Below are 121,896 nucleotides of genomic sequence, written 5' to 3'. Positions count from 1 at the left end.
GTGCCCATAATCCTTTAGACCAAATCAATAACTTTAAGGAAATGTCTGGAGACTTCACACAACTAAAATCAGATGCTTCATTGTTACCAAGTGTTTGTCAGAAATATGCAGTGGTGAATTACTATACATTATACAGATATTAAAGAGTATGTACCATAGGGTCAACAGCCACCTTTAAGGCTGGAGCAGCATAAAGGTGTGCTCTGCATTAACTATGAGGTAGTCTTTTGCTGTAAACAGAATATAACATTTTCACCTATGCAAATACACTGTGACTTAAATCACTGATATTCACATAAGCAACCAGTACAGGAATACCACTTTATCGTTTTCACATGAAACAAAAATACAAAAATTGATATCTGATTATCAAAAACTTAGGTCTATGTCAAACTCAGAGGTAGTTACTAACATCAGTCCATAATACTTACATAAAGGTCTAAGTTTTTTGGTTTGTTTTGAATAAGCAGGCCCATAGACTATTCTGTAAAGAAAAAATCCAACATTATATGGTATATTCCCTGAGCAAAGTTCTTTGTCCTGAGTATGTTATGTAATCGTGATAATATTCTTATATAAAAAAATAAACCCTAAACTTTTAACCATAAGATAGGTTTGGTATGTGCTCTTAGTAGTTCAGTCTGGGTTGGCGCTTAAAATGATTTTCAACTGCGCCAGTAAGATCTAAGATTCTGACCCTAACTCTGAATATCTTACTCTAAAATGATCTCAGCTCTGAACTTTTTTTTTTATATGTAAACAGGGAATGTCCAGTTCTCAAATGCACAATTCCTATTTCTACAAGGTCAAGAAACTTTGGTTTGAATTTTCAAAGTGACCTATGTTTTGCATCTTTATACCGTTTAACCTGGTTATAATACCTGCTATAAGGTTAAGCAATGCCACTTTGATTTGTCTACATAATTTAAATAAGCTTACAATCCTCACATAAGGCAAGGAAGTACTTCTCTATAGATATATCACATTCAATATCGTCAAAGGTAAGCTTTGCATTATAGCACACTGAGAATATCAGTACAAACCACGGAGATTCTCACAAACACTGTCATGGAATTCCAGCTAAGTTGTAAAGGATTTGTGCCACAGCCTCAGGCATTATATTCTTATCAGCTGCTCACTGAGGCAGCAGCAACTGTAAAAGTCTCCCATAGCAGGACAAGTGGGGGAGGGACAACAAACCATACAACGGAAACTGTCTAATTGGATTCAAGCTATTTTCTTTTTCTTTTGATTATCTGAGCTTACACCCACCAGACACTTACAAACCAACATCTATTGCCAATGTTAGGTGTTATAATTAAGTTATACTTTCTTGGATCTGTTTCATAAATTTATGAATAGCAACTTGAACAGGAATGTCCTGTATTTCTTCCTGTATGAATCTCAATCTGTACCAATACCATGACAGTTACTATGCAGCCCACATTTCCTTACCTCTCCCCAACCAGTTTATCAATTTAACAAAGGAGCTACTTACTGAGACTATTGATGCAAAGCTTGCAACGCTGCATCCTGGATCTGAGATGCCAGTAGCACTTCAGAGCTCAGAGCTCAAGTCTCTATGGGCTAACTTCATCATCAATGATAAGGTAATTGCAATATGGTCAATTTCATCACGCCAAGTACATACATATAACTAGATCTTGGGCAAGTGAGGTGTAAGGACCTCTGCCCCAGGTTTCATGACTCTAGTTGTGTGCCATTAAATACTGTACTTTTTTCCCCAAAAAATATAATTCTCTTGTAACACAGGTTGGATAACTGTTGGTACCCACTTTATTTTCATTCTCAACCTTTACCATAATGATTTGTTCATTTTTTTGTGCTGTTTTGTTTTTTCATTTGATCTTTTTTTAAAAAAAAACAACAGATTTATTCCTGTATTCTCCAGGAAAAAACAACCACCAAAAATATACATCAAACTATTAAGAGTTTTTCTCCAAGATTTTCAGTAGCTTTTTTTGTTGTTGTTGTTATATTTAAAGAGAAGGGCCCCTTGATCGAAACAATGATTAGAGGGATTAACCTGACCAGAAAAGCTGCTACTCCCAATGGACCCCCCAAAACCTGACAATACATAAAGGGTCACAGTGGGATGGCATCACAATACCATACAAAACGATCAAGTCATAACAATTTTTACATTATCTTCCCTTCGTTGCTCCTAGTAGGCATCTAATTCATAATTAAGCCATATTCATGTAAAGTAACACTGAGATACCAGCACATAAAATACACATTCATTGTCTTTTCTGGAGTTCTATATTCCAGAACAAATAAAAACTGTGGCAGTTAGAGGCATAGAGCATTAAGGTACTGCCTTCAAGACATGATAATAGGAAATGCTGATCTATGAGCATCAGAAAAAAAAGCAAAATCAAAATGTTATCCCAAACTTGGGGATAACAGATGTCTTAATATCCCTAATATCATGTGACTGACTGGCAGCTATGAGATGCAAAGTATTATTTGGTTCAAATAAAGAGTAACAGTCATATTTTTCTTGTTTATAAGTGACCATAAATAAAAAAAAATGATATTTCAAGAAAGTTTCCAGGGGATAATTTTCAAAAACATCCTAAAATGTGAATATTGCTTCACATGGGACATTCAATTCTTGGACATTTCCAGTTGTGTGAGAGTGTGTGCTTATATCTACATACACACATATATAAAGATATGCCCTTCTTTATATATATGTCTACATACCTGTATATGAAGGCTACACTCATCACAGATACATGTTCTCTCCTTTCACACATGCAAACGCAGATACACATATGTTCTCATATTCGCTCTCATTCTTCCAACAACATAAAACATGACACCCTGCTTAAATATAATTTGCTTAGAGTGATTTGTCTGTTTAAAAAAAAATTTCACAGTTCCTCAACAGTAGTTAAAATTCCAGGTCAGCTGCTGATGGTGAAGTTACTTCCCCTGTACTTGCATGAGGTAGACATCCCAACTGGGTAAAAAAAATGGTATGTGATGAACAAGCTTTAAGTTTTTTTCCTTTTTTGAACAGAAGGCCCCTTTCTGCTTTGTTCTTCAGGTGAGGTGGATAACTTACTTGAGGAAGTTTCTTGAGGTGACCTGCCTGACCGTTCTGAGATTTCGGATCGGCCCTCCTGAGAATACGATGGAGATGAGTAGCCATAGGCTCCTCCCACTTCTCGGGGGAAAGTCGAAGTGGATGGCTGTGGTTCTGCTTCATGTCTTCCCTGAGAGATAGTGGGCTGCTGTGGAACAGTTTTATGGGGGCAATTAGCCACCATGTGCATGATGCTCTGACAGTAATGGCACTTCTTTGGCTGAGGAGGTAGACTACATTCCTTAGCATGATGATCCAGGCCACCACAGTTGTAGCATCTGCAAAGAAAGAGAGGGAAAAAAACGACTATTTTAACTGCAGGTAGCAAGAGAAAATAAAATAAGAGCCTCATTTAAATTAGTCTTACTAAGACATCATAATCTTCCGTGAAACAAACATTTTAAAATTTGCCTTCTTATTTGCCCTGACTAATCCAAGGGCTGATGATTAAAATGAATGAGCTTCCATAAAACAAGTCATTTCAAATACAATAATTCAAAACCAATAAATGCATATGTTTGTGGAAAAGACAAATTATTGTGGTTATCATAGAATCACAATTTAAAAGCTTAGAAGGGGATTTAGGGACCATGAGTACAACCTCATTTTAAAGATGTGGAAAAAGAGGTCTTGAGAGATTCAGTAACTTGCCCTGTGGTACAAAGGAGGAAGCCATAAGTTGGAATGCAAACCCAGGTCCACCAGAGTGAGCACTTGTTTCAAAAAAGCAATGAAAACTTTTCTTTGAAAAATGTATGGGTTTGTTTCTGACACCTTAGTCCACTAGAGGGCACCCGACATTAAACAACATATTCAGTATACAGCATTACAAAGAAGAGTGTTTAAAAACATATTCACATACATACTCAATTCAGCTGTGAGAGAAATTTATTCAATTTGTGATTGAGAAAATTACAACTGGAATTAGGTAGCAACATGATTAGGTTGGTTGTGATAACTACTTGAACGGGGAGAAAATACCTTTTCCTTTCTAAAAACTGAACAGTGAAATCTGATATCTACAAAATTCAGACATCTTTAATGAGTGATACCTGGCAAATTACCAAATACTTCAAGAGGAATACAGAAAGTATCTGAATCAGAATGTTAACTACAAATGGAATGTTTCCAGACACTTAGAGGTCAGATTCACAAGCACAAAGTAAACGTTGATGATAATTTAACGAAGGAAGTGGGAGGTTCTACGCAATACCTATGCTTTCAAAGGAATGCCAACAATTTTTGTGGAAAAAAAATATTAACATGCTTGTCATTCAGTTTTGAACAGATTTCTTTTTCTTTCTGAAAACATTTCATTGTTCCTCCAGGCTAAATTCTTCCCAATTCAAAGGAACATCAATCTATCATCAAATACTGTGAGTGTTCACTGAGTGCATGTTGTCCTGGGTGTTTATATTTTAAAAACATACTCATTTTCTAAAAGCTGCATTAAGAAATGAAGGCACATCATTTACTCCTAATCAGTTTTTTCATCTCTTCATCAAACAAATTTAAAACAACAAAAGTTTCCCTTAGGTCAATAAAATATAAATAATTTTGAGATTAAAGGAAACTGAGATCAGTGATCAAAACAAAGAGTCTAGAATGTATCAATTAATTCTGGGCTGCTGCTTTGTTCTAAAAGCAAATGTTTTCTATAATCTACATGGTACATCTACTATTCAACTTACATTTATTGTGTAGGAAGTAAGCATTGCAACTGATCCACTAAAATGGAAACACTACTCTTTTCATAATGCACCACAGAGAAAAATAATTCACCATTTTGCAAATGATTACTTTCATGGGTATCATTTATTTTTATGTAAAAGAAGCTGACAATTCTATAACTGACATTATATATCTTAAAGTGTAATAGTGTGTTAGCTGACTGCAAATATAACTAATTATATTTAAAATGACTAAGTCCTGGGAATTAGACTGCTTTATATCTCAAACAGAAGTGATAAAAAGCAGTTCAAACCTGTCCATTTCATTTAAGAAATGACTGTTTTGAAGGGGGACAGTAAAGATAATAATTAATTTGTATACTTTCAACCTCCCTGCTCCATGTAATAGGTAAGCTAGAAAAAACTAGATACACAGCTGACTGCTTTCTCAGGCACAAAAAATTAACCTAAAGAAATGGCCACATTTTATTGGCGATAGATTAATGTTAAATCAATCAATAAGTATTTATCTCAAACAACACTGCTGTGCATTTTCCAAAATTAGAAAGGAAAAAAATAGATCATATGTGTATATAAACATACTTACTATTAAATTATGTGTTTATATCTAACATTGTGTAAATTAAACTCATTTTCAAAGCAGCAACATTGTTGGTTGTCATGTTTTATGTTTTCTAAGAAGGGATCTAAAATTAAACAGCTATAATTAAAACAACAAATTCACGTATGAGCTAAGAAAGTTGAAGGCCTGAAAGTCAAATGTTCAATTATGACTACTTTAAAAAAATAAAAGAAAAAGGAAAACCACTTTTCTTTTAATGTGATTTTTGCCACAGTTCCTTTGTTCAGTGTGCAAAAAAATGAATACTTTATCAAGTTTAAATTTGCATTTATAAAATTACTTCTTTTGAATTAAGTTAATTTCTTTTAAGATCACATTCATTCAGGATCTCAGTTTTTGAAGAGTTGCAAAATAGGTTAAAGGGCTTCAGTAATAGAGTAGGCTGTAGCCACAGACAAATCAATTTAATCAGTCACTATGGTATGCACTGTGTTATCCAATTCAGTGAACCATTCTGTCTCACCCATTGACCAAGAACCGCTGTCAAGGTTCCACTTTCACATATAGGGGCTCCATCATATATTTCATCTGCATATTTACCACTACATCTGTATTAAAAAATGTTTCTATTTTTCCAAGGGAGCTTTGTTTGCTTATTTCTTGGCATTTTTTAAAAACCAGAACTACTGGCAAATTACTGCCTGGCTTTTAAGGAATTTGCCGTCATTAAGGAAGCTAGCCTTCTGCACTGAAAGCGTTGCATTAAATACATATGTGCTTGGGCTTAAAAGGGGAGGAGTGGTATTTATTCTCCCCTTCTCTTTATTCATTCCACGTCAATCACTCTTACTAAGAGAGCAGATCACACCCCATTCTGAAATGCTTTCCTTCTCAAGGGATTTACACCAAAATGGAAATGTTCAGCTACCTCTCAGCACACAAATGATACCACACCACATCCTCCATGCAAGCAGTATGTGGTAGTACTAGTCCCCTTTGTTCACTCACCATTCAGGAACGCTTCCCCAAACTAGATTTTGCTTTTGTTATGCATGGGCTAATTTTACATTATGGTATCTGCACCAAAATTACATATGGTTATGGGCAGTTATGTGAATAAATATATAAATGCATGTGCCCACAGGCACATACATATAAACAAAATTATAACCATACACCATTATATCTCTTAAAGCCTTTAGTAAGAATAAAAATGTACACATGCAAACAAATTCTTGCCAAATTCTTGACACTGTTAAATCCTATAAGCAAAATTAAAGGGGATCTAAGACCATGTGCTCTTTCAATCAAAATTATTTCACAAAAATATAGCTGCTTTGATTTTTTTAATGGGGATGAGGAGATCTCATAATTTAAAATGATTACTTCTTGTTTAAAAACTATTTCAAGATGGTTGTAGTGACAGCTACTCAAGATTCTGTTGTTTAATCAGTTTTTCAAAAAGCTACTAAAAGAAGATGGGAAAATGTTAAGCTAAAGAAGAATGCCAGCATACAGTAGCCTCAAAATCCCTTTGACATCAAAGACCAAATAAAATTTTAAAAGCATTTAGGATTTTAGGACTGTAATAATTCATTCTGAATAAGAAATTATATCATATAAAATATTATTCAAACACAAATAATAATCTTGTGACATTAATGGACATTATGTTATGAGGATCCACGAAAATAAAATATTGTTTCAAATATGGAAATTGTATGTGAAATAATTAGTTTATTTTAATTTATTGGAAAAACTACTAATTGAATAGGTGAAATATTTCCTCAGATTAAACATAATTATAAAACATTTTTCCCATGCAATAAAGAAAATAAGCCAAATTGTTTGATGATTCTTAATTCTAATATGTAGCATTTGTAGGACAATACTGATATACCTCTATCTGTATACTTATATGACTAATAGAGAGATAATTTTTCCTTCCAATGTATATTGATAATAAGAGGGGGATCCATAGTCTTTTAAATAACATTTTTGGAGGTGACAACCTGATCTTTTGTGTCTAATTAGGAAAATGGGTAGAGAAAAAGTTAATTCAATTCAGTATTAAAATGATTTTGTAGTCAGGATTTTTCTTCTCTTAAATATGAACAAATAAATAAACAGTACACACACAAGAACCATAAACGGTCTGAACAAGGTTCAGTGCTTAGAATATCTGGGAAAATATATTTTCATAGCAACTTCAAATAATATGAATATAAGGGAAGGAAGCACTGAATGACAAAACTACACTCAAAAGAACCTGGAAAGTCATTCTCAAAGCTCACTTAGTTCTAAGTACTGACATACACGTTATTTTTCTAAACAGTTCTACGAGTAACTTTAAATATTCCTTTAAACTTTGGGGACATCATTTTCCTGAACATCAGCAGTGCCCAGTCTTCTTCTAATCCCACTCAATTTGACAGTTTCCTCAAAAGTGTATTTATAAAGAAAAGAGTTAATACCATGCAGAAAATGTGTTTACACATTGTTCAGAAACAATGATTTCCTTACAAAACCCTAGGTAATTTGACTGAAATGCTACCTATTTTAGTAGCCAAGAGTTTATTACTTTAGTCCAGAGATCTAACTTTAATAATTTGAATATAATGGGTTACGATTCTGTTGATTCAACTATAATCTAAGTCTGCTAGAATGAACAATTATAAATATGTGGTTCTTTTCAGTGAATCTGAGTAATTTATTACATTAGAAGAAATAGTGAAATGCTATGTGAAATAATTAAGATGATCCAGCAATCTGATTAATGTCAGCTACTTATCATTACCACTATCAAATACACATTTATGGGACCTATTTATACTGTGCTTATTAGAAGGTTAAAAGCCTCTCTTATACTCAAAACTATCCAGGCTATTCTGTGGATTAAAAATTAAAGATCTGAACAATTATTATTACACAAAAAAGTTTTTGACATCTGAAAAATAAACCCATAAAAATTATCTACATTGCTAAAAACATCTTGAGAGTTCCAAGACTGTGGCTATAGCATTAATTCTATCTTATGTTAAAAGATCACTGTTTAATGTTTAATTATCCTACCAGTCTTCACAGGAGAACACTTTGTTTCATATAACACACTCCTTTGGACGTACAGTGGGACAGAGGCAAGAGTATTGACCTGACATTCAGGAGAACTAGATTCTAGTCCCAGGTCTGTGACCGAGGAAAAGAATGACCTTAGGAAAGTCACTTACCCTTTTTGGTACTCGATTTCCTCATTTGCAAAATAATGGGGTTGGATTAAATGTTCTTTAAGGCTTGTTAAAGCTCAAAAATGCTATGATTCTACAAATTCTGGGAGGGCTGAAGTGATGAAGATAGCATGAGGGATACATGTGGCAGTCAGCTGTCATCACTACTGCTCTGCTCACCCAAGACCATAGTTTATTCTTCCTGCCTTCTTCCTTATTCCTTATCCAGTTGCCATGAGCTGCCAACTCTACCTCTAAAGCACCGCTCACATTTCTTTCCATCTCTCTACTATTACTATTATTAATGGTTAGAATTTACATATCCCTTTAAGGTCTATGAAGTGCTTTACATATGTTCTGGTATGCTAACACTCTTTAGGCCTTTGTTAACTTTTGTCAAGACTTCTATAATAGCCTACTAGCTGATCTCCCAGACTGTGCTCTATCTCATCTACTCTTCATAGAACTAACCATCTTATTTCTTTTTTCAAAAACCATCACTGGTTCCCCAGGTGTATTGAATATAAAGAGAGTGCAATGATTTTGTTGCTGGCAGGAATGCAAAACAAGAGGTTGCTAGCACCACCCTATCCCCTCATCCAGTTTTGTCAAGTCAAGCTTCAGAGTACTCTGTGTGGACCCATGTAGGAGCTAAGGACCTAATGAACAATGAAAGGCATTTTCACATGCTACCAAAGAAGAGATGGAGTTCGAAGACTAACAGCTGAGGCAGAAGAAAAGCAATGTAAGAAGCAGGCAATGTCTATAACACTTCTTTAGCTGCCTAGCACAGAGGAGAACCATCAGACAGCAGCTCAGGAGACACTGGTATATGGTGAAACCCTGCAGTGTGCACCAAGAGAAAGCAGTTGTTCTGCAGTAGTAGTACCAAGCCTGCCAATGACAGCAGTAGCTACATCAGGAAGGAGTAGCTGTCCTGGAAGCAGGGAAGTGCTCTAGCAGGAATGACATGAAACTTAGTGGAGTGTGATAAGCTGTAACTTTCAGTGCCTTGGCCGTCAGGGTTTCTATGTAAGTTCTTTCTTTCTCCAGTGGTAGGGTAATTTATGGTAGAAAGTAGGATTGGGCATTTATCCTGAAGGAACTCAGGGAATCCAAGAAGTGGAAGTGAGAAGGGAAGGCATTCTAGGCAAGAGGGGGTGGGATGGGGAATAATCAGTGAAAAAGACTTGAGTCAGGAGATGAGTATTATGTGCAAGGGAAAGTAAGAAGGCTAAGGGAGTGGTATGCTTATTTAAATAGCTAAGAATTGCCTCTGTCATTTATATTACTATATAGTTTAATCAAATGTCTTTTGCTTTTAACCAGTGTGTCTTTTAATGGGTATGGCAAAAGAAATACCAAGAAAAGTGTGCAGACTGTGGTTTTCAGTAGATGTGGATCTCAAACATACTTTAATCTGGGAACAATTTCAGAGTCCATAACTGGGGAGAAGCAGGCTACAGATATAATTGGTTGGTATTTCAGAACCTTCCCAGTCCTACTTCAAGTTACTTTTTCTGCCTTATTTCACACAAGTATCCCTATGTTCACTTTGTCAGTTTCAGCCAAACTGGATTACTGGCTGTACCTTGACCTCAATATACCTGCTCCAATTCATTACATTCACACAGACAATCTTCTATGACTGTAATGTACTTTCTTCTCTCCTTAAACAATGGAGATACTCAATAAAGTCTGCGCTTAGCATAGTGGCCAGGAAGCCCTATAAATGTGCGTTGATTGATTGACAATTAAAATGGAGGTCTCTTCTAAAATATTAACCAATCCTTTTTTGCTTTCTGGCTTACTTCATGCTTCCACATATAGGGAGAAAGGGGTTTTTATTTTATTACTTTCTACCTTGTCCTTAAGTATTCCGAAAGCATTAGGCGAACTATTAAATGTAAGTTTAAAGTAACTGATTCCAATTTAGAAACTGCAAAGAACTACTACATGCAAAAACATTAAGTTTCATCAGCAGAAGGTAGAAAGAAGAGAGGTAGTCTACATGTGGTACAAAGGAATTATCAATTATATGGGGGATCAGCAGAGAGAGAGAAAAAGGTTTAAGGAATGAGGCAAGAATCAAATTAACACAAAAATCAGAGACTTGGTTAATTAATTAAAATGGAAGAGAATTGTAATGATGGTACAAAAAAAACATCGTATGATGGGTTGTTCATTCTATGTTATAGTACCTTTAATTATTCACAAAGAGACCATCAGAAAAATTGTTGCAGCTTATCTGCCAATATCTGTTGAAGATGAAGATGATGCAGAGAAAACATTAATAAATGTATAACAAGATCCTCCAAATTTGATCTACATATACTTTTAAACCGTGATATCAATGAACCATGGACTTTGGGGGTATGCGACAAAAAAAGTGCTAAAAATACAGTTGTGAATGAAGAAACAATTGGAATTAAGAGCTTACAAACTATACAAAAGCCGTGATTGAGGAATTGGGAGGCCCTGATTTACTAAGTACCAAAAAGCATCAGAAAAGAATGAAATGATTATATTTTAACAGACCTGTTAATAATATGAGAGTCATTAGACAAGAGTAAAGAAAAAAAAGAAAACTAAAGAAAGACTAAAAGTTAGATAAAAATTATGGCACACAGTTAAAATTATTCAAATTATTTAAACAGGTTGTTGATATTCCAACAAGGGAAATGGAAGAAGAAACGTATGTTGACACCAATTAAACCAATTTCATATAAAAGTTCAGTCGTTGTAATCAGTTACCATAATAAAAGAAACCAACAGAGCCTAAGCACTCCTTGGTCAGGAAAAAAAACTTAACCTGTTTATTCAATGGAGGGATAACAGCAATCAAAGACAATACTGGTTTAAAATACAAACTCGCTGTAAAATCTTATGGAGAAAGAAGGTGGAAGATTATGAGCAACAGCACTTCATAAAACAGCAAGAAGCAATGGAAGTAAAAACAAGTTAAAAGAAAACTTGGCAAGACACTCAAGGGAAGAAATCCAAGACACTGTGCTAAACACTGAAACAACCAAGAAAGTAAAAGAAACAGGCCCTGCCTTCCAGCTCATATTTGAATGTGGAAGAATAATTAACGCAATAACAATAACACTGCAAAGCTGCAGAAGCCTTAAGTATTCTGTAATGATCAATCATGATTCCAGAAACTCAATGATGAAGCAATATTATACATTTCTGGATAGAGAGGTGGTGGACTCAGGGTGCAGAGTAGGTTTTCCTTTTTTCTTTTTCTCAATGAAGTGGTAGGTGGGAGAGAGAGGAAACAGATTTCTATTAATTACCAAAAAAAATTATTAAAAAATCCGTGCAAACAAACATGTACATAGAAGAGCTATACATGCTGGCGATAATCTCAGAGGAAATGCATTAGTGGGAAAGGGGGGGAGTCAGGAAAAGTTCTTTTGAAGAAGGTAGGATTTGAGCTGAGTCTTGAATGAATCCAGGGAAGCCAGGAAGTTGAAATGATAATGAAAGGCTTTCTAGGTACGGGGGAATAAACAGTGAAAAGGACTGAGTCAGGGGATGGAGCGTCATGCGCAAGGAAAAGCAAGAAGTCCAGCATTGCTGGATCAAAGAATACAAAGAAGGGTGTAAGAAGGTAAGAAAGGTGTGAAGGGGTTAAGTTCTGAAGGTCCTGAAAAGTCAAACTGAGGGTTTTGGATTTGATGCTCTACACAAGAGGGAGCCACTAGACTTTACTGAGCAGGGAAATGATAAGGAAAGACATATACTTTAGGAAAATCAATATGACATCTGAGAGGAGGAGAGACTACAGTGAGGAGAGACCTGAAGAATGCCAGCTAGAAGACTTCTGAAAAGAAGTGGGCATTAGGTAATGAAAGTCTACATCAGAGCGATGTCTATGATAGAGATAAGGAGAAACATGTAAGACACCGCAAAAATAGAAATAACCAAAACTGGCAACAGATTGTAGTTTAAGTGAAAGTGTGGAGTCAGATTCTTGAGCTGTGAACCTGAGTGACTAGGAAGATGGGGGTACCTTTGATAGTAAGAGGGACATCTGGAAAAGGGAAGCTGTCTATTGGGGGAACATAGGGAGGTAAATGTGTTGAGTTTAGTTTAAGATGTCTATGGGACATCCAGTTTGAAATGTCTAATAGCATGTTGGAAGTGTGAGACTGGAGGTCAGGGAGAAATCAGAGCTAGATAAAGAGATCTGAGAGTTAGTTACATAGAGATGATAACTGAATCCATAGGAGATAATGAGATCATCAAACAAAATACTTTAGAGGAAGAAGAAAAGAGGGCCTAGGACATACCCTTGGGCAGCCCATAATTAGCAGGCATGACCTGGATGGTAATCCAACAAAGAAAAGAGAAGAAACAGCACACAGACAGGAGAACCAGGTAAAAGCAGTCACAAAAACCTAGAGAGGAAAAAGTAATCAGGAAAAGAATGACTGACAGTAGCAAAGACTTCAGAGAAGTCAAGGATAAGGACTGAGAAAAGGCCAGTGGATTTGGCAGTCATGAGGCAACCAATAACTTTAGAGAGAGCAGTTCCAATTAAGTAATTAGAAGTCAGATGAAGAGAGTGAGAGGAGAGAAAGTGGAGGCACTGATTACAGATGACTTTCTCAAAGAATTTAGCTAGGAAATGGAGAAAAGGCACAGGAAGATAGCTAGTAGGGGCAAACAGAGCAGGTGGGAGGGTCTTTAAGGAGGAGGGAGCCATGAGCATGCTTGCAGACAACAAAGGAAACAGCCAATAAAATAGGGAGAGTTTAAAGATTGCCTCCTCTAAAATTATAGAGAAGGCAATCTGCCAGAGAAAGCAGGACAGAATGAGAACAAGGATGCGTGTTAAGGGATTTGACTTGGCAAGAAGGCCATTTCTCCATGCAAGACTGCGGTAAAGAAGGTGGGGAAGACGACATAACTGGCACCTTGGAAAATATTTAATGAGTGTTCTTAGACTAAAGGTAAATCAATCAAAACATGAAATCATAAAAATATTATTTGGCAACTATATTTTTGTACCTGTAATTCCTGCCCATTGTAGTCAAGTCTAATTGTGCATCAGAACTGTGTCTTGGCCTGCAGGGGACAAGATAGCAGATGAGTTACTTCTACAGAAAACTGAGAGAAGGAAATGACAGGATCCAAGAAACTACTTACTCCACCTTTCCCTTTAGCATTTTTCCCCGAGTGGTAGCAACAAAAAGGAAACTGGAGATTCAGTTATATGGGTAACAAGAAGAGAAATCCCCAAGCTGGGTGCTGAAACCCCATCTCCCAAAGTAGCTTACATTTTAAAGGTGGAAATGACAAGTACACAAATAGAAACATAAACGATACAGAGAGATGGAAGGTAACCTTGGAGGGGAAGGCACTAGCAGCTCGAGGAATGAGGAGAGACCTTCTGCAGAAGGTGGCATTTAAGCTTAGTCTTAAAGGAAGCCAGGGATTCTAAGAGGCAGAGGTGAGAAGAGAGAGCACTCCAGATAGGAGGGACAGACAGTACAAAGGCACAGAGATGCTAGAGGAATAGCAGGAAGTCAGGACAACAAAATGCATGCAGAGGAATTAAGTATAAGACTGGAAAGGCAGGAAGAAGCCAGGTTGGGAAGCTGTTGAATTTAAAAACAAAAAACAAACAAAAACCTGTTTACATTTCATACTGTTAATAATAGGGAGCCACTGGAATTTATACAGTGATGGGAGGGGAATATATGATAAGACCTATGCTTTCAGAAAATCATTTCAGAAACCATCGGAGGATGAATTGTAGTAGAGAGAAAATTAAGACAAGGAGAGCAATCAGAAAAGCTATTGCAACATTTCAGGTGACAGTTGATGAGGGCTTAAACTAGAATTGTGCCTGTGTGAGTAGAGAGAAAGCATAACATACAAGGGAGGTTTGCAGGAGTACAAATGACAGGATTTGGCAACTAGTTGGATATGTGTGTGTATATATATATATAGATATGTATATACACACATATACATATCTATATATATGTGGTGAATGATAGTTGAAGATTACACTGAGGCTGACCATATGAAAGATTGGAAAGAAGGTGTCAAAAGCAATAGAGAAGTTCAGAAGAGGATAAGGTGGGCAGTGCAGTGAGGAAAGACAATGACTTATCAAATTTGAAATGTCCAGTAGTGAATTGGTAAAGCGAAACCAGAGTTCAGGAGAGAGATTAGGGATAGATACATGAACACAGAAATCGTAGCATATAGATGTGGGAATCAGATTGATAAGCACCAATTAGACAGGTATGAATGGACAGGGTAACAAAAACCCAAATAGGAGAGAATATGTGGGAGAGAAAAGTCAGAAAGTACCAAATGCTGCAGAAAGGGTAAGACAGCTAAGGACTGAGAAAAGGCCATTAAATTTGTTGATTAGGAGACCACCAGCAATTTTGAAGAGCTGTTTCAGCTGAATGATGAGGTCAGAAGCCATACTGCAAAGGATTTGGAAAAGAGTGAGAGGAAATATAGTAGACATGACTTTTTCAAAAAGTTCAGCTAAGAAGGGAGTAGAGAAATATGACAAGAGCTAGTAGGGATGTTTGGATCAAGTGAGTTAGTTTTTTTAAAGGATGGTTTGGATAAGGATATATTGGGAGGCATGAGAAAAGGAACTAGGAGGTAAGGAGAGATTGAAGATTAGTGAGAGTAGGGATAATAGAGGCAGCAATCTGTAGGAGGATATAGGAAGAACAAGGGTACATGTAGGGGTTTTTTCTTGTTGAAGAAAAAGATCAATACTTCATCAAACATACATGATGGAGGAGTTAATGGGTGAAGATGTCAGAGGGATGGTATGAAGATAAGGGAAAAAGAGGGAGCTCTCCATGAATGGCCTCACGTTTTTAGGTGATATATTTAGTGAGGTCATCAGCTGAAAGTACTGGAGGAGGTATGTTATAGAGGCTTTTTGAAAGAAGGGAACATTTGGAACAGGCACCAAAGTGAGTGAGATAGAGAACTGATTAAGGGAAAACAGAGGCATTGCCTTGCTTCAGTAATGGCTCAGGCAAGATCGCTAACAGATTTATAGTAGATCCAGTCAGCATCATTTTCTGACTTCCTCCAGCTCCACTTAGCAGCATTTGAATAGGAATGAAGGAGGTGGACGGTGGTAGTAATCCAAAATCGAGGCCAACACAAGAACGACTATTGATGAGATAAAGGATTTGAGTTGAAAATGGTGTAAGGTTGAACTTGTCCATCAAGGGATCAAGACTGAGAAGGCAGGAGACTGTAAGAAATGCAGGGGTGATGGCTTGGAAAAACAGAAGGGGTAAAGGGACTATGAGGGTGAAAAACTGAGTCAGAGGGAAAAAGGCATAGGGGAAGAAAGAATGACAAAGGTTTTTATGACCAGATAAAGGAATTTTGAATTTCGTGTACATGAAAGGGGTGTACTCATAGGTGCAAGATCAATGGTGTGAACATCCCTCTGTGTAGCTAAGGTAGAAAAGAGCAGGTTATGGGAGGTAGCTAAATAAGTAAATAAATAAAGTATTTGTTAAAATGCCTACTATGTTCCAAATCAAACACTAAGCACTAGGGATATTAATACAAAATAAATCAGTCTCTACCCTCATGGAGCTTATATTCTAATGGGGGAAGGTTAGCTGTAAAGGGGGGTGGGTAGGAGCAGCTGACAAAGAAGAATATGGAGACCGAGTGGAAGTAGAGTGAAGTGATCATAGCTAAGCCCTTCATGAGATAGTGATCCACACTGAATAGCTTGTAGAACTAGTTAGTTTAAGTTGCTGAGGAAACTTCGAACATTTATGTCTAATTCCCCTAGTATGAGGGGAGAAATTGGAGCCAGACACTATATCCTCAGGGTCAGTAGAAAATAGCCACCAGGACTGGATTAGGTGATAATATTGTATATCCAGAAGTTCAAAGGAGGAGAGATTGCTGAATGATGGCCATAGAGGTAGAGTCTGAAAGTGGCATTGTGGAATAGGAAATAGGGCAAAGAAGTTAGAAAACATTTAGCCTCCTTAGTGATTTGGTTATAGAGTTCTATGGCCTATCCTTCTCTCTTGTTACTGCTCTCAGTACTGAAGGGTCACCATAGATGAGAAGAGCAGCGATGGAATGGTCTTGCTGCAAACTGAAAATATACAAAAGTAGCCAACTGTCCCTAGCCAGAGGAAGCCATACTGAGATATTCTCCTGGCTAAAGGACATGACTCCCCTTGAAAATACAAATAATGAGAAATCAGAACCTGTTACAAAGCTTTAACAGTTCTAGGAATCCAGATTTTGTGAGACCTTGAAAAATTTGGCTAGGGAAGGGGCCATCAGATTTGGCACTCAGACCATCCGAAGAGATAAGAGAAAGCCCTGCTAACAATTATGAAATCCTGGGCAAGAAACCAAGGACCCTAAGAAGCACAAGCTATTTATTTAAATAAATTATTATTTCTGATTGAAAGCACAGGCTCTGAAAAAGGCAGATCTAGGAAAAACCTAGATTCAAAGCCTACCTCTGAAATTTATTAGTTGTATGACTATGGGCAAGTCACTTAAACACTAAGTTTCATTTTCCTATCTGTAAAATAGGGAATAATTGCTGTGGTACTTGTCTCATATTGTTAATAGAAGGATAAAAACCTTAAAATTCTATATAAATGTCAGATATTATTATCATGAAGGACGGCACTCTCATTTTATTAAGGTCTTGAGAGATAAAATAACATAGGTAGCAGCAGCAACTATCAGGGCAGAGACTGGAATCCACAGCTTCTGATCTAAATTCAGTTTCTCTTTTCACTCCACCATGTTGTTGGATAAGTATAGAAATAATGGGCTCTTTTGCAGGAATGGAGTGTACCTAAGGAAGACTTGTTAAAATATATTTGCTTGGAGTCTTTCAAATTACAGAAAAATTTCATTAAACTGAGAAGAGAAGGGTAGGGAGAAAATTCCTATGCTCTTCTGCCCATCCACCAATCTAAATAACCATATTTACAAAATATAAAGGATAGAAATAGACATATCCAGTAATTCAGGAGAGAAAAAAAACATCAAGGAAAGAGCCAGCAATGAAACCCATGGTCTTGGATGGCTATATACAAATGAAGTATAAATAAGTACACAAAAGCAAGGCAAATCACTGATCTTGACAAAAGGAAGGAAACTAGACCAAATATAAACTATGAGACTTGCTATAATGAGACCTAGGACCAAACTATAAGAGTGGAAGAACGTACTATATTCAATCAAGTAACACTTATTTATAAGGCAATTATTATAAGCTGGACACTGTTAAATGATGGGGATAATAAATAGAATAATTCCTACTCAGAACTTTATATGCTAACAGATGAGACAAAGACATACATATATAGAATAAATGTTAAGTGACTAAATACATAAAAGTAGTTTGAAGAAGAACTCTAGTAGTTGAATGAATTCTGAAGGGTTTCACCTACAAGATGGTGTTGGAACTGCATCTTAAAGAAATTCTGTGAAGAACAGGTGAGGAGGGAATGTATTCTAAACAGTCAGTGTAAAGGCATGAAGATGAGGGAGATGGAGTATTGTGTATGAGAAACTAAGAGGAGACCAATTTGTCTGGATCAAACAGCACAGGACGGGAAGTAATGTACAATGAGGCTGGAAAGATAGGTTGGGGCAAGGGCTTTGAAAAGCTAACCAGAAGAGTTTATATTTGATTTTGATGTAATAGGAAACCAGTGGAATTTGGGTAGGGCAGCGCTATGGGCAGACTCATGCTTGTTGTTCCTTGTACAAAACAATCCATCTTCCACCTTCGAGTGTTCTCCCTTGCTGTCCCCCATGTCTAAAATTCTTTCCCCCCTCATCTCTGCCCCATGGCTTCCCAAGCTTTCTTTAAGTCTCAGCTAAAATCCTACCTTCTACAAGGAGCCTTTCTAGTCTTCTTTAATCTTAGTGTCTTTTCTCTGGGATTACCCCAATTATTTCTGCATATATCTTGTATAGTTGTTTGCATCTCGTCTCTCTTTAGAATGTGAACTCTTTGGAGGTGGAGAAGAGATAGATTGGGAAATGTAAGTAATACAAAACCAAAAGATATTAATTAAAAATTTTTAAAGTAAGGTATTTGAAAAATCTCATGCATCTTTCTGGACAAATGTGGGCTAATTGATGATAGTACAATTAACTGTATTTTGAGCTTTAATGGTGATTGTACATATAGACTAAATTATCACTAATTGATCACCTTGGAAAGAACTCTACAGGGAGATACCCAGGGGAACCATCCTTGGCACATTTTATCTATGACTTAGATTGTGGCAGAGATGGGGTATCCATACCAAATTTTCAGGTGATACAAAGCTGAAAAGGACAGTACATCAGATGGTAGAGTCAGAATTTCAAAAAAATTTTTCTGGGGGCTGTGTGGGGCATGGAGGCAGGGAGAGAGCCAAGATGGTAAAGATGGTAGAGTAGAAACAGAGACTTGATAGAGCTCTCCTTGCAAGCCCAGCCAAATACCTGTTAAAAATGACTCTAAACAAATTCTGGAACTGCAAAACCCACAGAATGATAGTGTGAAGCAAATCACAAGCTGAAGACAGCCTGGAAGGTTGAAAGAAGACATCTGTCTTGCCATGCTGTGAGCAGGGCACAGACAGGATCTGAGCAGGACCCGAATCTCTGGCAACTGTGGCAGTGTCCTGACTTCACAACCTCAAAACACCAGGGACAAATTGGAGGGTCAATGGAAAAAAAAATGTCGGACCTGTGTGAGAGAGAAGAGTGATAGGGCACCAAGCTCCATGGTGGTGGAGGGGGTGGAGGAGCCTGGAGCAGTCACAGCAGTAACAGGGGCAGTGACAGTGGCTGTTCCTGGAGTTCTACACCCATAGATTGTGAGTGGGTCGAGTAGCTGACAGTATACCCTCCCCAACCCCACTAGAAGCAGAGAACTATCTTGGCAAAGAGCTCAAAAGTCAAGTAAATGGCTAGGGAAATGACCAAAAAATGGAAAAAGAATCAGACTACATAATCTTACTTTGGTGACAAGAAATGTACATAACAGACAACATATACAAACAGAAAAAGACAACAAAATCAAAGCTCCTACGCCCCAAGCCTCCAAGAAAAATATGAGTAGGTCTCAGGCCATGGAAGAGCTCAAAAAGGATTTTGAAAATCAAATAAGAGAAATAGAGGAAAAGTTGGGAAGAGAAATAAGAGTGATGCAAGAAAATCATGAAAAATGAGCCAATGGCTTGCTAAAGGAGACACAAAAAATGCTGAAGAAAATAACACCTTAAAAAATAGACTAACCCAAATGGTAAAAGATATCCAAAAAGCCAATAAGGAGAAGAAGGCCTTAAAAAGCAGAACTGGCCAGATGGAAAAGGAGGTCCAAAAGGTCATTGAAGAAGATAATTCCTTAAAGATTAGAATGGAGCAGATCGAAGCTAATTACTGTTATGCAAAATCAAGATATTATAAAACAAAGCCAAAGAAATGAAAAAATAGCAGACAATGTGAAAATATCTCATTGTAAAAACAACTGACCTGGAAAATAGATCCAGGAGAGACAATTTAAAAATTATTGAACTACCTGAAAGTCATGATAAAAAAAAAAAGCCTAGATTTCATCTTTCAAGAAATTATCAAGGAAAACTGTCCTGATATTCTAGAACCAGAGGGTAAAATAGATTTTGAAATCGCCTCCTAAAAGAGATCCCAAAAGGAAACTCATAGAAATATTGTAAGCAAATTCCAGAGCTCCCAGGTCAAGGAGAAAATATTGCAAGCAGCCAGAAACAAACAATTAGATTACTGTGGAAACACAATCAGGGTAATACAAGATACAGCAACTTCTACGTTAAGGGATCAAAGAGCTTGGAACATAATATTCCAGAGGTCAAAGAAGCTAGGATTAAAACCAAGAATCACCTATCCAGCAAAACTCAGTATAAATACTTCAGGGAAAAATGGTCATTCAATGAAATAGAGGACTTTTAAGCATTCCTGAGGAAAAGACCTGAGCTGAATAGAAAATCTGACTTTCAAACACAAGAATCAAGAGAACTGTGAAAAGGCAAACAGTAAAGAAAAGTCATAAGGGACTTAATAAAGTTGAAACATTTACATTCCTACATGGAAAGATAATATTTGCAACTCTTGAGACTTTTCTCAGTATTAGGGTAGTTGAAGAGATTATATACATATAGACAGAGGGCACAGGGTGAGTTGAATATGAAGGGATGATGTACAAAAAAATAAAATTAAGGGGTGAGAGAGGAATATATTGGGAGGAGAAAGAGAGAAATAGAATGGGGTAAATTATCTCACACATAAAAGAGCCAAGAAAATGCTTTTTCAATGGAGGGGAAGAGGGGGGAGGTGAGAGGGAAAGAGTGAACCTTACTATCATCAGATTTGACTTAAGGAGGGAATAACATGCCCACTCAATTTGGTATGAAAATCTGTCTTATACTACAGGAAAGTAGTGGGGAAAGGGTTAAGTGGGGGGATGATAGAAGGAGGAGCAAATGGGAGGAGGAGGAAATTAGAAGTAAACACTTTTGAGGAGAGACAGGGTCCAAAGGGAAAACTGAATAAATGTGGGCAGGTTAGGGTGGAGGGAAATAAAGCTAGTCTTTCGCAACATGACTGTTATGGAAATGTTTTACATGACTACACATATATAACCTATATTGAACTGCATGCCTTCTCAGAGGGGAAGGGTGAGGAGGGAGGGAGAGAAGTTGGAACTCAAAATTTTAAAAATGAATGTTAAAAATTGTTTTTACATGCAACTGGGAAATAAGACATACAGGCAAAGGGGTCTAGAAATCTATCTTGCACTGAAAGAAAATAGAGTAGAAGAGGATGAGAAAAGGGAGCGGCATGATAGAAGGGAGGACAGACTGGGGAAAGAATGCACAATCAAATGCATAATCAGAATGCACAATGTCTTGAGGTGAGTGGAGGGGAGAGATGGGGAGAAAATTTGGAACTCAAAATCTTGTGGAAGTGAATGTTGAAAACTAAAAATAAATTAGTAAAAAAAGCCTATTGATGCAAAAACAGAGAGAAAGAAAGAAAAAATATTTTTACAGACTAGGACATGCACTAGATCTGATACAATGAAATTTAGAATAGATAAAAGTAAAAGTGTTACAACTGGGCCTTAAAAATTAGCATCATTGGAAGAAGAATATAAAAGAATAAAAAAGGTCAGATATTAGTTCCTAAAGATTTTGACATTTTAATAGTCTGTAAGTTGAATGAGTCAAAAGTGTGATACGGTAACCAAAAAAAGCTAATGAGAACTTAGGCTACATTAAGAATAGGTACCCTGCCCTGGTCAAACCATGTCTTACATGTTTTAATTTCTAGGCATCGCATTTTATATTAATAAGTTGTATCACATTGATAAGTTGAACAATATCAGGAAGTGACTAGGAAGGTGATGGGCCTTGAGATCATGTTATATGAATACTGATTAAAGGAGTTAACATGTTTAGTCTGGAGAAGACTTAGGAAGTATGTAATGGGTGTCTTTGAATATTTTATTGTATGGAAGAGGGATTCAATTTATTCTGTTTGGCCCTAGAGGGTAGAAATGGGAGCAATGGATAGAAGTTGGAAAGAGGCACACTGAGGCCTGATTTAAGAAGAATTTTCCTAACAATTAGGATTATTCAAAGTTAAAGTGGGCTCCTTTGGGAGGTAATGGGTTCTCCCTAATTGAAGGTCTCCAAGTGAAGACTGGATGACCATTAGTTTGGAATATTGTGGAGAAGTTTTTGTTCAAGTATGGGTTGGACTACCAGCTCTGTGATTATGTGAAGCAAATGTTGTAACTCGCTCCTTCTCTAATCCCTTGCCTGACTTTATTTCTATGCTAAAATAACCAATTTTGACTTTGGATCTCTGATAAGCAAGGCCTTAGGACAGTGACAACTTCTTTATCATATTTATTTGACCATAACTACTCAAGATTAGTCTTAGTCAAATCAAACTTAATATGACCTATAATCCTATCCTGATTACTGGGGTAATGACCTGTGCTGGCCAATCATACCTGATAATAGGACAACTTGCTACATGTGACATACTTCTTGAGGTTTGTGCCTACTAAGGTGGATACCCACCTGACATAAACCTTTGGGGTCTTTACAAGAAACTTAACTGTTTGTTCTCAGGAATTGTGCCTTACCAGAATATTGCATATGACTGTATGCAAAATGTGAGTACAACAACATATTCTAAGGTCAAATAAATAATTTGGAAGTTATTTACAATTTTGATTATGCAGGCTGCTACCCTCCATTAAGAAAAATAATTGTTAACAGAGATGATTACAACTCTGCATAATTGTGTACAGTGTAAATACGTAAAAGGAAACACAGAATTATCTTGAATCAGCACATCCAAACTAAGGTTACACACAAGGTTAAAAACAAAAAGGGGAATTAAGAGTTCTAAAGAGTGACAATTAACAATTAGAGCCAAAAGGCTTAATCTTGCAATCTAACAATGCACAGCAATTAGATTTTTACTAATAAAGAGGTTCTAGAGCTCCTCTGTACAAACAGAACACTGAGGATTTTATCCTAGGAACAGTTTATAATCCCATCATGAAGTTAATATGCTTCTCCAAAAACAGAACATGTATGAAAATAACATTTCAACTTGTAAAGTAAACAGAGCCTGCCAAAGTTTCAACAATTCAGTGTGTCATCGCAGCTTCATAAAACAAACAGAAGGAGTGTTGTTTCATACTGTTCCTTGTTCCTTCCTAGGAACAGAAAATTATTTTCCAGACTCCTTGATGTAATGGTGGAGAATCCCTCTTGCCACCTGTTGCTAATGCTACTCTTTGACCATCTTAGGCAGGAAAACCTTCAAAGGACTAGGGAATTAAGCTTCTGGAGTGTTTACTCTGCTTCAGAAACTGCTCCGGAGTTTTCAGAAAAGTGATGACCACATCAAATGCCAATATTTGGGCAATAAGGCCATTTAAGTAGGTTTTTAGGTTTTATATAAGAATTCTCCATTGATGGAGTAGGAAAGAGTATGGCTCTTCTTGCAGACAGTATACTTTTACCCCCAGATGTTGGCACCTTTGGACAAAGTTACATTTATTCCATGCTAGTCATAGCCCTGATTATCGGGGAGTACTCCCATCAGTAATGTGACAATTTATAATTTCTAATGTAAATTACTATTTTCTGATTCACCAATGATCATTAAATAATAGTCCTAAATAACATAATTCTCCACCTTTTTTTAGTTGTAACTAAAACAATTTTTAATAATACACATGCTTCAATGAGTACATATGTAGAATCATAAAAAAAACTCATTCCTGCTAGTTTTAAAATAAAAACTGGTTCCCTTTAAGAAGCTGACATCACCAAAATTTCTACAATTTTACTGTATCTCATACTGAAAGTTTGCAATTCTGTATGTACCTCATTTTGTATATACCTTGTATGTATCTTATTTATATTTACTTGCAGGAAAAAAGTGCCTTAAAAGGTTAAATAAATTTTAATGGGCTCTATTTCTACACAGAGTAGAAATGTCTATCATATTTCAATAATTCAAAGGATCTATCATTTACTGATGGGGGTGCTCCCTGATAATCAGGGCTATGACTAGAATGGGATAAATGTAACTTTGTCCAAGGGTGCCAACATCTGGAGGTGAAAGTATACTCTCTGGAAGAAGAACCACTCTCTCTCCCACTCCATCAATGGAGAATTCTTATATAAAACCTAAACATCTACTTAAAAAACTGCTAAAGGTTAACAGAATTGACAGATGATAAGTACAGGTTAGTGAGGAGAACTGCCATTGGACAAGCATTTCTACGGTCAAGTCAATTCTTGCTAGATCCTAAATGAGTCATATTTTTTTTTTTTATCTCCAGCATTTAATTCATCTATTCATGTTTGGACCAGACTCCCATAAGGCCACTTCCAAGGAACAGATCACTTCCAGAAGACTCCCTACAGAGTCTATAGTAGGAAAAGGGTATGTTTTGACACACAAGCCCCTAGGGCTCAGGCCCACTAGCTTCCACCTAGGCACTGGACTTCATTTCTCTCTGTTTCCTCAAGTCAAATCTACTACATAAATCTCCAGGGCATTCTTTCACTTTTCTTTGAGTTACCCTTGCTCACACAGGCTCAAATTCCCATAGCTAACTGCAAGAGACTCAAAGGCCCTGATGTTTCTTCTCTTCCTCGAAGTCATACTATTGATCTTTGTTTTTAATTAATCATTCTATTTAAATTCGAACACTGTCCACAATCCTTCCTTTCCCACATCCAGTGGCTACTCTCCACAAACTATGCCAATTATTGCCAGTCTTGCCAGGACACTCAATTCTGCTATTTTCTCTAAAACCATTTCCCTGATGTCCCATGAGGGGGCAAGAGAATTAACCTGATACTGGGTGCTAAACCCCTGGGCAACTTACACAGAGAATTAACATACTCTTTTGTCCTCCAACAGCGTAGATCTCAAAACACAGCTTTCAACTAGGAGAAGCTGTGTGGTGCAGTGCAAACAACCCTTGATTTGGAATTAGGAGAACTTGAATTGCATTTGGCCCTGTCACTTATTCACTACTTAACCAAAAATAAGTCACTTAACTTCTCGGAGCCATGTACGTGCGTGTGTATGCATATATGTGTATAGGTGTATATATGTATATATGTGCATATGTGATTGTATGTATATATATATGATAATACTTGCACAACATGTTATTGTAAAGTAATACATTTTATAGACTTTCAAGTGCTATATATAATTATTATTGAGCTTGCTCTATTATTTTTCTTCTTGAGTGTTATTTGATTGTTAAGATTAAAAAGCTTCAAGATACCTTTTCTGTGAATGGCTCATCTTCATTAGTTTTCAAGATTTTGGTTTAGAATGTCACTTGAAAAAGTCAAAAATGCTCCAGATTATCTAATTTATACATTCATTCTATATGAACAAGAATGGATCAGATTCTTAAAAAAAAAACAAAAAATCTGGCCTAGGCAGAATCTGCCATTCTGATGAGACATATTTATTTTAAAACACAAATGCTTCAGGTATAGAATTTACGGAATGCTTTCTTCAGAAGACATTTCATATTTACATTGTTTCATTTACCTTCTCTGATCAGCCTTTCATTAGGAATCATATACTGAGTGGCTACATATCATTTGTTAGCTATCATTATTATCCATGGTTAGTATATCACTAGCAGGTTAAGGGAAAGTTAATAGTGGGCTGAATGGATCATTGGTCAGATGTGGTTTGGCTTAGGATCAAGGTATTTGGAACTGAAAATGATCAAAGGATTTAGAAATGAAGGGGGTGGCGTTAAAGGACATAAAACTACTCTGGCACTTGGTTTTCTTATCTGCAAAATAGCAATTAATAATACTTGCCATAACTACCTCACAGGATTGTTGTGAGGAAAGTTTTCATAAAGCACAAAATATTACATAAACTCAAGCTATCATTAGTATTAAAACCACCACTCCCACTCCCACTATGATCACCAGGTTCAATTACAATTTGTAAGTCAGATTTTTGAAAGTATTTCCTCATAGAGCTTTGTTCTTTATATTGTGGTTGGAGTCTCAGGCCAGGGTATAGTACAATACTGATGCACCTAACCATCATTTCTAAAAAGATTTCGGTGGGAAAATGCTGGATTAAGAATCTAACTTTGAATTCTGGGAATATGCTTACTGTGTTGAAGCACCGCAATGCATTCATCTCACGCATCCTGTTGCACTAGAAAACTTTTCTATTACTAAACCACTCAGGATGGCTGTTTATAGACATTGGACAGAAAGGTTCAGCAATGTGGGAGAAATGGGAAAGGGTCAATGGAAAGAAAATTCTATGTGATTTCTGGGAGAAATTTTGATGTAAAAAATCCCCAACAAAATAAAAGAGATCAATAAAATTCATTTAAAAAATAAATAATCTAGCCCAACCTTCTCACTTTATACATGGAGAAGCTAAGACCATAAGTCTATTTGTTCAAGGTAAGTTAGTGGTATAGCTGGAACCAGATCCCCCAAATATCCAAACACCAACCCACTGTTCTTTCTATTATATGAATTCATTTTACCATGTTTCAAAATATTTAGCAGTTGTTTGAACCAATTCCATGGAATAACAATAATTACCCTTTCAGATACAGAATGAACTGGAAGGCCATTTAGGTCTTTTACGACTCTAAAATTCTGTGATTCTTTTGTTGTTGAGTTTTTTCAGCTGCGTTCAACTATTCACAATGCCATTTGGGGTTTTCTTGGCAAAAATACTGGAGTGGTTTGCCGTTTCCTTCTCCATCTCATTTTACTGATGAGGAACTGAGGCAAACAGGTTTAATTTACATTTATTTGTTATTTTTTTTAACTTGCTTTGTGGCTATGAAGCTTAGTTGGCTTGACTTTGGCGATAATGAGGCCAAGATTATTAATTAAATCCTTCTATGAGCCATTTATTTTTCTGTTCCAGGGCCACAAATGACATTACAATAACTATCTTGCAAATATATACCAGTGGTTATAGAGATATTAAGAAAAAGAATATGTACAAATTAGTATAGATTCTTCACTACACCTAGGGGAAAAAATTTGAAAATCCTCTCCTATCGATGAATCAAGTACTATAATCTTTCCATATAAACAATTCTATGAAAACCTTTCTGGAGTTGTGACCTTTCTACTTATTTGATTTTAAGATAATTTCTCTCAAGCATTTTCCTAAAAGTTAGATGGCAAGTGTTCATATACAATTCATATAAATCAAAATTGATTTGAGAATTTTATAACATAACTAGACATCTTTGGAGACACTTCATGAAACAGCTCACAAAATAAGCACTATAAGTCACTGCATACAGGGATAATCTGCATGTCATCATAATGTCTTTTACAATAATGTCATAGGATTTGGTACTGAAGTGGCCTTCAAGATCACAGAATAAAAGAACAGTAGAATTTTAGTGGACTTCCGCTTCCAAGTAGAGAAATTAGCTAATCCCATCTCCTCATTTTATAGATTAGGAAATTGAGCCTAAAAAAGTTGGTGACTTGACTAAGAGAATAAAGGTGGTAGCAGAACTGTGTTTCAAACAAAAGTCTTTTTATCTCAAATCCAGTGTTATTTCCACTATACTTTAAGGCTTTTCATTCATATTACAATGAAATTCTATAGTTAACATCAAAAACTAGATTATAACATTATTTGGTCAATTGCCTTCTGAGAACATTGTTCCTATGAAACTATATGCTATTGACACTCTTTCCCCTGACACAATGTTTCTTTGCCTAATGTGTTTTCATGGAACCAGTTAAAGACATGAAATGGGATATGCCTGTATAATGGGAGAGTACACAAAAGACTTTTCAGGGTACCTTATCATTTAGGCTTCTGATTCTATTAAGGATGAAGAGGCAACAGTGACTAGTCCTCTGGGAAATGGTATAGACTTCACAGATGAGCAAGTTAGCATTAAGTATCAAATTAGCAAGAATAATCTTAAATCTTAGCTAATTCTGATAAAAGTTGGCTGAACAATTTGCTCCTTTGGATCAAATCTGAAGCTAATATTTAATGCTCCTGGGAGTTGGTGGCAGAATGTGACTATTGTTGAGACTAGATGATTCTTCTCATATTCCTAAGAGCAAAGCTACATTTGGTATACTCTTAGACCTCCCCAGCTTTCAGGTAAAGGGGGAAAACTAGAGCTAAGCAACATGGTTTGCTATCAGTTTTGGCTAATGGAAAGATCAGATTAATATGGAAAACTGTAGACTCAAGAACTGAGAGTTCTATGCCTTCTAATTCCTCTAGTGTAAAAGAGGTTTGTTATGAAATAGGACTCGATGCTGATGCCACGTGCAGCGGGCACGCTGCCAATAGCACTCTCCATTCTTAAGACATCTGAGGGGGAGTGTCCAAGTCAGGTCTGTTACACAAACAACATAATACAAGCCACATGTGCATTTACAGCAACAGTAACAATGTAACTGTGTTTATTATAGAGAATTAAAATCTTGCTTTTAGGAATCAAGGACAACATATCCATGACATTCCATTATGTTGAAAAAAAAAACACAAGTTCAGATTTTTAAAAGGTTATTCCTATTAAAACTTTAAACAAAAGAAAATTTTCCTACACTAAATTACATATTTTGCCTTATCTCAAAATAATTTGAAGTGATTATTATAGACATAAGAAATCTGGTGTGTGAAAACGATTTCTGCCCATTTATCAATTAAGGAAGACTTCCTTGCCAATGTTTTTAAAAATGTCATGTCTTATCACTTTACCAGCCTCTCCTCTTCTCCAGTTTATCTTCTATACAGCTATCAACCTTACATTTCTGCAGCATAAGTCTGATCACATCCTTTCCCTGCTTTAAAGTTTTTGATTAACTGTAGGACAAAAGACAAACTCTTCTGTTTGACCTTTAAAACCCTTTTAAATCTGGCTCCAGCCTACCCTCCCAGACTTATTTACACAGAATTCCCTCCCCACACCATGCTGTCCAACCAACCTGACTGGCTTGCTCTTCTGACATCCACTTCTCTCTCTGTGCCTCAGCCCAGGCTGTTTCCAGTGCATTTGGAAACTGAATGCATTTCCTTCTCACCTCTGGCTCCTTGAATCCCAGGTCTTCAAAGCAATGCTCAGGTGCCACCTCCTTCATGAGGCCTTTACTGATACCACTAGGAGCTACTGCCCCTCCAAAATTACTTCATATTTTCATTATATTTACTTAACTGTGTATATGCAGTCTCCTGATAAAATATTAGCTCTTAGAGGACTTTGTTTCATTTTTGCCATTTTATCCTCAGAATTTAGCATAATGTCTGATGTGTACCTAATGCATACTTTTTAAGAAACAGATTTCATTGAATTAACTCAAAATTCACTAGTGGCAGAATGCTGGTTCTAGAGTCAATGGACTTGGGTTCTCACTGTGTCATTTACTCCCTGTGTGACCTTGAGGAAATTACTTAACTTCTCTTGGGTTTCAGTTTCTTCATCTGCAAGATGAGGAAGTTGAGCTCAATGACCTCTAACATTTCTTTTAGTTATAAATATACAATTCTAACTCTATAAATGTACATTAGTAGCCTTAAGAACTAGTCTTGAAGTTATATTTGAACTTTCTACAAATATTTTTTCCTGCTCCTTACATGATTTCTTATTTGGCCCTTAACTGGTGAGTCAAAATTATTTTTATATAGTTAACATAATTACTTTGAGTTATTCTATGCTGTTTGCTTTACTCTGAGTTGAAAGTAATCTTATTCTACTTAATAAAAACTAATCACAGATATAGGAAACATTAAAAAAAATAATTCCTACCTGATTCTTCTATTGTTTTTTAAAAGTAAACATGTAAAACTATAAAAACTAAGAAATAAACACAATTTTCTTCATAAAAATTAAACACTCCCAAATAAGCTGGGAAAGTGAAATACATACATATATATACATTGATGTACTCATGTGCATTAAATGGCAAAAATGAAGATAAAAAATTAACTTATGTTTTTCCACACAAGCTTCCAACTTATACCAAAAAACATAAGGATAGGAGGGGAAAGAAAGCATAAGAGATTTTAAAAGAGAAAAAGGGCAAAGGATGTTTGGAGGTCAAGGATCAATTTTACTGCTGTGACTGATAAACTATACACAAGGTGATTTCTCTAACAGTTTTAGATTTATATTGGATCTTTGAAAGGAAGAGGCTAAAAGGTCAAGATAAGAAGATGCTTTTCTTAGTTGTAGACAAACGACGACATGGACTAGATATCACCACTTTTTCGATAGTTTAAGAACTGAACTATTAAGTTAATTTATAAATATTATGAGAAAATATTTTATTAACAACATTTCATGAAGATTTAGAATACCATATTTTGTTTGTGCCTATATTTTTGCCAAGAAATTGTATTGTGATGAATAAGTAAATACATAGTAATCCTCAAAGAGGAAAAATTTTAGACTGAACTTCAATGAGTAAAAAGAAATGCACCTTGGCTTTCCATTTCTAAATGACTTATCTGTGCACCCATGCCTTTAGCTATGCAAATACAAGTACAGCTACTTACTGGCAGGATTTACATTCAGATCACTAAATTATTACCCAAACTATGCTTTCTGGATTAATGTATTTTTAAAGTACAAAGAAAAGATTGCTGAAAAAAATAAACAGCAACAATACCAACAAAATCCCAATCTTTTGGCCTTCGTAGATCTTAAGAATCATAAAGAGTAAAAACTGCTTTGCTGAGATATTCAAGGAAAGGCCTTTATTGATCAATAAGTTTGATCTCTTGTTCCAGAACTAGATACCACTGAGGAAGAGGAATGACAGTACAGATGAGAACAAAATGACCCTCTGCTCATTTCCCCTATCATTCAATTATTTTGGTGGTTGTTGTTCATGACTAGGTTTCTCCTTTGCCAGGAAGCATCAATTTTCTAATAAAGAGGAAAAAATGTATGAAGTAAAATGTTATGGTGGGTGAAAGTCACTGTCTCATATTCTGGCATAAACTTCTCTTTGTAATCATGAAAAATGAAGGATGGAAAAGCTAGAGACAATATCCATGTAGACAGCCCTGGCTATTTAACTGCTCTTCCGGCCTGACCTTTGGGTAGATAGTGCTTGCTGGTTGTCTAAGTTGAGAAGCAGGTATACCCTCCATGGTTTGCCACAGCTACTTTGGCATTCCTATAGGGCAGTCACTGATCTCTTAAGTCTTGTCTCCTGGACTGAACACTTAAAATCTGTGTAAATGAGAAGATGTGAGTTATTGAAATAGTGTGTGTGTGTGTGTGTGTGTGTGTGTGTGTGTGTGTGTTCGTCCATTGCCAAAGAAGACCATGCCATCAGAGAAATGATGACATGACTTGCACTTGACTTTGTTTTGAGTGAGAGAGGGCTGTGCAGGTCACCAGCCTTACTTCTCCTTCCGGGCCATTTGAATCCAGTGATCAGATATTCATCAGGATGACTGGAGATGACTCAGGATGAGGCAATTGGAGTTAAGTGACTTGCCCAAGGTCACACAGCTAGTGAGTATCAGGTGTCTGAGGTGAGATTTGAACTCAGGTTCTCCTGACTCCTATACTGGTGCTCTATCCACTGCACCACCTAGCTACCTCCAAAGAGAGCTAGATGTCAAAACAGCAAAGAAGTATTAACTATAAACTAAAGGAAAAGAGATAATAGTACCTGGATGGAGTTGAGATGGTCTCTGCACATTTAGGTTATTTTTACTAGAAACCATTCTGGCTAAAGGCTGCAGTATTCAAAGACTACCAGTCTTTTACATTTTGGAAACAACGTAGTGTTATGGAAAGAGCTCTTGAACTGGAATCAGATAATCCGTGGTTGAGATCAAACTGTGTCCCTTTTTATTTGTTTTTTCCCAAAATTTATTAATTTTACTTGTTTCCAGTTTTCAACAATCACTTTCAAAAATTCCGAATTTTCTCCCCCTCCCTTTCCTGTACCTCCCCAAGATAGCATGTAATCTTATATGGGTTCTACATATACATTGCTATTAAACACATTTTTCACATTAGTCATGTGGCATAGAAGAATTAAAACGAATGCTATGTGTCTTTTTTAGCAGTAAGCAAGGCACTTATCTTTTTTGAGCCTCATCTGTAAAATGGGAACAGTAATTCTTGAACTACCTACCTGAAAGGGTTGAAGGGATCAAATGAAATAGGATCATGGATCATATATTTAAGTCTAGAAGGGACCTCAGAGTAACTGAAGTCAACTCTCTCATTTTATAGAAAAGGAGCAGAATGGTTGTGCCTTATCTTAAGTCACACAGCTAATAAGATTCCAAGGTACGATTTAAATCCAAGACTTCCTGACTCAAAGTCTAGTGCCCTATCCACTATATTTGTAACTATAAAGTGTCATGTAATGTGAACTATCATAATCATATTATGGCCATTACTACTCTTTGAAGATGGAATATTCTTCTAGGTGTTTTAATTCTCAGGATCTCATCAGTAGATATTTAGATGAAGAATATAGTTAATTCTCTCAGTGGGAGATAAAACCAAAGGTATTGAACATGTTCTTATGTTTGTATAACTGAGGAACATTTTCAAAAATATATCTGGAGGATGGTGAGTAAAACTTATTTAGATTCCAAAATAATCCAAAAAATCCCTAATGCTCAATAATATCCTCCACTTTTCTGAGTCCCTTGCCCAAGATCTTGCCCTGTCAAACCTCATCCTTGGATTATCCCACACATCAACTTTCTTCTCTCCTTCTCAGATGCTGCACAATATCATGAAAATCATGCTAATGGAGTCCACTACAAATTTATGTTTCATAACCTCAACTGAGGACTCACTGTCACAAAATAATCCTTCTATACCGATCAAAGTAATTCAATAGCCTACTCAACATAGTGGCTTTTCCAAACCTTTTTAATCCCTCCTCAAACTTCCCACAGCTTCACCAAGAGCTCCGTTATCTCTATCTCTCCATTTCATATCATTCAGATGCCTTCTGCAATAATCTTCTATTTCACCACTGTCTCACATGATGAAGTGGCTCTTCTTGCCAAGGCAAACCCCTCCATATGCACAATTGATGCTATTCCACCCTGTCTTCTCCAAGAGACTGCCCCTTCTATCATCTCTACTCTCTCACTTACCTTCAGTCTTTATCTACTGTATGCTTCCCCACATTTCTACAACCCGCAAAAAAACCTTCAATTGATCCATCCATCCCCACTAACTATTGTTTCAGATCTTTCCTACTGTTTGTAACTAAACTCCTTGAGAAGGCCATCTATGAGGGATGTCTCCACTTGCTTTCCTCTCACTCTCTTCTTAACTCTCTGGAGCCTGGTTTTTGACCTTATTTATGATTCAACCAAAACTGTTCTCTCTAAAATTACCTATGGTCTCTTAAATACCAAATCTAATGGCCTTTTCTCAGTCCTTATCCTAGATCTCCCTGCAGCCTCTGACACTGTATCATCCTCTTCTCCTTGATACTCTTCTCTCTAGGTGTCCATGCCACTACTCCCTCCAGGTTTTCCTCCTCCTTACCTCCTCAGCTTCCTTTTGCCAGATCTTGCCCAGGTCACAACCACTAATGATGGGTGTTCCCCAAGGCCCTTTCAAGGGTCTTTCTTTCTTCTTCCTCTATACCATTTTGCTTGGTGATTTCATCCATCTCCAATTATCATCTCTGCATTGAAGATTCTCAGATCTATCCTTAACTTCCTTCCTAACCTTCAGACTCTCATCTCCAATGGATGAGATGTACTGGATGTCAAGGAGACATCTTAAATTCAAAATGTCCAAATATGAACTCATTTTCTTTCTATACAAACCCTCCCTTCCTCCAAATTTTCTGATTTTTATAGAAAATTACATTATCCTCCCAGTCACCTAGGCTTGAAACCTAGATGTCAATCCTCACCTTCTCCCTCTCTCCACCCCCACATATCCAATCAGTTGCCAAGTTCTGTCAATTTTACCTTCACAACATCTCTCATATATGGCCCCCTTCTCTCCTCTGACATTGAAACCACTCTTGTGCATACTTCATCACTACATACCTGTACTATGGCAATAGCCTGCTAGCTGTTCTCCCTGCCTCAAGTCTCTACCCATAAATCATCCTCCATTCAGTTGTCAAATTCTTATATCACCTCCATTTCAATAAACTCCAGGGACTCCTAATCAACTCGAAGATCGAATATAAAATCCTGCTAGCATTCAAATGCCTTTCTTAACCTTTCTAGTCTTCTTGCACCTTACTCACTCCCACATATGTTGAGATTCTGTGGCACTGGACTGGACATTCCTTACACAAAACAATGTATACCCCAACTCTAGGCATTGTTGTCTCCCATATCTGGAATTTTTATTTCCCTGGCTTCCCTGACTCCGCTAAAACTCTTATGTTTTACAAGCACTTAAAGGCAGTTTTGTGGCACAGTGGATAGAGTGCTAGGTCTGGAGTCAGGAAGATCTGAGTTCAAGTCTGCCCTCAAACATTTACAATTTATAAGACCCAGGGCAAGTAATCTAACCTCTCTCTGCCTCAGTTTCCTCAACTATAAAGCAAAGATAATAACACCTATGATGTACCTCGGATAATTGTTATGAGAATCAAATAAGATAATATTTGTAATACACTTGGCACAGTGCCTGGTCTATAGTAGATACTTAATAACTGCTAATTCACTTCCCTATGCCTTTAAATGCTAATGCCTTCCTCTTTTTTATCTTGTAAATTTATCTTGTACATATCTAGTTTACAAGTTGTCTCCCCCATTATAACATGGGCTCCTTGAGAGCAGGGACAGTCTTTTCCCTTTATTTGTGTCTTTGGTGCTTAGCACCAAATTTTTGTTGATTGATTGACTGGTGGAATAAAATAGGAAAGAGTTATTTAACTGTTGTAGCGGCTATAACATTATCTTTGCATTTGCTTTAGTTTTGTAAAACACAATCATGATTAAATATTTTAAAATTCTTATATAAGAAATCTGAAAATAGCATAATGCTAAATTTGGTGAAGTCACGATATTTTTATAGGTAGTCTCCACTCAAATCTTGAATTTACAAATATATTTTATTATCCCAAAATTTAATTTTAAATTACTTTCATTCTCGCATATAAACAATATAATAAATGGAAGTTTCCCAAGAAAGTCTAATATTTAACAGGTTAGCAGAATTAGTTAAAAGATACTTTAAAGAAATCATTTCACTTCACCCCCTCATTTTAAGCTAAGGAAGCAGAGGGAAAGAAAGGATAATGACTTGCCTGAAGTGACCCATATTGAGTGTCACGGTCTACATTCACATTCAGGACTGCTGATTCCCAATCCAGTACTTTTTCCATTGCACCTAACCCACTGTGTACTTAAGAAATAAAGTTCTAAAGGGGAAGAACTAAACACCAATTGAGACAATATTTCCAAATGAATCAACAGTTTAGAATTTCAACTTGGGATGCCAGGACTATATTTCTTCTCATTGAAAGCCTCAACTTGAAAGCCTTAGTGACAAATGGTCTGGATATACCCAGCTTGGGAGGTTTGGGAGAGAAGTTTCCATTTGTACAGACAAAGGAAGTGAAAAATTAGGACAAATGTTCAATGAGGTAGGACAGAGAGGAGCAGGGATTGGGACCTTTAGAGAGGGAATTTAAAGAGCACTGATAGGGGGTGTGGCATAAAGAGGATGTCATGAGATGGGTGTTCTAAGTAGGAGAGCTTTAGAGGTCATTTGTATACATGACATCTTAGTTTTTAGTTAGTATGCTAATGTTGTGGCAAGACCTGTACTTTACTTGCCCTTTCCTCCTCCCAGAGGGTAGGGGAAGGGAGAAGTGATATGATAAGGGATAGCAAACAGAAGGGATGGCACATAGCACAAAATCTGAAAAATGAGCCAAGAAAAACCATGGAAGTAGAGAAAGAAATGACAAAAGATGTTTTTGGAAGCTCAACTATCTTTCGTGGCTTCCTTTAGAAGCAGCTATGTGGCACAGTGGATGAAGCGCTAGATGTGAGGGTCAGGAAAAAGAGTTCAAATTCTATTTCAGACACTAGCTTTTAACCTTGTTTGCCTTAGTTTTCTCATTTTTAAAGTGAGGGGTTGGATCTGATGACCTCACAAGGCTCTATAGTTCTAAATCTATCTCTTTATAAACCTCTGGTTTTCCTCACCTAGGTAGGATTTTGAGGATTTTCTCCTTTTTGTTCTTGTACTCTGGAAGCTGCTACAAGATCAGTACAGTTTGAGATGAAAAGTTGCTTTGCCCCACCTATGTCATGCCAGAGCGGTTCATGAGGGAATCAGGAATCCTACTGCCACATCCTATTTCAAATCTTTACTACCTGGATTTGAATTACTAGGTCACTAGAGCAGTGGTGTCAATATCCCTAGTGCTTGCATACTGACTTAGAAAATCACAAATTAACATTATCTATGTTGTACTGTATTTTTAAATTTATTTTTGTTAAACATTTCCCAATTACCTTTTAATCTGGCTTTGTCTACTGAATCAGGAATAAGTCTGATGCCTCTGTCCCAGAGTATCTCACCTTGACTCCTACTGTTCCACTCTCCATATTTTCTCCATATGCTTATATATTGCTAATCAAATTATCTTTCTTGAAAGAGGCAGTTATGTAGCAAAAAGTATATTAAATTAGGGGAAAGAATAACTCAGTCCTAGTCCCACCTTTGCCACTTATTAACTATGTGAATTTGGGTTAGTTACATGCTTTTTTAGATCTATCAGTTTCTTCCACTATAAATTCAACCATTCAATTCAACAAACATTTACTAAGAGCCTGTAATATGCAAGGGATGATGCTATACACTGGAGATTCAAAACCACAGACTAATAAAGTATCAGGCCTTTAATGTTTTCTGATCTTTGGGGCTGAAGATTCAAGCAAGTTAAGAGTTAGGAGGAAGAAAAGAGGAGTAAATGAAATAACACTGCTGTAATGTGTGGTTTAGATTAATGTCTACAATGTCACATTGTCTCCTCCAAGAACTCATATTTCTGATACTGAGACTTTTTGAAAGAACCTGAGAAACTTTTTTCAAAAAGGTAGGGAAGGAAGGAAATGTGCAAGATCTTCAACTATACCAACAGATCAACAAGATGGTAGAAAGACCAAGTCCTGTCCTTTAGAAGGAACACAGAAAGGATTAAGAAAGATACATAAATCTAAGCCCAAGAATGAGAAATAAATAAGGAGTGACCGGATGTAAATTAGCATTTCTCAGGAAAGGAAAGAGAGAATTCTGAACCACAATTGTATATGGATGGGAAAAGATAAGATAAAACAATGTCTAAAAAGAAAGTAGATAATAATTAAAGAAAACTCAAGGAATTTGCTTGGGGCAGGAAAAAAGAAGCAATGAGATAAGAGTATTTGGGAGGAGACTAGGATTAAATTAGTGTAAACAAAACAAATCTTAAGGGCAAAAGTTTTAACTTAAGAGGGAAGAAGAGAAAATCAAACAAATTCATTACGTGAAGGAAAACCTCAACCTAAAATTATAACCTTAAATATAAATTGGTTAAATTGTTCAATAAAATGAAAGAGAATGATAGAATGGATAAGAAAAAATTATTAATTTCTTATGTACAAGAAACATATTTTAAAAATAAGACATAAACAGAGTTAAAATGAGAGGCTAGAACAAAATTTACTATGCCTTAGATGACTGCAGGAGTTGTAATTGTCATTTTAAAAGAGATGAATAGGCAAACCATATAACGTTTATATACCTAGGCGGTATATATAGAATTGAAACAATATCATTATTAAATACATATATTTTAAATGGCATAGTGTCTAAATTCATAAAGGAAGGACTAACTAAATGGTAAAAAGACATAGTAACAAAATAACTGTATGAGACTTTAGTGATTCTCTAAGTTGTGTAAGTCTAAACGAAAGATATGCAAAATGGAAAACAGACTACTGGATATGAAAGAAGATTTAAGTCATCTTGGGAATGAGAATAATCAAGCATGCACACACATACACATACATCCCTTAACATTAATAATACTTTTATAAAAATCATTCATGTGCTAACATAGAAAGAAATCATTTTTTAAAAGTATAAATATTATACATCTTTTATAGACTATAACACACTAAAGAAAGTAACAGAGATAAAGTAGAAGGGGCATACCTAAATGATGTAAATTTATATAGTATCAACATTAATAAGTGGATAAAAGAACAAATCATAGAAATAATAACTCTGTTAAATAGAATGATAACAATGAGAAAACATACCAAAATTTTGGGGGTACAGCTAAAGCAGTCCTCAGAGGAAAAATTATATCTCTGAAAACATATAGAAAGAAAATAGAAAAAAGAGGAGTTGAGCATGCGATTAAAAAAAAAATCTACAAAATCAACAAATCAATAACTCCAAAAGAAAAGGTTATTCAAATTCAAGGAGAAAGTAAATTAACTGATAAATAAAAGCAAGAAGATGTTCTTAAAAGACTGACAAAACTGAAAAACCATTTGAGAATGATTAATAAAGAAAAATAGTAAAACTACCAAAATCAAATTATCAATGTGATAAGTACAAAACAAAAAGAGAGAAATAGAAAGAATTATCAGAAACTATTATACACAATTATATGGCATCAATACCATTAATTTAATAGGAAAGTATGATTATTTCAAAAATATAAAATATCGAGACAATAACCCAATCTCACAAAGAGAAATTGAGCAAGCCATAAATGAGCTACCAAAAAGGGGGAGGGTAGAACCTAATCTGGACCCATTTTTAATTGAATTCTATCAAACATATATAAGAACAATTAAGATATATGCTACAAAATTATTCTCAATAATTAAGAAAGGTAGCACTCTACTAGACATCTTTTATAACTCACAGATGACCCTGATAACCAAATCAGGAAATGATAAAGGAGAGAAAGAAACTCTAGACTAAATGAATTCCCTCAATAAGTACAGATATGAACATTTTAAGTAAAATTTAAGTAGTAATAATTTTAAAACTATTCACCATAATCAAGTTAGATTTATACCTGGGAAGCAAGAATGGTTCAACATTAAGAAAGCAACCAGCATAACAATTTAGGAACAGCAAAAATATTTTTGTCTATGTTAATTTGTTAGCATAATTCATGTGAATAGTAAAAGGATAATTATGTATATCAAAATACATTGAAAAAACTTATGAAAAAATGTAGAATTCACGTTTAAAAGAAAAATCTAAAAAAACCCATAAGCATTAAAGGACCTTTTTAAAATACACCCAAAAACAGATATCTAAAACTAAGGGAGTATAACATTTCCAAATCTCAAACTACTGTATAAACAGTGATCATAAAAACTACTTGGTAAAGGTTAAAATATGAAAAAGTAAACTTAGAGAAACAGACTAGATAAGCAAAACCAAGATGCAACTGAACACAAATATCTAAGTGAAATACCCTCATTTGACAGGATTTTCTAGGACAAATTGTAAGCAATTTGGGAGAAAAAAGGCTTCCACCACACCTTATACTATATACTACAAGCTCTAAATTTCTATGAGACCTAAATTAGAAGAAAACAGCAGGTATTTTTCACAACTATGGCTAGGAAGAGAACTATGGTCAGGGTGAAAATTCTCAACCAAACAAGGGATAGAGGTGAAAATATAAAATAGTAATAAAATAATAAAATTAGATGAAACAGGGAAATAATGATAAATTATAAAAAATAGACAATAAAAGATAATTCTGATTACATGAAATAAAAAAGCTACTATAAGCCCTTGGAGTCATAGGCCCTAGGCTGAAATTCGAGCCTCTGGTATCTACTACCTCTGTGAATTTGGACAATTAGCTTAATTTACCTTACTTCGGTTTCGTCATCTGTAAAATTACAGGGTAGGATCAAAAAGCCTCTAATGACTATTCCAGCTCTGTATCTGTAATTCTGCTATCTTATGAGCCTAAACTTTTTCATGAAGAAAATACATTCAGCTAGAACAAGAAGAGATTCTGTCTGGGGGGAGAAGAGGGAACTTTCCATCAAATATATCTGATCATAGTTGGATACTAAAATGTATAGGAAATTGGCACAAATATATGAGATCAAGAGCTAAGAAGCTAAAATGATACAAACAGTTTTGAAAACATAAACTATCTTAAGCATTTAAAATGCTTCAAATCACTAATGAGAAAAACACAAATTAAAACAAATCTCTCACTTGCCAAAATGGTTGAAGATTAAGGATAGAAACAGTCAATACTGGAGGGGCCTTAGTGTACATTGATACACTATTGGTATAGCTGTCAATGGCATCAACCCTTGGATAACAATTTGGAATTAGTAAGGAATGTCAATTAAATAAACAGAAAACTATTTCTATTATTTGATTCAGGAATTCCACCTCTCCATATCTAAACTAAGGAGACTGAAGATAGGGGGAAAGGTCCTATATACATATAAAATATTTTTAGCAGCATGTTTTATGACAGTACAAAAACTAGAAATGAAGTGGATACACATTGATTGGGGAATGGCTGAAGGAATTGCAGGATATGAATATAATGGAATACTACAGCACTGACAAATTTGAAAAATTCAGAGAAGCATTAAAAGACTGTACAAACTGATGCTGAAGACATAAAGCAGAACTAAAAGAATAATAGGTGTAAGAACTACCAGGACGTAAATGAAAACAGTTCTAAAAAAAGAAGCCAAACTCAGACTAAAGACAATCAAAATTTAGGTGTTAGAGAACAGATGATTAAAGATGATTTTCTCCTCTCCATAGTACTATGGGTGACTGGTAGAGGCCTCTGCCCTTATTTCTGACCAATTACATGGGATATTTTATGTTACTGACAGAGACAAAGCTTTCTCCAGATCAGTGGTGTCAAACTCAAACAGAAACTAAGTCACTAAATCATAAATAAGGATCCCTGTGCAGGAATACTGACTTAGAAAACTACATAATAACATTATCTATGCTTTATTGTATTTTTATTTACTTTCAGAAACATTTCCCAATTACATTTTAATCTGCAGCACTAGGGAGTGTTCAGGCCTGTTTGTGTCCCTAAATAATACTACCTCTGGCTACTCTCCCAAGCACTGGTTGCTCCTTCTCTCCTACCATGTCCCCTACTTCCTATTTCTTCCCCAAAAACATGGTCTTAGATAGGGACTTGGAAAAAAGTCCTTGGTCCCTATTGTCACTTCTAGACTCTCCTTCAATATCACTGCTCTGACATTTCTATATTCCTTGATCACTCAATCCAGATCCTGGAGGTTATTATCTACCATCACCTGGGCCAGATCTGTACCACCTACTACCTGTGGGCTGTGCACAGCCCACCAAAGGATTTCAGGTGCCTGGTGAAAAATGTAGGGTTGAAATTGCACACTCTCTCTTGTTTGCCATGTGACTGAAGGCAACCAACCATCATCAATCTGTCTCTAGTCTAAACTATCTGCTGCCTGAAGAATTTTAGCTTATTTTAATTTTGGTCCCTTCCTACTGCCAGTCAAGCTGTGCAGGTCTGTCCTAGGTCATTCGCCTTCTGCAACTGTAACCTCCAATATTCTGATAGCTCTCTAAATCACAACCATCGTGTGGGGGGGGGAGGTTCTTGGCAAAGATATTAAAATCATTTGTCATTTCTTTCTCCAGCTCATTTTATAGATGAGAAAACTGAGATAAAAAGGGTTAAGTGACTTGTCCAGGTCATACCACTAGTAAGTATTTGAGACTGGATATGAACTCAGGTCTTACTGACTCCAGGACCACCACTCTATCAACTGTGCCACCTCGCTGCCAATTTTGATATTAAGCTTCAAGTCTGTTTTTACACTCTCCTCTTTTGTCGACCATGGGGTTTTCTTGGCAAGGATATTGGAGTGGTTTGCCATTTCCTTGTCCAGTGGATTAAGGCAAACAGAGGTTAAGTGACTTAACCAAGGTCACACAGTTGAACTCAGATCTTCCAGGCTCCATGCTCAGTCAGTGCTCTATCCACTGAACCATTTAGCTCTGTTTCCTCTAGGATCAAACATAAACTCCTCTGACATTTGATGCCTTCAGAATTTAACCCCATCTTCTCATCTGCATTCCATGTTCCTGGTCAAATGGCTTTGCTGTTTACTATACATGACTCTCCATCTTCTATCTCTGTGTCTTTGAAATGGCTATCCCTCATACCACCCTCCTTAATACTTAAAACCCTTGGTTGCCTTTAACATTCAGATTAAACACCATCTTCTACATCAAAGGTGTCAAACTCCCAGTCTGTGCTCCCAGAATGAGGCCCAAACCAGACTAAAATGTAACTGGGAAATGTTAACAAAAATAAAGACAGAATACAAAACACAGATGTTAATTTGTAGTTTTCTAAGTCAGTATGTGGTCCCCAGAGATTCATTTCTATTTGAGTTTGATACTGCTGTTTTGCCTGACTTCTCCCCTTTTCGTGCCTTACCTCCTCAATTACCTCATGTTTATTTTGCACATGTTCTATATAGAGATGGGGCATAAGAGATGGAGAATAGCCTTGGAGCCAAGAAGTCCAGAGTTCAAGTCCTACTGCCCATGTAATCCAGGATATCTCTCAGTGCCCTAGGCAATTCTTTAAGACTGAACTGAGAGAAGGTACAAGCCTGCATTGTTTAAAAAGAAACTTTCTCACCAAACCAATGAGATCACAGTTCCAGTCCCATCCTCATGTTTTAAATAAGTTTATGTATGTACTTGTTACCTCCCCAGATCCAAAGTAAGTTCCCTGAGAGTAAAGACTATTGCATTTTTGTTTTTATATCTCTGGCATCTAACAAAGTACATGACACATAGTAGGTACTATTTTTCTTATATAGTACAGGGGATTCAAAGGTGAGAGTAGGCAGAGATAGAGAGAGTATACTGGAAAAAGAGTGATGAATAAAGGCATCAATAAAACCTTAAAAAATAAAAAGAATATCCCAATTAAAAGGGCAAAGGTACCTACAAAAATATGAATTTCTGAAAATTTGGTTCGTGTCCCTCAATCTGAATCAGATTTTTAAAAATCTTCAACAACTACATGAAGTTGGTTTGCAAAAGAGAAAAAACCCAATTTCCATGGCTCTCTATTTCCTACCATTTTAATTCTAAATCTTTCTGCTAATGCCTTCCCATTCAAAAATGAATTTATTTTTCATCTGCTCATATATTTACATGTGCATTTATCTCCCAATAGAACACTAGCCCTTTCCTTCAAGGGACAACTTCATTTTTGTGCCTGGAACATAGTAGGCTAAACATTTTATAAATATCTCATTTGATGATTATTTTTAACCTCTTTGGACAACATGCTTAGTTAGCAGTGGAATCTTTCAAGTCAAAAGGACAGATAAGCATGGATATTTTAAATACTTTTTTAAAAAAGCATAATTGCAAATTGCTTTCCAGAATGGCTGAACTAATTCACAGCTCTACCAACATATTAGTATGCCTTTCTACAGTTTTATATATATGTGTATGCACATATAGTATATTAACGTGACTTTCTACAGTTTATGTTAACATACACACGCACACACACACACACACACACACACACACACACACACACACCAAGCACCTGTCTTTCTATAGTTCCTCCAACATTGATTATTTCTACCCTTTGTCATTTTTTTGCAATTTTCTAGGTATAAGGTAAAACCTCTAAGTTGTTTTTATGTGTATTTCTCCTACTGTTAGTGATTTAAAGCAATCTTTCATATGCTTTTTAATAGTTTTAAATTTTTCTTTTCAGAACTCTTTGTTCATATTCATTGACTACTTACCTAATAGGGAACATCTTTTCGTCCAATACATACACATGCTATTGTTTCAAAGATGACCAATACTTAACTTTCTGATGAACTGTACTTAAGAGAAGCACAGTAGCACAAAGGTGTCAACCTCACTCTTCCAGAGTCACTGAAGTCCAAGGGCAAGACAAAAGTCAAGAGAATGGTAATGGCCCAGGATACAGTGGATAACCTTGATGTTTTCAATGTCTGACCAAGCTCTAAGAGCTCCACAGAGCCTGCTTCATCTGCCTTCATGGCATTTGGAACAAATTTTCTCATCCATCCATTCAGCCAAAGAAAGTCTTCACTTGCTTTAGGCAGACATCCTCCTAACCCACTGATAGGTTTGAGGCCTATTAGTTACCCTGAACCTAGTTTGGCCTGTCTGCTGAGACAGTTTTACTGGGGTATGGGTGCTGAGCATGCTACAGCTACAGCTGAGCATCCTACAGGTGAGAGGTGGGTGGAAATGAATATCAAAGATGGATGAGAAATCCTAAAAAGGAATGAGCAAGTCTTTACACACCTATTTACAAATATATACATATTGGATATTAAATCATTATCAGCAATATTTAATGCAAAGATTTTCCCCCAAGGGACAGTTTCCCCTATTGTCCTAGTTGAATTGATTTTCTTAATGTAAATTTTTATTTCATCTAATAAAAATTAACTATTTTATTTTTTGTAATTCCTCTATCCCTTGCGTGGTTAAGAATTCTTTCTGTCCATATCTGTGACACACACTTTTAATCTTGTTTTATCCTAATTCTAACTGAATGTCACTTCTGATAAATTTGTCTTCATGAAATAGAGGTTGAGTAACCATGCCAGAGACTGATTTTTTCCGCCTACAGTTTCTTTTGATCTTATTTGAGAATCATAGGCAAGTCATCAAAGAAATTAGTTTCCTCATCAATAAAAAAGAGAAAATAACACTTACTCTATAAACCTAACAGGATTGTTGTGAGGGAAATGGTTGGTAAAAGAAAAACAACTGTATAAATATGAGCTAAGATGATGATAATTATGAGTATTCCCAGCCCCAAAATACTTAGGAGATACTGATGATGGCATCATACCACTTGATCACACTATTTCTACCACCACCACCAGTCCAATGCTATTCACAATATGTTATGGATCATACTGACCATAGGTCATAAGAGACTTGAATATTAAATATTTGAGGTTTATTTTAATTGGTATTAAGAAGACAATGAAAATTATTGCTTTTTTAAAAAGATAAACAACTGTCTCAAATCTACTTAACATGAAAACTCATTTCTACTACCATGGATCACAAATGATCAACAAATAATTAGGCAGTAGATTTTTTTTAAACCAGTGAAATGACTGATGTAGAGAGAGGTTAGATGACTTGTCTATGGTGAAACAATTAGAGGTATCTGAGCCCAGTTCTTTCTAACTCTAGATCCAGCATTTTTTCTACTATGCCATACTGTGGTTCCAAAAATAGTACATAATTGCAAGTTTAATATTAAACAAAGTATTTTAACAGTAAAAAGTGAATGTTTAGCAACAATTTCCAATTGTTTTAATGTTATAGCTTTATTAACAGAAGCTGAAATTTCCACTTATAACTCAAATAAGGTATAATAAAAACTTGAGGTATATTTGAGAGTATTCTTCACTGTAAAATGGTGAGCACTGTTATCTTAGGGATTTCTAAAACGTAATACAGTGATCACAAAATATTGTATTAAGTGATAGTTAGAATACCTATATTATATTGTTTTGCCTCATTTCTGATGACCATTTTTTTTGTAAAAACTACTTACAATGCCACACAACTACTAGATACATTATGAATTCACATTATTGACCCTCAAGTTACCTCAGTATTGTTCTACTTATTCAAATCTTATTCATTCTCTGACACTTCCAAATATAGTTATTGCAAAGCTTTTCTAGACTTGTTTCCAATCCCAACTCTGTAAATCTCACTTGCAATATATTAACTTACCTAATTTATTAGAAAGTTTGAAGTCCACTGGCAAAAGCTGCCAGGCTTTCCCTTTATCCTGTTCATCAAATCCTGGCTGAGAGAGATGTTTCCCCTCCTCCGTCCTAAAGATAATCCCATACCCATGCTCCTAGGTTATCCCCTCCCACTTTCTCAAGAACTTGATCTAATCATAATTTCCCTAGTACCTCATATTTCTCTTCACTAGCTCTTTTAACTCTACCTCATGACATGTTTAGGTATATATACTATTCAAAATAAATGTCATGTTACTCAAAAGAGAAGTCTCCATTCACTTTCTCTACTTCCTCTCCATTCTGTGTTTAATTACCTTCTTGCAATCTGGTTACTCCAATCATTCAATTACAACTGCTCTCTGAAAGAGCACCAATGACTTATGGAGTTGCCTTTTCTCAGTACTCCTTTACTTTCTTTACACCATTTGAGATGGTTGACCTTGAAAATTTCTCTTCCTTGGCATCTGCTTAACTATGCTCTTCAATTTCTCTAATTTTTTCCTTTCTATCACCTTCAATAACTATACTTCTAATTTCCTAATGGTTGGTATTTCTCTGAAATCTATGATCAGTTCTGTCTTTTTTCTTTCTCCTCCTTCTTATTCATCAGTTCTCATTAGCACCTTCAAATATTCTCTTTCTACTCCCAAAACTTTATTATCCACCCTTGTATCTCTTCCAACCTCTAGTTCCAGAGCTCCCAAGTACCAACAATATACTTTCATCTGTACACATCTCACTAGCATTTCAAATTCAATATGTTTAAAACTAAATCCGTCACCTTTCCCTTCCAAGTTCCCTATTCTCTCCTCAATAAACCTCAGTTCTTACTACCATCCCAGTCACCTAAGCACAAAAAACTGGCACTGTGTATATACTTTGTGCATATATACTATTCTATTAAATATTTGATATAGATGGGTTCATTGTGGTATAGTCAAAGGAGCAATGGCTCTGGAATAATTTACTACTAATGTGACCTTAGGCAAGGCATTTGACCACTTTCTCAATTTCCTCCTCTGTAAAATGAGGAGATTGTACTAGCACTAGATAGCCTCTGAGATTACCTCCAGCTCCGGATCTACAAATCTATAGGCAGCCAGATAGGTCACTGTTTTTTGGGTGGGGGTGGATATTAATAAGACCCAACATTTTTTCATACCTTTGTGTCTTCCACTCAATTCAGTATCTTACAAATTGATGTATCAATGTTCTCACGGTTGTGTTATATCAAGTATGAATTTCCTTTATGCAGTCTTTTTCAAATCCAGCTGTTTTTCCTATTAATTCAGTTTCATTTCTACCTCTTCCACAAATAAATTCAAGACAGGAAAGTTAGAGGCTAATTGGCTTTTACACTGACGTTGAGGGTGAATAATCTGTTATAAAAATATTTGGAAATCTTTTTATAAATTGTTTCTTGTCTTCCTTTAATTCTCATCTTTAAATTACTTTGCTTAGTTGGATATCTTGCCAAGCTTTCTTCAAAAATGGATTTGTCCTTTATGGCTTCTATGTTTTGTGAGGTGATATTTATTTTTGCATAATCCTACTTTGTAAGATTTTACAAGTGAGTTTTCTCATTTCTTATTCTAAAGCAGTGTTGCTCCTAATATTCATAACTTTCTTGTTGGCAAGTAAATCAATTGCTTTTAAAGGCATTTTCTATGTTGTTCTGGACTCCTCATTATGAAAAGTTAGATTAGCAAAGCTTCTGGATGAAAATAATATAGTCTGTGTCTATGGTTTTTCTTCTATCCATATCCCATTTTTTCACAATCAACAACTGCCTTATATGGACAAGGATGAAGTTTTCTAAACTGCCCACCATATATTTTTATTCTTTTCTGAAGTTCTACACTAATTTTGATCTTTGTTTTAACAAGCCAATCATGTGATGATCCAGAGGATTAATTCAGGAATGACATTCATATCAGTAGTAGCAAGTCTCATTTCCTGTCTGCTAAAATATAATCAGTTTAATTTTTTTGTGATTTTATTCAGTGCTAACCATATCTAGTGGGTTGCTATGGTCAAAGAATTCATTAACAAGTAGACAGTCTAGAAATGATGAGACTTTCCTTATTTAGTTAGAATTTTCCTTGGAAAAAAGAATCACTCTGTTGCCAGGACCATACTCAAATCCTTTCTAACACTATAGAATCTGAAAGAGCTCTTGTTACACTGGCATAGTCTTTGAGAGCCTAGGGTAACTTTGAAATCATGTTTAGGCACTGAAGAACTTTGTGAAGGTACAACTCAAAAATTATAACATTTTAAAAATTCAAAGTTTCAAATTCTTGATCAGCATTCTCTGGTCTTGCTCTAAGTAATATTATACTTCACAAGATCATTTTTTTTCTTAAGGGTATTTTTTTGTTGTTTTTAATTTATATTTGTATACTGCCTTCTTCATATAAAAAACTTGCTGTAACATTAAAGAATTTTACAAATGAAGACTGAACTACTTTGCAACAGTAAAAAAAAGCATGCATCTTGGATCAATTGTAATTTTCAGTATTATATTTCAATGCAAAAATTATAATTATTTTGCTTAAGACTTCTCAGTAAGTGCAAAAAGACAATGTTGAAGTAGAAGCCATTATAACAAACAACTCTATATAACAAAAAGATTTCAAATTATACCATTGACCCATTGGTTTCAATCAACATTTTGTTTTATGCAAAATTGTTTCATAAATTTTAGATAAACTTGGACATTCTTGAATTTTACTAAATAGAATTTGACTTGTACTTCCCTATTAATAGAGAATAAAGATGGATAGTTGGAGAGCTATTAACAACTTTGTTAATCTCTACTGCTGTTCATGGGAGTTGGGGCACAGAACTGATATTCAATTAGAGGATTTATCTGGTTGAATGGAAGAGTATACCATGGGTCTGTCTGCTTCTGCATTCACCCTTATTCTGTTTTTCTTCGACAAAAGTATGATAAGAACAAACTAGACACCACAATTCTCAAATAAAAGACATAACAATTATATTCTTTCACTTTTCTACAGCGAACCAATGGCATATACCTGCTAAAAACTTGAATGATAGTAGCTAAATTATCCTATCTGAAAAGGATATTTAAGTAGTTTATAAAAGTTACCCAATTAACTTTCACAATAGCCCTATAATGAAGGTATGCGGTGAACTGTTGATCCCACTTATTCATGGTACAATATATGAAGGGTAAAGGCAATAGTAGTTGCTTGATTTATTCATTAAACTTATTTTGAAATGTTTAACTTTTCATGTGATTCATTTTCAATGTGGGTTTTTTTGAGGGGAAGGGAGAAAGCATGAGGACACCAGAATATCTTTGCTAAAATTATTTTGGGGCTGGTTTGGTGTTTTTTTTGTTTTTGTTTTTTTTTGACAAGCACTTTTGATTATTCTTATCAGGAATCCACTAAGACTTTAAAGCAAGGCCAAATGAAGCTGAGTCCTATACAATGTCTTGAAGAAGGTGATGAGAATGGCACATTGTCTGACTAGCCTATCCAGAGGTCACAGCAGGGAGAGCATCTGCTAAGATAATGTGAATGAAGGAAACAGCTTATAATTGCCTCATTAAGAGATCCCTGACCAAATAATCCTGGAAAGAAGAGATCTGGAAAACCAGAATGAAAATTAAGTCCCTAGGGAGTGACATGGGGGCAATGTGAAATATACAGAATATTCTTGGGGACGTAGGTGCTCACTTTAGGCTACTAACTCCTTCAGCTACTTTTATGCCTTTCTGGTACCTTGAAGTAATGCTGAGCCATTCAAATCCTGCCCTCACCAATCAGTAAGAAGCAGAAACTACATTCTCAAAATTGCTCTGAAAAACAGACAAACATGAAATAAAGAATTTATTTGGAATTCATTCTTAGTAGAGGCCGGGACATAGCAATTAAGAGGTGATACACACTTGGGTTCCTTTTGTATTGTTAGACAATTATGTCATTATGAAGCAAAATGAAAGATTAGAAAGGCGAGGAGGGAAGGCATATTAAAAAAGAAAAGGCGATAAAGATAACATACTAGGCTTCTCCACCTGTTTAAGATTCACTCTCTGCCATCTTTCATATTTTAGCTAAAATCTCTAAATGCATAGGTTTATATAAAAATGAAATATAACATTTAAACTTAATTGGCAACCACTACTTAATTAGCAAGGCAATGTACACCAAAAGTGCAATTTTATTTTCCTTGTCAATGATTTATCAATAAGCTTAAATCTATTAAGTTTTAAAATCTTTATCCAACATTTCTCCAATGAAAATATTTTTTAAAAACTCAGCAACAGAAGGTAATAGTGGTAAGAGCGCTTCCATTTTGCAGTCCTTTACTTTTTCACTTATATTTGTCAATTTAATTTGAATTAAACTCTTAAAAAATGTATAGTCTGAACTCTTCCAAGATTTTTTAAAAATATATTCTTACACCAACAAGCACAGTACAATTAGCTTGTTATACCCTTAAGCCAGGTTTAAAATAAGTAAACTGTTTGATGACTTTGATGTTTTGCACCCAAAATGTGCTGGCTAATTTTTCCATTCCATTTACCATTCCAGTCTTTAAACTGCCTTAATCTCCTGCCCTCAGATGTTGACCTTGTAAGAATAGGGGTCATAGGTCAGAGGAGACAGACCTCAAAGGATCTGGCCTATCAATTCATGCCTGAAAGATTTCTCTTCCACAAAAGAAACCAACTAAACAGCAAATTCCAAAATCTAATCACAGAAGTATAAAGATGAAACAATTATTTACTGGAATTTGTTGATATGCCTCTACCAAAAACCTTATCTCTGGTACCTAAGCAACACTGATTATTGTTATTTCCCCACAGCAGGTGTTTGAGTATCCTTTAAATAAAATCATCAAAAAGGACCAGTTAAAATGGGTGGAGTTTAGTGGGGGGCCATTGAAAAAACTAACTTTAACATAAAAATTCATTGTCTTACGTGTGTTGCAAATACTCTGAAGCACAGGACGTTAGTTGTCCTCTAAGTACAACTTACTGAAAAATAAGATAAAACAAAATAGTTAAATTACTCCATCTCAGATGATAAGTGAAAAAAGGTTTATTATAGTAAACATAGTTAGAGGTGGAATTATAATTACTATTAGTGAAAAAGGAGTCTTGCTGTACATGAAGGCAGTGTATAGATTATTTTCTTTTAAAAATAAATGCCCTTTTCTTCAGACAAGCAGAAATGCACTTCCCACAGTTGAGGAAAAGTCCTTGTGAACAAAATGCAAGGATTTTGAATAACTCTCTAATTTAAATTTTCATCAGAAGCTACTGGAAAAATTCTAACAAAAATAGTTTTACTATTATCATATATAAGCACTGACAAAAAGGAATTACTCAAAGATACAATTTAGTAAAATGGGAATTTCACGAACAATGACAAACTTGGCATTATTTTTTAATCCTATTCATTTAACAGTTTTAATAGCATAAATGGTAAAAGAAAATATCTCTATTATGTAACACAATTTTATTAAACAATTAAAAGTGCTGAATTCATCAAATCAGTTTTTAAATTCTATAGATGGCTTACTACAATTTAGGCAAAAAAGAATTTGATATGATTCCAAAATGTTCATATAAAGAACTCATATGCTTCTCAAGGCAAATGACAAGATTTTTATTAAACAACTGAAGCACTAAACTTAAACTTTCACTATTAACCTGCCTTTTAAGTAAAATTGTGCTAATACTGAGCTTCAAAATAGAAAACCAAAGCACCATGTTTACAATCAGATGTGACAGCTGAAACATTAAGAAATATTGAATGAGAACACTCCATGAAGACTTGCTTTTCTTCAAATTATATTTTTAAGATCTCCAAAGAGTTAACATATATGGAAAGACAAAGTTCTATGTGACTAGCCCTTTTCTAGGCATGTGTAGTAGAGAGAGAAGATGGTATCAAGGAGTAAAAGATAAGTCTCTACCCTCAAAGAAATTACAAGAAAAAAGAAAAACAACAAAATAAGCTATCATTATATAAATCTTATACATAAGTTACAAATGAAAGTTATTAAAGAACAGAGCCTAGTTTTGAAGCTGTTTGCTAATATTACTATTTCTTATGAATGTTAGAATGAATAATTATAGAAAAGAAGGGAAATCATTCTTTCCCCAATAAACAGTAGAAATAACTGTGCTCTCCACACTGAGCTATTTTTAGAGAAAGGAAGTTGGCAGGTGGTATTCTGAGGAAGAAGGAAGTTAAAGAAAATCAGACAGCAAGTGATCAGAATCATCTACCTTTTTCATTAAAAATTTTAAATATGTGCTGAAACTATTTCTCTCTTCCATATAGAGTGGATGATAGACATGCAAAACATTCTATTGAAAATAAATATAGAGGAAAGTAAAGAACAGCAAGACATGAGGCTAGTAATCTTTAATTTAGTATTTTAAGGTAAAATTTAAATTTTATTTAATTTTAAATAAAACATATTATATGACAATAATATTAAGAAAAGAGTTGTAACACAGAAAGGGAAATAAAATAAATTCCTAGCCCACTTTATGATTGAAGAAGACACAATAAAATCTTAAAAAATTTTTGTTCTTTGTTTAATAAAAATAAAATTTTACATAATTTTTAAAAGCCTGAGGTGAAAATTCAAATATATAACCATATTATTGATTATGAATGATAAAAGTTTTTAATTATTTTATCCTAAAATGATTGTATTATCCATTCCAAGCATTAGATTAATTCCCTTACATAGTCAAAGTATGTGCTAAGTTTACAAATGTTATAGATGCTCAGTTGCCCCAATAACAAAAACTACGGGGATATTTGACGTTCTAGTACCCACAACAGTTTTTCATCAGCTATGTGCTGTGATTAATTTTAAAGACTTGGAAAGCTACAAAATGAAATGTTACACATCACTAATGAGTAAGCAAGGTCTTCTGACATCTTTCATATAAGACACGAAAGGGCTGTCTTACTAGTTTGAATACTAGTGCATACCAAATCACTTCTTCAGTTCTATGTTCTGTTGTTTTCATTTGGACAAAGAAGATAATGGTAGAGGGGGAATTTTCACCACTTGTGATACTTGTTCTTACTTTTTAGGGACCTCAAAATAGTTTTTACAGGATTGACTAGTTTTTGCTGTTCAGATACAGCAAAATTTAACTGGTAAAAGTGGACAGTGCAAGTGACTATTCAAATTACAGTCAAATCCCAAAGATATTCTGAGTTGTCTTAATTTAAAAAAAATTTCTCTGACTATCCAATAATAAAGAGTTTTTTAAAATTTCTTTTTTATAGAATTATTGACATTTTTCAAACTAATTATAAAACAAGTTTAGCAGTTGCAAATATATTGTTAAGTACACAGAATTAAGGTTAGTTTTTATACGTTCTTCAAAACGTTACAGGAGATAGACAAGTTTCTTAAAGTATGAAAGCCAGTGCTCGCTAATCAAAGATAATGCTATTGAAAGTGACTGCTGTCTTTCTGGGTAGATAGGGCTACAAAGTTTTACTTCCTGTCGCCAAGCAGGGTAATCTCTTTGACGCTACACACATATTTTTGTAAGCCATGTGGCAATTACAGCAGAAACTACTAGGATTGCCTTCTTTTGGCAAATGTTTACTTCTGAGTTACTATGGTAACTAACCCAGCTGACTTTAAAACCACAAACTGAATATAGATGAAAGTCTATCTTTCTTTTCCTAAGTATACTAACCCTAAGGTCATCTTGAATCACACAAGAATTGATATAATTTCTGAATATTGAAATGAAAAAAGAATTCCTAGTAAACTTTGTAATCAAATTGTGTTATGTTTTAATCAACTCACAGGATTCAGAGAAACCAAGAGACCATCATTTAGCTGTGTGCTATGCATTAAGATGTGCAGAAATTGGATCTCAGTCCACAGAAATCCCAAAGTCTGGTTACAACAGGGTTTCTTTACCTGGGGTTCATAAGTTTATTGAAGTTCCATGGATATTCCAAGAACTTGGATGGGGAAAAAAAAAATCTTTATTTTTACTAACCTCTGGTTTCCTTTGTAATCCCAGGTATTTTATTTTATGCATTTAAAAACACTATTCTGAGAAAGGGTTCCAACACACATAAAAGGCTAAGAACTCCAGGTTGGAGTAATAAGAAAGGTAAGCCCTTTGCAATAAACAATGAAAGACCAAGATAGTGCTTTACTGATAAGAAAAGACCCTTGGTTTTGAATGCAAGAGACTTGAGTTTGAATACCAACTCTATCACTTTATACTTGCAAAACCTTTGGCATGCGCCTTAATTTTCTTGATTTATAAAATGGAGATGGTAATACCATTTGTAATACCTACCTCACAGGGTAACTGCAAAGAAAATGTTATAACCTAAAAGTACTAGATTAAAATGTGATCCACTATGATTAATAAGTTACATACTTGCACATAGTATGAGAGGGAAACAAGTAGGCTTCTGTAAATTATATTCTACTGCAGACCATATTTATATTACTAAAACTGACTAAAAGTTCCAATTACATCTAGCATATTGCCCTAAATGGACAGTAAATATCTGCTGAATTTCCATTTCTTTTTTAGACTGAATAATAACAGTTCCTTCATTGTTTTCTCTAACTCTTGGATTCTTCTTCTCATTCTCTGAAATCTACCCAAGTTCCTCAACATCCTGAACATTATAATGTAGTAATTATCTAATTGGGAGCATACTAAAAGGATTATTTAATAGTCTTTACACAAGATGTTCCTTTTACTTCTTATGACTGCTACATCTGTCTCCAAAATCAGTACATCTACAAATCAATTTATTTTCTCCTCCAAACTGATTTTCCCATTGAATTGATCCATTTGTGTTAGTGATATCACCAGCAGTGTCCCAGTCCGGCTGACTCAAAACCTCAGAGTATTATTTAACAACTCCCTTTTCCCTAAATCCCTTATGTCCAACAAGTCAAGTAAATCCTATTGGTTCATTTTTCAAAATGTCTCTTCTATCCATCCCTTACTATTTTATATTTACTATAATAAACTAAATACACAGAGGACCTGCTTCTCTTTCTAGGCAACATACAACTAGACATTACAGCTCTATCTGGATTCCTTAAGGCTGGCTGCTGATCCCACAGAGCCTGGAATGTGGCCCTCATTCATTTACAAGCTTCACTCTTACCTGCAACTTGACAGTAGAAATCAAACTACCCACTGAGCTTAAGCTATCCTTTGAACTACTGGATCCCACTTTGCTTCCCTCTCAGAAGCCCGTGGCTGGTATCTACTAGATTATCTGATCAGTGATCCAAGGTTATAGGTGTTATTGAACACTACCTCATTCCTTTCTACATGTCTGCTTGCCTCAAAAGTGCTCCAAGGACTAGAATAATGTCTCCAATTTAGTAAAAGCATTGGCAGGAGAAGACAGTTCTAATACATGCAAAGGAGCTTCAAGGAATAACAAGAGGAAATATATACCACGTAGAGATATCATAAAGGAGAACTCAAAAAGGAAGCTCCTTCAGCTCTGCCACTACAGACTCACAACAGGATCTGTTGACTGCTCAGTACTTAAGGGTCTTTTTTTTCTGTAATTAGTGTTAAGTTTTGGATACCTTCTACATGAAAGTTCATAACAAAATGACTTCTTATTTATCCATGTCATGGTAGGGTTCTATTAAAATGGTCCTATTTGGGGGCAATACAAACATGTCCTAAGAAGACATTAGGAACATTTTAAAAAATCTCTTAAAGTCTTACAAAACTGTAAGGCAGAAAAAAGCAATCATTACCTATCTCCTTTTGGTTTTCTTTTTTGCAATGTCTTCCCTTTGGGTCTTCTCTCACTTCCTAAACAGGGGCTCCCTCCAGGGCCTGTTACCCGTATTGATTCAAGGCCTTTGGAAGATTTTTTAAATGTGAACTCCACTGGTTCTCCTTCTTTTAGGCTTCTAAATCCTTCCATATATAGCTTGCTCTGTAATAGGAAACAAAAAAGTCTCAGTTACTACCACTTTATAAATAATCTTTGTTAATTTAAAGGATCACATAACAAAATAATAGAATTCCTTCTTCTGAACTTAATCTTCCAAGTATTCGAACATTTCAAGTATGAACATTTCAATATTCAAAGAAGTCTGTATATGAAACTATGAAATTCTCTTATGTTCAATTTGTTTTTAAATTAAGAGTTTATAACTGTCATATAACAAAAGTATCCTGCTAGTGACCACTTCTGAGGTTTTGTTTTCCACTATGTATTTTAACATTCTAATTTTGCTCCTTTATTATTTTTTTGCATCTCCATCCCTGCCTATTTACTTGCCTTCCCTTTTAACAAGTAAGTATATTCAAGAAAAACAAACCAACACATTTGCCACATCTGAAAATGTACCTTTCATTCCTCACCTCTAAGTCAAACACCTCACTACCAACAAGTGAGAAGCATGCTTCACCCTCATATTCTTCCTCATAACCTTAATAAGGTCAATGTGATTTATATAATTTATAATCAGCTTAATTGGATTTGGTTATAAAATAACATATTCATAAAATTATACTATATCATATGCATGTACATGTGAAATGATTCAGTTTAAATATGAATCTTTCTTCACCTTTTCCTCTACCCAAGTACAGAAAAAAGCAAATAATTTTATGTTTTTTAAATTCTGTTCTAGAAGTTTTAGAACATAAAACAGTTCTAATTTCAGATATTATAGTTTCTTAGGAAACATTTATTTTAAACATTCTTTTTTTTGTATTTTGAGTTCTGAATTCTTTCCTGCCCTCCAGCCCCTCCTCCAATCATTGAAAAGGAAGCAATATATCAATTATATGTGTGAAATCAAGGAAAATATATTTCCACATCAGCCATGTTGACAACAAAGGGAAGAAAAATAAAGACGGTGAAAAAATTATACTTCAGTTGGCACTCCAGAGTTCATCAGTTCTCTTCTTTTGGAGGTAGACAGCACTGTTCATCGTGAGTCCCTTAGAATGACACTATAGTTTTAAGTATTTTCTTAACTGTCTTTGGTATAAGAAGAATAAAAAAGGCATCCACATAAGTAGGAAGAATGCATTGTGATAATTTCCAATCAATAAAAAAATTTTCAAAGCAGTTTGATAACAAAAGAAGTCTCCGATCAAATCAGTACGAACAAGCAGAAATTCATCTAAAGAAACATTGCTTAACTTTGTTTCCTACTAAGTAACGTTCATCTTTCAAAAGTGCTGGAAAGGGCTATAACTCAGAACCACGCTCCTAATCTTTTCATATGCATAGTTATGTGTGTATATATATATGTATATATATATATATATATACATATATATATATCAAAAATAATTTAATCCTGTCTACAAACAAATTATAAACAGCTTTTATGGTTATTTCTTAGATGTTTAGGTATCTTACAAAATGTTTTCCTATCCCTTATGCCTTGAATCAGAGGTAAAAAAACCTTTTTCTTTCACTAGGAATCCAAAAGTTGCTCCAAAGAGGCCCTATAAAGGTGATGAATATTGTGCCCAGTGTCTAATGTAAAATTATGATTGAATTTTTGGCAAATTTACATCATCAAACAATCAAAAGAGTTCCTTTCTTTCACACTGAAAAATACAACTTAATGAGTTTGGGGGTGAACTCAGAAACTGTTGCTTGGTTCCAGAACTACTGTTTCAGATTGATCTGGTCTTCCTACTAAGGGTTCATCATTTATGATCAAAAGAGTGTTTTGTTTTTAGTCATGTGTAAAAATGTTGATTCCCACTACAAGAGACATTTTAAACAGCAGAGTAGTTCTGCTGAGTTTTGTGAAACTGCATTACAACTAGTGCTGTGGTGGTGAAAGAAAACTTCCACAAAAAAATTCCTGGATGATCAGTACCTTTTTATTAAATTTAAATATTATATTCAATTAGCAAAATCTTATCCATGTTTGCAGATAGTCCTAAACAAGCCAAAATGGGCACAACAGTTTCCCAATTTTACCCCAAGGGTCACAGGGTGAATAAAAAACCAGTGTTTGGGGAGCCTGATTTAGAAGACAAAAGAAAATAAGGTGGCAAGAAAATTATAACTAGGTATGTGTCACGGAGTGTTTCTAGGAGCAAGGTAAATTCACAGGGCAACCAAAAAATAAGAGATTCAAAGGAATATGTACTGAGAAACACGGTCCTCAATTTAAGTAGGTGTAACACAAAGAAAACTGGCAAATATGGCTCTACATCGGTCTGGTTTCCTATGCTACTTTTTGTTTCTGCATTCATCAACCTAGAAAACTCCCATAAAAACGTGAGGTTTCAGTGACCATTTCAATGATAATTTTCAGATTTAGTCTTTGTTTAAATTCAGTTGCTCTCCATAGTTTCCAAGCATCCTTCATTGCTGTTTCCGTTGTTTCATGTACTCAATAGAACTTCAGAGTTGGAAGAAACTTTACAACTCTCCCAGTTCAATTCATTTTTCTTTTTTTTGGAGAAGAGGAAGCTGAGACCAAGAGGGGTGAAGTCACTTACCCAAGATAACATACCTAGTCTGTTATTACGACCTAGATAAAGGAAATGACATTGAGCTAGCCATGAAAATCATAAAGAGAAAACACAGGAAGCAAGATTTTGGTTTTAAGTACTATAATGTCTGCAGTGACCACCCACTTTACTTCTTCCTAAAAAGTAATATATGCTTTTGGTATCATATTTTGGAAATGCTTGTTGAGTAACTAATTCTACTTAGCTAACTTCGTCATATCTGATCTCAAACAATAAATCAGTGAATATTTACTGAGAATATGTTATTTGTAAGGCACTGTTCTAGTTGCTATTGGGTGACACAAAGCCATGGATGCACTCTCTAACTTGATGAGCATATTATTTAATTGAGGAGACAAGATATGTAGACATTAAAATATCATTAATAGTGTGAGGTACCAAATCTTAAATACTGTCCATAAATAAATATTATAACAGTATAGCTGCAAAAGACCACAATAGAGAGCTATGCTTCATTTCTCTCAATTAAAAAAGTATTATGAAAATAACAAAAATTGCGGTAATACTATAATAGCATTCAAAGTATAATTAGATTTTTATTTGTAGAATCAGAAAATTGTAAATCTGGAAGGAAACTTAAATGGTATCTAGGTCTATAAGGGAAATTCAGTCTAGCTACTGAATAGATTGTTGCAAATTTCAAATAATTATGACCCAAATGAATGATTCACTATAAATTCATTTCTTCAAATAGAATGAATTGAGTGTTTCTAGAGAATTTCTATTTCATCTGCAGAAGTGCAGAACTCTTTGGCAGAGTAATAATTTAAGGATGAAGGAGAACTGGCTATGCTCAAAAGCTAGATAAGAGGAACCAGAGGAAGGTGAGAAATTGATGACAAGAGACAGGAGGCCATTATGATTATCCTTACATACAATTTAATAAATGCTTTGTGCACATGGGCACCATAGTGGACACTGAACAAAGCAAGTGACATAGACAGCATCTTAGCTCTCTAGGAACCCCTGGAATTAAGGAATTGCTAGAAACTAATAAATTCTTAACCTGTTTTGCTAATAATTATATCTTTCAGGGAAGTGAAAGGAACAAGGGAGAATGCTATTATAGACATATTTCTGATCACTGAGAAATGTTTATTGAAATGAACATGTCAGGACCCTTTAAAAGCTATGTCCATGCTATTTTAGAGTTTTAACAGATAAGAAGACAAATACCATAGGGAAGTAGATTCCAAAGATATGATCATTAGGATTCTATGGCCTAAGAATTTAGAAGGAAAATTGGCTTAAGAGAGTTGAAAAGTTCTCAAGAACAAAACTATGGTGAAAGAATTGTGATTAATTTATTCTAAGGTGAAGCAAAATGGATGGGAATGTGTCTAAAGAGAACAATGTGGTATACAGGGAGTTCATCAATGAACTCAAGTATTAGGAAGCTAAGTAGCTAACCAAATTTTGGAAATAAAAGTGACAATGTCCCATAAGAACACAGCCAAGGAGGCTAACCATCATTATAAGATGAGGTCAGCAATAAACACTAAAAACAACAAAAGGTGGTTTTTTAGAAAGCTATGCTGGAGGCAAAAGTGCAGTGTAATATAATTAAGGACACCTGCTTGGAACAAAGAGGAAGGTGACAATGGATGATGAGAGAGAAGATAGAACTACTTTGCTTCTATTTTGTTTCACTTTTATTTACTGGTGATGATGCACAGACTAGGAAAGATGGAACAAAAATGGCTTACAGGGAAATGAAAGCTGAAATAAATTAGGAGATGTTAAGAAAATACCTAGCTATCTTCAATGACTTAAAGCCATCTAGTTCTACTAAACCCGGGGCACTTTATCTGATTGCTGAACTCTATCACTGAATAATCTACTTGATTATAAATTTTTTCTTAATTCTTGTATGTTTCATATGGTTGAAAAACTTAATAAGAACAAACCAATGTTCTGAGAAAGTTGAATTTTTTCATAGATTAAGAAAAGCCGCTCAGCAATTACATCTGTAAGTATTTCCCTTATGGTGGGACATAATGGGCCTGGTGCTATTGAACAATCTCCTCACTGATCATTTCATATATCTGTTAACCAATTTTGATTCCATTTTGTCAAGCTGAATATCATTCCCTTTGGTAGAAGAGAATGCTTTAATATCTATCATGTATAATCAGGGTCCCAACCACGTATCATCTTTTAAAGTGCTTTTAGTTTATTTAGTTTTTAATTATTAACTTCAGATAGGTAATGCTGATTTTTAGCCTTTTCGGGAGGCTATGCTTGTGAGAATGTACCACCTCTGTTATCCTGAAAACTTTTAAAAATCACAACTAGTTTCTGAGTTTCCCAGTATACCCAAATCCATTTTTTTAAAGACAGCTTCCCGTTTTCTCCCTCACTGGAATCACTTATGTTTGTGTCATCAAAATTTCTTTCTTGGGAGCATTCAATCACTTGGATAGATTTTCCATTGAAAAATTTAGGCCATGAGATTCAGACCTAGAAATGATTTTAGTGATCATCTAATCCAGAGGTTCCCAAACTTATTTGGCTTACTGCCCCATTTAAAAAAAAAAAATTTACTCAGCTCTCCCCTGGGGTTACGTTAGGTTAAACCTTTATTTTTATTACACCCCCCCACAATGTACCTGAGACTACTAAGCCCCCCCCACATTGTTCAGTACCCCGCCACGAGGTGGTATTGTCCACTTTTGGGAACTACTTCACTTTACAGAAGAGGAAACTGAAATTCAAAGAAGTTGAGTGAGTGACACAGTCTGGAAATAAACACCAAATATGGTCATCTTTTTTAACATAGCACAATGCTTTTTTCTGAATTCTTTGAAATCCATTCTCCCAAAAACTAGGACTGTGCCTGGCTTTTACTTCCTTCTCTAGCACGATCATCTGTCCAAAGACAACATGAAATACCAATAGAGAGAATGAGGGGAGAGCAGGGAATAACAAATCATCACCTAAACAAGTGACTGTTAAATCAACTAGGAGCTTTGACTACATGTAATATAACCACTTAGGATATTACAAGTAAAGACAGAAACATTTGTATGTTACTAAGCAAAATATACTATAATGGTACAATACAATATACTATAATACATACAGCTATGTGTATGAATAAAATTAAGAGTCCCATGTAGGCAAAGCTCACAGGTTTGCTGTAAGTGATGATTTTAGAAGCCAACCACAAACCAGGCAAACCTCTCAGCTTCATCCTTCCCACTAAATGTGTTCAAAATATAACATACACTGGGAAGCAGAGATACCAGCTCATCCCATACTGGGACAAGATAAAAATATCAAGAGACTAAAACAGTCTTCATGTTGTTCTACTTACTCATGGGTGCTTCATACTCTGTATCAAAATGAAATAATATTGGTCCAGGAGGTTTTCCCTCTTGGGAATCCAAATATACGTGTACTGAGAAGCCATTAGGAGTCACATTATATTTCCCCAAGACTGGCTAACTATATTATAATGCATCTCTGAAAGTATTGCTGAATAAAAGCAAACCAAAGGCACACAACTGCAGGTATTTTATTTCCACATTAAAGAGAGAAGAGTGTTCACTCTGGTCCAAATTTCCAAAGGGCAAAGGATTCTTCTCACTCTGACAGAGCTAAGTACAGTAATTTCTTATCTTTCAGTTGCTATGAACTAGACTCTTGCCACTACACAGCAAACAGTTTCTGTCATACTTACTCTAGTCACTTGGTTCTACCTTGTTGGCCAGAATAAAATCCAGAAGAGAAGTTTCCTCTTCCTTTTAACTAATGAAATGATCATTAGGACAAGTGAAGAATTTATTAGCTACTCTTATTTTAGTGAAGAGTAAGCTCTTGCAGAATTTCAGATAGATAAATTCTTCTATCAGCCCCCTATCATGGCATAGAGTTTGTTTCCCCATCTAATCATCCACTAATATCTTATTTATTCATTAGTCTTATTCAGCTACTTCAACTATTTGGAACACACTCTAGAACCAAGAATTATGTGAAGAATTTTTTAAGCTGACAGAATAGGTGGCAAAAAGTTCACTATTAAACTTCATGCATCTAAGCCCATTAATAGAGCACCCGTAGACTCTCTCCTCATTGGTGAAGATTGTTTCTCCAAAACTTTGAATCTGTATGAGGGATGAGTGGAGATGGTGATAGTTGGAGAAAAGAGAGATCTGATGTTCTGGCTTCCAGTTTCAAGACAAAAGACACAATATTCCAACCTCTCCTCAGGTCCCCAAAGGAACAGGAACTCTTAAAAGGAGGCAAAATGTGGAAGAATGTGCAATCTCTATCACATCCTTATCCTCAGTTTGCTATACTAGAAAGTGTGGGAAATTTTCCTTGGCTGAGATTCTTGATTGACCTGAGTTTTCTCCCTCCCAAAGGGAGAGCTCATGCACTCTGTTTTGTCTGGTATGTGATCGCATATATATACATATATATACATTCTCTGATTTCCGTTTGCTATCTATTTGAATAAATGAGTTTGCTTGATTTAAAAAAAGAGAGAGCATCCATGGCTCTGACTATGGTTAGCCTAATTGTTCTCATTTCATCCATAATTCCAACAAGCATGGTTATTTACTTTCCCAGCCTATAGAGTATATGAAACCACAAATTACAAAAAAGAGAGGAGAAATCTATTAGATGCTGGAACACTGACATTTATATTGTGTGGTAAAAAGAGAACTAAACTTTGTAGTTGGCAGACATGGATTAATATTCTATCTCCATACTACTTACCATTTATATGAGTTTGGGCAAGTCACTTGACCTTTTGCAGTCTCTATTTCTTCTTTTGTAAAATGAAAGAAATGATACTAGTTCACATTTGTATGAGGCTTTTCAATTTACAAATTACTTAACATACAACATCTGTGTAAGCAGAGATGTTAAATATGTTTTATAGACAAGAAAACTGGGGTTCAGAAGGTTAAATGACTTATTCAACATCACAAAGCCATTAACTCTCAGAGTGACACAGAATTCAAACCCAGGTCTCACAAACCCAAGTCCAATGTGTCCTTGTCATTACATAATACCCTACAAAGTATAAGGTAAATAGAGACAGCAACTTATAGCCTTATTAATTCAGTCCAAGTCTTGATTCTGAGGTGAAGAAACACTCTAACTACAAGATCCATTAAAAATTTTCAAATTCATGGTATGCATATGTATTTGTGCATGCACATGTATTTGTGCATGCGCATGTAAGTACAAGCATGTACGTGCACATGTGCATGCATATACACACACACTTTAATGATGCATGTGCTAATTAGCTTCCCTGACCACCTGAAGTTTCAGCTGTGGTCTTGAACAGGTGAAGGAGAACAAATGATGGTTCCCGGAAAACCAGCCCTGACCAGAACTGTGAGCTAGTTCTATGTGGCCCCAGTAGTTATGACAAAGTAGTTTTATACTGAAAATGGAAGACAGAGCCAGGTATTTTGTTAAGCAGACCAATCTAAGGGGAGGCACACTCCAGGCATCTGAATATAGCAATCAAGAAAGCTAAATAAGGAGACCCAATGGAGCTGTCAGAATTCTTTTCATGTCAGAAGCTGAACTTAGCAATTCATCAGTCACTCTAGAGTTGGTCCTCTCTGCTGTCATCTCTCCATGCCTCCTTCTCCTAGTTGGGGAAGGATTCTAATCTGGTCAGACTATATCGCTGACAGCAAGAAAACAGACAGAAGCATAAAAAGTTCATGCATGAGCTGAAAAACCATAGCTATCTGAGGCCATCTCACATCAAAGCAAACAGATCTACGCACCACAAGAGCCAAGCTTTTGCCATTATTATTGCTATATCATAGTCAATATGTCCTTGATTCATCAAGAAAAAAGGGTTAAATTAGTATCACTGTGCTTCTGGTTAAGAAGTCAGGAAAATGTGTGATAAATTTTAGAAAGGTTGCAATAAAATGCCTAAGATATATGGAGTTTTGGAACTTAAATAGGTATAGGCTCGATTTCTCTGTAAAATTACATTACGTTTCTTTTCCTAACGATGATAGATAATCATTGTTTTATCATATTATGTTACCACAGCAATTTACATCTCCAAAATGTGGAAGCAATGTGCCACTATGTTTGTTTTTAAATGAACAATGAAACTTTACTTAAAAGTACTCTGACCTAACTGACTAACAAATCAGTTTTGTTATATATTTGCTAATGATACAGGAAAAAAATATTATTACCCTATATTGAAACATGCTGAATGGCTTTTTATTGAATCAACTTAAAAGTTTAAAAAAATTGAGGAAGGCTATTCTGATTGCCAGGATATTTGCAAAGAAAATAGGTCACTTCCCAGCCACAGAGGTACCTGACTCATGGTCTCCCTCTTCAACTGATACTATTTTCAGAAACTTTCTTCTTGACAACCCCTTTACTAACCTGACCATGGAATTCCCTAACTTCAAGTGAAATGGGCTCCATTTTCAGCCTACCTGACAATATCTTAGCCATACAGTGACATGGTCACATTATATTCTATGTGCACCATGAAACTTGCCATACTATTATTCTTCCAATAGGTTTGGACTTTTCCTAATATACAACTGTACTGATAGGAGTAATCTAAATAATATTGTGGATATGAAGTAGTCATCTGCTACTGAAAAAAATGCACATGGAAAATGCTATTACTTACTTTTATCAAATACAACTCATATCTGCCATTTTTTTTTGTTATAGGTCCAGAATGTCATAGACAAGATAGCATAGTTTGTTAAACACAACCAGTTACTATCATAAATAAAATACATGTATAACCTATTGACAGTGTAGATTATGGAAAAATATGGATAATATTGCCATCTTCAATTACAAAAGACAGATATATATTCAATGGAAGCACTCTTTTGGTGGTAACACCATGTAGACATAGCTCCTACTGATACCAAAATAGAACTCTGCCTCATTAGGAAGAAATACAAGGAGAAAAGCCTGGCCCACATCCTCAAACATTTCTTAAAGCATAACAAAGCAAAACAGAATTAAGACTACTAGATCCTTGACTTTCAGACATTTAAAGTTTTTCCAAAATCTGGCTAGTCAGCAAGTACATCCTAGTCATCTCCACACCTTGCATTCATTCATATACCTCTACCCAAATTCTTGTGAATTCTCTTTCATATGTTCTTTTCCTCATTAGAACATAAGCTCTTTGACAGCAGGAACTATCTTGTTTGCTTCAATTTGTCCCAGCACTTATCACAGTGCTGGGCACATAAACATTTAATAAATGCTTTGTCTAGCTAGCTAGAAAAGTAGAAGAACCATAATAAAATTAATCAGCAAACATTTAAGTTCCTACTATGTGTTAGGTACTGTGCTAAGTATGGGGGGAAAAGAGGCAAAAAACAGTCCCTGCCTTCAAGGAACTTACAATCTAATGGAAGAGACAACATGCAAACGAATATAAAACAAAGCAAGGATAAATAGGAAATAATTAAAAGAAGGGAGGCACTGGAATTAAGAAAGGTTGGGGAAGGCTTCACATAGAAGATTTTAGTTGGGACTTAAAGGAAGCCAGGGAGGTCAGTAGTAGGAGTGGAAGAGGGAGAACATTCTAGGCATGTGGGACTGCCAGAGAAAATACTTAAGAGTGGAGAGATGGAATGTCCTGCTCATGGAACAATTAGGAGGCCAGTTTCATCGGGCTGAAAAGTATGTGTTGAGGAGTAAAAGACTGGAAAGGTAGAAAGGGTACTAGTTAATGAAGGGCTTTGAATGTCAGAGTATTTTATATTTGTTCCTGGAGACAAGAGGAAGCCATTGGAGTTTATTGAGTGGTGGGGTGGTATGACTGGACTTGAACTTTAGGAAAATCACTTATGAGAGACTTGAAGCAGACAGGCGCAATAGTCAAGATGTGAGGTGATGAGAACCTGAACCAAAGTGGTGGCAGTGTCAGAGGAGAGAAGGGGACATATTTGAGAGATGTTGTAAAAGGTAAAACTGACAGGCTTTGGCAACACCTGGAAATGGGTGGTGAAAGACAGTGAGGAATCCATGATGACTCCTGGGTTATGAGCCTCAGGGACTGGAAGGACTGTGTTACACTCTACAGTAATAGGAGAAGTAGGAGGGAGGAAAGTTTAGGGGGAAGGATAAGGAGTTCTTTTTTGGACATTCTGAGTTTAAGATGTCCATTAGACATCTAATTTGATATGTCTCAAAGGCAGTTGGAGAAGTGATTAGAGGTCAGTTGAGAGACAGGGGTAGGAGAGGTAGATTTGAGATTCATCAATGTAGAGATGATAATTAAATTCATAGGAGCTGAAGAGATCACCAAAGTTACATGTAGGTAGAAGAAAAGAAGGCCCAGGACAGAACCCTGAGCATGATCTGGATGAGGATCTAACAGAGGAAACAGACAAGGAGTGTTCAGATAGGTAGGAGGAAAACCAGGAGACAGTGATGTCCCAAAAACCTAGAGAGAAGACAGTATCAAGGAAGAGACAGTGATCTACAGTGTCAAAGGCTGCAGAAAGGTCAAGGAGAATGAGGACTGAGAAAAGGCCACTGGATTTGGCAACTAAGAGACCGCTGGTAACTATAGAGAGAACAGTTTCAGTGGGATGATAAGATCAGAAGCCAGATTGTGAGGAGTTAAGAAGAGAATGTCAGGAAAAAAATGGAAGCCCCTATTGTAGATGGCCTTTTGGAGGAATTTAACTATAAAGGGCAGAAATGATGTAGGATAATTATCAAGGATGGAAAGATTAAGTGAGGGTTTTTTCCAAGATAGAGGAGCCATGGGAATGTCCATAGGCAGTAGGAAATGAGCCAGAAGAGAGGGCGAAACTGAAAGTAAGTGCAAGAGTATGGATGATAAAAATGGCAATCTGTTGGAGATGGGATAGAATGAAATTATTTGAACAATCAGAGGGGTTAGCCTTGGTAGGGAGTAAGGCTACTTCATCAAATGAGACAGGGGTGGAGGAGAAAATGACAGAAGGAGAGAAAAGGAGTTCATGGCAAATGGTCTCAATATTTTTCTGTAAAATTTGAGGCAAGGTTCTCAACTAAGTGTGGATAAGGTCTGAAGGACTGGAGGTCTGAACACAGGAGGTCTGAAGAAGAATAAATAGGTTTGGAAGAGTTGCTGTGGACAGTGAGATAGTGGTATGACAAAGGAGATGTAGTAGGATTGTCTAGCAGTACTTAGGACTCAGTTGAGTTTATGCAACATAAATTTGCAGGTGACCCAGTCAAAATAGCTGCATGATTTTTCTCTGCCTTTGTTCAGCAGCATGGATGGGTAGGTGTAAAGGCAACAAACGGTGGGAGTGATCCAAGTCTGAGGTTTGGCTGGGTAAAAATCTATGATATGATAAGGAGGAGCTAAGGACTCAAGAGAGGAATAAAGTGTATAGTTGAACTGGTTCACCAAGAAGCCAAGATGGGGAGAAGAGGGGAGAGTGGCTAATGTAAGGGAGACGGTCTGGGGGAGAACCGAGTGGTCAAAGGACTGGAGATTACTGTGTGGATGAAGAGTGGGATTATGTGACAGAGGCAACCCAATAGATTATGATCAGACAAGAGGATTTCCTACTAATGATTAGAGAGACAGAAATCAAAACAGCTCTGAGGTACCATATCACACCTATCAGATTGGCTAACATGACAAAACAGTAAAATGATAAATGCTGGAGAAGATGTGGGAAAGTTGGAACACTAATTCATCGTTGGTGGAGTTGTAAGCTGATCCAACCATTGTGGAGAGCAATTTGGAACTACACCCAAAGGGCTATAAAATGTGCATACCCTTTGACCCATCAATGTCACTTCTAGGGCTATATCCCAAAGAGATCATAAAAATGGGAAAAGATCCTGCATGTACAAAAATTTTCATAACAGCTCTTTTTGTGGTGGCCAAGAACTGGAAATCAAAGGAATGCCCACCAATTGGGGAACGGCTGAACAAGTTATGGAATACTATTGTGATATAAGACATGATGAACAGGAAGACTTCAGAAATACCCGGAAAGACCTATATGAACTGATGCTGAATGAAATGAGCAGAACCAGGAGAACACTATAAACAGTAACAGTCACAGGGTGCGAGGACAGTTTCTGACAGACAGCCCTTCACAGCAGTGATGCAAAATGTCATCCACATTCAGAGAAAGAACAATGGAATCAGAACACAGAATGAAGCAGACTATTTTCTCTTGTGTTATGTTTTGTTTTTTCTTATGGTTTCTCCCATTTGTTTTAATTCTTCTATGCAATATGATTAATGTGAAAATGTGTTTAGTAAGAATATATGTGTAGAACCCATATAAGACTGCATGCTGTCTCAGGGAGGGAGGAAGAAAGAGGGAGAGAAAATTTAAAACTTATGGAAGTGAATGTTGAAAACGGAAAACAAATCAATTTTTTAAAAAAAGAAGATTTCCAAATTCTTGAACATTCTGGTACATTTTGTGAGAGATGGCAAGATCAGATATATGACCATCTTTGTGTATGGCTAAGGTGGAATGGAAGAGTAGGTCATGGGAGGTGAGCAGGTCGAGGAACTGAGTTGTTAGGATATTTGAGGGAGAATCCATAGGTATACTGAAGTCCCCTAGTATGAGGGCATGAGTTGGGAAGGAGAGAAAAACTGTAAACCAGGTATTGAACTTATTAAGGAAGGAAGGTGAGTGACCTGAGAGACTGTAGACAATAGCTATCAGGATTCTGATTGAGTGGTAGGTATGAAAATCATAAACCTCAAGGGAAGTGAGATTACTAAGTGATGGAGGAAGGGGAAGAACCTGGAAGTGTCAATGGGAAATGAGAAGTATTCCAAATGCCCTCTCTGCCCTGACTAGTGAGCTGAAGAGAATGAGTGAATATGCAGCCAGTAGTAAAAGGGTGGCCAGGAAAGATATGTCATCAGGTAGAGGTCAGGTTTCAATAAAAGCTAGTAAATGGAAGGAATAGAAGATGGATGAAGGGAATTTTGTTGCCTATGGAATAGGCATTCCAGAGGACACGGTGGAAAGGCTGAATGGAGTTAGGATGAAACTCTGGGGTGAGAGGATTGAGAGAGATATAAGTGGTAGGGGGTAGAAAATGGATTTTGGATAATGGTCTACAGGAGTTCAGTCACTGGGATGTCAAGGATATGACTAAGTGTGAGACTACCCATCACTGAGTGATCCATCCTTTCCCCTCAAAGAATAGGCACAGAAAGAGATGGGAGGCCTGAGGTTCACACTAGAGGTTTTCCACATCCCATTTTGGAGACAGGTCTGGCAGCAGGAGGCAGAAGATAATTTGTGTTGGTACAGATGGAAATGGTTGCTCTGGGATAGATGGAAGATGTCTAGTCTGGACCCTAGCTGACTTTATTTCAGGGACACACTTCACTCAGCAAAAAATGGAAGGCTTAAAGTGCTAGAGAATCAGCACTTTTGTCACCTTCTCCAGTGCCCTTTCCATTATACCATGCAACCTCTTCACTACATAAGTACAAATGCTACTTTCTCCTTTGAAAGTAAATCTATTTCTCTCTATTAGGAAATATTCTGATTTCTTATGGAAAATACTGTGTAATTATTATATAATGTAGAAGCAAACCATAAAATAGAAATACATATACCACAAATGCACATGTGAACCTACTTTCACATCAATGTAAACATTTAACTTCTATAAATGCTTATTAAAATTTAAGGAAGTTATTAGTAAAATGTAATGGTCTCAACTCTTCCCTTAATTAGTTGCATGACTGTGGGCATATCACTTCATATCCCTGGTGCTAAAAAAAAAGGGGTGTGTGTGTTGTACTCTATGACCTCTAAAAGTGATTCTGGTTCTAACACTCTAGTTTAAAAAAGGAGCAGAAAAATATGAATCAGCTTTGCAAAATGTATCAAATTATGGAAGGATTTTTTTTAAAGTTGGGACAAGTATTTTGTTTCCAAATTATGCTTACTTTCTTACCTTACTTTGTAGAAATGGATTCTCTTTTTTTAAAAATAATAATTTTAGTACAACAAAACCCTATCATAACAAGGCTATTTGTTACGGATGGAATCATATCTCCTGAAATGATACACAGTAAAAACTTGATGCATCATATATACCCTATGAGGCAGATTTTCATCCAGTTTTCCAACTACGGCTTTAAAAATGGGTTCCATTAGAACTGAACTTTGCCCTTGGTGGTTTTAATTAGCTTTACAAACCAAGTTTAAGACATATAAAACAGCTAAAATAGTAAACCAAGTTCTTCCATCTGATAGCAAATTGCTTTTTTAAAAGCATGTTATAAACGCCTAATTTACAAACAGCTTACTTTATTTACAGAAATATGTTCTTAAAGTCTCTCTAAACTAAAAACTTGTTCTTTCAGATATTAAGATGAACTTACATTAAATTAAACATGTACTGAACTACATAATTTTGCTCCTATATAATGGTATCAGAATCAGTGAATGACCAACATTATCTAGCAACAGCAGTAAATGAATTAAAAGGAGGAATTAATTTTTTATACTAGTAATTGAAACATGCAGCAGGAGTAAGATGACACAAGTGACATGAGGAAAAAGAATGTACAGTCAAATCTACTTAAAGAATTTCCAATTCACAGATAAAAATCTCAGTTAATATAATCTGCATTTTAATAATATATCAGACTAATTGTCAGCAGTTCATTTAGATGCATTTACCTTTAATAATGAGTATTAACATCCACTTGCAGTATATTCACAATTTTATCATTGACAAAAAAAACTGAGAAAATTAATTTGATAACCCTTTATATCACTTTCCTTAATTTTAATTATGTAGCAAAGTGGAATATTTTACAACTGAAAAAACAATATAAATATCACAGTAATTTCAAGGCTAAGAAAAAATCTCTTCAACTCCAATAAAATGATGAGAGGATAAATTAACAGTCAAAGAATAAATCTCCTTCCAGTAAGTACACATATACATCACATCAGTAACACTAATGGGAATCCAGACATACAAACCTGGAAGTAAGAGCCTTCATTCTTTCTCTTAGACTAATTACTATGGCATATATAATCACATATATCACATAAGTTTCCATGTCAAAGGCAGTGTGACACTTTGTATCACTGAAAACCTCCAACTCCCATTCTTACCTGCTACTCTAACAAACCTAAAACCTTTCAATTTCCAAATACATTATATTTTTAGCATTCTGCTCTGAATTTAAACCTTCAATGTGTATCAGGAGCTCTCAGTGTGCTGATATTCTGGTGTTATGCCTTTTCATTATTCATTTTTAATTAAATTAATTTTTATTAGTATTTTAAATTTTTTTCATCATGGTCATCTCAGGATAGTTAGCCCCACTTTCTACCCTTGAGAAATGAAACTTCTTTCTCAAAGAAAAACACTTGGTCAAAAACAATGAAAAAAGAGTTATAAAGACCACATATGTGAGTCTCTGATTTCCCAGAGTCCCTCGACTACCACCAATATGCTGATAAAATTACAATTCAGCTTCCTTTTAGCCTTCTTTATATTTACATTATTGTTGTCACTGTGTACAATAATATTTTACTGATTCTGATTTTATCATTCTGCATCACTTCTTACAAATTTTTCCATAAATTCCTCATTTCTTATTGTACAACAATATTCTATTACATTCACATAGCACAGTTTGCTCATCTATTCCCCAGCTGATAGGTACCTTACTTTGTCTCCAATTAATTGCATACTTCAAAAAGGGTTATCCATTACTAATTTTTGGTATATATAGGATGTTTCCCTGTTTCTGACATCTTTGGTGTATATGCCTCGCAGTGGGATGAAATCTTTATTAACATGACCAACGATTACATATCTTTATAATAACAAATCCTTTTTTTCAAAAGTCCCAGTTTTTGAATCTTTTCTCAACTGCTTTATATATTGAGCCACCAAACCCTGAAAATCATTCCTTCTATTTCTTAATTTCTCATTTTTAGCAGTATTATTATTTCAAGACCTCTTTGCCTCACAAATGAACCAAACCAACTTTCTAGGAAGTCTATCTCTAGACCTTTTAAAACTCTAATTCATTCTATACAGAGCTGACAGAATCCAAGTTCCAGCAATCATTCTACAACACTAGTTCCAATTCCACAAGTTCTAACCAGCTGTGTGAACTCTGAACAAATCAATTATGCTTTCTGGGCCTCAGTTTTCTCATCTGTAAAAAGAGGAAGTTGGTTATAGATTTTATTTCTCCATCCTCATTCCATCATGGTTCTTCCTGTCAACTCCCTCATCCCTAAAGGGCATGGCAAATGCTGATGATTAAGAACAACTGAGATAGGATGAGGGAAGCAAATATCCTGAGCAAAGAGCCTGGCCCAAGTGGTGATCAGAATAAAGAGGGACCTTATGACATCAAATGAGTTCAGTAGAATACAAATCCCAAGTGGGAGTTTGTAGTATCAGTTTTAAAACTGGGAAGCACCATACTGCCATACAATGGAGAATGAGGAAAAAAAAGAGAAAGAAGGTGCCAGTTTGTCTCATAACCTCTCTGACTGGGACAATATTCTTTTGTGACAACAGTGGGCTAGCCATGCACCCCTTCCTTGCCCTGATGTAGCTAAACTGTCATGTATCTAAACATCCTCCTCTTGGTTCATGGATTTTCACGTATAATCACACTCTCTTCTCCTCTACTCCATATCTTCTGGATATACAGTGCTTTTCAGTTGCCCCCTTTCATTCAATGTGTTTCTTTTAAAGATGGTAAACTCTTCCACTGCTGTATGTCATCATCAATCATTCTCAGATACTCTGAAAGGTTTGGATTATCTGTTTTCTCTGCTATTGTCGAGTCCCTCTGGTTATTTCCATTTTTAGGGAGCCAGTCATTTAAGACATTTGGAGCACTCTCAGTTCCATTTATGAGATAGCTAGGTGACAAAGTGTATAGAGAGAGAGTGCTGGGCCTGGAATCAGGAAGACCTGAGTTCAAATTTTTATCAGACACTTATTAGCTGTGTGACACTAGGTAGTCATTCAACCTCTGCTTGCTTCAGTTTCCTAAACTGTAAAATGGGGGAAACAGTATCTACTTTGCAGGATTGTTGTGAGGATCAAATGAGATAATATTTATAAAGTACTTTAACACTGTGTTTGGCACACAATAGGCATAGATTCCATGCTATATTAAGCACTTTACAAATAGATGTATAGGCATACATATCTATATACATATATGAACGCTTATTCCCTTCCTCCTTCCCTTACATTCACCTCTGACTCAGTAGTTATAATTCACTGAAAAAAAAAAGAGGATATTCACTATGAAAATTTTCTTTTTATGTAAATACTAAATGATAACTGTTTCTCTTTTCTCCAGAAACCCTGGGGGTGTTCCCCTCTCAGTTTGATTTTTTTTTTTTAATTTAAAGGAATCATCCTTTGAGTAACTACTTAAAGAACCCTATTCACTGAATAGGCATATCTCACTCAAAGTGAGAATCTGAAAAGACCTTAGCCTAAAAGGGCCCGGGTCTCCCATGGCATCCTGTGCTGTCTGCAGTTGTCCTAATGAATATCTGGTCACAGGACCCAGATGGCTCTGGAGGAGAGAGTGAGGTTGGTGACCCTGCACCACCCTCTCTCACTCAAATCAAAATCAGCTGCAAGTCATGTCATCATCTGCCTGATGTCATGGTCTTCTTCCAGAACAAAGGACAAACACACAATCTCTTTTCTACTATTCTTCTGTCTTGAAACTCCTAGATACAATCCCATTGTCTTCTCTTTTACTCCAGAGCTTGTGATAAAGATGTAGCCTTCCTCCTTGACAAAGTCAACCCGTTCTATCCCCCACATCTCCTGTAGTGGATTGCCTCCATAACCATCTTTCTCTCTTTCTTCCTCTCTCCTGCCTCATTCCCTCCTCCCTACAAACATGACCAAGTCCACCTCATCCTTTTTGACATTTCTACAGCATGAAAGCATGTTCATCATGCATTCTTCTCAGTATTTTTGGGACACTGCTCTCTCTTTCTCTCTCTCTCGGTTCACCACCTACCACCACCAGCATGTTCTCAGTTACTTAGTAGCTCATCATGAGCATGTCTTGCCTTGTACCTGTGCCCAAAGCTTTGTTCTGGGTCTTCTGTATTCTTTAATAATCTTACCTTATTTCTCTATATTGTCTCTCTAACAACATCACCTGTCTCTCATATTATTCTCTAACTATAAGCACTATGTAGTTAAATCCTAGATCTACATCCTTAGGCTCTAGTCTCTTCTGAGTTAGTCTCAATCAATAACTGTCAATTGGATATTTCAAACTGGATATCCTGTTAGGCATTCGAAATACAATACTTTCAAAAAGCACTCACTACCATTCTTCCCCAAAACCACTCTTCTGAACATTCTTATTTTTATTGAGGATACCACCTAAGTGCACCACCTAAGTGCAATTCATCACTCAATTCTTTCTTGACATCTCCTCCATAGGATCCTTTATCTAGAGCTAGGAGGACTTTTATTTCTTTTTTGGACAGGGGAAGGCAAGGCAGTTGGAGTTAAGTGACTTGCCCAAGATCACACAGGTAGTAAGTGTGTCAAGTGTCTGAGGCCACATTTGAACTCAGGTCTTCTTAACTCCAGGGCCAGTGTTCTACTCATTGTGCCACCTAGCTGCCTTTAGGGGGGCTTTTAAAGGACATTTAATCCAACCCACTCATTCTATAGATAAGGGAAATGAGGTCCAAAGATGCTACATGACCCACCCAAAGTCATACAAGTAGTGACAAATGTAGGATTTGAACCCAGGTCCTCTGTTTCCAGGGCCAATGCTCTCTCCATATACCAAGCTTCCTTTCCACTAACATGGCCACCACCTTAATTCATATGCTACACTACTGTAACAGTCATATGACAGGTTTTGCTGCCTCATGTCTCTCCTACTCTAATTCACCTTTCATATAGCTGCCTAAGTAGCATGTCCTTGTATTACCCACCAGACAGTAAATGTTCAATAAATACCTACTGGTTGATTGACTGTATGGGTTTTATATTTCCAAAGATTTTCAACTGTGTTATATAAACAGAAGTATATAGCTGCCATCACATTAAAATTTCTTCTCCAAAGCAAGTAGTACCTTTGGTAGACAGTAGCAGAGGAAGCTAGAAGGCTCAATGGACCCTTGCCCTGGGCCTGGAGTCAGGAAGACTAGAGTTCAAATCTAGCGTGGAACCCTGAGCAAATCACTTAACTCTGTTCTCCTCAACTATAAAATGGGGTAACAGCCCTACATTGTAGGCTTACTGTGATAATCAAGTAGGATAATATTTGTGAAGCACTTAACATAGTGCCTGGCACATAACAGCTGCCATAAAAGTGTTTACTCTCTTCCCTTCCCCTTCCCCTATGGTTTTATGGCTGAGGGAGAACACAATAAAAACTACACAAAAATGGTATCAGAACATGTGTCCCTGAAGGAACTCTAAATTAGTCCTTTTGAATGAGGATGGGAGTGTGTTGAAGGAATGCTCTAGTTCCTTCTCCCTTCCTCATTCACCAACATGGGCCCATAGGTGTCTTGAAGATGATCAAGAGGCTGGCTGAAAACTTAGTGAAAGCTCTTTGTATTTCAGATTGACCAGTTTCTTCTAGGGACACTGAGTTTACTTTCTGCCCAATAAACTGCTTTCTCCTTTAAACCCTACCTTAATTCTCCCCTCTGGTCCAAGACTACCAGATGCATATTTCTGAAAATTCTGGAATATTTCAAATTATTATAGTCAATATTTAATTGCATTTATGTGCAGTAATCTCCCTTTTTTGATGTCTTGAAATAAATCTTTTTTGCTTAACTTATTTTTGCCTCTGATAATGAAGTTTTTGACAACAAAAGCATGTCACTGGAATCTACCATTTTCTTTTAACTATATTATAAAAACAAAACCAAAAAAAAAAAACTAATGACAAATTAGCTTCACCTCTGTGAGGGACTATTTAAAATGCTAACATCAATTAATAGCAAATCATTTGTATTTTTTAGTCTAATATGAATACAAATCTATGCAATTCCTTCTTCAGGCTATATCTATGTCATTTCATAAATGCCTTGCTATAATATGCCCAATACTCCTGGCTACATATGTGAAAAGGTTATTTCTAATCTGTTGGAGTGAAATATTTAGAATTTCATTTTCTTACCTGGTTGCTCAAACTTGTCTCTGACCTAAAGGCAAATTCTTTTTAACTCAACATAAATATAAAGCAGAACATACTTAGTACAGTTTGATTAATATCCTTAACATAGGAATAATGCTCAACTATGCATGTTTTTTTCAGGTTTTCTTTATATTAGTTTCTGTTACCACAATTCATTTGTGAACGGCCTGAACTAATCTGGTTTCTCTACAAGACAAAGCAAAGTACAAAAGAATTCTCATTAATATTTGTTGTTACTGCTTTATGACTTGGAAGCTGCTTGATTGGTTTCTGAAAGTATCAAAGCCTAGTTGGAGTCATTAAAAATCCCAGAAGAAATGGCTTGAAATAAGCTCTTCACATTCCAAATACAGATGAAGTACATAAAAACTGAGAGCTAAGCATAAGCAGTAAAAAGGGGAAAGTTATAGAAGAAGGTGGAGTATGAGCTAAGCAGCAGCACAGAGCAAATGACTGGAATTCAAGAGAGCTTCCTTTTGTTGAAAGCTGCTCCTCCAGCAAAGAGAAATTGATTAATCAGATATGCTGACAAGGATCACAGGCTCCTAGTCAATTTCCCTTAGCAGCCAGCTCCATGTGTTAAAGAGTATAAAACAGAAAAAACAGATTATCAATTTCCTACAGAAGTTCTTTACACCAAGGCCAGAAATGAGGGGAAAAAAAAGAGAAAACAGGTGGTAAGGGGGTACAAAAATTAGAAAGGAAAGAAAAAAGAGAAAAGGTAAGGAATAAAAGCATTAGCAGAACAAAGGATAAGAAGCAATGTAGATAACTCATTCTTAAGTCCTTTATGACACTGAATTTTTGATAATCATGGTGAAGCATTCAGGGACTCACTTATTAGAGTGTCAAGCCCCATTTTCAATTGAAGAGTCAATTCACCTAGGGTGGAACATAAGGAAGAAAAAAGTAAATTGGGAGAAGAGTAACAAAGGGAGTAAGATTAATATACAATATAGGACCAGTTAATAATAATAGGTAACTGAGGAAATGGAGCAGTTTGTGACTATTTTGATGAGAAATTGAGCAGTCCAAAACTATTTGCAAAAAATACAGAAAGTAGTTATATGGTACACATGAAAGAAACAGGTGAAAATCTGTTAAGGGGTAGATGATATTGTGTCAGACAGTAGAGAAACTTACAGAGGGAGAATAAACAGAAGAATGAAATGAACAGAAAATATTTAATGTTAAATGAAAATTGTACATTCATTTGTTTTTTCCTCTGGGCCTAAACAGATCGAATTTAGCAACCAATAAAATGTGAAGTACACTAACCAATTTGATCTGGGTAAGCTCTATCTATGACTTGATGGAGATGATGTAACCTATATGTCTCTGTATTTCTGCAGGTTCAATTTTAAAGGTATAACTAAAAAGGATATTACTGGGAACTCTCTAAGCCAAATAAAATTAGCTACCTCTAAGGACTCATAAATAACTTGCAAGCTCTTATCTTTGAAAATTTTCATGTGTAATTCTTACTACTTCAAAAGCTCCCCTCTTATTCTTGTTCAAGCTACAATACATTCCCTTCTTCAAAACCATGATTAAAATTCCCATGCCCAAAGATTAGGTTCTTACCTTTTAAGTAGGATACAAATAGTATAAGTAGAAACTGAATCATAGTTTTATGTGATATATTTCAGATTCTATTATAAATGAAAAGTGGCTTACCTAAATAGAAATGATTCTAGTTCTACTGCTGTAAGTGAAAGCAAACTATAGAATATTTAGCAATACAATTCTATGCATAGAATTACAGAGTAAGTCCATCCAATGCAACATGTCTAAATAAGAATCCTCTAAAGAACGCTAACAAGTCATTATTGAGGCACTGATTGAGAACTTCCATTGAGAGAGAAACAACTACCCACCACGGCAGCTAGCTCCTTCCAGTTTTTGAAAGCTCAAATTATTATGAAATTTTCACTTACATCTAATTAAAATCGGCAACTTAAACCTGTTCTCCTAACTCTGCCCTCCAAAAGCTAAGCAGAACAGATCTAATTCCTCTTCCACATCTCAGTCCTTCCTGTATTTGAAGATTGTCATTACCCTACCTCCTCACCCTGCAATATGGTATTCTCTCTTCGAGGTTATACATTCCTAGTTTCTTTAAATGAGCCCTCTTTTGGAGTCTCCATCCTAGCTGCCTGCCTTGAGATGCACTCCAGATTGCCAGTGTCCTTCTGAGCACTGAAAATTGATCGTGGTACTCCTGAGATAGTTTAACCTTGGCAGACTACACAGAACTCCCATTGTTATCGATACTCCTTTACAGCAGTGTAAAGTGGTATTAGATATTTTTTAAATTCCCATTTCTACCTTTTCTTACTGAGCTCACAGTTAATTCAAACATCTAGATTCTTTCCCCAAAATGAATTGTTAACTTTAGATATTTCCCTCATCCTGTACTTATGAAGGTGATTTTTTTTTTTAAACCCAAGTGTGGACATTTCAATTTATTCCTCTGATTAGGTTTGGCCAAGCATTCTAACGTCAAATCTTCTTGGAACCTGTATGATTAGTGTCTTTTGCTAGAATTCTCAGATTGTGTCACCTTTTGAATTTGGTAAGTATGCCTACTATGCCTTCATCTAAGTCATAGATAAAAATGATGAATGGCATAGGGTTGAGAACAGGTCTTTTGAGGCATTCCACCAGAGATCTCTTCTTCAAATTAATACTAACCCATTATGGCCCATAATTGAGTGACTAAATATAACTCTGGTTCTAGTAATTCAACCACTACCAAACTGACTTTACCAACAACTAGCTCACAACTATCATGATCTCTACATGGATGTTATTGTTTTTAAATTGTTTCAGTCATGTTTAACTTTTTGTAACCCTAATCAGAGTTCTCTTAACAAAGATACTGGAGCTGTTTGACATTTCCTCTCCAGTTTATTTTATAGAAGAGGAAACTGAGGCAAGCAGGGTTAAATGACTTGCCCTGGGTCACACAGCCAGTTTAAATGTCTTGAGGCCAGATCTGAACACAACTTCCTGACTCCAAGCCCAGCATTCTATCTATTTCACCACTTCCTACCATAAGGAAACAGTGAAAAATTGTCAAACATTCTGTTGAAATTTAAATATATTATTTTGTCTATAGCATTCCCCTGATCTATCAGAGTAGTTATTCTGCCCAAAAATGAAATGTGATTAACCTGGAATGACTAGATAAAAATTAAGTAGATTTGGAGCCAGAGGGCCTAGGTTCAAATCCTAGTTCTGACACTTACTCTCTTTGTGATATTGGACAAAGCAATTAACTTCCTGAGGCCTTGGTTTTCTTACCCACTGAAATGAGGGGATAGGACCACATGGCCAAATGACCTTCCAGCTCTATCCTGTGATTCATAATAGCTTCTGCAGATCACTGCTTCCCTTTTTAGATACTTTATAATCCATTCCTTTAATTAAACTCATATTTACTAAGTTCTTATTAAGTACAGTCAGAAAGCCTGAATTTATATCTTGGTTAAGACATTTACTAGCTCTGTGACCCCCTGACAAATTAATTAGCCTTCTGTGTCTTAATTTTCTCATATATAAAATGATGTATAGGTATAAAGTATCTATCCTACCTTCCTCACAGAATTATAAGGAAAGTGTTTTTAAGAATCTTAATGAGCTCAAGATATATATATATATATATATATATATATATATATATATATATATATATATATATATATATATATATATATATATATATATATATATATATCCTAAAGGGGTCACTGATAAAAGGAAAAGCTTCATTTACAATGAAGGATCTATAGCAAAACTTTCTTGTGGTAGTGAAGAACCTGAAACAAAGTAGATGTCCATCAATGTATAAACATAATGGAATATTTCTATGCTTTAAGAAAATGATGAACATAGAAAAGCACAGAAAGACGTGCAGGAAATGATAAAAAGTAAAATGAGTAAGCAAAATCATATGTTCGACTATAACAATGTAAATAGAAATTAGAATAATCACACAATAATCAAAAAAAGATTCCAAATTATTAAAACAAACATATAAACTTGGCCTGAAAAAAATCTTTGTTAAGACATATTCTCCCTCTCTTTTGCAGAATTTGAGGGGTCTATATGTACAGAATATTGTGTATTTCTTTTTCATTTTTCTTTCTTTTAAAAGAAAAATTCTTTGTTTTAAGGGATGACTCTCCAGAAGGGATAAAAGAGGAGAATTTTAGGCAATCTAAAAGCAAAAGGTCTTGATAAAATTTTTTAAAAGCAACGTGAGCTATTGATAATTTTATTTCAGCACTGTGCCAAGGAGAAATGAAGACCATTATCAGGTATAAGGAATACTCAGTTTGTCTTTAAATGCATATAGCTAAATGTTATTACCTGTAATTTATTATTAAAGATTAAACATTCAATAACTGTACAATGTTACAGGACCCTCCATAGTTAAACTAATTTGAAGTCTAGAATGCCAAGGAATTATAGAGACTAAAAATATGAGGCCTATACTCCAATGACTAAATATGTACAGACATACAAAAGAAAACTAAAAAATGAAGAAATTTAAGGACTTGAAAACTATTCAGTTTCCAAGTATCTTTCTTCTTTATCTTGATGGGAGCTTCATGATAAAGTATCCCAGAATGTCTGACTTTTAGAAAATTCATATATAAAAGAGATAAATGAGAAACTTAACTTTATGGAGTATTACTACTCCACAAGCATGGATGAAATATATCACAAGTTCAATAATGAAAAAATATGAAACTAGTAGTACCATATCTCAAACTATACTACAAAAATAATAATTTCAAAGCTATTTAGTATTTGTTAACATATATATGTGTATATACACGTCAATCAGTGGAATAGATTATGTTTACAACATAGTAGCACTGTGTTTGATAAAAATCAAAGACCACAACTACTAGGATTATTATTCACTGTAACCACTGGAGAACTTAGAAAGCCATCTGACAGAAATTGGTTTTAAAACATCTCACACCAGATAGTATATTAAGTTCCAAAAGAGAGAATCTAATTATGAAAGATCACATCATAAACAAATTAGAGGACCAAGGAAGAAGATATCTTTGACAACCACAGATAAGATAGAAGTTCTAGACCAAACAATGCAATAGAGAAAATCACAAAAGCTTAAACGAATGATTATAAGTACCTAAAATTTTTTGCAGCAATAAAGATGATACAGTTAAAATCTAACAGGAAACAATTAACTGGGAAAAAATTTCTACAGTCAAATTTCTTAGATAAAAGTCTGATATCTAAGATATTTAGGCAACTGATTCAAAAATACAAGAACATGAACCATTCCCCAATAGTCAAATGGTTAAATGATATGTACAGAAAGAAGAAAAATAAGCTATCAACAATTATATAAAAATGCCCCAAATCACTAATAGTAAAGAGAACTGTAGCTTAAAACAACTATTGTGGTTCTACTTCACATCTATCAGATGATCAAAGATGACAAAAAATGAAACTGACAATTGAAGAGGAATGTGGGAAGATAGGCACACTAAAGCAATGTTGGTCAACTGTGAATGGATTAAGACATTCTAAAAAGAAATTTGGAGTATTCACAAATTCATTAAATTGTGCATATGCTTTGAGCACAGTGATACCATGACAACAAAGAAAAAAGGGACAGGACTCATTTATACAAAAACATTTAAAACAGAACTTTTTATTGTGGGAAAGAACTGGAGATTAAAGGGTATCCATTAATTAGGGAGTGGTTGAAATAATATGGCATATGAATGTACAGATTATTATGTCATGACAAATGTCAAAAAAGGTTGGATTCAAAATATAGACTGATGCAAAATGAAGTGATTAGAATGAATACAATTTATATAATAACATTATATAATAGTTTATTATTATATAACATATAAATATATATTTATACATATAAATATATACAAATTATCTATAAATATATATGAATTATAATATAAATAATAATTCATATAAAAACATTATAAAGAAAAGGAATTTTGATAGATTTTATAATTGATCAATGCAATTTTAAGTATAACTCCAGAGGACTAAGTATGCTTCTTACCTCCTCACAGAGGTGATGGACTAGAGGTATAAAATGAGATAGACATTATTGTACATGACCATGTTTTGCTTGACTATGCTTATTTGTTGTTTTTCCTTTTTTTAGTGGGAGGAGAATTTTCAAGAAGAGGTGAGCCAGTAAAAGTGTAACCAAAAAAAAAAAAGGAAAGAACAGAACAGAAAAAAGGGTCACTGAAGCAGTTTTTTTAAATGCACAGAAAAGAATAGGAACAAATTCAGAAAGAAACACACAAGCAGGACAGCTTTTACAATAACATGTTCAATTATGAACTTTTAAAAAAGCAAGCATATATAGTAGAGGTTTAAATGATCACACATAGAGTATTCTGGGAAGATGGCACAATAGGTTAGAAAACTTTCCTATCTCCAAATTTGAGAAGACCCCAGCCAAAAATAGGACCTCCAGGGGTGGAGGTTCAGCCACAGTGAAGAGCAAACACCTCCAGGCTGATTGTAGAAGAAACAAATAATAAACCCTGGGGACAAGTGGGTTGGGAGGTAGCCTCAGCTTTAGAAACTGTCATCTCACAGATAGTGTGGGGAGGGGGGTCTGACTTCTGAGCAGCAAAGATTGAAGGACCTTCCACTATCAAGAGATGCCAAGCACAGCTGTGCTGACCAGACCTTACCAGAAGCATTCCAGGTTGCAGGGGAAGAGAAGCCAGCACACACATGGTTAAGAGCAGCAGCAGTAGCTGTAGCTAAGGGCTCTTGCAGGAGAGCAGAGTCCCTGGTTTCAGCCGCAGGGCAGAGAGGACAGTTGCAGATTATAGCCACTGGAGGGTCCGCAGGATGCAAGATCATTTGCAGGATAGATAGTGTGGGTAGGGCATAGCTTAGGAGTAGAGAGAAGAGCCGATGGTCAGGCCGTGGCACAGATCTCGGAAAATAACAGTAAGAAGGACCTGAGATTTGGGGTATCATTCCCCATACCTTGGCACTATAACTTGATTATACTAATAGCTGCAAAAATAAAACCAAAAAATAAAAATGAGTAAACAAAGGAGAAAGAATTCCACCCTAAACAGCTACTATGGCGATAGAGAAGATCTGGGTTCATAGTCAGAGGAAGTAACAGGGCAAAAAAGAGCCACGCCTTTTTCAGTGAGAAATGACAAATGGTCCCAAGCACAAAAAGATTACTTGGAGGAACTTAAGAAGTACTGAAAAAAATCAAATAGGAAGGAAAAACTTAAGAGAAAAAAAAAAGCCCTCCAAGAAAATCATGAAAAGAAAAGCAACCAACTTGAAAGTCAAAAACTTAAAGAGAAAATAATTCCTTGAAAACTAGAATTGAACAAAATGAAACTAATGACATTCTATGACACTATGAAATAATAAAACAAAATTGAAAGAATGAAAAAATAGAAGAGAATGTGAACATTTCATCAGAAAAAAACTGATCTAGAGAAGAGATCAAGGAGAAATAATAAGAATAGTTGCACCACCTGAAAATTATGATAGGGAAAGAATCGATACAATATTACAAGAAATTATCCAGGAAAACTGCCTAGAGTTCTAAAACAAGAAGGCAAAGCAAAAATAGAAAAAAAAAATTCACCTGAAAGAGATCCCAGGAGGAAAATTTATAATATTATAATATCATATTATATTATTATAACATTCTTATATTACAGCCAAGTTTCAGAGCTCCCAGGTTAAGGAGAAAATAGTGGAAGCAACAAGAAAAAAAATTTAAATATTGTGTAATAAGGATTACACATGATCTAGCCACTACTATGTTAAAAGATCGTAGGTCTTGGAATACTATATTTTGTAAAGCAAAAGAGCTGGAGTTATGACCAAGGGTTACTTACCCAAAAAAACTTAACTGTAATTCAAAATGAAGAAAGAAAAAAAGGACATTTAATGAAGTGAAAGACTTACAGGTATTTGGGACAAAGACAGCAGAACTTGAGGGAAAATTTGACATATAACGACCAGGAGAAAAATAAGGTACATTAAAGTCCATATAAAAGAGTCAATGAGGTATAATGGTAATTTAAATGAGAAGATCTTTCCCATTTATTAATAGGTCAATATGACCTGCTTAAATCACATGGAAGCCTAAGTCACATGTGGTAAAAGTAGCTTGCTGAATGAATAGAACAGGAAGTTGGTGAGAGCAGTTAGGGCACAGGAGAGGACACAAGCAAGTGGACAGCTAGGTTCCTGAGTGTTTCCTTGTTTGTGGGAAGGGGAGGGGGAGGCTTGGGAATGACCTTGTCCCCTACAGTGATAACGTGTATTGACTTCCTGGTTACTGTGACAGATTTGGCTTCCTGGTGTTGGGATTTGGCCTTCTGATGTCTGAATAAATGTTTTTCTTCTGTCTTCTATATGGAGAGTCCGTTATACTGTATGATTCAGAACTACGCTAACTATTCACAGTCACTGTAGGTACTGTGAATATTGCCTTGGCTTCATGACATCTGGTGTCATGAACAGGATCGCAGGGTATAAAATCTCTATTTGGAGGCAAAAAGGCTTTAGAGGAAGAAACGGATATCTCAGGAGGGGAGGATTTACTTTATTCCTCCCTAGCAAAGGAATGGGCTAAAAGCACTAGCTCCTGTGAAAACTGGGAACCAAGGTTACAGGAGGGGGAACCTAAAGATTTGTAAAGGTGTTTGCAAGGAATACCGATAAAACCAAGGAAAAAACTGGCAAGAGTGTATAGGAGAGGCTGGATTTTATTAAATAAAGAGTTAGCTAGTTTGTATTGGAATTCTCAGCATTTGAGCTCTCCTTTAAAAGAGCAAACTGGGGGTCTCAAGTAAAAGAAAAGGCTGTTCATTTAGCTCAGAAGAAGAGAAAAGCTGGCAAAAGAAATATGCATACAACCTTTGCATAGACTCAGTCTAGTTGCCATGGTGATGACTGCCAGGAGAGTCCATGGGAGGAAAATGCAACAAATTCAGAGTTGAAAAATGAAACAATGTTAGAGGGAGAGGCTTCTCAGGCAGAAGCATGCCCTATACTAAAATGAAAACAGGAAAACCAAGGGAGCAACACAGTGTTTAGGGAGATAACGGAAGATTTTACTCAGCAGGAGGTCACAGATGTTTTGAGTCAGTTCACCCAAATGGTGGGAAAATCATTAATACCTTGGACGGTGAGAATCAGCGATGAAGAGGCCAGAGGAGTATCTACAGAAGGCACGGATTACTCGAAATTCCTAGGTATTAGTCAGAAACCTTTTGTACAGCAAGCTTTTAGAGGTAACAATATGACTAACCTGTTAGCACTGGCTGCAGAAGGATGCAGTAAGCAGTATGCCACTGACTCTATGTGGTCTAGTGGAGAGAGACCCTGGTATACACTTAGGGACTGTATAAGAAAGTTAAAGGAGGAGGTAATAATGACTACCATAATGAACAGAAATGCAGATGTACACTATGATACCCCGTAGCAGTTTCCCACAGGCATGTAACAGTGAAGACAGCTCCTCCTGTTTACATGCCACTAGTTCTAATTGGGCAAACAGGGCACCCTCTTTAGGAGGTGCTGCACAAGATTTCACAGTTAAATGAATTACGGCGCTGGGGAAAAGATAAATTTCCTCAAGAGAGAAAATAGTCAGCAAATTCAAAATTAGAACTGACTGACAAGAAAAGAATCATTTCCTGCTCTACTGAGAGCAGTGGTAGATTTTAGAAGCATATATGGTGTTCCAACTAATGAACTACACAAAATGTATCAAGAAAAGGGGTTTGATACTTAGACGGAATAAAGAAGTAAGAACTGCCCCTCCTTAACTCTTGTATCCAAGTCTATCTCACCTTCAGGGAGAATAGGAGCTTGGCCAACCCCCAGCTCAGATTAAAGAAATACACAGACAGGATTATAGACCCCATATCAATTTAACCATATATTAGAAAAATGGATCAAATACTGTAACTAGGGCATTAATATACTGGGACAGAGGCTTCCCTTATATATAAAAACCCAGATGTTGGTGTTTCTCTTTCGGGTAACTCTATATGTGGGCAGCTAGGTGGTGCAGTGGATAGAGCACCAGTGCAGGAGTCAGGAGGACCTGAGTTCAAATCCCACCTCAGACACTTGACACTCACTAGCTGTGTGACCTTGGGCAAGTCACTTAATTCCAAATGCCTCATTCTGGGTCATTTCCACTCATCCTGATGAGTCACTGGATTCAGATGGCTCTAGAGAAGAAGTGAGGCTGGTGACCTGCACAGCCCTCCCTCACTCAAAACAAAGTCAAGGGTAAGTCATGACATCATTTTTCTGATGGCATGGTCTTCTTCGGCAACAAAGGAGGAACACGCAACGATATATGTATGTAATGGCCGGACAGTTGAATCTGTATATTGATCTATGATATATGTATTGCTTATGGTCAGAAAGCTAGAAGCCTTGTCTGTTGGTCCCTCAAAAGTTGATTTCCTTTTAGGAAAGGAGATCTAAGAACCTGTGCTAGCAGGCCATCCTGGATATGTCAGGGTGCTTCCTGATACATGACATCAAATTGTTTATTTCTTATATGTGAAAATATCAGCAATATTCTTTTGACTGTCATTATTTTGGTAGTTTGAAAAAAAGGTTTGGGCTGGGCTATGTATGATGAGGTGATTCTAAAAAAAATTGTGTAGAGAAAGGTAAAAAGCAGCAATTATCTCATACAATAAGGAAATTATCTCATAAATAAAAGGAAAAATTGAAACAGAAAAAGCTAATAAGGGTGAGGCTTGCAATGATGGGCTACTCTCATTGGGAAGAGGTTAAAGAGGGTTAGGGTTAGTGTGTGTGTGTGTGTGTGTGTGTGTGTGTGTGTGTGTGTGTGCGTGTGTGTGTGTGTCTATGAATAAAACTCTTCAAATACAGAAAGAAATAAGAAAGTAAAGGGATAGGATGAGAGGGAGAGACAATAAGGGAGGGACTCTTGGAGAGATGGGTAGGTTAAGGAATAGGACGTAAAGCAGGTGAGTGAAGAGGGTAGGAACAGGGCAGGAAGAACAGTGAGGAAACAGAGGAAGGAGGAAAATATACAAGTAATTATAGCTTAGAATGTGAATGGGATGAATTTATCCATAAAATGGAAACAGACAGCAGGTTGAAGATTTGAATTCAACAGCATGTAGCTTTTAAGAAACACTAAAAAATAAGAGATATACACAAAGTAAAGGTCAGGAGTAGAATTTATTATGTAAAAAAAGTAGGGGTAGTAATAATGATCTCAGACAAAGTTAAAGCTAAACTAGATTTAATCAAAGGAGAAAAATACAGAAACTACACTATGTGTCTGCAATATTATTTAATATTGTTTTAGACTATTTAAAGTAACTATATGACATAAAATATCTAACAGTATATGCTGAAACAGACACAGGAACTATGTGAACATAAACATAAAATGCTTTTTATATAAATAAAATCAGATGTAAATAACTGAAGTAATAATTATTGTTCATGGGTAGGTAAAGCCTATATAATAAAAAAATGATAATTTTACTTATCTATTTATTCAGTACCATCCCAATTAAATCACTAAAACATTATCTCACTAAGTTAGAAAAAATAATAACAAAGTTCATATGCAAGGATAAAAGATCAGGGCCTTTAAAGAAATTATGGGGAAAAAGATGAAAGGAAGCAGATTTAGCAGTATCAGACAAACTATATTCTAAGGTGAGAGCATTGTTGAAGTGTAAAATGAATAACTTCAATTATTTTAAATTTAAATGTTCTTGCATAAATAAAACTCATGCAAACAAAATAGAAGGAATGCAGAAAATTGGGGAAAAAAATTTTCCTAGACGGTCTCTCAGATAGGATATACTTGGGTTGAAATATTGCTGAGATGTAGGAACAGATGAGCTAGTTGATTTAGAAAAACACAGAAAGACTTGAACTTATGAAGGAAGATGCTACCTACCTTCAGAGAAACAGATGACAAGTAGAAATAATGTATATGTGTATGTTTATAGATATCTATTTGTGTATACATATATGCATGTATGTACACGTACTGTATGTGTGCACACATACTGTATGCGTGCTCACATACTGTATGTGTGTACACATACTGTATGCGTGTACCCATACTGTATGTGTGCATGTACGTACACATACTGTATGTATGTATGTATGCGATCCACGCTTAATTGTAGTCTTCTTTAGGGAAGGATGGGGATTGGGGGGAAGGGAAGGAAAAAAATAAAGTAAAAAGTGCACAGCAAAGAAAAAAGAAAATTTACAAGCAAGCAAAGAAAAGCTGGGAAGCTCTGAAAACAATGTGCAGTATTTGTAATATAGCTTTTGTTAAAATGGAAATTTATTGTTTTATATCGAATCTTCCCTTGTCTTTTGCTATGTATATGGCAATTTTTTCCCTTTTATCCTTTATTTGTTTAAAATAAATAATAAAAATTTGCAAACAAATTTTTTTTAAATATCACATATAATCCTCATTTTCTTTACATGTTTCTTGGTACATATTTTTTATACTTTCTCTGTATATACTTTGCATATGGAAATGTTCTTTTTTTAGTGTTCATTAAGTTACAAATTAAAAAATAAAATTTGTCCCCAAGTCACCTAGTACAATCTCCTCTCTCTTCTACAGTATATCCAACATCTTCTACATGGGTACTTGGAGGGAGAGAAAGCTCACTTCTTAACAAAGTAGTCTAGTCCATTCTTGGAGAGCCCCACTATAAAAGTTTTTCCTTAATAATAGGAGCAAATCACTCCTATTAATTTTACAAAAGCTTTCTGAACAGCAACTCTACTAAGCAATGCCTATGTTATTATCTCTATTTTGCATACTGCTGTTAACACTAGCAGTAAGTGGTAGAGCCAGAATATGAACCCAGGTCTCTGGACTCTTAAGTCCAAGGCTTTTTCTGTTACACTATATTGCCTCATTATAACTACACCTTCAGAAATAGGCCTTCTTCTAAATTTTGCCCACTTGGTCCTTGTTCTGTATAAAACAGAGTGCTCCCTCTTCTACATAAAAACCTTTCCAATATCTGAAGGTGGTAGTTCTTTGCCCCCTTGATCTCCACTTCTTCAAGAAAAATATTTCTAGCTCTTTACTTAACTGTTCCTCTTAATGATTTGATTTCAAGACGCCTATTATTGAAGGTAAATTTGTCAATGACTCTCTTAAAAATGTGACATCTCAGACTGAATACATCACTCCAGATCTGGTCTCACCAGTGGTAAGTACAACCAAAAGATGTAGGAAAGGCTTCCAACATTTCTCTATTACAGATAATGCTAGCTCTTGGTTTTAGATAGATACTGTTTACCACATAAAGGAGAAAATATATATTTATTTACTGCTTGGGTTGTTATTTGTAGCAGCCATGTTTTCCTGTTGGCCTAGGTATAGAGCTTGTGCTCAACTGAAATCCCCGAGGCCTTTTTATGTGACCTGCTGTCAAGTTAGGCTCTCCGCATTCTGAATTTGCACAAATTTGCACACATTTAAAATTAAATCTAAGATTTTACTTTTATCTGTGCTAAATTTTATTTTATTGGTTTTGGTCCTTTGTTCCACATTTTCAAGATTGTTTGATTCTTGAGTTTGTCATCTATATATAATATTAGCTATCCTTTTCCACTTTGTATTATCAGTAAATACAATTAAGATGCCTTCTAAGTCTTACAAGTCATTAATGATAATGCTAATCAGACAAGGACAGGCTTGTTTCCTCTACATCTCCCACAATTAAGTCTTATAACAAGAAAACTTGGCTAACCCTGCTAACAATGATATGAACAGCCATTATAAAATGTTAATTAAGTACATAAATCCATGCTTTATTTATATGAAACCCTGCTTTCTTTCTAGAGACCTGCTATGTGTCAAAAAGAAGCTATGATAATTTAAAGCAAATGCTAAATTTTCTTTTAGGACAATAGCACAGTTGCCATATAACTGGACAGTCATAAGCAAGCCTGTTTCTTCAAATATGCTTCCTTTTATCCACTGACGTACAGGCTAAAATGTGGCTTACACTATTAAAGTATACAAAATGCTAGAGACATCCATGGATCAAGGAGTTTTTTCTTATGAAATTTCAATGTGTGAAATATCTGGATTTTCAGAAAAAAATTATGCTGGTCCATACACAGAAATAATTTTATACATAGTAAAATGGTCTTTATTCTCATGGGTCACCCCTTTCTTTGACCAGTCCCTGGTGCAGGGGTGGGGAATCTATGGGCCTCGAGGTCATATGTGGTCCTTGGTCCTTGGTCCTCTAGCACCTCTGAATTCCAAGGGCTTCACTTGAGGACCTAGAGTGTCACATGTAGTCTCAAGGCTGCAGGTTCTCCACCCTTGCTCTAGGGCTTTAAGTTTATATTCCAAAAATAAGATGAATTTCAACTGAGAATTAAATTGTAGGGTACAGATTCCATATGAACAGTCTTACGTCCTTAGGGGACCTAGGAAGCTTATCAACACATCCTGATGCTGCCAGGAATTTGTTTCAGCAGAGACAGGGGTTAAGCCTTAATTCTCTGGATCAATCAAGTATTGGGAACACAGTCTTTGTCTTTCAGAATTAGCCTAACCTTTCATGAGAGTAGAGAAAATCATGATATCTATTGATCCTAGCTGAAATATTTTCATAACCATCACTTTTCTTGACCTTCTCTAGGGCATCTGACATTGCTCTCTTCTCCTCCTGGATACTCTTTCTTGTCTCTCAGTTTTCATGACACAATTCTTTCTTGGTCATACTCTTCCTTCCATCTAACTGAATGTTCCTTCTTATTCTCTTTTTGCTAGCTCACCATTCATATCGTTCTCTCAGCTAGTTCTGTTCTGGGTTTTTTATCTTTTCTTTTTACAGTCTCTTAATGAATTCATCTGGTTGTCTGAGTTTAATTTTCATCTCTATGCAGATGACTCCAAGATTTACATACCTAGCCCTAGTCTGAGCTCCAGTCCCACATCAGCAACCATCTTTTAGATATTTACAACTGAATATCCTATAGGCATCTCAAACATCTCCAAAAAGTAACTCATTTTTTCTGCCCATCAAACCTGCTGTTCTCTGAACTTCCCTATTCTGACTGAAGGCACTATTGTTTTCTGTCCAGTTACTCAGATTTGGCAAGCCTCATGGATTTTAATTCCACAACACCTCTTGCATTGGTCCTCTTCTTATCACTCACAAGGCCACCCAATTTTAGATCAGACCCTCATTACCTCTCACTTGGATTATTTTAGTAGTTTCTAAATTGGTATCCTTGCCTCAGGTCTTTCCTCTTTCCATATCATTCTCCATATAGCTATCAAAATAATTTTTTTTTAAAAAGAGGTCTGAACAGTGGAATGCAAGCTCCTTGAGGGCAGGGACTATTTCATTTTTGTCTTTGATTCCCTCGTGCCTGGAACAAAATAGGCACTTAAGAAATGTATTTACATGACTTAAAGGGTGATTCAGAACCAAAATAATTATTAAAAGATCATGGAAACTGCTTCACAAGAAATATGTAATAACACATGTATCTACCTGAAAAGATTTCCATCCAGATAGGAAAATTAATGCATCCAGAGCAGAAACAAAGTCAATCATTGTTGGTACAACAATCTGTCTTTCTGCCCTTTTTTCTCTCATTTCTCTCTTTTGTTTGCTATTTTTGAGGTCTTTCCCCTGAAAAGTGTGGTATCCAGAATTAAAAAGATAAAAGTGAATCCCTCTTTCAGGTTAAAAAAAAAAGCTTGCCAAACCTTGTTACAACGAACTATCCAAATTATTTTTATTGCTCTGAATGTTCTTCCACTAAATGGGTGGTGATTGTCTGAGGTTTCAAAATGTATTTGTTATGTGAATTGTTATAATTTGTTGTATGTGATTTGCGTTGCATGATTTGATACAGTATCTGTTCTTAAAGCCATGATTGGTAACACCAATATTTTCTGCCTGGGCAGGACCAGACTAGCATTCTTGAAACTCCTTTTTAAAAATAATTTTAATTCACTTCCATTCTCTTCTAGTCACCCACTCCAACAAGGGGAACAATTTGTGTTAACACATAATTCTGCTGTGACTAAAGTTCATCAATTAAGGTAGATATTCTACATCTATTTCAAAGGGTTAAATATAAATTAGCCAGGATCTAAAAAGCATCTCTGATTCAACAGAGTTAAGAAGTCAAGTCAACAAGCATTTATTAAGTGCTTACTATGTGCCAGGGACTGTGCTAAGTCCTGGGGACATAAATATTAGCCAAAAAAAAGGGGTGGGGGAGACAGTCCCTGTAATTTAATAGTAATTTAAATGGAAAGATCTTTCTCATTATTTAATAGGTCCATATGATCTGCTTAAATCACCTGGAAGCCTAAGCCACATGTAGTAGGAGGAGCTTGCTGAAGAGGCAGAACAAGAACAGTAGAGCTGAACCAGGAGGAAGTGAATGGGGTCAGGTCAGAGGGGAGAGAACACAGGCCAGCTGACACAGTGTGACAGTTAAGAGTTAGAAGGCCCTGGCTCAGGAAGGGGAGGTTTGAGAATAGCTTTGCCCCCTGCTGTGATCATGTTTATTAACTTACTGGTCACCATGACAGATTTTGCTTTCTGATCTAGGATTTGGCTTTCTGGTATTTAAATAAATATTTTTCTTCTGCCTTCTATATGGAGAGTCTTTTATACTTGGAGGTAGAGAACTATGCTGGCATATTCACAGTCACCAACAATGCTGTGAATATTGCCTTGAGGATACGGTCCCTGCCCTCAAGGAGATTACATTCTAATGAATGAAGACAAATACATAAAAAGGTGGCTGAAAAGGGTAAGGAAAGGAGGTACCAATGTGGTAGCATAGTGCCTAAATTCTGAGAATCCAGGATGGCTCTTCTTGCCCTTCTCCAAAATGGAGATTCTAAAAAGAATTCACCCATGGGAAAGGAGCCTGCAGAAGCAGAGAAAAAAGGAGGCAGCCATGGTAGCTAAATACTAAGAATCATAGATGGCTGATCTGTGCCCTTCCCCAATAAGGAGGCTCTAGGAAGAACTCATCAATGAAAGAAGAAGCCCATAGGAGTAAAGTGAGGAGGTAACTGAGAATCACAGATCTACTAACAGTGATGATGAGGAGGAGGAGGATGACAACTCTTCTGAAACATTTTTTACAGCCTTTCATAATTAGGAAGTTTGAGCATTAACTTTTCACTTTAAAGAATGAAAACAAATGTAAGATCATTTTGATAAAAGAATCACCAATGAATCAATCAATGATCAACCTACAGAACAAATGCACACACACACACACACACACACACACACACACATAGACACGAAAAGGCTACTGACTGAATGTAAGCGAAAATTATGAGAAAACTAACTCAAACTATGTTAATTATATTTTTTACTATGCTATACCAAAAATGTACTTACAGTACACAATGCAACAAAAAACTAGAATTTAGTTTAATAAATATTTATTAAATGTTCACTACCTGAAAGTCAGGTTTGTTTTTTTCTCCAACATTACCTCAGATACCTTTTCCCATACAAAAGGATAAGGATACATCTAAGGATATTTACAAACTATAAATGAATGTATACAAACACTGCAAATCACTAGTAAGAAGACAAATTAAAATTAACACAATTCTAAGGGGTTATCTAATATCCTTTAAAATGGTAAGTAATGTAATTATTAAATAGTAACTGTTTCTCTTTTACCTAGGAACCCTGAGAGTCTTCCCCTCCCAGACTGATTTTTTTTTTTAATTAAAGGGACCATCCCTTGAGTAACTACTTAATGAAGCCTATTCATGAAATGGGTATATCTCACTCAACGTAAGAATGTGATAAGACCTTAGCCTAAAAGGGCTAGGGTCTTCACATTGCATCCTGAGCCATCTCCAGTTGTCCTAATGAATATCAGGGCACTGGACTCAGATGGCTCTGGAGAAGAAAGTGAGCTGGTGACCTTGTACATCCCTCCCTCCCTCAAATCAAAGTCAGCCACAAGTCATGTCATCATTCTTATGTCATGATCCTCTTCAAGAACAAAGGACATACATACAAGATAAAAAAAGAAAATAGAAAACAGTTAATGCTAAAGAGATTATAGGAAAACAAACACATTAATATACTATTGGTAGATCTATGGAGTCATCCAAGAATTATCTATATCATGTTAGAAAAATGTAAGAAGAGTTACTAAACTGTTAATGCCTTTTTGACTCAGTGATCCCCTCTTGGGAACATACACCCAAGTAGAACAAAGATAGATGTAAAAGTCCAACATATACTAAATTATTCATAGCAGTATTCTTTTTCTGGTAGAATAAAACTAGCAATGGGTATCAATCCATTAAGGGATGGCTAAACAAACTAGTATAATAAGGCAATGAAATATTACTTATTATTTGGAATGTAATATTATTTGATAAATATTGAATATGAGGAATTCAGAGAAACATAAGATTTGTATTAAAATAACTCAAAAGAAACACAAAATATACAAATTTAGAGACTCCACCCCAAATATTCACATGGACTATTTATACCCCACCTGTGGCAGAATATTTCGAGCCCATATTGATCTGATCAACCACAGTGGGACACACTGTAACCTGAGTCTAGCATAGTGATGTCATTTTGGTCCCCTTCAAGAATGAAGGACAACAACCAATGAACTGATACGGAGTGAAATAAGCAGAATCAGACAAACTATTACATAATGACTATAATGTAAAGGAAGAGATCACTAAAAAAGACGCTAAACTCAATAACAGAAAAACCAATAATGTTCTTCAAAAATGAGCAAAAGCATGAGCGAATAAATAAAAAGGCATTTAATAAGTGCTTACTATTGTGTGAGGCACTATACTACATACTTGGAATAAAAAATACAAACAATAAGCCCTCCAGGGGGCTTACATTCCTACTGGGAAAAAACAACAGTATATACCTACACACTATGTATATAATGTATACATACGTAAATAATATAATGCACACATATATGTACATAAAAGTGTAAAGAGAAAATCTGGGGAGTTACAGAGTCACAAGAATAGTGAATTGATCCACAATCAACTGACATGCCCTTTTCAAGATCAATGGTAAGTAGTGTCAGAGTATTGATTTGATTGCTGAGGTCAGATCAAGACTTGGATGAAGATGGGTAAATTTTTGCCTGAGGTATTACGGCAGGTGGGAAGAAGCAAGACAGCGGCAGAGTGGATAACAATATGTGATGGTGCATGGGCAGAAATGATGCAAAACATGGTCAAAAAATATGAACAGCCACTTTTCAAAAACATGAAATGAAACCATATGATAGACTTTCAAATAAACTAAGAAGAAGAATGAGTTTTAAATGACTCCAAAGTTTCACCTCATACTCATCAGAGGCAAAAATTACAGAAGATTACAAAATGCTGGAAGAGCTGTGGGAATGTAGATACACTCTTGGTGAAACTATAGGCCAATCACTTTGGAAAATAATTTGGAATTGAGATAAAAGTCATCAAACTGTACATACCCTTTGACCAAAAGACATCATTAGTAGGAATATATCTGAAGAGGTCAAAGACAGAGGGAAAGGGCCTAAAATTATTCATAGCATCAATTTCTGAAATAGTAAAAAAAAAAAATGAAAGGAAAAGATTTGTCTATCAATGAGGAATGGCTGAACCAACCGTGGCATATGAATACAATGAAGTATTATTGAACTATAAAAGAAGACATATATAAAAAATTCAGAGAAAATCAGTACAGTGCATAAAGTTATGTAAAGTCAAGTTAGTGGAACCAAAACTTACAGAACCATGGAAATAATATAAAGGAAAGCAATAGTAAAAAAAAAAAAAAAAAAAAAGAACACTTTCAAAATTCTGATCAATACAGCAATCAATTTGATTTTAGGAGACTGAAGGTAAGGCATACATCCCATCTCTTGGCAGAATGGTGGTGGACAAAATGTACCGAAAGAGGCACACATTTTATACTTGGTCAATGCGTTGATTTATTTTTCGACTGTATTTTTTTTTTATGATTTATTTTCCTTGATTGTATTTTTTTTATTAGAAGAGAATACTTTAACAGGAGTAATGAGGATGCATGGAGAAGTGACAGTGATATGAAAAAAGAAAAAACATTACCAAAGAAATATTTAGAAAGTTTTTTTTAAAGCAGTAGACTTAAAAAAAATAACAAAAGGGTAATGGCCCTGGGAAATTGACCATGAAACATACCTCTCTCCTCACAACAGAAAGGCATGAGACAGAATATTTTATTCATTTGCACACATGGCCACTATATGAGTGCTTTTTTTTTTCTTTTATGAAGAAGGGTTCGTTTGGAACAAGTGAGGGAGCAGTATTTCCAGAAATAATTGTGATGTAAATACAAAGAGAATCAATTAAACTTATTTTTAAAATATGTTAAAATATGTTACCTTAGATACCACATACTTCATTATTACCTCTTCATAAAATATTGATTTGTTCTTTAACAACAGCTTTAAAATACTGAACTTATCCAGAACTGAATTTTTTGCTTATTTTATAAATCAGAATTAGATCCTCCTTTCTATTATCCTTCCAGCATTCACCTTTTTTGAGAGTCTTAAAATGAGATTTAATCTAATTTTTTGGCTTCACTAGTATCCTGTACAGTTGAAAGTTTATGGAGGAGGAGCAAAAGAAATCAAAACAGAAGCCATGGGAAAATAAAAACCAAATGCTTACGGAACTAAGAATTATCACCTATCAAGAAAGTCAACAGAAACATCTACAAAACAGTCACAATTTACCTAACATCAATAATCCACAACAATAATTTACAAAGGGCTCTTCCCCACCTCTCTTCTACTCTCACCCACCTTAATGGATCCTCAAGCTTGACTGGAGCTTCTTGAGGAGGACCTAGAAATTATTTGACAGAATTTTTGCATAGCTCCACTTAAATAGAATTTTCTCATTACTACTCGGAACACCAGAGAGGTCTTCTTTCTGAGTAAATAAAAACACTTTTACCTATACCCTATTAAGAAGATATTTTTCGAGCTAGCTATTCTACTACTATAAAATAGTCTCACTGTAAAAAATTTCTTCTTCCAGATATTGGTTTTCATAAGGATAACCTTTTAATTTGATAATGTTCCCTGTATCACACTTATACAATAACACAAGTAGAATATTGGCATCTTTTAAAATGTGCCTTTATTTCCAGGAAAAGTTTGAGGTCATTAAAAGAGTTGCAATTTCCCAAAGATAATTCAGCCTGTTCTCCTATTTAATTAAAAACCAACTTATTTTCCATCTACAGTGTCCAAGATACTGCATATGTCTGTGTGTATACACACAAATATACACATTCATACATATGGATGTATGAGGATTTTATTGGTTTTCCCATCTAAGTGAGTGTTATAATCATTCATAGCGCAATGAAAAAACACAGTCAACTATGTATTCAAAGAAATATATGATTGAAAAGGAAGATGGGCCAATCATGTGGCAAGAGAGAAAACAGGTGAGCAGCCTCACTGTCAAGAAAAAGCACCACAGTCCCTAGCATGAGTACACATGAGTATACCCGCTATGGTGTACTTATGGGAAGATATGAATCAGTCACACAGAATGGACAGGTATGGATAGGTTGTGATCAGTAGCACTGAATGTAACATAATGGATTGATGAGATCACAGATCACTTGAGTATTCAAGTAACTCTTTATATCAAAAAAGATTTAGAGTAGTAAAATAGCTCCCTTACATTGTCTTTACTTGAAGGAACTACTTAAAATATCAGTAATATGTAAATTTGAGAGAAATTTCCTAATTGCTCATACCTTTGGGTATACCTCACTTGCAGAGACCTCTTCAGGTTCTTTCAACCCCTCCTCAGCAGACCTGGGTTTAGGGGTAGGGAAAATATCTAGTTGACTATGGTACCATGCATGGACATACAATGAAAGATATTTGAAATATTACTTTTTCTGAAAATATACATTTACTGTCACAAAATACTCTCCATGGCACTTACACAATGACTTTCTACTTAAACAATGATGTGTCATAAAAAAGGATCAAAAGTCACTAGTGGATAATAATATACCTTTGTAGGCATATAATAATGTAGGAAAAGGAGTTATAAATTTTTTATCTATTAAAAATTCCTAGTACAAAAGAAATTATGCATATACATCTATACACTATGCTGTGTTGAAAATTTGAAAGAATTTCAAATGATTTAAGAATATGTATGGCACCAGTTTAGCTGATAGTCTAACCATGCTTTCAATAGGCATTACAAAGTACATCAATTTTGATGAACATATTTGCAGCCAGAAACATCATATTTCATTAACAATAAACTTGAGCTCATGTATTAACTATGCTTTTTCTTATATTACAGCTGTAACAATTCTAAAGTAAAATAAACTACTTTTTTTAGAGGTAGGTAAAACTATACTCATGGCTTTCATGAGGCAGCAAGGAGTCACAATTTTCAATCCTTAAGTTAGATGATGCATATGCTTTGTAGACTTATGTTTGGTCCCAAGTACACTCCCCAGGAAAATTATCAGTGGGAACCCCTAATTGCCAAAAGAAATTGTTGGCATTGACTGCTGGACTAGAAGCAAGAACATTAGCTCCAGGTAGGCAACAATGCAAGAAACTTCAGCCTATCTTTAACAGGGATAAAAGACATAGAGGAAGCTACTGGTGAATTTGTCTATGACTCTTTGACATATCATAGTTGTCATATTTTTCTTCAAAGTGGCAGCAATGTCCAGATGACTGAAAATGCCAGAGAACCCATTATCCTTTTGCATCTATACTGTCTGGACTAGATCCTCTCCACAGCTTGAAAATACTAGGATAAAATCCATTCTTTTCTTACCTGCTCTCCTCTATGGCTGGTCTCTTACCACTGCTAAAGACAGAGTCCAGCTTCCTTCCCCAAAGGGAGCTTACAGCTGCGGGTCTGAGATGGAGTGAGGTGGAGCAGAGTAGGGGGGAGGCAAAGCACTAAGAACACTGAGGAGGCCCCACAAAGGAAGTGATAATTACTGGTGGCAGCTCAGGCAGTGGTGTTAGTGTAAGGAGAGGTGCAAACTCAGGAAATTATGACTTATTTGGGGGCATCTCAAGATATTAAAAATATAAGAAATTTGATGTGTCTAGAAGAGAAAAACTGCAAATTAGAATATAAGCAAACTAACAAAGGGCTTATGTGTATTTTAAAGCCTATTGATAAACTTTGAAAACATCAAATGACCTACTTGACAGTATTTTTTTTAAATCCAGGAAGAGTATTTTATTCAAAAATTTAGGTATTTTGGTATGTTTCAAAATACATTTTGAAAGTCAATTTCAAATTCTTTAAGGAAAACCTATATTCTCTTTGAGAATCTTTAAACAGTTACCAAGTTGAGGGTATTGTTGTTTTTTAATCAAGGAAAAGAGAGGCAAATGTGATCATGCTAAATTATTTTTAAAAATTCACCAACTACCATCTGCTAAGATTCTTTTTATTGATTTATCTTTACAAAATTAGTATTACCACTGTAAAAGGAAGAACCCTAGGACATGTTGGCAAGACTATTTACTAGAGTAAATTTTCAAATTCAGTTGGCATTTTCCTGTAGCCATTTGAAAAATTTTCAATTTCTTAAAATTTTTATTTTCTGAGGAAAATATTCATTCATTGTGTTTCACTCACCATAAATTCAATAAAACAAATAAAAAGATAACATACCTCAAACTGTATTACTACTCAAGCAAACTTTCTAAGTTAGACCAAGTTAGAGAAAACATTTGAAAATTTGTCCAAAAGGAGACCAACCAGAAAAATATAAGGAAAAAAGTTTTTGAAAAAAAAAAACAAGGATTTTAAAAGAATCTTTTCTTTAAAATTACTTTATTTGCAGTTTTTCTAAACCAAAGCAGTTTATCCCTATAACAAATATCTTTTCAACACAATTCTAGAAATTAATTTTATAACTGTCTAATTTTAAAGCTTATACAAACACTTGTAAAACAGGTGTTGCATTTCAACAACAAATGTCAATGCCAGAGGTTCAGATCCTTAAATAGTGATAGGTATTTTATGAATAACTAGGCTAGACAAAAGAGATGAGTGGCACAAAGATTTGAAAGGTTTAAAACTCTAATGAGCTTTTTGAAACATCTTAGTGAAATGTAAACCAAAATTAAAATACTAATTTAAAAAATTGAAGATTTAAGAATGGAAAGTATAGACATATATATATGTGTGTATATATATATGTGTGTATACTTATGTATACACACATATATAACCCCCAAAAGTTTAATTTTAATGTAAAAAAGGCATGTGCACAGTATTCCTTAAATATAACCTACATTTAAAATTTAAATTACCTGCCATAATGAAAGAAAACAACATATAGTACTTAAATAAACTTGCAGGCCAGAGGTAATATATTTCACTCTTCCCACATATTTTAATGTATCTTTTTTACCTTTCAAAATAAATGAACAAGACATATCATGTAAGTAATAACACTGAATTAATTGATTCCTTAAATGATCATTGCATTTCATTTTGCCAACAAAAATAAAGTAAAAAAAAAATCCCATTTTATAGTTTCAGTTATCCTTTTCAGGGATCTAATAAGCATCAAATATCACTGTCCTTTAAGATTTAACAATATATATATGTATATATATATAACCATATACATATATGGTTATATATATATACATATACTTTGAATATGACATTTAAAAAGCACTATTTTCCATCAAGATAATAGAGTGTTTTCAATTGGAAGATAACAAGAATCAAAAGTATCCTCAAATAATCCCATTTATTTTCCATTCATTTTATTCCTTTCACACTCTGAAATATAATGGAAATGTAGTCTTTCTTAAAAATTTCTTAAAAGTAACTACCATTCTTCACTCTTAAAAAAAAAACACACACAAAAGACAATAAGACTTTATAGAATTCAAAGGAATCTTAGAGTTTAAACATTCCAACACTCTTATTTTAGAGATGAGAAAACAAATGCCCAAGCTGTTAAATGACATGGCCAAAGTAAAGAAATAATGAAGAGAAGAAAAGTAATTTCTTTTAAGTGGCCAATATTTGAAAGATTTTTCTCATAACTGACATCCCTTTTTTAGCCACCTTTATAGTAGCAACACTTTTGAAAAGCAAATGTATATAAACATAGACAAAAACCAAAACATGTTGGTGACTGATATTTAAAAATTAAAATTAGAGGAATATCCTTAAGAATAACCAAACTTCCAATGTTATTCAAAGTTATATAAATTCAAAATTATTAATTTCTTGACATAAAGCCCATGATGTCATATAATACTTTTTTCTTTTCACTCAAACCCTCTCTCAACTACGATAACCAAAAGAAAATTAAGAAGTGTGATCCTTGAATTATCTTTATCTTTTTTATATGCTATTTTATAGGCTTTTTTTTCACCAGCAATTTATTTATGACCAAATTGCTATGACAAGAAGCAATCCCAACTCCACACAACGGAGGTAGGGGAGTAGATCCCCTCCTCCATTTTATTTACCATGTGTGTTCTGAGAAAATATGTTACAGTTCAGAAACCTCAAAGACAGCTTGAAAGATAGAGGTGATGGTGAAACAATTCTGCAGAAGATTCAGTAGCTACCAGTTTAGGGGAGATGCAAGAGATAAGTACTGCTTCAATTGAAAACCTGTTTCACATGGAACATCTCTAGGTTTTTAAAAAAAAGAAAGAGGGCATAGCACTAAATAACGCACAGTAAGTCTTTCAAAAAAAATAATTTTTCTAGTGAACACAGTTTGATAAATTACATTAATAGCCATTCGATAACAATTATTTTTATAAATTTAAAATTTCAAATCTTATTCATTCTGAAATTCACCTTCAACCCTGTGACTCACTAAAAGGGAAGTCACATGACTGAGGCAGTGAAAGAGAATGAACTGTTTTCTTTCCTTTCTTAAAAACCTTTCTTACAGGAGAAACAAAAGCTTGGTATTAGCTATCCAAGGCCATTCATGGGTGGGGCCTGCAAGCCAAAAAGCTGTAATGGGTTGAGGTTAATCTTAATGGGGGCCCACTTTAACCTCCTGAATACATCAAAAATGTGAAAACTGCATCCAACCTCCCTACTCCCCACCTCCCCAGCTCCACACACTACGGTGGCAGCACTTTCATGAAAACAACTACCATTCTCTGCGAAGTAAAATTAGAATTGGAACATCCTACAGGGATAGACAGGATTCAGAAATTTACAAATAATGTTACTTCTTTGTTTTGAAGAATCACCTATGGTCGTGATGTTAAACACACACACACACACACACACACACACACCACACACACACACACACACACACACACACACACACACACACACACACACACACACACACACACACACACCCATCCCCCACTCAGCACTACATACACTTCACAAGCTTCTTGAATAAATAGGAGTATCCAGTGTCCAGGGTGATGGGTGGTCCTAAGGTCTTGAACCAGGGCTGTATACTTTATTTGGAATTCAGAGATAAGAACAAAGTGTTGGGTGTTTGTTTGAACCTGAGTCTAGATGAAAAGCATTTACATCTTTACCACTGCTTCACACACACATGTGCAAGTATTATTTCCTGCTTTTTCTAAGTGTTAGCATAAATGTTCAAAGTACTTCTGGGCTTTTTGCATTTCTAATTCAAATTAAGATGTTTTATTTAATCTATAAGAGATTGTTTGATAGAGAAAAAAGGAGGCGAATAGTGGTAGAGAATCTCATCCTGTTGGAAGAATTATTTTATTACTATACTAATAAAGCACTTACCTAAAAAGCTATGTTAAAAATATTTAAATAATAATGAACCTCTTCAAATATTAAGATCAAACCATGTTGTAAATAAAATCAAAAAATGATTATCTTATCTGTTTAAAAGCATATGTCATATTAAAAGACTAACAAAAAGAGAATCTTTTGCAAGCAGAAAGGTCGGTTATAAATGGCCTGAGGAAGTGATAGGCAATGAATAGCCCTGACCCTGGCTTCCCTAGTTTGATCAAGAGGGCCTGCAACCTGAGCCAAAGGGTGCAAATTCCTCACCATTCAAAATTCTTCAATGGAATGGGGGAGGAAACTCTTAAGAAGGCATACGTGCAAATCCAATTGTATATAGATTTTGTTTTCCAGTTTTTCAAAGTGGTAGGGCATTTTTTCAGATTGGTGCTTTAGATTTTAGAAAATTTTAATTTTAAAATGAGAGGAGGCTTTTCCTTTCCAACTAATACTGAATCAGAATGATTCATTACTTCTTACTGACAAATAAAATCAAGTTAAGTATGAGACAAGATAATCATTTAATCTATTTTTGGAAAAGATGCTGAAAAGTTAGACAGGCTTCTAAGTCTCACAATTTCAATTTTGTTAACTTTTAAAATGGAAAAGTTCCCAAGCTTAGGGAAAATTGTTTGATATAATTCAAGCCAGACTTTACATTTAATCAATGACCTTCTTCAATTGTGAGACACCTTTATTATAGGGTAAATGAAACATCTCCTTTACTACAGTGTCATACAAAATACAACATCAAGGAAATTGAGAAAGGAAAATGTTAGATCAAAGAATTCGAAGACTGCAAGCACTTTAAAACAGAATATTGATAATCAGTAGTGGCCTAGAGGATTGTGGAAGTCAATGGTCAGGAAAGAACACTGGAGAACATAAAACCAATTTGAAAACTTGTAATAACTACATCATGAGAGAAAATAAAATCATACCTCTATCTTTGCTTGACTAGAGAACTAAGGAACATTTTTAAAAATTCACCTAAAGATGTATTCCATTTAAAATAACAAACAACTAATTTAAGTATTTTCAGGTTAAATAATAGTAGGTCTGTTGTAAGTTTTACGAATCTCTAAGGCAACAAAAAATATATTCTATTTAAACACTGTAAAACATTAAATGATAGGATTTTAGACAAATCTGTTAAGGAAAAACCTCAACAAAAAGCTTTCAAACTAAATATTTTTTTTCCTTCTTTAACACATCCACATGTATGCTTAAATAATCCTATACAATTATTTTAAAATTCAGTGTAAACACCAACCTATCTACATGTAGCATGCCTATGAGTAATCATATACTTTATTAGGAAGAAATAATTCCAAATATTTTAATAGTTGTTATTTTTCTTCAATAATAGAAGTTCTCGTCCATTTAACTCCTCCCAAAATTTAATGTAAACAACCTGTTACAACTGAAAACCAATGGAGAAATTTCTGACATCAGATGTGAATATTAACAAGTCAATTTATTCCATTTACAAAATTAAAACTGTTTGAAATAAAGTAAATGTAAACTAACATTTAAATGAGTAAAATATATGCCAATTAACTTTTTATACAATGAAAGAACTTGTACTCTGATCATTTCTATACATCTATGCTCAGAAAAAATTTAGAAAGGTATATACATATACATGAGTTTCAGGTTATATATGTGCTGGAACAAATTTAAGTCAAAACTAAGAAATACCCATTTGATTTGACCCAATGTCAAAGCAGACAATATGGCTTCACTTTCTCTTCCTCTTCCCTGTCCCCCTCCCCCATCACCTACCAAATTATTACAAAGACAGCCTTAAAAGTCCATACCTCAACAAAGAAACTGTTTAGATTCTAAAAACTACAGAATAGCTGGCATGTATTGACAATTTAGATATCTATATTTGAAGATAAAGTTGAATGCCTATTTTCATTGTCCTTAGGTATATATAATACATTGTATTGGACAGTCAAACAACACTATTTAAAGCAACACTGCCTTGCATTAACTCCTACTGATATAAATGCCAGGCACTAAATAATCACCAACAAAAGTTTATATAGCATTGTAGCAACTATCATTAAAATAAAAATACCTGTGTAACAAAATTATTTCCATTAATTTTAGACAACATTCAATGAACAAAGTTAAAATACATAAAAGGACCTGAGCAGTTCCTGGCTTGTTCAAATTAAAAGCATCACATGAAATAGTCTAATTCTCAAAACATTAGCATAGAGCAAAATTACTGATCTATGGCTTTCCAAAGGAAATGATTGTTTAAATTTTCACTCATTCATTCAACAGATATTTATGGAAACTGTACTATGTGCTAACCATTAAGTTAGGGACTATTTAAATACATAGAACCAGTCTTTCCTTCAACTAAAAACATATAACACACAGCAATTATTCATAAATTTCAATTTACTTAATGGAAACACTTTACAAATTGCCAAATACTTTTACATTAAAATGAAACAATGACAAGAATATGCTCTTACCTTGTTACTCTATCTGAAATATTTATCTTGCTGCACTTAAAGTGCAATTTAAAATCTTTGCTCCTCCTTCAATGTACTTTCAATACATACAATGTTTCTATTGATGTAATCTGAGCATTTCTTAAAAACTTATAACAATTATCATGGATATATCAATTCTTAATCAATTTACTGGCAGCCATTAATCTTGCTATTTGGACATTTTAAATCAAATTATTTTTTGAAGAAATGTAAACCATTTCAGTATCTCTGATGTGCTTGTCATCTTTTAAGATATTCAACAAACTGCAGAGATGAACTTCCAATTAAATTTCATGCATGCCCTACAGGCACAAAGATGTGAATACACAATAATGCATTTAAACAATTTACCTGAGGAAATTTATTTTTGGTTAAATAAAAAAAAATTCAATATCCTAGCAAATTTTAAAGCATTTCCTTTTAGTTTTCACCAAATATAAGTTCCACTGAAGTCCTTCTACCAAATATACATCTTCATTTCCAGTGTTTTGGGGTGTTATAATACATAAATTGAAACTTTCCAAATTGTAGGCTAACCCTACCACTAAAACAATTACTAAGCCCCAAATTATGTCTGTGATAAACTCCACACAAATACTTCAGCCATTTCATGACAAGAAGAAGTGAAGTTCTCATTATAAGGAAGAATTTGGTTGCCCACAAAAACAGCAAACTTCACAAGGAAGGATGGATGAAGTTCACTCACACTGTGAAGGACAAGTATCAGACAGGTTTCTAACCAACAGAGGTGACCAAATGTGACCAGAGCTCCAAGATGATTTGGTCTGTAAGAAGTTTGTGAAACCTTTCACATTTGTTTAACGAACAATTACATACTTTATTGTCTTTTTTTAAACTGCAATCTTGAAAGAGAAATACAAAGAAGGATAAAGGAAAATGTTAAAAGGAGACACAATAAAGTTTCTTTAGAAAATCTCAACAAAAAGTCTGAACACTGTAAATACTCTCTTGTAAACCTAATTCAAAACCAACATGTAGAATGAACAAGACTAATTCTTTTTAGTTAGATGCACAAAAGACTATGAAAAACACACCAATTGGCAAGAGAAGAGCCCAACATCTATATCCCTACCATTGAGGTTGTGTTGTTCCATCATTAGAGCTACTGCCAATATCTTGTTTTAAATATACGTAAAAGTGAATTTGTTAGTAAGTCACATACAATATATTTTGTTTAAAATTCTTTGGAAGACTTGACAAAGCCAATAATCTTTAAGGCTTAGTAAATCAGGCACTGTTTTTAAAATACCAAAATGGCTTGCAACGAAGTTTAACTTTAAAAATAAAGCTTATAAGAAAAGGTTTCATTTAATGACTAATATTTCCTAATTGCTTCAAAGCACAGAGCATCTATCTACCACTATGACAAACTTTTACATGGGAATAGAATACTTAAATTAAATGCTGTTACATCAAAAGCAGAAAATTCTAGAAATTGGCAATGAACATACTATATTGAGAAAATTATCACAATAAACTCTTGAAATAAATGTCTTCAAAAAATATTTTAACTACTCTAGATACCAGCAAAGCATGAATTATTTGCTACATTCAAATGATGCCCCACATGTGAAATAATTATTAAAAGGGTACACATGTATACATATTTATAATTCACAATAATGTCAACATAAATTCCATACTAACAAGAAATTTTTGAAGATTTCTTCAGAAATAATTATACACTAAAATAATTTTGTAATTTCTGTGTATATATCCTTATATTTCTAAGCAAAATAATGTAACAAAAAATGCTTAAATTTTTCAGAAAACAATCACTGTTCATGATGAACAATACTGTCATCATTTAGAAATCAAAATCTTAAAATGAAAAATGAATCTTCTGAAGATAAAATTCCAGTAAGATGATCTTACCCATCTTTGTATAGTTAAACATTGTGACTTGTACCTATAAGGTCCTAAATAAATGACTGTCAAAATGAATTTTAAGTCTAAAGGAAGCTCATATCTTGGCAAATCCTTGAAGTTATTCTCATACAATAACTGAGCTAAATGGTTTTCAAAACATTTCCCAACTAAAAAAAGATCAATATGCTTAAATAATTTATCCTATAATCTAAAATACTTTGTTTTTTAAAAGATTTAGAAATGTAAGTCTCAAATAAAAATTTGACAGCCAAGAAAATCCTCTCCCCCTCCTTTCCTCTCTGTTTCTGTCTGTCTTATGTCCCTATGTTTGTCTCCATCTCCACTGCCTTCTCAGTTATGTCATAGCATATGAGTGAGCTTGTATACTATCTCTAATATTTTTTTAATATTTTTAAGAAAGGAAAGAATTATTCTGCAAACATGTTGAGATGCAAGAAACCCTATGTTCCACTGTATAAAAACAACTAATCTCTATCCTTCCTTAATAAAACAAAATTCAAAATGCGCATTTTAGCTTACAATTGAAGTAATGGCACTTCTAAAATAAACATGTCAAAACTAGAGCACTAGACAGTCTACCAGATAACAATATCAACTGGTAGGTTACATTGGGTTATAATGTCTTTTTCTGAATTACTTCTAAAATTTAATCACTATAGAAATTCCCTAAAGTGGCATAATTCAGAAGCTCCAAGGAATGACATGATTTTTTCAAACTCATTCCATGTACAATAGTGAATAATATATCATTAGAATGCATTTCAGATATCAGTTGGAAACTATTTTTAAATCTTTTAGTTTTAAACCTGACAACCATCAATCATTATGGAGATCAGATATCTTTTCTGTATAATTTGACTGACAGCACCTTGTCATTTAAATATGATGGTTCTGGTATTTATGCTTATTGTTGATATATATTAAGTTTATGTTTATTATTGTTGATACATATTAAGTTAAGAAATAAGGCAGTATTGACTTAAACAAATTGGACAAACATTCATTAAGTTCCTACTATGTGCAAGGCACTCTGCTAGGTATACAAGGGTAAAATTATCATAATTTACAGAGTAACTTTATTCTTCGGAATCCATGAAATTACCTTGAGATAAGGTCCTTTCGTCCTAAATATGCTCTAAGATTCTTACACTGCTACTTCAACAGAATCACAACTGGCACACACCCACCTACCGAGTTTTCAGAATTTTATTTTGTCTCACTATAATATGAAAAAACTCTAAACCACATTTCTCTACAATGAAAATTCAACACCATGTGGCATATTTCTTTCTACTAACCTATCAATTTATATAACCAAAAGATGTGGAGGTTTATGACTTGAATATGCCCTTTTAAAAAACCAAAATTAAAATACTGATTAGGTATGCTGTTAATAGAACACCACTGTTAATATGCACATGAAAGCATATTTATGTTCATTGTCAAACATTACACAGTACCCAATTAAATATCAAGATAACAAGAAGGTATTGTCTTTTGTAAACCAAAAATATTTAAACAGTTCCCTTATGTTATTATTTTGACATAATAATCTCAATAGGGTCAGCAACAGATCTAAAGACATGCATAGTGCAGCACCTAGACATGAGATTCTTCTGTGTGTATTGATTACATCACACCCTCCTGGGGAAAGTTGTATTGTAATCCTATGCCACCACTTTTTGCATCCAAACTATCATTTTAAGAGCATATGAACATTTTCTCCTTTATTTTAAACAAACCATATTACAATAGGCTTAGGGTTATGTCCATATTTAAACAACAGAAATGTGCTCTGGCAGGAATTTTTGTGTTATTTTTTTCATTATTATAGTCCCAATCCTACTGATTCATAAAACCCTCAGATCCAAGCTTTTCAAGAAGCATGGTCAGATGACCTTCAAAATCAACAAACCCCATACCATAAACATTTCTGAACACCTAACAAAATTTCAGTGATTAATTGATTTGGGTGGATACCAGTTAAGTTGAATGTTCTTAATTTTCTAAGTCATAAAAGGGGGGGGGAGTCCAAACTATAATAACTATATATTTCCATATATACAAATTGTTATGTTTTCAAAAAACTATACCTCCAGTAAGAATGGAAGCTCTTAGAAATGGCATACTATTTAGAAAATATATTTTAAATTTTTAAATGAAAACTGACCAAAAATAATAATAAATTACATCAATGCATCCTAACATTACAGAATGCCTTTAAATAGGTATTCAAGTAGTTATTGTACACTATCACATTTAAAGACTTACTGTTCTTCATAGTAGCCCTGTCAAAGTCAGGAGGGCTTTTGATTCTTTCAAAAGTGTCAGTCATATGATTTACACACTACCTATATAAATAGAATACTCTTTCTCAACACAGGCCAGGAAATGTTTTAAACAGAGTAGTAGATTCAAGAAGAGAAGGTAAGGCCATGATAAGTACAAGCTAAATTGAGATAGAGAAAACATTTCAAAAATTGAATCAGTAAGATTATTAGAAAACTCCTAAAATATTAACCAGATTAAAATTTAAAAATAAGAGTACATTATATTCTCATCAGTTTCATACTAGCTATGAAATTGCTAAGACCTATGTATAAAAGGCCTGTATAATTGTATATTCATATAAATTGTATACATCTAATTGTATATTCATATAAATGCAAGAATTACATATACAACAATATTTTAAAAGTTCATTTATGTAAATATATTTTTGAAAGCAAATTTACTGCTAAGACTATTAAAAATGAGAGGCTACTGAAGTGTTGTTATATTATAATAAGCCTTTTCAGAAGTGTTAAAATTCTAAATATGATATATTAATCAATTATTTCAAATTGTAACCACTAGGCAATTTAAATTCTGATTCTACATGATTTAAGAATTTAAGACAAATATAAAATGTCTTAACATATATATGTATATGTTTCAAAGGGAGAAAAAGAAAAGAAAATTACACAAAGGTATGATTAGCAAAAGAGATTTTTTTCATTTATCTATAAAGCAAATTTATGAGATCGTAAAGAACAATTTAACAACCTAAATAAGGTTAAAAAGGAGGTGGGAGTAGAAAAAGACTGATGTCAATGATCTTAGGAACTCATTCTTAGATTCAAAAAAACAACACACAAACCAAAAGGGATGGCTTCATTTCCACATATTGGACAGGAAGCATAAAATCAAGTAGCTTGTATATGAACTCATAATATATTTATGTATATAAATCCTGTTTCCTTTCACAGTTTATGCTTATCCTTCTACATGTAAACAGACAATAATGATGCCCAGACGGTTTGAATGGAAAAAATGCTACAGAGTGAAATCAGGAAGCTGCAGAAACCATAAGACTACAGACCAAGAGGGAATATTTTCTTATGGTTTCCACTGCTTATCTGCTATTTCAAATGTGTGTATACTTTTTGGGAAAAAAAAGAATAGAATGTTACTACAAATGTGCAACACAGTAAATAAACATATATGTATAATGTTTATGTGTGTATAAACACACACATACATACATATGTAGGTACAAATAAATTTATACACAAAGAGGAAAGCGTTTGGGGGATATACCCTAACAGATCTGAAGGTTTGAGTCAGAAGAGCAACATATTATTATTAATAAAAATATTTTCATTAATTTTTGCTTACAAAGCAAAACAGAAAAGATTCAAGTTTCGGTCCCCTCCCCCCTTTTCTATAAGTGCTACTTTCTATACCTTTTCAAGGAAATCTTTTCTTTTAATGGAATTAGTAAAGCTTGTAATTTTGTGAAAGTTATTGTTGCAACATTGTAATTGCAGTATTTTTGTAGAATGAATAGTATAATGAATTTTTATTTCTGAGACCAAATATTGACTTTCTGATTCTGATTTGAGATTTCTTAAAAAAGTGGAACAATTTATATGTACATATAAGACATTTACTTTAAGACGTAGCCTGGTCCATTTTAAACGTACGAGCTAGAACCGCCTCTGGCCACATGCTTTTTTGAGTTTCCTCCCTTAAAGGGACAGTATCCTTGGATCTATTATTTCCTACACCCTGCAGTTAACCAAAATGCTAGATTAGCAAACTCCTTCCTCTATATATACTTTCTTAAAATTATTGCTTTGTATGGAATGTACTTTCAAATCTTATACTAAAATCAAATAATTATGTAAAATATATTAGCTGATTTTGACCCACTATATGGCTAACTTGGGGAGGGGAGGGAGATGGCTAAAAGGGAACTTTTACAAACAAACGGTATTTCCTTATATAACCTCAGAAGTGAATTGGCATTTTACTTGTTCATCTGTTAATTTACCATTCACCTTTTAAGGGAAGTCATTATCAATCTTGCTATAGGCTAAAAATGGTAAATAAGCAAGAGTCAAGAAATTTCAAAGATTCCGTATTCCTTTGCAAGGGCAAACTCTCATGTAGTTGACCTAAAGATTATAAAACTTAAAACTATTTTATCGACAAATATACAGTTCACAAAGCTTAAAATAATGTAACTGCACTTCTGTTTCTGTACACCTAGTATCTACGCAATTAATCCAGAGAGAGAAAATGGAAAGAAAAAAAAGTTTTTCTTACTTGGTGTACAAACACATCGACTGGAACATCCAAGGGGCTTCCCTCTCGGTTTACCATGGAGATGAATCCAAATCCCATTCGCACGTTGAACCATTTGCAGTGGCCTGTTCCGTGCAAAACCTGGGATTCTTCTTCTTCCTGCTCCGGCAGCTTCCCGGGTTCGTCTCCACCACCTTTACTTGCCCCCCCTTTGATGGAAGACGACAAAACACATGGAATTACTACAATGATACCACATGTCCACACGTTACAATATAAGGAGAGACCTTAAGAGGGGGAAGGAAAAGCTTTATAAAATAATCTTTTGAATCACATTTTCCGTAAGTAAGCAGTCCTTAAAAGGGGGTTTAGGGGGACCTGCAATGCTCTGTAGATCAGATCAGCGCCCACGTTTCTGTACAAACGTGTATATTTTCATTTAACTCCATCTTTCAGTCACATCATTATACTACAGCATACAAGAATATAGTTAGTTTAACAGTGATTCCATTTCCAAAGGGAAATGTTCAGGAAAACTATTCTCTTTGCAAGGCGCGGGACGAAGGAGAAACTGGGAAGATTGCATAACTACTTGTTATTGCACAAGCAATAGTACTGGAACGAGAATTATTTTGCAACGTGCATCTTCTATGAAATAACCTTCGATTAAAGTTAGGAAGGAATGGGGAAAGAGAGCAGGTGTATAAATGTTTTCTTGGGTGCACCAACTGAAACTGTGCTTAATCACACCCGAACAATTCAAACAATAGCCCCCAGAAAGCTTTTCAAGTTGTGAATCACTGTGGGCGGTACAAAACATTTTTGGAGATCTATAACAATAGGTTTGCAGAAAGCCCCCCCTTGAGAGATCTGAAGGGGGGGCAAAGTAAATGCATAGTAGTCGAGCAAAAAGGGGGGGGCAGGCAGGCAAGAGTGAGAGTGGGGGAGGGGAAGAGAGGAAGAGGAAAAAAATCATAGTAAAACAATAGAAAAGAAAATTAACCTTCGGCCATGTTGCCCCACGGGCCCTCTGCTCCAAACTCGTGAGATGAAAACTTTCCCTTTGGAACGAGGTGATCTTCTGCATCAGTCTAACATCTTGATTTTGAGCGATCACAAATTTAGCTCGCATGGTCTAATGTGCTTTCCCTCTTTTGATTTTTTCCCCCTTCTCTCTCCCTCAGTTTCTGGCCCCCTGAGCACACGTGACTTTGTCAATTACATGCTTTCTTGCTACTAATTTCACATCGGATCCTTAAGGGGTTGGCAAGAGGAAGAGATAACCAATCGCCATTTCATCTATGCTGACATCAAAATAATTTATGAATGAACAAGAACTCAAACGTTATCTACCAGATTATTTGGAACATTTCTTTACGGTAAATCAGGGAGCTGATTCTGTGCATCTTATTCAAACACAATTCAGGTTTCTCGAGATTCATCTATTTAGGCAAATAGTATAAGTCATACATTTGTAAACGTGTGTCGTAGACCGGGATTTCTAAACGTTTCTTTAAAAAAAAAAAACCACCACGTATTTGTATTCATGGAAGTTACACAATGGAACTGATATTACATGTTTCCTATCTACCAACCAGAACAGTTAGGACCAAGAGTAAATTATTTCGTGGTTTAAGAGAGTTCAGAGAGGAAAAATACAATTCTTCATATTCTAGTTAATTACGTCAAACTATGTTTCCACGATAACTTGGAACATTTAGATATACACCTCTAACTATGCAAAATCGCCCTGTCTTTGATTCCGCTGAATAATTTCAAATTCAAATTAAAACTCTACCAGAAACTTGATATCATCTTAATACTGTCAAAATGTGTAGAAGTTTGGCATTTCATAACATTTTTGGAGGGGATGAGTGAGAAATTGTACTTCACAGGTTTCTCCGCCATCTCTTTCCGGGGGAGGAGATGTGATTAATGACTTCCTAAATAAGAGCCTAGTTTTCAAGCCTAGAATAAGAGTGAACCTCAATCAGCGGCGATTGTTCCCCAGGAGCTGAGAGGAGGAGGGAAGGGAGGAGGGGAGGAGAGAAGAAGGGAGGAGAGAAGAAAGGGGGAGGGGAAAGGGAACGAAGGGGAGGAGTGGAAAAGGGGAAGGGAGGAGGAGGGGAAGACAGTATGAAGAAAGGAGAAGGGAGGCGGAATGGGCAGGAGAAAGAAGTAGAGATAGGAGGAGCAAGAGAAAGAAGGTAATTAGGTATAATATTGACCAGGGCACTAACATTTTAAAGCTGCACCATTATTGGTGGAGTCAAATAGATGAATGATTTCTAACGGATCTGGTGGCCTCCCACTTTAATGAAATTCCCTCTCAAATATAGGACCTTTTATATTGCTTCAGCTATTGAAATAGCATGATTACACGATTCCGGTGTAAATACTATTGCATTTATGAAATAGTATGATATAGGTTTTTGACATGGTTTGCCTAGTATTTGTTTCATTTAAAACAGAAAATGTTTCCCGTTTATGAAAATCAAAAATACACAATAGCCAATTCTCCGCCTCCCCCACCCCCATCCCACCCCCATTTTCTTAGATAAGCAGTTTACACAAAAAACTACAGATACTACTTCCCTTCAATAAGCTCGGAGCCCTCCCCTCCCCCCGCATACTCAGGCCTCTCCTCCACCCCTTAACCCACCCTTTTCAGCCTAACACACACTCCCAACTCTTAAAGCGTAGTTTAGCACATACTAAAATGAAGATACAGTCAAAAGAGACACTGAAAAACATATACTGGATTCCCATTACACCCCCTCTGTCCTAATTAGAAGACAAAAATGTGTGGCAATCTGTCCAGATCTGAAATAAAGAGTTTTTTACCTAAACTGTAAGTATTTTCAGTTGTTGGTTTTTGCTTTGTTTTGTTTGGGGGGGAGGGAGGGATTGGTTGTGGCTTTAATCCGTCTGACCAGTTTAGGAAGCTTCATTTGCTTGGTATACTTTTTTTGTTGTTTCTTAAGATAGAGTACAAACCTTTTATCTTTTTTTTTTATTCTGGGAGGATAACAATGAGTCAGCTGGTGTAGACCTGAAAAGGAACTGAATAAAATGCAAGCATCTGGCAAGGGAAACAAGGTTTAAATTTTGAGTTTTCTTTACATTTTCAAATATACTATTTAAACAATGAAAGTCCATATATTAAGTAGTGTAACTTGGTTTCTACATCACTGGTCTGTACATAATAAATGATTTATATATCACAAATGCTATTTGACATGAAAACATTTTGTAAACTAGAAAATTAAAAATTCAATTCTTAACAAAAACTACCAGGTTGTCAAGTACTAAAGAAATAACTTTCTTTGATAAAAAAATCGATTGGAAAATGCACAAAATATTTCTGATAAAATAATTTAGATTAATGTGTCAAAGTGACAAATATAATCTTTGTAAAAAAAAAAGGCTATCCTAAAATATATAGTGTTTTGTTAAACATACGTTTAGGTTACCCTCATTTTAATGGTATTAAAAAAAAAAAACTAGTGTAGTAAGAATATTTCTAGGCAAAACCCAAACTATTCCCTAGTATTCGTGTCTGATTCCTTTTGTTTTTAGTTTGATGAAACTCAATTTGCTAAGTGAAAAAAAATAAAGACAAGGCTAAAATTAGCTAAGAAAAGACTACAATCACCAGACAGCTGAAGCACGTTTAATGCTATAGTTACAAGATACAAGAACATGCCCCGATTTGGGGGCCTCCAGTATTAGTGGAATTAAGGTAGGGTTCACTGGACTGGTCACTGGTGTCAGATGTTATCGACTCATTCATTTCCTGAGAGGGACATCGGCCTTTCAAGTTGTGTAGAACGTAGAGCTCTTTCCAACTGGGAACTCTCAGAAACCCTCTAAAATTCATTCACAAAGAATTGAAGGCAAATACACATACATACCTTTTAAAACACCCACACACAAAAGAAACAGGGTTGGGAAATAAAGTATCACTGTCCCATTTCACGTTGCCGGGCAAAGTCACTGTCACTGAAATCGATTTATTCTCTTGCCCCACCCCCAAAGAAATCTTCTGAGAGAGAAATTATTTTATAAACTGAACATAATCTCTTGATGCTCATAGGGGGCTTCTTTGACACGAGAACGCCCTACAGCTCGACTTGAATGCTTTCCAATTTGTCACCTTCCTGCAGTCTTCTGGTTTTAATTTTTTTTTCATTTCCGACTAATTTTAATACCTGAAAGAACTCGCATTTGACTCAAAACGCATGTTTTATATCTGGGAGAGCCAAATACTTTGTTAGCTTGATTTATCGCGGTTCTTTAAAAATCCTTTGAAATAAGACCAAGTAGCTACCTAGGAATCGTCATTGTGCTTTCTAAATTACAATGTAATAAACACAAAGTGAGTGGGCTATGAGTTTTGGTTATCCCGATTACTTGGTTTCTCCATTTAAAACAAGAGGCAGAATGTTTTCTCAAAGTAGTCCAGCTGTTTTTTTGTTTTGTTTTGTGTTTTGCAATAATACAGTACTGGGAGCCGAATGAGGTACCACTACTCAATCATTACTTTCAACTCTTACTCTTGGTGCACTGTGACTTCTATTATAGACAGAAACAATGCTCCGGTTCTTCTTAAAACTAGGAGGAGGGGCTGCAGCACTCCTGCTAATAACTCCACCGGTTTTATCCTCCCTCAAAATAAAACCCGGTGTTTGCAGCCAATACAGATCCCAGCTCTGTCGGGTACTTTACCCACCAATCTTTCCCATTCAGACCGACTAAGATGATCCCCTAGGGTCAAAGAAACCCACCGCCAGGAGGGGCAGGTTGACTTGCACTCTTCCAGCACCTCTAGCCCCGGCTACTTCCTCTCTCCTTTCTCTCCTGCTTCACCTTTTCCTTTTTTTTTCATCAGTTCAACATTGCCTCTCTTGATGTTGAGCTGCTCCCAACAATACTGCAAAGCTTCCTTCTCAAGAATTACTAGTGATCATTTCTCACTAATTAAACGACTTTCACATTTGGCCTCTTGCCCCTTCCCAGATGTACTTCTAAAAAAACCAAGACCAAACAAAAGAGTCCTTCTCTCCCTCCTGCCCCGCCCCCACCCACAATCATTGAGCAGAATTTACTGCTTTTGCTGTATCTTGAGGTGTTCATCACCTAAAACCGGATCCCTTTATTCCTGAAAAACCGGGATGAACAGACACTTTAAGAAACCAACCCTTAACTAAGGTAAGAAAGGCCAGAGAAGATTAGTTATATTAAGAGACAGAAATGCCAAGAATGAGAATGCCTACCTAAACAAGGATAACTGATAATGTATGAACCTCTACTACAATCATTCTGAGGTCAAAATACCGTTTTAAGTGTTTGATGGTTAATATAAAAAAGAGACAGGAAGAAAGGAGGTGGAAGAGGGGAGAGGAAGCGGAGATGTTCTCGTTAAAGACCGCACGTCTTCCTGCAGCGTGATCTTTTCCCGCCTAAATGACGCCACAACCAAAGCGTCCCTCCTGTAAACTCTTCCCTTCTCCATCTCCCTTGTTCCAGTAAGCATTCTGTGAGATTTCTAAGCAATCATCTTTTCTAGAAAACCTTGTAATCATGAAATCAATTAAACGGAGTAACCAATGTAGAGGAGTAACCCTAAGGACTCGTATCTCCATCACCTTATTAAGGCAAAATTTCGTTGTATTGTCTCTTTAATTTCCACTTCTGGAGTGAAAATGATTAAATTTACCTCTATTTGTGTAAACTAAGAATTTTGCATACTTGAAAAAAATCATCAAACAACTTTTCAAGCCTTTTCTCCATCTATAACTTGAATCTATGGGAAAATGCATTCTATTTTAACTATTAAAGTCTAAATCTGTCTCTGTCTCTCATGCATTCAAAGAACAAGCAGAACTGAGATTCTTATATGTGTAAAGAGAGTATATTTTGTTCCAAAAAATTCCATTATATTAAAATATCAGAAACAAATTAAGCAAAAAAAGAAAACTGACTCCCTAAAATACTGAAATGGCAAGTGTGATAATTCTGTTGCTTTTTCTCTTAGAACCAAGTGGAGAAATAAATATCTTGTGGTTACTTTCAATCAAAATTTCCTGATCTGTGGTCAATAAAAATAAGTTCAAAAACATGTTTCAATATCTAATTGAAGATTTTAATTGAATTTAAAACTCAATAATAGATTTAACTTCAAATGGGAAAACACAAGAAAAAGCTTTAAATTATATTCTAGATTTCTTTACTTTCATATATTCTGAACAGACCAAGGTAATCTGAACTCCTTCAAAGTAAGTGTATTTCTTCATACTTGTGTTAGGAAAATGGAATGTTATCAATATTGCTCACCTTGGATATTGATTTGAGACATTAAATATTCTTTATGTGCTATGATTCACTAATTTCTTTCTTTCTGAAAAAATTAATTCTGTAGAAAATGTATAACTAAATATGAAATTAATGTATATTATCAATGAAAATTAAGTGAAATAAAATAAGGGAGAAATCTGCTTTCTCCCCTAAAGACAATAAAACTCATCTTTTAAACTTAATTATCTCATATAAAACATAATAAGCTGAAAGTCTGACACAGTAAATAACTTTTAGACTAAGTTTAATGGATATATATTATCTAATAGATTATGGTAATTATTTTGAAATTCACATATATTCAAAACAAGTTGAAATGTTCTTTGGAGAGAAACAGAAAATAAGAGAAAAACAATGCCTCTGATAATAAAGACCTTAAGAAACATGGAAGAAGCCTGATTTAGTTAAAAGAGACTGAAAAGTGAGTGATGACCTAAGTTCTAATCCTATTTACTGCATCACTTTGGTTAAATCAATGAACTTTTCTGGACCTCAATATTACCTTCAAGAAAGTGAAGGTGTTGAACTAAGTGATTTCTAAAATTCCCTTTCACCTCCAAAATTCTTTAATTTTTTTAATATTTTGGAAATGCAGAATGTAGCCTTCTAACACATTAATAACTTGGGCTATAAATTTATTACCAACATGTTCTAAACTGATGAGCAATTTAAGGAATTGTCTAGAAGTCTCACTTAGAATACTTGACATCTTATTAAATTCAATAAATATATCAGTGTTAAACATTCTACAACAGAAAATGTCTATGACTTTTCCCTCTCATGTTTTCAAAAGGGCAAACAATAAAGTAAAAGCATCCTGTGAATTAAAATGTTATGGCTGCTCTTTAGAATCTTCTTTTTCCATGATCATTTATCATGGTAGCACCATTATGAGAGGATATAAACCAAAAGGTTTAAACACTCTCCACCATCTTTTCACAAAGGAAAAGACATATTGCTATCAAACACTCAATTCTAAAACACTATCAACACCTAGTATCATTATTAAATCTCTTGGTACTTACTTATTCATCTTTGCTAATTAATTTGATAAGTCAGTCAAGGGAACTATCACAAGAGATAACCTCCCTTTAATTGCACTTGTGTTTGATGCTTTCACAACCTGCTAGCCTACAGCACTAACATTTATGGATGGTAGAAATGGATCTGAGCTAATCTGGACAAAAGTCAGATAAATTCATCAAGCTGTATCATCATAAACTGAAATTTCTTATAACTGAATAAGCACTATATTTTTTTCTTATGATTTCTGGAACAAAATAATTACCATTTATGAGATACTTTAAAGTTTGCAAAATATATTCCTCACAGCAACCCTATAAGGTAGGATCATTATTCCCATTTTATAGATGAGGCAATTGAGGTTTTAAAAAGCTAAAGTGATTTATTCATTATAATAAATAGTCTAATAAGAATTCAAGCCAGCATTTAAACCCAGCTTCCTGATTTCAGTCAAGTGCTTTTTGTACTACTACATACCACTTCTCAAAATGAGAAAAATCTATCACAAAAATCAAGCTTTATAATTATTTGCCCCAATCTAATCATAATAAAAACTACAGATTTTTAAAATTATCTATGTTCTACTGTATTTTTGTTTTGCTAAAAATTACCCAATTAAAAAATGTTAAGAGCATAGATTCTTAAAGAGAAAAAGTTCTCTGGCTTCAGCTCTGCCTCGAATTCCAAGCTCCCTTAAATGAAAAGTACATCTTCTATAAGAGGCCTTTCCCTTGTTATTAGTAATTTCCCTCCCTCCACAAAACAAAACAAAACAAACTTTGTATTTACTTTGTACCTATTTTGTATTTGTTTGTCTGAATACATGATGTCACACTCCAAAAATGTAAGCTACTTGAAAGAAAGAACTATTTCTCTTTGATCTTTGCATTTCTAACCCCTCAAACATAGCATGATATACAGTAGACACTTAAATTCTAGCTGAACTTTCTTGAATAATTCTGAAAATATTTACTTTAAAATACATATTAAAATTTTTGGGGTTTTTAAGTTGAGCCACATTATTTGCAAAATCATATTTCTAATTTAATTACACAGAAGGGTAGCCTGATATAATGGAAAGAGCACTGGTCTTGCAGTTGAAAGGACTGGGTTCAAAATCTGCCTGTGATACCGAAATAGCTGAATTACATAGAGAAGTGACTTAATTCCTTTGAACTTTAATTTTCTCATCTGTAGGACAAGATTAATAATAATGCTGACATCATCTCCCTTACAGCATTGGTGTAAACAAAGTATTTTTTATGCTTTAAAGTTCTACATAAATGTGGATGTTTGTTTCCCAAGCGAAGAGCTTTCTTAGATCTGTTAATATTTTGAATATCTATCTTGAATTCTATGTAGGTGCAATGATTGGCAATATGAATACCCATTTTCATACACAGGTGGGCAGAAGCCAGCTGAAAGTCTGGGAGAGCCCAGTAGATTGTTCAATTTCACTGTGAGCAAATTGTGTAAATTTCATTTACACCTTGGAAATCTGCAAATGCTACAAATTAGGGCTTGATTTATTGTTTTGTTGATTTCTAGACTTGAGAAAGTTATGGAGAAAATGTTAGTAATGCAGATTAAACTTAAAAGTTTGCAATGGGTACATCTTCCCCCCCCCCAAGAGCTGGTTGTTAAATATTAACCAGCATCCACCCCCCACCACCACCCCAGATTTTATCTATCTCTTAAGTTTTCAGAAGGGAAGAGATGGTCATTCCTGTGAATGTTAAGAAATCTGAGTACAAATTGTTATCACAAACTTTAGAGCTGGTCAGGATCTCAGAGCTTACTCTAACAAACTCTTCACTTTACTGATGAGGAAACAGGTACAGAAAAGCTAAGCCCTTTGCTTAAG

The 121,896-nt window shown here is 35.0% G+C and overlaps 1 protein-coding gene across 2 annotated transcripts; it reads right to left on the bottom strand.

Annotated features, from left to right (window-relative positions):
• Positions 1-1,850: 1,850 nt before the first annotated feature.
• Positions 1,851-113,828, bottom strand: LIN28B (lin-28 homolog B). 2 transcript variants are annotated; one of them, XM_072642939.1, is made up of 6 exons: positions 113,656-113,828; positions 112,674-112,861; positions 55,792-55,976; positions 38,452-38,502; positions 13,612-13,668; positions 1,868-3,393 (listed from the first exon to the last, which is right to left on the bottom strand). In XM_072642939.1, exons 1-6 carry the CDS (start codon positions 113,663-113,665, stop codon positions 3,024-3,026), a joined length of 861 nt encoding a protein of 286 aa, XP_072499040.1. In that variant the 5' UTR covers positions 113,666-113,828; the 3' UTR covers positions 1,868-3,023. The 2 variants fall into 2 exon arrangements, with proteins under 2 accessions (XP_072499041.1, XP_072499040.1); XM_072642940.1 differs by lacking the exon at positions 38,452-38,502 and having other exon boundaries at positions 1,851-3,393; positions 113,656-113,824.
• Positions 113,829-121,896: the final 8,068 nt, after the last annotated feature.

Source organism: Notamacropus eugenii, chromosome 2 (genome assembly GCF_028372415.1).
Source record: "Notamacropus eugenii isolate mMacEug1 chromosome 2, mMacEug1.pri_v2, whole genome shotgun sequence".
In the NCBI taxonomy this organism is placed as follows: domain Eukaryota; kingdom Metazoa; phylum Chordata; class Mammalia; order Diprotodontia; family Macropodidae; genus Notamacropus; species Notamacropus eugenii.
The sequence above is the reverse complement of the archived record's forward strand: the minus strand, read 5'-3'. Positions and strand labels throughout refer to the sequence as shown.

Excerpts from the sequence above, each read along its gene's own strand:
- LIN28B (XM_072642939.1), bottom strand. Across the intron at positions 55,977-112,673 it reads TCGATGTGTTTGTACACCAA|AGCAAGCTATATATGGAAGG; the intron begins GTAAGAAAAACT and ends TTCCTATTACAG. Across the intron at positions 38,503-55,791 it reads AGAAAACCAAAAGGAGATAG|AGATATAATTTTTCCTCTGA; the intron begins GTAATGATTGCT and ends ATATGTTTTCAG.